Genomic DNA, 106,664 nt, shown 5'->3' on the forward strand with positions numbered 1-106,664 from the left:
ATGTGATCTGTGTTGTTAGAATGTACTTAGGCTTGAGTTAGCTCTCCAGGGCTGCCTCTTATAGCCTCATTTCCTAAGAGCTTCACCTAAGCATCCTGCTCCTCTCTTCCCTGTTACCCCCTCTCCAGGCTTCAGCCTGATGGCAAATCTCATCACCAACACCCACAACCAAACCGAGTGTGCACGGCCAGAGACTCTGAGAAATGCCTTCTATTTCACTAACCTGTAGACTCTTCCCACCAAGCTGGGCAGAAGGATGCTTCTTCATCTCCATTTTACAGGTTTGCCTGTGTTTCATGCAGTGAAAGAAATAGCTGAGCCAGGATTCCATCCATCCAGTGAGTCCCCAGAGTCCAAGCTCACCTTGAACTCCTACCTTCTCTGCTGCTGCTTGCTAAGGGTCTGTCTCCTGGCTGTGAGTAGGTAGCTCACCTGTGTGACTTTATAATGACCCGTGGAGTCTATACCATCTCTGCATCATCCGGAGAGCTTTCTCGTTCTCTCTCTAATTAAAGTCTGGTCTCTTGACAGTGGAAATCCCTGGGTGGATGAGATGCACTGCATGCTTCTCAGCCCCCAGTTCCTCCATCATTAAAATGGGGGACAGGCTAGAGGTGACTTCATCGGGTTTCTGAGGGCTGCATCCATAGCAAAACTTCTGAGCACACCAGAGGTTTTCTACAGCCTTCTTTCTGTGTCTTAGTTCTGGGTAGCACTTAGGTCCCCCAAATGCATCCACTCCTGGATATCCAAGTGGGTTCTTGGGGACAGACGTGGCAGGCAGGGCACAACAGCCAGGTGAGAGTCTGGCTGGGTGGCCTTCTCTCCATCTCGGAGTCCCTGTCTCCTCAGTCATGTAAGGGAATCCCTGTGGTTGTGGAGAGGAGATGGAAGTGATCGGTCCACCATGGCAGACTGGAGGGCTGGGTGGGGCCGAAAGAGGCGTGCACAGCTCACTTAGAGCAGCTCCGAGGCTGGGCTTTCCCTGCACGTTACATAAGGCAGTCTAGGGTGGAGCGCTAGGTCCGGGCGGCGAGGGAAAGGGGCGTGGAGAGACGGCCGGCGTGGCGGGGATCCCCGCGTGTTGAGGGCGCCCGCTGCAACCGCCGCCGCTGCTGCTGCGCGTGGAGGCACAGGGCGCGGCGGAGTCGGGTTTCAGGGCGAGGGAGACTCTGGGCACGAGTCGGGAGCCGGGATCCTTGCCGGCCGCCGCTGCCTCAACTGCCCAGCGCCGCCTTTGTTCCCCGCGGGAAGGGCGAGCGCGGCGCCCGGAGTCCGCCGCGAGTCGGTGCTCCTGCTTCCCCCCTCCGCGCGCCCTCGGGGGCTCTGCAGATCCTCTCGATGGCACCCAGGTAGGACCCGCATCGTGGAGCCCTCCACCCCGCCGACCCGCCCGCCCGCCCGCCGTCGCCTCACCTTCTCTCCTCCATCACTTCTTGCAGGAGGAACGCGCTGTGCGGGCGCCTACTGTTGCCGCTGCTCTCCGTCTCCGCGCTCCTGTCCACTGTCACCCGAACACGGGCCTCGGCAGGTAGGCGATCCGGCCCGAGGGTGCCCCCCGCACCCCCCCCAGAACCCCCCGCGCTCGGGGGAGGTGGGTGTGGAGGGCGGGCGCGGCGGCAGAGCGCTTTCATTCCTGGACATAAAAGGGAGTCCTCCGTGCGCTCCTGCGGTCCTGCCCGCAGCTGCCTCCCGGCGTTGTGGAGTCCTGGCTGGGAACAAGGGTCCCTGGGCATCCGAGGTGGCGGAGTTGGGCGCAGCTCCTCTAGTCTTAGAGGGACTTTGGAAACAGGGATCCGACCAGAGGTGACAGCCTGAGCGCGCAGCGCCCGCGCTCAGGTGCGCGCGCTGGCTCAGAGTGAGGCAGGGCGAATGCGTCCCCGTACCACGTGGGAAGCCTGTCCACCTGGAGGGACGCCTGAGCCTTGGCTGCAAAGTAATAACAGAATGGATCTTTCGCTCGCTCAGCTTAGCTCTGTGTTACCTAAGGTGGTCACATCTCTCTGAGTCCTGGCACCATGAATGGCTGGAAAGAGCACTGGGCTCCAAGTTAGATAGACGGTCCTTTCTGTTCCCTGGCTCTCAGTTTCCCTATTAGGACCGAGGTTGAGTGAAGGGTAGGATTTGAGCTGGGCATTAATTGCTCATCCTAGCAGAAGGGGGCTGAGGTTTGAGAATGAGGGTTTGAAGTCAGCCGGTGCAGGAAAGTCCTTGAGGCTCTTAGCTTCAATTAACAACCCAAAGCTGGAAGTGGAGTGTAGCTAAGAAATGGTGCCTCTAGGCCCCAAGTTCAAGCCCCAGGAATGGCATGCATGCGAATGCAGTTGCTCACACTCATGGAGCTTGAGTTTACCAGGTGTTGGTTAAGGTCAGGTGGCCTGCATAGGTGGCTCCACTGGGTGATCTTGGAAATGGGTTTCACCTCTCCACCTCAGTTTACTCATCTGAACACCGGGAATACTTGAGCCATCTTACCTCCTGGGGACACCAAGAATTAAAGAATAGATTAGAAATAATGTGCTATCACTTGCTTACTAGGCACAAAATTGATCCTGTGATCTGGGTTGTTACCTGAGTGTTGGGAAACAAAACAGGACTCTTAGAAAACTGAAGTTGAGAAAGGCTTATTGGAAAGTCAAGATTTGAACCCGGGACTCCAGGCTCCTGTTCTTGTCCAATCATTTCTCTAGACACATTAGCAGGAAGGCCAGGCTGTCTGCATGATAAGATGCCTCTGGCGCTGTGTGGATTTCGATGATTTGTTCACAGTCTGAGTAGAATAAGGGGGCGGGAAGACCTGTCCCCTGAAGGAACCTGGGGGCTGTGTGTGGTCTCAGTTAGCTCTTTGAGCACCAGAAGAAGCCCAGGGCGTGAGCCCCAGTGCCACGATGGCCTTTCCTGCAAGGCATCCAGTTTGGCATTTCTTGGAGATCAAAGGCCAGTGGGAGCACAGCTTTGGCTTCCCAGCACCCTGGCCCTTGTCAGATGCTGCAATTTCCCATGTGATGTAAGGCACTGCCAGCTCAGCGGCTGAGGGCAGCTTTGGGCTCTGTGGCCTTTGGGAGCTTTCCTGCAATACTTACCACTCTCTAAGGTTCTGGAAAGGAAACCTTGTTACTTCTTTCTTCTCCTAGGTCCATAACCTGGTCCCAGGAAGTCAGGTCAGGGCTGTTGCTTCAAGCACAGAGGAAGTTCTGCTCCATCCATTATATAAAACTGAGGGCCAGACACCACCCTCTCCCCCCACAGGAGGGCTGTTTACAACTGGCAGCATTCAGGGCCCCTTTGAGGCCAGAAGCAGACTCCTGTAATGTGAACTATCCACCTTCTGCATGCAGTTTAATATGGCTCTCGTAAAACACTGTGCCTTCATTCATTCAATCTTTGCATAGCTCAGAGCCTAGCACTGAGGATTGCTATGCTGTCTGATCTTCAGATGAATAGACTGAATGTCAAGCCCAAGCCTGCTTAGTGTCTAGGGGAGGATTTGAACTGGGTAGTCTGACTCTAGCACCCTTGCCCTTAACCATGCTAATATTCACTTAGAGGAGCTTCAGAGGTAGAGAAGGCTTTACAGGCCCTGCAGTCTGCAATGAGTCCCATGATCAGAGGGTCACAATTGCACAATTGGGACCAGCCTCTCCCCCATCCTTTGTGGCTTTGTGGAGTCTACAGAGCACTCAAGCCCACCAAGTCACTGCATCCACCACCCAACACTGATGGGAAGTTGGAGTTAGACTCTACCTTACAGAGGAGGCTCAGAGAGGCCATGGGATGTGCCTAAAGCCACACAGCTGTTCCTGAGTAGATCCACGATACCTTCATGTGTCCATGGACTCCAATGCTTTCTCCCAGAGGCCCCCCTGCTAAACCTGCAAGTAGGGTGGTGTCTCACACTGGGTTTGGATGTGAGCTGTTATGGAGATGTAGCTTTTCCCTTCTCCCTCTTTCATACTGGGATTTTTACCATTTGAACCATGCCTCCAGCTCTTTTGCTTTATTTTCTTGGATATAGTCTTGTGCTCTTTGCCAGGCCCAACTTCAGATGACTATTTCTTGTTTATGCCTCCTGAATAGCTGGGGTGACAGAAACATGCTACCATGCCCAACTTGTTCACTGAGATAGGAGTCACTACCTTTTTAAAGGGTGTGTGTGGCCTCGAGCCACAACCCAGGTTTCTGCCCTGAGTAGCTAGAGTCTCAGGTATGAGCCACCATGCTTGGCCATTTTTGCATTTTCTTAACAGTTTGGCAATTTCTTAAAAAGTGAGACATATTTATCCTACCACCTTGTGATTTTACTCCTCAGTATCTACCTGTGTGAAAGAAAAACATATACTTACTCCCAAACCTGTATGTGAATGTTCATGGCAGCATTATTCAGAATGAGCCAAGATGGAAGCAAACAAACCCACCAATGTTGAATGAACACAGTGGTATATCCTTTCCATAAGGCACTATTCAGCAGTAAAAAAAAAAAAATGACTTGAGGCACAGAGTTCTGCTACAATCTAGATAACCCTTAAATGCATTAAGCTAAATGAAAGAGGCCAGACATGCAAAGAGCATATATTATCGCAAGCCAAGGGCTACATTATTCCCACAAGTATGGGAAGACTTCAGCAACAACAAACATCAGTGGTTACCCAGGCCAAGGACAGAGGCAGGGATTCATGCGAATGGCATGAGAACTTTTGGGGAAGTGTTCTAAAACTGGGCTGAGGTGGTGACCTCACAACTTATAACTCCACAGAAACATACTTAACTGTACATGTTAATGTTGAATGCCATCTAGTGCACACTTACCTCAGTGAAGCTATTTGTAAAAAAAAAAAAATCATGATGGGGTGCTGGTAGCTCACACCCGTAATCCTAACTACTCATGAGGCTGAGATCTGAGGATCAGAGTTCAACATCCCAGGCAGGAAAGTTGTGAGACTCTTATCTCCAATTAATTACAAAAAAGTGGGAATCGGAGCTGTGGCTCAAGTGATAGAGTGCTAGCCTAGAGCCAAAGGAGCTCAGGGACAGTGCCCAGACCCAGAGTTTAAGCCCCAGGACCAAAAGAAAAAGAAACAACACCAAAATAACCTGCCCCCTCTCCCCAACCCCAAAGCATGTACAGGGTATCTGGGCTCCAGGTAGGATGGGGCTATGAAGCCAACCTGGTAGGGCCAACACTTCTTCAACCCACCAGCTGCCCATCCCAGAGGGTGCTGTTTCCCTGGAGAAATGGGTCCTAAGTTCCAGCTGCAAGAGTAAGGTCCACCTGCACCTCCACTTCTCTAGGGATAAGCATGGAACACAGGCATAGGGTGAATTTGCGGATACTGCATCCATTGAAAGGTGGTTGGTTGTAAGCTTCCTAGCATCCACCCTCCAGAAGCCTACCCCCATTCAAACTTTGAGAAACCTGGGTTTCATCACTGATTCTGCTGTGAACTGAGATAGGCTCACTTTCCCTTTCCTAAGCCTCAGTGGGTCCTATCTGAGGAGGCAAGATTCATTTATCTCTCGATTCCTTCTAGTTTAAACCATTAGGAAATGAAATGGTTTACCTAGATCAAGGTTTAATTATTCCACATAGGTAAGTTCCACAACGATAGAGGGACCACTGATTTGGCCAGGCTGCATGCTGGCAGGGCCGGAAGGAGTTGCACTTGTATTTGCCCAAGGGGCTCGTAGTTCACAGGCTGAATGGCAGAGCCACAGTCAATTGCAACACCATGGTCTCCAAGCTCTTTTCTACAAACACCCATCATGCCCAAAGGGCAGCAGCCCATTCTCTCTCTTTATCTTGACATGTGTTACCACATGACCCTTGGGTCCCTCACAGACCCAAGATTGAGCTAATGAATGACATCACCCTGCCTCTCCATGGTGACATTATAGTGTCACCAGAATTCCTGCTGTTGCAGAAGATAAAGGTCTATTGCACATGTCTTTAAGTAACTGGACTCTAATTGAAGGGCTGATAGGTAGAACTTATTTGTTTTCTTTTAAACTATCTTCTTGTGAAATATCACATTCCCTGGTGGGACCCGGAATTCCTCAAAGCACTCATTAGAATGCGAGTTAGCACCACATTATTGTGTGGCTCATCATAGTTATGAAATAGTATACATGTTTTTCTCTTGGTGATTTATGTTTACTTCTGTACTATAAATCACTATCCTGTGCATGTACATAGGTACATGTATATATGTGTATAGGTGCTTAGCTCTATGTAATTTTGGTGATTTTTGTTTTGTGATGTTTTGAAGACTGGTAAAGGTAGTCACCCCAGCCTCTTCCCATAGGCCCTGTGTTCTTCTATACAGAGGGTTTATCAGATAAAATGTGATTGGATACTAGGAGTATACTAGTGATGAGGGGTAGGTGAAACTCGTAAAAGGAGAGGCAGTATTCCAGGCAAGCTGAGCAAGACTTTGTCTCAAAAACCTATACAAACAAAAAGGCTTGAGGACATTGCTTATATGGTTGAGTGAATACCTAGCAAGTGTGAGGCTTTGGGTTTAATCACCAGCACTGGAAATATAGAATAAAGTAAAAATAGAAAGGGGTAATCTTATGCTACGAAAGTACAAGTCATCAATGTTTAACAAGGGGAATGGATAAGCACAGACTCATAGTCTGAGCCCCCAGGTTGTGGGGCCTGAGCTGCTGTCAGTGTAGCTCAGGGGAGTTGAGGGGTGGCAGGGGTGTTTAGAAGAGTCAGATTAGACCACAGTGCATTTTTCTTTGCTGCACGCTGACTAGAGAGAGCAGTGGTCTAGATGCTGAGCAGAGTCTGGAAGACTGTCAGACCTCTTCCTGGGCAATAGCTGAGGAAGGAGAGAGACATGGGCCTCAGATCGCCTGCTGAGTGCATGCAGTCTCCATCAGAACTCAACCTAACTCAGCCCAGCTCAACCTAACTCAGCCCAGCTCAACCTAACTCAACCCAACTCAACCTAACTCAGCCCAACTCAACCTAATTAACCCAACTTGGTCCAACACAACACAACTCAATACAACCAAATTGAACTCAGTCAACCTAAGTTAACCCAATCCAATCCAATCCAATCCTATGTAACTCAACCCAACTCAATTCATCCCAGCTCAACTCAACTCAATTTAACTGAGTTCAACTCAACTTAGTCCAGTCCAATCCTACTTGTCAACTGGCATGCATGATGACAGAGAAGAAAGCTGTTTTAAGGGCATATGTTTTAAAGGAGCCAAGTCCCCTGACTCAGAGATTGGGGAGCTACTTTGGTTTGGGGGAGCTTGGCTGGAGTCTGGCCTGCAGAAAGCAGACTGCTTTAGGCCCAGTAGGAGTTGCCTTTCCATCACTGAGCTATTCACATGGGGCCAATTTCCCACTGTACCCCATCCCACCCTGACTAGGAGGGCTTCTGAAATTTGCTACCTCCCCAAAGAGCTTCTGTTGACGTCTTTAAAGTGGTCTGAGCTCTTTGGGCTGTGGCTGCCCTTACCCATATTACCAATAGAGTCTGTCTTCCTCCAGCATTTGCTGACTGCCTGCCCTCTTAGGAGTTGGGGGCAGGCGTGAAGAGTTGGAGGAGGGATTCACAGAGCAATAGTGAAGGCTGGTTGGCTGCAGGTGGCTCTGGACTAGGAAGTCTGTCTTGAGTACCTCATGCAATCCATGCAAGCCTGGTACTACCAGAGTGAAGATGTGGGTGTCTACTGAAGATGGCAGACACAGAGGATATAAGAAGCCATTGAAAAGGAAGATTTTTTTTAGTAACATTAAATTTTTTTGATAATGAAAGTAATTCATGGTTATTAGAAAAGCCTAGGACAAAAAAAGAAGAGAAAATGAATTTAGAAAGATCACATATTATCTCATGAGTCAGAGATAAATCCTATTCATTTTTGACAGTCTATCTTCCAAGTTTATTTTCCATGCTTCAATATGCACATATATTAGAATATGAATGGTTCATTCTGTAAGTGTATTTTGCTGATTGTCTCCCCTCCTCCCCAATCAACTAGACACTCCCTTTGGAACATTCATGTTCTTCTATAATATTCTTTGTAATTGAAAGAGTGTTTTGTTATATGGATGTCCCATAATTAAACCATCCTCTTTTGGGCCTTTGGGCTGCTTTCAACTGTTCACTATCATAAACCCTATTGTGGTGACAGTATTTGCACGGCTCTGTATTTGAATATTATTGCAAATATTTCCCAGCACAAAGTCAGGTTTAGTGCTTGCCCATTTCTAAGGCTTTTGTTGCATTCTTTGGCAAGGCAGTGCTGTCCACAAGAACACCTCTCCTCCCTGCCTTTGCCCATGGCTGCTGCTTTGTTAATCTCAGGAGCAAAAGGGCTAGCATCTGTATGGCTCCTCAGCTCTGTGCTCTTAGTGCTCAGAGCTGGGAAATCCCTCTTTCCTCACCTCCATTCACTCACACATTCTGCACAAGGTATCTTGTGGTCAGGAAAGAAGAGAAAAGAGAATTTTCCATTAGGAATGTGAGAGCTCAGGTCCTAAGGACCACTTCCTTGGGGATCACAAAGGAACTGATGCCAGGTGCTCTTGCTTATTCAAAGTGAGGTTCAGCCACCGGTAGAGTTTAACTGTTTGTTTCTGGTTTTAAGTATAAGAACCAGAATAAAATCCAGTCCGGTGGCTTCTTTGCAAAGGAAATATCCACAAAGAGCAAAGTTGTCACCTGGGGAGAGTGTTAGAGGGCACAGTTCATATCTATGAACTCTGGTATCCAGAGTCCTAGGTTCAAATCTCAGCTCTGCTACATCCCCTTGAATGGCCTGGTGCCAGCTTCCTCCCTTATCTGTGTCTTCCTTATCTATAACTTGGTACCAATAATTCCTAATGCCCAGGATTAGTGAGATGAGCATTGAGCCTGCCTTTGGTGACAAGTTCATGCCTCATTACTTCCGGTTCCCACATCCCTGTGGGTTCCTTGAGGGCAGGAACCCTTTTTGTTTATCTATGTTTCCCCAGACTCCAACATGGCACCACAAGGGCACAATGAGTATTTGAATACATTCATGAATGAATCATTCAAAGCCAGGGCTTGGTAGACCTAAGTGAACACCCAGCATTATGAATCCCGGACCATGACGAAGGCTCTGTGCACCTCCAGCCCCAGTGGTGGTCTCATCCTGCAGCCACAGGGGTAAACTATGAGAAACAACTAAGGTATGCTCTCCAGGACTGGAAGCGATTACCATTCCGTCCATCAGTGCACAGCTGCACAGGTTCTGGCGGGTGACTAACTGAACCTGAGTCCTGCAGCTTCAACAGCAGCAGACACAGAGCGCTCTACGAAACTGGCTTGGCCTGCTTCTCCACCCTCCAGGAACAGTCTTGGTGCTGTGAAGCCCAGAGAGGGGAAGTGACTAGTTCAAGATCATAGAGCAAGTTGGGCTAGAACTAAGAATCATTACTCTCAGGCCAGAGCTCTGATGTTTAGAGGCCTTTACAGGGGCCTGGAAAATACCTGAAATGAGATTTGTGCTGTAATTATATGGTACTTTTCATGTCTTATACGCAAATCAGCTATGTATGTATGTATGTATATAAATGTGTGTTTTACATATATAAATTATATTTTAAAGTATCTATGTGCTTGGGTTGTATATATATATATATTACACAAAAATATATTATATAATATATGTTATCAAGATATATAACTATATATTTATGTATCAGTATATAACATATGGTATATTTTATGTACATATAATACATCTATATTAAGTGTGTACATGTATGAGCATCAGTGCGTTGTAGATAGAAATTACATGCCTACATAAAGTGTCCCTGTGTTATACATTACATCTCTATGGGTGTCACTGTGTGTTCTACATATGTTACATGTCTGTATCATGTGGGTGTTGGTGTGTATGTTCAGTACCCCTGACCTTCACATAGCCCTGTGAATGCCAGAGCTCAGTTACAGCTCCACAGCCGTGTGCAGGACTGTCTGAGCCACTGTGGTCATTTACTGCAGGACGATGGACAGGGAATGCACTGGGCTCCTCATGAGGGTGGCATCCGTGGCCTCAGAGCCTCCACTAAGTGCTGTTCTGCCAGCCAAAGGGGAATCTCCTGTGGGAGAAGCAGCTATGGTGACAGGGAGGGAGTGGGAGAGACTTGCCTAGGAGCTGTTTTGATATTTCTTTGGATACATTTTTTAAATTTAATTTATTTATTAATTGAATGCAAATTTTTTTGACAAGGTGTTGTGCAAAAAGGGTACAATTACATAGTAGGGCAGTGTGTACATTTCTTGTGATATCTTATGCCTGTTTTTCTTTCCCTTCTCTAGGTCAGGTAGACATATATACAATACACAATTTATCAAGAACATATACAGTAGCCACGTGGCCAAGCCCAAGAAAATTCGCCTAGGGCTTTAAATGTAATGTCGCTATTAGACAATATGTCGACAGTAGTCTTATATGAACATACATACATAGCTTTTGAGTTATTGTATTCCACTGAGAGGTCAATTTTTTTTTTTTTTTTGGCCAGTCCTGGGCCTTGGACTCAGGGCCTGAGCACTGTCCCTGGCTTCTTTTTGCTCAAGGCTAGCACTCTGCCACTTGAGTCACAGCGCTACTTCTGGCCATTTTCTGTGTATGTGGTGCTGGGGAATTGAACCCAGGGCCTCATGTATACGAGGCAAGTGCTCTTGCCACTAGGCCATATCCCCAGCCCCAAGAGGTCAATTTTTTTTTTTTTTGGCCAGTCCTGGGCCTTGGACTCAGGGCCTGAGCACTGTCCCTGGCTTCTTCCCGCTCAAGGCTAGCACTCTGCCACTTGAACCACAGCGCCGCTTCTGGCCGTTTTTTCTGTATATGTGGTGCTGGGGAATCGAACCTAGGGCCTCGTGTATCCGAGGCAGGCACTCTTGCCACTAGGCTATATCCCCAGCCCAAGAGGTCAATTTTTGACCTTTATATGTTGAGTAGTTGTTTGGTGTTAGTTACATACTGTTGGGTCGTTGCCCCAGTCCTGTGGGAAATACCATTTGACAAGCAGTTTTTGGTTTCATAGACCTGGTCTCTACTGTCTCTCCATCTCCCTTTCTTAACAGTCATATATCAGGGAGATCATGCCCCTTTGTTTTCTGTGTTCTAGGTTTGTCTCGCTCAACATTATTTGTTCAAGTTCTGACCATTTCCCTGCGAATAACAATATTTCACCATTCCTAGGGGCTGGGGATATGGCCTAGTGGCAAGAGTGCTTGCCTCATATACATGAGGCCCCTGGTTCGATTCCCCAGCACCACATACACAGAAAATGGCCAGAAGTGGCGCTGCGGCTCAAGGGGTAGAGTGCTAGCCTTGAGCAAGAAGAAGCCAGGGACAGTGCTCAGGCCCTGAGTCCAAGCCCCAGGACTGGCCAAAAAACAAAAACAAAAACAATATTTCACCATTCCTAATTGCTATGTAGTATTCCACTGTGTATAGGTACCATATTTTTTGGATCTATTCATCTGTGGAAGGGCATCTGGGTTGTTTCCATATTTTGGCTATTGTGAATTGTGCTGTGATAAACATGGAAGTACAAATGTCTTTTTGATATCTTGGGACCTGCTGTTTAGGATAGATGCCTAGGAGTGGTATGGCTGGGTCATAGGGTAGGTCTATATTGAGCTTTTTGAGAAACCTCCATACTGTTCTCCAAAGTGGTTGTACTAATTTGCACTTTCACCAACAATGGAGAAAGGTTCCTCTTTCCCCGCACCCCCTCCAGCATTTGTTGTTGCCTAAGTTCAGAGTATAGGCCATTCTAACTGGAGTGAGGTGGTATCTCAGGGTTGTTTTTATTTGCATTTCCTTTACTACCAGGGATGTTGAACATTTCCTCATATGTTTCTTTGCCATTTTTATTTCTTCTCTTGTGAAGTCTCTCTTTAGCTCCTTTGCCCATTTCCTAATTGGTTTATTGGGCTTGGAGGGGCTTAGTTTTTTGAGTTCTCTGTAGATGACAGATATTAGGCCTTTGTCTGTTGCTGTGCTGGTAAAGATCCTTTCCCATATGGTTGGCTGTCTTTCTGTTTTTGTGGCTATGTCTTAGCTGTGCAGAAACTTTTTAATTTGTAGTAGTCCATTTGTCGAGTCTCTCCCCTATTTGTTGTGCCCCTGAGACTCTATTCAGGAAGTTCCTTCCTTTGCCTATAAGTTCTAGCATCTTTCCTACTCTGTCCTTCAGTAGTTTCAAGGATTCAGGTCTAATATTGAGGTCCTTGATCCATTTTGAGTTGATCTTGGTGCATGGTGATAGGCTTGGGTCTACTTTGAGTTTTCTGCATATGGCTGCCCAGTTCCTTTGGATACATTTTTGAACATCCCCAGGACTCTGTTTCCCTGTCTAGGAAATGAAGGGATCAGATCAAATGAAACATAAAAAACGCAGATAGTAGCAGTGTACACTGAGGTACACACCTATAATCCTAGCTACTTTGGAGGCAGAACTCAGGAGGATCCTGATTTGAGGCTTGCGGCTGACATTGGGGTGAGGGGGACATAAGACCCTATTAGAAAAAAAAAACCTAAAAAGTGAACAAAAAAGTTAGGGGGTATAGTTCAAGTGGTAAAGTAGTATTTGTTTAGCAAGCACAAAGCCCTGGGTTCAAATCCCATACTGCCATTTTTTAAAATAAAAATAAAATTACCATTAGCAAGAACATTCTAGCACAGCTGAGTTCAGTCTGGCCGAACTTCAAGACAAATGAGGGGACTCATGCAACTTAGAAGGACTCAGTCCTAGTTCCCTTGTTCTGAGCCTTGTCTCTCTCTGATAGCCCATTCATGAAGCTGGGACCAAAAAACACTGCCCAACAACTGGGTATATTTGGTCCTAAACAGAGACTACAGCTGCTGGCTCCCTCCGTCTCGTTAAAATGCCAAATTACTCACTCTTACAGAAAAAAAAGAGGGGGAGGGGGAAGAGGGAGCAAAAAGGAAACCATTTCTCACTGCAGAGTTTTTCCGTGTGACACATTTTCTAATTTTATTCCAGGTTAAACCGTCTACAGTAGACTGTTCCATTTCAGGGTCTCTCCCTCCTTCTTCTCTTTAAGAAACAGGATTGTTTAGTTTGCTTAATATTTTCAAGTGTGGACAGGTGTCCTATTACAGAAGCACACCATCCTTTGCCCGCTCTGAGACGCAGGGATCAGAGTCAGGATCTGTTGGTCCTCACCAGGCTGTGGGTACTTGGCCAGAGCTCTTCCCCTCTCTGCACACAGATACTTAATCTGCAAAGGGAGGGAAAGGCTGGCTCACCGCAGAGACCGTGTGGCTGGATTGGAAGCAGTGGTTGCAGTGGTTTCTATGGGAGGTTCTGTTTGAGGAGTTTAGATCTGCCTCGAGCGTTTGTGGTCTCTGCATGGCTGCTGCAGTACCTAGGGTTCCCGGGACATTTTAGTACCTTAAGAGAATGCTCGCTTTGTTTTAGACATAGGAATTCTGCCTCTGCAATGTCTGCATGCCATTTCTCCCTTTCACCCCTCACCTCACCTGGGGTCAGGCCTGTGTCCCGGCTTTCTGATGGATTGCAGTTTCTCACTGCTAGTAGGATCCCCCTGCCCTCCCCAGCCCCGATCTCTAGCACATCTCCTTTTTGCAAGCACACGTCCTAGCATGTCATGTCTCTTCTTCAAACCCATCCATGCTTTCCATTACAGCACAGTAAATTCCACACTCTCTGTCTGGGGTCAAGGCCTCTTCTCCTCTCAAGTGTTCCCTGGGCTCTGGTTTCATCCACAAGGAGCCACTCACTGGGCTCTGGGTTCACTCTGCACGTTTCCTTCTCATCTGTGTTCACCTTTTCTTTTTATAGACTTGCTCCTCAAGCTGTGAGCCCTGAACCAGCATCGTTCAGAGCTTGTTAGAAATGAATGATCTCAGCCCTGACCCCAGACCCAGGGCATGAGAAGGTGTACCTCAGCCACCCAGATGATGAACACCAGGCCAGAGTGAGGGCTGCCAGGGCTTTGGAGCCTGGGGGGTGGTGGGGCTGTGGTCAGGCCCAGCTGATCTTGTCCTGGACATTGAGTATACTAGTTGATGACCTTACCTGTGTTCCTAATCCTCTTGAAGCCTCAGTCTCTTCACCTGTGAGAGTGGAGATACAGATGTCTCAGGTTTCTTCTGACAATGAAATTTCATAATGACCCTCAAGATCTTCCTGTGGTGCCCAGCACTCAGTGAGCTCTCAATAAAGGGAATGGCCGGAGTGTCCAGGTTCAATCTCAGTGTTCCTGATGTTGTTCCTGAGACCGCGGTAGCAGTCTCAGCATTTGTGTTGTACCTGGTTTGAATTCATTGTCAAGTCCATCTCACCAAGGACAAAGGGGGCCAGGACAATGTCATTCACCTTTGAGGGTTAGAATCTGACTCTGGGGCACAGGAAGAGACACGGTCATAATACAGTGGGGAAAGGTGAAACACAGCTGGACAAGAACTTTGCAGGATGAATGGTTGTGGTAGAGTCAATTGCAGTGTGTGTGTGTGTGTGTGTGTGTAAGATGCACACACATACACACATGCCAGCACTCAGAGCTTGGGCTCTGTTCCTTAGCTTTTTTGCTTAAGGCTGGCACTCTACCACTTTGAACCACAGTGCCATTTCTAACATTTTTGGCAGTTACTTGGAGATAAGAGTCTCACAAAGTTTCCTGTCCAGGCTGGCTTTGAACCACAATCCTCAGCTCTCATCCTCCTGAGAAGATAGGACTATAAGTGTGCTACCACTGTCCAACTTAATTGCAGTCCTTAATTTTTTTTTTCAGGTGTGGGGCTTGAATTCAGCACTGTCCCTGAGCCTCTTTGTGCTCAAGGCTAGCTCTCTACCCCCTGAGACACAGCATCACTTCTGGCTTTTGAGTACTTAATTGGAGATAAGAGTCTTACAGGGACTTTTCTGCCAGGGCTAGCTTGGAACCACGATCCTTAGATCTCAGCCTCCTGAGTATCAGCTACGATTACAGGCGTGAGCTACCAGTGCCTGGCTTAATTGCAATTTTTCACCATGATAAAAATGGCTTTTCTGCTTGTGATAACCTGGTGGGTTTTCCACTCACTCATTTGTCCACTCATTTTTACTTCATAAACATTTATAAGCTCCCAGCTGTGTGCAAGGCCATGTGTGATATGCTAGGCACAAAATGATGAACAAGACAGGCTTGGTTCCTGCTGTCATGGAGCCTACCATCCAATGATGGATGACAACATGAAATAAAGATTTGTGCCAAAACTTCACATTCAAAAAGGCCAATAGTAGGGGCTGGGGATATGGCCTAGTGGCAAGAGAGCTTGCCTCGTATATATGAGGCCCTGGGTTCAATTCCCCAGCACCACATATACAGAAAACGGCCAGAAAGTGGCGCTGTGGCTCAAGTGGCAGAGTGCTAGCCTTGAGCAAAAAGGAAGCCAGGGACAGTGCTCAGGCCCTGAGTCCAAGGCCCAGGACTGGCAAAAAAAAAAAAAAAAAAAAAAAAAAAGGCCAATAGTATTATGAAACTGTATGCTGGTCACTTATGCCTGTGATCCTAGCTACTTAGGAAGCTGAGAGATCTGACGATCTCTGTTTGAAGTCAGCCCTAGCTGACAAATCTAAGAGACTCCTACCTCCCATTAATCAGCAAAAAAAAGCCAGAAATAGGGATGTGGCTCAAGTGGTAGGGCACTAGCTTTGAGTGAAAAAGCTAAGCAAGAACAAGAGGCTCAGAGTTCAAGCCCCAGCACTAGTATACCCCCCTAAAAATAGTGTGAAGAACTCTAGGTGCTAGGTGTGAGAGTACACACTTGTAATCCTAGTATTAGGGAGGCTGAGACAGTAGGATTATAAATTCAAGGCCAGCTTGGGCTATATAGTAAGACCTAATAAACAGCAGGACACTCTCATTTGTATTAGGATGTCTAGGCAGTCTTCCCAAGGATGCTATTTAAGATGAACTCCAAGGGCTGATTTATCCAGGAAAGGAGCCGGGGTGGGGTGGGGGGGCGTTGGCAGAGGAGTAGAATGTCCCAGATAGAGGGAGCAGAATGAGGAGAGGATTGAAAACACAGTTAGTGAAGATTCAGTGCATGTGAGGGAGGAGAAGTAGGGATGGAGTCTCTGGGAAGAAAGTGGAGTTTCTGTCATGTGTCTACTTTCTCTTGCATGGCCCTGGTCAGTGGCCCCTAGGGTGGCCCCATGTGGCACTCACAGCTCCAGGTGAAGGCCTGAGGGTCTCCAACCCAGGAGGAGTACAGAATAAGACTGTGGATTCAGACTCCTAGAGATTGGATTGCTTCCGGGAATGGCAGAAGGGATGCGTGTCTGTGTGGCCTAGGAGAAAGTTTCGTGACTTGCAGCAAATACAAGGGGAACAGGGCTGGAGTGAGAGCCTTTGAGCCAGTGACAAGAGTCCCTGATTCTCCCTAGGCCATCCTAGGGCTTTCCCTAAGCAGTGAGACACAGCTAGACTTGGCTGGGTAAAGCCGCCTCCATCAGTACTATTTTGGGGTGGCCCAGCTCTGATTTGATCTTCTCTCTCTCTCTCTCTCTCTCTCTCTCTCTCTCTCTCTCTCTCTCTCTCTCTCTCTCATTCTGGATTTATGTTAAGAGTGTACAATCTCAAACACAATGCAGAAAGTTCTTGCCGGGGGACCCCAGGCGGAACACTTGGGAGGAGTGATGGCTTGGATGGCCAGGCTGATGGGATGGGATGGCGCCTTCCCTCCCCTTGCCTGAGCCATGCCTTAAGAGACCTGCTTCCCTCTCCAGCCCTTGCGCGCTTGCTCGCTTGCAGTTCTTGGCTGTGTGACAGCAGTCTTGCAAAGAGCCCTATTGTTTATTTCCTGCAGCATCTATTTTACTCAGCGGTTGGTCAGTTGGGGTGAAGAGCCCAGTTGGAATTGGGGAATAACTTAGGACATTTCTTACCTTATGAAAAGAAACAAACACATAAGTAATAGAGTGGAAACTAGAAGTGCTTTGAAGCAAGAAGACCTTCATTCAATTTCCAAGTTCCTCTTTGGAATTTCCAAGTTTCTTTTTGAATTTATTCAGACCCTCAGGTGTGGGGTAGTGGGAGACAAGCCTCTGACAATGGCATGTTTCAGTAGAGGTGATATCTTACATAGAGATTTGAGATCCTCCAAACTGTGGATTATTGGAAAGGGTGTCAAACTATTGCATCAATATTTTATCCATTAACAGCTCACTAACTTGTGTGGAGGGACTATTTGTTCACATTTGATCTTATTCTTCTTTTGGTTTGGTATTTTTTAAGCCCAAGGCCTTGAGCTCTCTACTTTTTGCTCATGGCTGGCTTTCTACCACTTGAGCCATACCTCCAACCCTGTTTTCTGCTAGTTAAATTGGAAATGGAGTCTCATATGCAGGCTGGCAATCCTCTGAATTTCTGTCTTTAGAGTAACTAGGATGATAGGAGTGAGCTACATCTCCCTTAAGGGAGGAGTCATTGCCCTCTGAGTCTTGTGCTAAAAGCATCACCAGGGCCTGGCATGCAGCAGGTGCTCAATAGATGGACAGATAGCAGAGTGGGCTGATGGCTGTGAGAAGTGCATCTTTCTCCATCTGTTTACCTCTCCAGGAATTAGTGTGTGTAGCTGCTCTACCATGGGAAGCTGGGGTGGAATGTGAAAAATGTTGCTCATGCATATGCACAAAGGAGACTGGCCACAGTCCTGTTCAAGATTTCTAAGAATTGCCCTTTGGGGGCAGCCTCCTACCCAGTTTGGTCTCTGCTGCATAGTGGCCCCTGGTGGGCGAAGGCATAGTCCACCATTCACACACCTTGCATGGCTGGACCTCACTTCTCGTGAGACCTGCAGAACTCCCGGTATCTTACTTCCTTTGGAACATACCAAGGGGAGAAGAATCTGGACTTTGGAAATCATCTGTTTGGGGCCTGTCAAATGACAGATGGAAAGACAGAGCTCTGGAGAGAATAGGAACTTGTTGTAAAAACATGTGGTTCTAGGCCAGATATGGGTGCCGGGGTTGGGGGTGGGGTGGGGGAGTCACACCTGAAACCTAGCTACTCAGCAGGCTGAGATGTAAAGATTGTGATTTGAAGCCAGCCCATGCAGGAAAGTCCATGAGACTCTTACCTCCAGCTAGCCAGCTAGAAGTGGAACTGTGACTCAGGTGGTAGAACTCCAACCTTGAGTGAAAAAGCTAAGGGACATGCCACGTACCTGAGTTCAGGTCCTAGTACTGGCAGAAGGAAAAGAGTGTGTGGTCCTAGAACTGGATCTAGAACTCTGCTGGCTTCCAGGTGGGTGCATTGTATGTAGCACTCTGAAATTCCCAAGTGTGGCTCCACCACAGGTGCCTAATTGTTTTGTCTCTTGCCCCTTGGGCCTGGCTGAAGGTGGCTAAAAACGAGCTGTGAACTCACCCAACGGGTTACAGATCCTTGTACTGTTGCTTAGCAACTCTGTGTCCTGGGCCATCTTCTCAGAAAGTGCCTGGATTTCTTCACCTGAACAAAGGGATGGTAGGAGGCCTACATCACAGGCCTTGTGAGACGCAAGCAAGGACTAGGAGGAAGTGCTAGTGTGAAGCCCCAGTGATGTGGGCTCTCCCATGACTGAACATCACCCTGCTAGAGAGTTGTATAAAATACTGAGGCCCAGACCTCATACCCAGAGACTGTGATTGGGATGGGGGGCTAGGCACCTGTATTCTGAAGCCACTCCCATCCCCACCCCAGGCTCTACTGCTAGTCCAGGAGGCACTCAATGCTAGATAACCTATGGCAGTCGACCACATCTGTCCACTTCACCCACATATCCAGTACCTACAGTGCCAAGCACATGTGCGATCATTTGTGAGTGAATGACCAGGTGAATGAATAGGATGTGCTCAGCACTTGGCATTTACCCTGTACCACACCTGAGAGTGAAGTATTGCTTAGTCTGTGTCCCCATAAGCTCAGAGAGGTAAAGAATGTGCCCAAGGCTGGGCCCTGGCTGTGCATACCTATAATCCTAGCTACTCAGGAGGCTGAGATCTGAGGATTGTGGTTCAAAACCAGCCTGGGCAGCAAAGTCCATGTAACTCTTAACTCCAAGTAACTCACCGTAAATGCTGGAAGTGGCACTATGGCTCACATGGTAGAGCTAGATCTAGCCTTGGGCAAAAGAAGCTCAGGGGCAGTGTCCAGGGTTTAAGCCCCAGGTTCAACACCAAAAACAAAACAAAACAAAAAGCATGTGCTCAAGGTCTTGACTTGCTGGAAGATCTTTCATGTACCATTTCCATGTCCTGTTTCCTGCACCAGAGTGGCGAAGCTGGTTTTCCTCCAGTCTTTCCTGGGTCACTGCCTCCCCCACCCACCGTCTCCTGGGCTCCATCCCAGAGGTCAGATTCCCTCTTATTATTCTAAAGGCCACAGGCTCTTCCTCCAGCAAACATTTGGAGACTGTCAAGCTGTACTTTCATCTACATTAAACAAGAGTCAGCCTGTTTCAAAATATGACTTCAGGTCACCATCTGTTCTGGTTGTTCCCTTCAACTCGAATCTCGTGTCCGAGCCAAATGGGAGCTCCAAGCATCCTGCAGAGAGAGCCAGTCTCCTCACAGAACGAAAGCCAGCACGTTTGTAGAGGGATGTCATGTGTTTGATAACAACTGTAAGACAGAATTATAAATATATATACATGCTGTTTATTTCTCCTACTCAACAGCAGCGTGTGGAGTGCAGGCTCCTGACAGAGCTTCAGATGCACTTCTGGTCATGGGTGTCTCCTGCCTACCAGGCTCTGTGTGAGGATCTCTTCCACACTTGACTGCCACAGGCTCAGGTAGATGACCTTCAAGGTCATAAGGGTCATGTGTGGGCGTGGGCTGGGTCTTTGGTAGTACCACATGCTGTAGGTGCCTCTGTGTTCGTATCTTGGCCTCATTGGACCTTAGTGTTTTCTGAGGTTCTCAGCTCCAACAGTGACCCCCCAATTCTTCCTCTATCTTGGTCAGTATAGGCGGAATTTCACAGTGCCAGCCGAAGCCATGAGCTCATCCTGCCTGCGCCTCTGCCTGCCCTGTCTGGATTTACACCAGTGCATCTGTGGGGACCCCTTGGGCGGTTCCCAGGCAGCTTGATTTTGCCCAGGGCTTACATGCCAAGTGCTGAGAGACTACAGGCAAGGGAGTCTCCGGCAGCTGCCAAACTCCCGCCTGCATGCCACATTCCAGTCCCACCCGCCCCTTGGCAAAGGAAGGGCAGGGGCCCAACTGCCAGGGCGGCGGCCAGGGTGGCAGCTAGGGGAGAAGGCGTTATTCCTCCTAAAATGGTCATCTGCATCCTTCCTCAGAAGCCCTCCAACGCTCCTTTCTGCCTGTCACCTACATCCCTGTCTGGGACTGACATGCACGTCTCCCCAACAAAGTGGCTAGTCCCAGCTGCCCCAGTCACCCGCTACAGAGTGGCCTTGATCTTTATCATCAGTCCATTCATCTGAAAAAAACTAGGGTACCACAGACACCCCTGAGATCACATGCTTTCATGCATGGAAGTGCAGATCTCAGAGCTCAGCCTAAGGCTAGTGTTGCTTTTCTTCCCTTCTCCCTTTTCCCTTCTTCCTTCCTTCTTCCCTGTACTTGGTCCTGAACTCAAGGCCTTATATTCTCACTTGGCTTTTTCACTCAAGGCTGGTACTCTTACCACTTGAGCTACAGTTCCACTTCCAGCTTTTTTGGTGGTTCACTAGAGAATAAGTCTTATGGGCTGTTTTGTCCAGCTTGGCCATGATCCTCAGATCTCAGCCTCCTGAGTTACAGGATTACAGACGTGAGCCACCTGCACCCAGTTTAGTGTTGCACTTTAATCTGCATCTGTCTGGACCCCTAATTTCTGATGTAAGGATGGCAGTTATTTAAAGATGCCATTTCCCCTATTTCTAGACTCAATCAATGTGTTCCTAGCTTCCTAGCTGTGGCCCTCTGCAAATCCATTCTCAGAACTTGGAGCTCTCAGGCTTTTGCCTGTCTTTTCTTCACGGCCTCAAGCTCAAACCATCTGCATTTAGACTGTATGTGTTTTGATGTTGGATCCCATCTACGAGGCTGAGAACCAGTTGGGGAACAAATAATTCATCTCCCAGAGTCCAGCCTAGACCAAGTCCAGATAAGGCTGGCTCACAGATGGGGATTGTGGGCAGGGCCCAGCTAGGGCCAGAATGGAGTGAATGATGGGGGATCCACTCCTGCCTTTTTTTTTTTTTTTTTTTTGGCCAGTCCTGGGCCTTGGACTCAGGGCCTGAGCACCATCCCTGGCTTCTTCCCGCTCAAGGCTAGCACTCTGCCACCTGAGCCACAGCGCCCCTTCTGGCCATTTTCCATATATGTGGTGCTGGGGAATTGAACCCAGGGCCTCATGTATACGAGGCAAGCACTCTTGCCACTAGGCCATATTCCCAGCCCCACTCCTGCCTTTTCTGAGGCAGTTTGGACTAGCAGCATGCCAGTTCTGACTGCCATAAGTCAGTCTGTGGCCAACATCATTTTACATATATATTGACCAGTGACATCAACTATACCAAAGAAATGCTCCAGGCATTTTTTTTTTCTTTTAGAGAGGGACTTAGAGAGAAAGCTCTAGAAGCACAATACTTTCTCAAGCCCCTCCCACCACTCCATGCCCCTCCCACTTCCCATCCCCCTTGGAGGTGGGGGCGGGCCTCCTGTGGGAGGGAAAAACATGGTTCTTACTATTCTGCTTCTGGGTTCTGGACCACTGCCCATCCCAGCCCATCTTGTCTAGTGGTTCTGTGCGCTCCAACACCCATCTGGGCCATAAGCACCCTTCCTGGGGCTTCTAGCCAAACCTCAGAACGCAGCAGTCTGTCACAGAGCAAAGGGAGCATCTGTTATTTACATGCCCCACCAGACCCTTACTTCAAGGAGAGGAAGATGGAGGCAGCTGGAATTTTGCCGGAAGTTGGAGAAGCCAGTGTGTCTCAGAGATACTCTCCCCCCTCAGAGGTGGGTAAGAGCCAAGGGCAGCCATTTTGCAGAAGGCTGCAAACTCCAATCTCTCCTGCTCTGTCAGCAAGGAGGGGCTATCTCTCTGAAGAGTCAACCCCAAGTTCTCTGTGGCTATTAATACATTAATGAATATATGTCTCAACAACTGTGAAGTCCACATGAAGCTTAATCGTTCTGAATGGTGGTGTTACTAGAACAATGCATAGTCCTCAGGAGAGTTCATATATAGGCAGGACTGAGGATTGAACACAGGGTGCTGAACTTGCCAGGCAAATTTTCTATCACTTGAGCCATGTCCCCAGTCTTTCTTCTTTGAAGATATTTTTCAGACGGGATCTTGCACTTTTCCCTGGCGATCCTGATATTCCTTTCTTCACCTTTTGAATAGGTAGATTGGCAGCCATGAACCACCATATCCGGCTTATTTTTAAGATAGGGTCTTACTTTTTCCTTTGGCCTCAAACTATGGTCCTTCTGCCTCTACCTCCCCAGTAGCTGGAGTCATGAGAGTTCTTTATGATGGATGATAGTAAATAGGATGTATCAGGCATGCACTCAGTCTTGTCCAGAATCCACTAAGCTCATTCATTTACTCATATGCATGTATTCATTTGTTCATTTATCGAATACTTAACTTTTGGCAACCCCAGGGAAAGGCCCCATATTCAGGAGATGGGGTGCAGATGGGAGGTGGAAGTGTGAAACAGAACAGGTTTCCTGTCTCCGACAGGGCTGGCAGGCCAATGGGAAATGGGGCAAATGTAGAGTCAGAGAGCAGTGAGAAATCAGGGTGTGAATCTGCACATGAGAGTATTTGAATATGAGTGTAAAGATACATATTTGCATATGGATGTGCATGTGTGGTATGAGGTTGGTATGAACATTTGAGAGTGCATTGTGCATTTACAAGGAAGAGCCTGTGTGATTGTATATCTGTGAGAATGTACACACATGTAAATTTGTGTGTTGCATATATGTCTTAGGCTACAGAGGGGTTGGCCCCTCTCATCAGTGGCCTTCCCTGTGCCCTCCTTTCCCATCCCTGTCCTGACATTTCTCGTAGAGTCCCTGGGTCCCAGTGTCTATACCAGCTAGAGGGTCTCTGTCCCTTTCAGAGGCTGAGCCTAGAGGTCCACTGATGGCTGCACGCTGCCTTCCTGCCAGGCCCCTGGCTCCCACAGGTGCTTTCCCCACGCTGTTTTCTGTAGGGATTTCTGGTGGAGCCCAGAGCTAAGCCCTCCAGAACTGCCTGGCAGGCCGGGCCGGCCTGTGAAGTGACTCACTGAGGCTGATGTCATCCTCAGGCTTTCAGGCCCTTCTCCCTCTCAAAGAGTCTTTGTTCCTGAAATGGAAAAGGAAAGCCGGACCCCATGAGAGGTGTTGATACTGATCTTCCCAATGCCATGGCTGCTCACACCTGTCCACACCTGCTGGCCTTCCCTGTGCTGCCCCATCCATGTGCTGCCTGGGCCAATGGTATCCACAGGACATGAAGCAGTGGGGGGAGAGGAGGACTAAAAGGCTGTCATGGTGGTGAGGGGGCAAGACACTTCCTGACACTTTAGATACAGTTCTTGTACTAAAGTTGATCTCTGCCAGGACTGAGGGGCAAGTGTGAGTGTGTTTATGCCTGTGTGTGTGTGTGTGTGTGTGTGTGTGTGTGTGTGTGTGAGAGAGAGCAGACAGTCTCAGGTCATAGAACAAGAGGGTTACACTCCATTCTCTCCACAGTTCACTGCTCTCTGGCCTGATGGGTCCAACTCTATGACTTGTTTAACGACTCCCAGATGGCGGGTGTTTGTGAGGCGGAACTGGGAGGCTGTGTACTGGGAGTCAGGAATGCCCCCGCCCCTCAGCAGCCCCTGGCCAAGGTTGCTAGGACTCCCACTGTACCAAGTGCTGGATTGTGCCAGACCCTGCCCAGGCCACGCGCCTCATGCTGGCCCCATGAGCCAGGGTCTCTCTGGCTGTTCTTCGGCCCAGTCTCCAGCTCAGCGAGGTAAAGCAGCCTGTCCAAGGTCACACAGGAGCAAACTGAAGACTCAACCTAGACCATTCTGATGCCCAAAACACATGCAGCCAACCCTTACCTGTAGCTGTCAACTTGAGCAAGGGTGTCAGACACAACCAGGCCACATGCTAGAAGATTCTGTTTTTATGGAGCCAGGCAGGAGGCACAGGTGTGGTGTATGTCTAGGGAAGAACATTTTCCATCATACCATCCTGCCCACTCCCATTTGCCTTGAGACCTTGGGACAGTAGTCTCACTTCTCCAGGCCTTACTTGTCTAACCTGGGATTCGGAGATTCAAGGATTATCCACCTCCTAGAGTCAGACATACCTAACTTTGAGAAGTGCGAGAGGTATCGTGTCTTATCGTTAGATTCATTCATAGGTCACCTTTGCCAAGGCTCTGTGCTGGGCATAGTCCAAGCCCAAGAAGCCCTCGGCATCCAACAAGAGGACATGGGATGGGGCCTCCAGGTAGAAGGATAGGGGCAGCTGACCAGGCAGAGCCATGAGAAAGTGAGCTCCGTGCCAGTGCCTGGGCTGGGGTCCTACGTGGGTTGCTTCCCCTTTCTGGATCTTGACTGTCACCTCTGAAAAATGAGAGAATGTTCCCTGTCCTCTTTCCCCTCTGGTAGAAGAACAGGTGAGAGGATGTTTTGTGCTTTGGAAATGAGACAGGGTGTGGGACAGGTAGGGACTTTGTCCAATGCATTCCAATGAGGCCTCCCTTCTAATCACTAGTGGCTTAGCTTAGAGAGGGTAAGAGGGAGGGAGAGAGACAGTGAGACAGAAAGGGCAAACCAGAAAGAGAGACAGAGAGCGAGAGAATGAGGGAGAAAATTAAGACAGAATTTGAGAGAGAGCAGAAGTGGGAGAAGAGAGAGTCAGCTTGAGGGAGCGCTTACACAGTAACTTTATTGAGCAGGAAAATTCTTTTGCTATATATGAAAACCGGAAAAGGGAAGGAGGCGTTCTAAGTTTACATGCAGAAAAATGCTCTTCTGTAATTCAGAAAAATGGGGTCTTTGATTGTTGCTCAGCCAGGTCTCCTTTCTAAGTTGGTTTAGGATTTTTTTCCCTTGGCAGGGAAACAGTTCTTCTTCTAAGAAATGCTTTGGGTGGTAGGTTTTTCTAAGAACCTCTTGCACTTTGCTGGGTGCAGACGGAGGCTGGGTGGCATGACGTGGGCTGTGTTTGTGGCTTCATGAAGGGAATCAGGTAAGGCCCAGGACTCTGGAGCCCACAGCCTGGGTGAGATTGTTTCCTCATGGGCAGAGCTGTGACATTTCCCTAAGCAAGGTGCTCAATGGCCCTGGCCAAGAGACCTTGTCCAGAGACCAGGAAGTCTGTGGGGTGGGGTGGGTTTATCCTGGTCACTGGAGGTTGTGGAAGTTGAGGGTAGCTAAAAATCCTAGGCACAGACATAGAGGATGAGGAACTGAATGCCCTCGGGTCTAAACAAAGGCCTTGGGGAAACATGTTCCTGATTGTTTTTCTTTTTCTTTTTTTTTTTTTTTTGCCAGTCCTGGGCTTGGACTCAGGGCCTGAGCACTGTTCCTGGCTTCTTTTTGCTCAAGGCTAGCACTCTGCCACTTGAGCCACAGCGCCACTTCTGGCCATTTTCCATATATGTGGTGCTAGGGAATCGAACCCAGGGCTTCATGTATAAGAAGCAAGCACTCTTGCCACTAGGCCATATTCCCAGCCCCCCTGATTGTTTTTCATAGCTATTGAAGCTAACAAGGCCTGTAGAGGCAAGGGGCTAGCTGAGACCTTATGCTCAGTTGGGAGCAGAGTCTGCCCCACAGGCTAGGCCCTGAACACCACCTTGTGAGCCATCTGATAAGTCACAGTGCCAGATATGGTAGCCAACTTGTATGGTTTCAGAGGGCGGAGAGTTCCAGGGAGATATGGTTTCATTCAGCATGAGGAAGAGCACCCCTCCCCCCACCAAAAGACTTGGAGCTATCCTGCCATGACCAAGGTTGTTTGGTGGGTGGGGCGTGAACTCTCCAGCCCAGGAGACGTGTGAGCAGAAATGGATGTCCTTCCTTGATGTACACTGGGCACACTTCAACCCCAGAGGGCAAGTGACATTCTCTGTGAAGTCTGGTGCTATTTGAGCTCCTAGCTTTCTGGTTCTCCAGGGCGGTGAGAACAAGGAGAAAGACACTCTAGGAAGTCTGATGTTGGCATATGGTGAGTCCTCATGACACTTCTAGGGAGGGGTATCCAGAAGAGAAGTAAAGAATAGGCCAGAGAAAGTTCCAAAAGTTCCTGTGCCTTGAAAGAACAGCTTGGGAAAGGGGAAAAGGGGAAGGACATTGGGGTTCCGTGGGACTCCCCCAGCTTGGTGGTGGGCCGCTGAGGAGGGTTTCTAATAAGTACCTAAATTCCTGGGGGTTGAGTGCAGGGAATTCCAGGCCTGAGAGGTCAGTTGAGGTTCTGAAATTAGTCATCCCCACCTTCTCTATGCCCTTAGCTTGTGGCTCCAGCTCTGAGCTATAGCCACCATAGGCTCCTCTGGATCCTGGCCGCTGGACCCAGCGTGGAGCAGATTGAAGAGTGCTGTTAGTCTTTCTAGGCATGGGTGGGCATGGGAGAGACTAGGGAGGGCCACCTTTGGCTTCCCAGGTATAGGTATGAACAGTGGATGGGAATCAGGTGTCTGGGTTCTAGGTCTGGCCTAGCCATGGCTCACTAGGTGACCTCAGACTTGTTCTCTTGGGTTCTTACAGATCTCTCTGCCCATGGCTCTGTTGTGGGGATCCTGGTCCCTCTTCACCCTCAGGCAGTAGCCAATCCACCGTCCGTTCCCCCCCCCCCATCTCCCCCCCTCCCCAGCTCTGGTGGGAAGAAGGCACAGGTCCCCATGAGGCCGCTAGGGGCCACTGCAGCACCCAGTGGTGGCTGGTCCACTACAATTTTCCATCTCTCAGCTCGTCTGTGGTTTCTCCATAGCTAGCGTTGACCTCAAGCCAGAGACACTCTACTTACCCTCTTGGGGCCTGAAATGCTGACCAGTACCAGCTTTTGGAACCAGGCCTAGAAGATCATCTGAGTGATGGAGCTTTGCAAAGCCAGATTCAGTTCCCTGGGGGAGCAAGGCTCAAAAGCCAAATCCAGTTCACAGGGCTACTTCAGGACCCCACAGCCCATTGTCCCAAAGGGGAAACCAAGGCCCAGTGGGGAGGGGAGAGGCACCAGGCATCCCTGAGGAGGAGAGAGGAGGGCTTCCATCCTTTACTTTCTCTGGCCACATCCTTGCTGACGCCTCTGGAAGAAAAACCCTGAACCCTGCCCTGTTTGTTTCTTCAGCACTGGCATTCTGTCCTGGTTTCCATGGGAGCTGGCTATGGACCCTTGGGAGAAAAGTGGCACCCTGTTGCAACAGCTCAGATTTTCCTCTGTCTGGCTCTTCTCTACACTGTCTGATGTCTCTCCTCCCTGGTGGGGAGGAGCCACCTTGAAATCTTGCCTTGGAGTCTGAACCAAAGTAGGCGGTCCAGGGCAGCGTGGCAGAGCTGTCTCTGTCTCAGTCTGCCCCTCCTTCCTGCCACGTTGCTGAGGGCCTGAGAAGGGAGGATGGCCTACTTATAGGGAGGGAGTGGGGCTCCTGTGTGTTGGGGTGTAGTTGGGGAACTTTTAAAGATTGATCTGGGAGAAGATGGGGAGATAGAAGGTCTACCACGAGTGAACATAAAGACAGGCAAGATGAAGGACTGAAGGATGAAGCATAGATGTACTAAATGGAGTTTTGACTTGATGCTGAAGGCACTGGGGAGCTATGCAAGGCTGTGGAACTTGTGAGAACCATGAATTGATGATTTCCAACAGCTATGTAGACAGTGAGCTGCTGTTCTTCTTCTCCTTCTCCTCCTCCTCCTCCTCCTCCTCCTTTCCCTCCTTCTCCTCTTCCCTCCTCCTCCTTCTTCTTCCCCTCCTCCTCCCTCTTCCCCCCTCCCTCCTCCCCCTCCTCCCCCCCTCTTCCCTCTTCCTCCCCCCTTCTTTCCCCTCATACTACCACCTTTCTTCTTCCTTCTTCATGCCACTCCTGGGGCTTGAATTCAGAGTCTGGAAGCTGTCCCTGAGCTTTTTTTGCTCCAGACTAATGCTCTACCACCTAAATCGTGGATCCACTTCTGACTGTTTGGTAGCTAATTGGAGATAAGAGTCTGATGGACTTTCCTGCCTGGGCTGGTTTTGAACTGTGATCTTCAGGTCTTGGCTTCCTGAGTAGCTAGGATTGCAGGCATGAACACTGGCACCCAGCGGCAGCGAGCTTCCTGATGACACACATTCAAGCGCAGCGTGAGGGCATTAGGTGGGATCAAATTGATGAATTGGAAATGTTGAAAAAAAAATCCCTATTGGAAATGAAATGAAGTGAAAGAAAAAAAAAAAAGACTGAAGTGAGACCCACTCCCGGAGGAGGAATGCGAAGGCAGTGGTGTGTCACAGTGGAGGTAGATCTTGGCAGGGAAAGGGCTCAGTGTTCCTGGGCTCGTGAACTGAAGCTGCACAGGTTACAAAGAGTCAGAGCCAAGGGCAGAAAGGCAAGCGCCTAGGCGAGTGTATAAAGTAGTCTGGGAAGACTCCACGAAGAGGAGGGGACAGACAGTGCAGCCTTGAGGCATGGGAGGAGAGGGGCTCCTTAAGTGGAAGGAATGGCACACAGAGCTGCTGGGGTGTGGGAAGAGAGAACTCAACCAGGATACTTGGACTTTTCCAGTACGACAACTGTGTGGAGAGATAGCTAGATTTATTTAAAAAAAAAAAAGGAACATAGCAAATTAATACTCATTATGCAACCTCTCTGTGAAACAGTTTAGATATGTTTTATTCAAAGCATAGCTGGCCTATGAGATAGAAATAGTACACTCAGATGCGTGTGGGACCCTCTGAGATCCTGAGCTAGAGAGTTCCATAACAGCCCCCATGAGCACTGACCCCAGCCCCCCAAGTCTCAGCCCTCCAGGATGTTCCGCTGTCTCCCCACCAGCTGTGAGCTCCAGCCTTCCCTTTTGCCCCAGCCCAGAGCCATCCCAGGACAAAGCGATGGACCCAGTTGCTGGGCCTGTTTCTCTTGGCTCCTGAATTCTCTCCTCCCTGGTGGTTGCCTGAGCAGGTGGCCCTTCTGCTGGAGGCCAGCGGAAAAGGAGCCAGCAGGCCCCGAGCATGGGTCATCCCAGGCCAGGGTCGCTCCCCACCACCCAGCACTATGGGACAATGCATGCAGAGGGAGGGGCGTCGCTGAGAGCAGGGCTGGCTGACTGGGGCTTCCTCTGTCTTTGTGGCCTGGTTCCTCCTGTGACTGAGCCAGTGGAAACAAGGCTGGTGGCCCAGTGCCTGCACACTTGTCCTTCCTTGTGTGTTTGAGGTCTGAGCGAGAGGGTGGGGCAGGTCAGAAAGATCCTGAGGATTTGGGTTTTTGCTAAGTTTATACCTTTAAATTCAACCACTGAAGCTTGCCAGGCACCTGCACTTTCCATCTCACCCGCTCAAAGGCTGTGCATTTGGTAAAGGACAGAGGCTGGATCAAAACATAGCTCTGACCTGAGCCAAGAGTATCCTCCATGATAGCCTGCCTCTCTTTTGTCCACCATGTGCCACTTCATGGAAGGGCCAGGCAGGCAGGAGTGTGGGAGGATGCCAGGTCTGGGCACTTGTGATTCTGTCTCAGTTTACCCTGGGTCAGCTGTTCCACTTGCTGCTTCCTGGCTAGGTCTCCTAACGTTGGATCTCTCTCCTGATCAGGTTTTCTTGTCTGTTAGATAGACAGACAGTTAGATAGATGTATGATTTTTTTTTTCCAAAACAGCCACTTAGGATAGAATTTCCTTCAAATGCCACCTGTACCAGCCTGGTATACCACAGGCCACAATGTATTGGCCCTGGGCAAATATGAGATTGTTTAAAAATACCTTCTGAGTGGGACCCTACAACCTCAGCATCCCCACCTGACTCTGAAACACCCCCCCTCCCCAGTGATGTCACTTAGAAACAAGCCACTGGAAGGGAAGTGCCAGCCCTTTTGCTGCAGAATTACCAGTTACTCCTGGGAATTTGGTTTGGCCACTAAACAGCTCCAGAGCAACTGCTGAGATCCAAGGCCCGAGGGCTGGGGAGACAGGAAGCATGGGACTGGGTTCTGATGCTCGAGGAGCAACCGTGGTGATGAGGCCTGACAGTCCTGTGCATGTTGCACAGAGTCCAAGCCAAGAGCAGGGACTCTTCTAAACCTGCAACATCCTGCCACAAAGAGGCCTCGCCTCTCCCCTCTGTAGGAGAGGGGATTTGGAGAAAAAGCTGTTTACTGTGTGAGGCAGAAGAAGGAGAAAGCAGAGCGAGCCTGGCTTGGGTTTGCTTTTATCTTTAGAGGATGAAAAGAAATCTCAGTGGGATGGTTTTCCTCCCCTCCTTTCTCTGTACAGATGTAATAGTTCTGAGCAAAGAAAAAGCAATAACAGGCTTTTAAATTCCTAAAAGTCTTGAACTATGTATATGTCTGTCTTTTATATACCATGCGTATGGTAGAATATTGGAAAAAGACTGAAAGGGTCTCATGAAAAGAAGACTTCCTATCCTAGTCTCCACCTCCTTCCTTGAAGACATTTTTGTTGTTGTTGGTGGTGGTGGTCATGGGGCTTGAACTCAGGGCCTGAGTTCTGTCCCTGCACTCTTTTGCTCAAGGTTAGTGCTCTACCACTTTGAGCCACAGCTCCACTTCCTGGTTTTCTGGTGGTTAATTGGAGAAAAGAATCTCATACTTTTCTACCTGGGTTGGCTTTGAACTGCAATTCTCAGATCTTAGCTTCCTGAGTAGTTAGGATTACAAATGTGAGCCACAAGTACCCTGCTTGTAGACATTCTTGAGCTTTGACTTCCCGTGTAGCCTCCTAGAGATATTCTAATGTATTCCAACATATTAGTTGATGCACAGTCATACATGAGGGGTGCATTGTGAGAAGTATGTCCGTCAATTTTGTCATTATGGGAGCGCTGTAGAGCATACTTCAATTAAGACAGCAACAATCTTAGGGACCAACTCCTCTACGCAGCTCATCATTGACCAGAATGTGGTTAAAATAACTGTATTTGAATATATTTTGCATATGCATGTATTTAGTATATGCTAAGGCATATTTATTTCCAATCGATAGCTATTTCTTCTACACCTTGTTACTTTTAATTTACTATATATTATTGATTGCTTCACCTTACTATATAAGGAATCACATTTTTTGAAAGGCCACACTGTGCTTTGTTGTATAAATAGATCATATTATTTATTTAACAATTCTCAAAGATAGACATTTAGGTAAATTTTAAGTAATGATAGCATGAATTTTTGTATGATACTTTATATTTCACTTAGGCAACTTTGATTTTTAAAAATCATAGAAGCAGCCAGATGCCAGTGGCTCACACTTGTAATCCTAGCTACTCCAGAGGCTGAGATCTGAGGATCGCACTTCAAAGCCAGCTGGGCCAGCAAAGTATGTGAGACTCTTATCTCCAGTTAACCACAAAAAGCTGGAAATAGAGTTGTGGTTCAAGTGGTAGAGCACTAGCCTTGAGTACAAAAGCTCAGGGGCGGTGCCCAAGCCCTGAGTTCAAACCCCATTGTCACAATTCCTGTGTTGGGAATGTCCAGAAGTGTGAAAGGAGGTTGCTTTCGAGTATGCTGGAATGCCTGTCTGAAGTGCGCTCTTTCCTTCTTCCAGCAGAGCAGCCCTCCCAAGGCCATCTGGACCTCACAGAACTCATTGGTGTCCCCCTGCCCTCGTCTGTGTCCTTTGTCACTGGCTATGGTGGTTTCCCTGCCTACAGCTTTGGACCTGGTGCCAATGTGGGTCGCCCAGCCAGGACCCTCATCCCACCCACCTTCTTCAGGGACTTCGCCATCAGCGCAGCGGTGAAGCCCAGCAGCGCCCAAGGTGGTGTGCTCTTCGCTATTACTGACGCCTTCCAGAAGGTCATCTACCTGGGCCTGCGGCTCTCAGGGGTGGAGGACGGCCGCCAGCGGATCATCCTGTACTACACGGAGCCTGGATCCCAAGTATCTCATGAGGCGGCTGTTTTCTCGGTGCCTGTGATGACCAGCAAGTGGAATCGCTTCTCCCTGATTGTCCAGGATGAGGAGGTGACCCTCCTTGTGGACTGCGAGGAGCAGGACCATGTGCTCTTCCAGCGGTCCTCCCAGCCTTTGACCTTCGAGCCCAGTGCAGGGGTCTTCGTGGGCAATGCAGGTGCCACGGGACTGGAGAGATTCACTGTAAGTTCAAATCCCTTCTCCACAGATCAGGAAATGATTTTTGTTATTGTTTAATTTATTGTAAATTTTTTGTGGCACTAGGATTTGAATTCAGGACACTTCACTTGCTAAGCAGGTGCTTTATGGCTAAGCGATGTTTCTAGCCCTTCTTGCACAGGTTGTTTTGTTTTGTTCCTACCTGGGTGTATGCCCAAACCATGATCCTCTTATTTTTCGCTTTCCACGATAGGTAGGGTAACAGATGTATACCATCATGCCCAGCTTCTTCCATTGAGTCTCATGGACTTTTCTGCTCAGGCTGGCCTTAAACTATGATCCTCCAATTCTCAGCCTCCCAAATAGCTGAGATTATAGGCCCAAGCCACTGGCACCAGCTTTATTTTATTCTTATGTCTTCCAGAAGGAGTGCCTGCTATGTTAGGAAGAACATACGGCCTTAGAACAGTAATGGATCCTCTGTGGTTTTTGTGTGAATGTTGATATATCCCCAGTAAAACTGTCCTTCAGGCTCGTAGAGTCAAGTAACACATGAGTAAGCAATTGGTACATTATAAGCAGCCATGATTTAAAAGAAATACAATTTGTTACTGTGTGTGTGTGTGTGCGCGCGCACACCAATAATGACACTTTAACTGGATCTAGGTGCTGTCCCTGGGCTTTTGTGCTCAAGGCTATACCACTTGAGTCACAGTTCCATTTCCAGCTTGTTGGTAGTTAATTAGAGATAAGAGTCTCACAGACTTTCCTGCTCACGTTGACTTTGAACTACCATCCTCAGATCTCAGTCTCCTGAGTACCTAGGATTACAGGTGTGAGCCACCAGTGCCTGACTAGTTTGTTACTCTTCAGTGATTTTAGTTTTGACTATGAGTGGCAATTGCATTTAGGTAAGCTCCATAAAGTTAGATTAATCTATAATCCTGGAGTGGGAAGTAACCAATGTCTCTCTCTCCCTCTCCCTCTTTCTCTCTTTTTGGCAATGGGCCCTGAAATAAAAACAAACATTAAAAAAATTAGAAAGTTGACTTCACTATCAGAATGGGCTTTTATATAAATGTGCCAGTCTAAGGAAAACCACTAAGTAGGGCAGGCCTTCATGTCCTTGGTGATGTCCTTGGTGAGCCAGACACAGCTGAGGGCCTGAGTTCAGCTTATTTGTTGAGCACTGCCAGACCTGGAGAATGTTGAGGGGTTACCGTGGTGGGGCAGGGGGAGTCAGTCGACCATGCTTACTTGGCTGCCAGTGTGGGCACTGGTAGGACCGAAGTAGAGACACAGATGGCAGGCAGGAAGCGTTGCACTATGGGGAAAAGACACTTTCTGGACGAGGCCGTGTGCACTTCAGGCACATGCTGACACACGAGGGCCCTGGGGACGGTTAGGAGGCAGTTGTGGCAGTCCATGCTCAGAGCCCAGTGCTCTGGCTGAGGAGCTTGTGTTATACCCGACCAAGGTGAGTGCCCCAGCCTTGTGGGCTGGAGGGTGATTTGTCTTTCCCATCAGCACCTGGGGCAGCACAGTTGCTCCCATCCTTTCCTTCTCTGCTACACAAACATGTTTTCCGCTGGCAGTGCTGCTATGGATGTATAATTTGTGATGTGTTGACTCTTCTGCTTTTCCAGGGCTCAGTACAGCAGCTCATCATCTACACCGACCCCAGGACACCCGAGGAGCTGTGTGAAGCCCACGAGTCATCGGTGAGCACCCCACCCCACAGTGGCCCTGCTAATCCCTGCCCCCAGTAACGAGCCAGGAAAGGCTAGGCACCTCATAATTCTTCATCTTCAGCATCTTGGAGTCTCCAAAACCTCTCATCTTGGCCAATGCTGCCTCAAGTCCTATTTTGGGGGTTTGGCTTTATTTTGCTGTTTGAAGAGCCTCCTGCTGCCATTTCTGCTGTGAGGGTTGTGTGACTTATAAGGCGTCAGGTTCTCCTGGGTCTGTGGCAGTCAATGGCCTGGTTTCCAACTTGGCTGCCAGGATTCTAAAATCAGAGTTAAAAATGCTAAGATACTCTGAGTGCCAATTCCTATAAAAATGAACCTAAATTTAGGTTGGTTTTATGCCTGGCAAATGACTCAGTTCCTCTGCTAGGGGAGGCATGGGGGCAGGGAGAAAAGATGACCTCTTCCTTTCCTCTGTCCTTCCCTTCCTTGGGGTTCACTGAGGGCTGGTGACAGCTCTGGGGAGAGGCTGGAGAGAGAGGGGTATGCTGAGGGCCTGGTTCTTCCTCTGGTGGCTCATCCAAACTCATGGACCCAATGCAGCCACAGAGATTAATATCAGAATGCAAGCTGGTGGTGGTGCCGGGTTGCTGGGGGCCGGGGGGGGGGGGGGAGAAGGTGGGAACCACAGCTGGCTCTGCAGGTCTGAGGAGCAGGAAGGGACAGCAGGAAGCCAGTCAGAGAGGGTGCTGTCTGCAGAATCTTCCAGGTAGATAGGGTCTCAGTGCCAAAGTCCATTGCAAGCATAGGGTGGCATTTCCAGAGGCTTTGTGTTGCTCCTTCTCTTGGGCGGTGATGTCAACCCCTAAACAAGTCATAAGTTGATTTTGTTAGTGAGGTGTAAAAGTAACAAAGAAAACAACTGGAAAGCCCCTCACAGGTAGGATGTGGGGATTTGACTCTGAGCCTGTGATATTTGTAAGGAGCTGGTAAAAGGGAAGGTAAATGAGTGTCACTCATTCATTTCTGCCCAATGTTAGTGTGGGAGAAGAAACAACTCTGGAGTCCTTAGCAGGGATGGGCTAGAACAAGGTCCCGGCCCTCAGGTGCCTCGGTTGCCTTTGGAAGCTAACGATGGCAAACTGGACGCCATAGTATGGGTGCAATGGTTCTGAAGATGGGGTTCCAGTGACAGCCTTGCACAGATAGGGTATGGAGGAAACCTGGACAAAATGAAAGGTGATACTGCAGGAGCTGTAACTGATTTTGTTTAAACATTACAATGCAGAAGGAAAAAAATGGAATAGGTAATCACATGTTTCACACTTGTCTCCTTAGTGCAGATGTCTGTAATGGAAACACACGCACTTTTAAAAGTGCACATGCACACACATGCTCACACTCATGCTCACACATGAGCACTTGTATTGGTGCCCATAACAATGCATTACACCTATGTTCTGTTTGCACGTGTATTTACACATGTACACTTGCATGCATACCCACATGCACATTCATGTGTGTGTAGAATGCCCATGCATGCCCACACATATACGCACATGCCTACATGGACACGCATGTGGGCATATATGCGCATGTGCACCCACACACGTTGTTTGCACATGTTTCGTGTATGCCTACATTTAGGTATACATGCATACCCACGCTTGCATGCAGGTACACAGGCGCACCTGCATACCCATGGACGGTTCATCCGTGGGAAGCCATGTGTGCTGTGCTCCTGTGTAACCTGCTTGTCTGCCCGGTGTGGGGCATGGCTTTTCTCACTGCAGGCATCAGGAGAGGCCAGTGGGCTTCAGGAGACAGGCACAGTGGCTGAGATCTTAGAGGCCATCACCTACACTCAAGTCCCGGTGAGTATGGGGTTGCTGCCTTGTTAGTGGATTAGCTCTTCCAGGGCTGCGTGGAGGACCCACGTTGGGTGTGTCTGTTTTCAGATCCGTGTCCTTCTCTGGAGGAGAGCACTAGACATGTGGGCATTTCAAATCCCCCTGGGTGAGCTGACATGCCTGTTGCTCAGGGCCAGCCTGTGTGTATGGCCATGGAAGCTGTCCAAAGGCAGATGCTGTGCTCTGCTGCCAGCTCTGTGGCCTTCTGCTGCTCTTCTACAGCACCCTGTGATCATAACAGGCCTCGGGAAGGGTTGGCCTGAGAGTTTGAGGATGCAGCATGGGAGTGAGGGAAGGGGCCTGAATGAGGCCCATTATCACCCTGGCTGTGGAGTCCTCCCTGACTCCATGGGGAAAGCACCCCTCCTCCTGGTGCTTAGGCTTCCTCCTCCTCCCCCTGGGAATGTGCCCTGTGGTGAGGAAGAGCAAGTGGCTCCAAAAGCTCTGAGTCTGCCTGTGGGGACAGGGAGGAGCCCATATTTATTGGGAACTCATCTCTGGTGGGAAGCAGTAGGGAGATGGACATAAGGAGGTGCTACGTTATAGACCTTGAGCAAGAGGGATGGATGTGGGTGCAGCAGGAGAGGACCCTGTCTACTGGTGCTTGCAGGACTTTGAGGTCACCTCTCTCCCTATCTAGAAGGATGCCAAAGCCTGCCCTTGGTAGGATGGGAAGATGGAGGCCCAGGGAGGGGAAGGGACTGGCCCAGGACTCCTGAGTGGCCTGGGCTGGAGCTCAGGTCTCCTGTTGCTCCTTATGGACCACAGTGGGGTTTCCTTGAGATTTTTGAGCCTGATGTTACTCCCCAGCGTACCAGCCTATAGTTGAGAGAGAGGCCGAGGGCCCAGGGGGCCCTCAGGGAGGGATAGGAAAGGGCAGTAGGGGTTGAAAGTGTGAGATAGTCACAGAAGGGCACAGAGCATTGTTCCGATGTGGAAGTGGACACTCAGGAGGGCCAGGTGATGCTGACAGAGGCATGTGGTCATGGTTAGGACTCAGGCCCAGCTGGGCTGGCTTCCTAGCCTGGGTCCTCTCCAAGAACCAGGGTGCTGCAGATGCTGGGGCAGGTGTGAGATACCCTCCCCCCATCCCAGGAAGTGAGGGTGAAAAGGTGGCTGGTGTGTGGCTGCCTACAGTCGTTTCTAGGGCACCCCATCACTTTCTTTCTCAGGTTTCCCAACTTCACTTTTCTAGGTGGATTTAAGGGAGATCTTGCAGATCATAGTGTTGCTAAGGATGGGGCCCCGCTCTGTGCATTGCTAGTTGATGGTCTTCAACAAGGCATCGTTGTGGCCTCCCTTCTGCTTCTTTACGGTGGCATGTGCCAAGGCTTAGATGAGCTGACTCTGGGATACTCGGATAGTCTGTAGCATGTGGCAGCCCTGGGTGGGCGCTTGTGCTGTTTACCACTGCGCAGTCATCTTATGAAGATTAGGAGAGGGGAGATGGAAGTGTAGCGCTGGTATCTTATTCTTTGGTTTTTGTTGTTTGTTTTGTTGGTCATGGAGCTTGAACTCAAGGCCTGGGCGCTGTCCCTGAGCGCTTTCACTCAAGGCTAGTGCTCTACCACTTTGAGCCACACAGCTCCTATTGGTTAATTGTAGATAAGAGTCTCATAGACTTTCCTGTCCAGGCTGGCTTCAAACTGTGATCCTCAGATCTCAGCCTCCTGAGTAACTAGGATTACAGACATAAGCCACCGGCACCCACCTTTTTTTCTGGGTACTGGTCTTAGGGCTCAAACTCACCCTACTGCTTGAGCTACACATCCATTTCTGTTTTTTTTGGGGGGGGGCGGGGAGGAGATAGTCTTATTGTAGTTAAAAGTCTCATGGACTTTCTTACCCTGGCTGGCTTTGAACCATGAGCCTCAGAGCTCAGTCTTCTGAGTAACTAGGATGATAGGTATGAGCCACCAGTGACTGACTGATATTTTTCTTGGTTGCCCCCTCTGCAACCTGCTTCTTGGTTGGCTGGTGGCGGGGGCAGGTGGATGTCTCAAACTCTGTGGCTGCCCTCTGTCATTGAGAGGACTCCGCAGGGCCAGCATACCAGGCCTGTCAGTCCTGGAGCTGCTGTCCTGACACTCATGTCTTCCCTGATCCTCAGTATTTCCTCTGCTTGAGCCCCTCCTCCTCCTCTAAGTTGTGGTTCCTGCACTGTCAAATGCGGGGCTTGAAAGATGTTCTGGGATCTGTCCTACACAGAGCAGTGACAGCCTGACCAGGTCTCATAGCCTGAAGGTGGCAGAGCCAAATCTGGGGCTCCAGGACCAATGTGCTCTCTGTCACACCATCCTGAGCTGGGGACTTGGGCTTTATGGCCTCCTGGAAGAATTCTGTGGTTCTTTTAGGCAGGTTCTTTCAGTAGCCACCCCTTCAGAACAGGGCACGTCCCTCTTGGTGTCAGACAGTCCCCTCCCTTCTCTGTCTGGCTTCTTTCTGGGACTAAATCTCACTTCCTCATGCTCAGCCTTTCCCAGCCTGCCAACTCCGGCAGACTGAACGGGGGTTGTCTGCAGGGTCAGGCCTTCCTTGATTTCCTCCCCATTCACGGTCAGGGCCTCTGTTACTTCATTGCTGTCTGTCCTGTGGAATCTTTCCTGACATATCTTTGCATTTCTGCAACATTCTATCTTATGCCTAGTTAATATTAACATCCTTTGGTTCTCAACTCTAGTTGGGGATCCAAATTGCTTATGCCTAAGTGTGAAGGGGGAGAAGGGAAGTCTGTTTTTTTGGTACTGGGACTTGAACTTAGGGCCTGAGAACTGTCACTTAACTGTTTTGCTCAAGGCTGGTGCTCTACCACTTGAGCTACAGCTCTGTTATTTTGGCTTTTTGGCAGTTAATTGGAGATAAGAGTATCACAGACTTTCCTGCCAAGGCTGACTTCAAACCTTGATCTTCAGATCCTTGCCTCCTGAGTAGCTAGGACTATAGGTGTAAGATACCAGTATCCAGCCAGAAAATTTATTGTTATTATAAAGGTGACATTCAGAGGACTTGGGAATCTTTAATAAAGAGGCTTATCCAAATTACTCACCCAGTCACCCAGTAGGCCAGTGTTGACAAAGAGCTTATCCACACTGAAAGGATCTCATCATTTTCTGAGCCTAAGGTGACAGGGTTGGGGCTGGAGTGAGAGGCTTGTGAGGTGAACAAGAAACAAATCTGCTGTGTTCGGCCGCTAAGCTTTCAGGCTTGGGAGCCAAGTATCAGTTCTGTATTGTCATACCTGAAAGTTATTTCCTTCATGTCAGAACCCAGTGCCAAACCTCTGCTCATGAGCAAGGGGATACTTAGGAGCCCCAGGATTTGGAACCTAAGAGTTCAGTTCTTACAGTTGGACCTAGCTGGGAGCCCAGCTGTCTGTCTGTCTATCCAGCAGCGATGTTGTGCTCGACAGGCTGTTTCTCTTCTCTGAATGAACCTCAGTGATTTCCCCCATAGGGAAAGCGGGGTCAGTAATACATTTCCAAAGGTGAAAACTGCATAGGAATGTTCGACTCTCCTTTGTTTATAACGCCGCAGCCACCGAGTGGCTTTGTGTGCCGAGCTTCTTCAGGACTAAACCATCTTCTGTCATTTTCTCCTGCTTTTTTAATTTCTCTGTGAAGTAAGTCATTTGGGGGGTCTCATTTCTCTCTCTTCAGCCTAAAGAAGTAAACGTTGAACCCTTAAACACACCTCCAACTTCCTCTCCCTTTGAGGACACAGAGCTTTCTGGTGAACCCGTTCCAGAAGCGACCTCGGACACCAACATCATTACTACACACAGCATCCCTGAGCAAGGCAAGTGGTGCTTTTCATAGTGACTACTGCGTGTCCAGCTGGGCCAGGTAATCAGGTGATATAAAGCCTCATGTCTCACCTTAAATCTATCCTCCAAGAAAGAAGTGTGTGTGTGTGTGTGTGCGCGCAAGCGCGTGCACATATGCACACGCGTGCTAATTCTGAGTCCCTGAACTTCTTTTGTTGAAGGCTAGTGCTCACCCACTTGAGCCACAGCTCTAATTCCAGCTTTTTTTTTGATAGTCCAGCGGGAATAAGAGTCTCACAGACTTTCCTGCCTGAGCAGGCTTCAAACCACAATCTCCAGATCACAGCTTCCTGAGTAGCAAGAATTGCAGACAGGAGTCACTGGCACCTGGCCAAGAAAGAAATTATCATGGTCCTCACCTAACAGGATGAATCAAATCACAGAGAAGATAGTAACCTGGCCAAGACTACATAGCCTACAAATGGCACTGGATCTTATATACCTGAGCTTTTAACTTCCAGAAGTTAAAAGCTTCTCCTGGGATTTTACAGAGAAGTGTGTAGTAATCACTGTTGCTAATTGAATATAATCCCAACAACAGCCTTCCTAGTTGTTAGCCACTATTTTCTAGGCAGAAAACTGAGCCCTTGGAAAGGGTAAATGACATGTACACAGCATGCAGTCCGAAGGTCTAGCATGACACCAGAATCCCCCACTCATTCTGATCTTAGAGGATCAAGTCTTCAGCTGGCTGATGGCCAGAAAGGGATAGGGACAGCTCTAGCCACCCAGTAGGTCAGTAGCAACTCTGGGAGGATAGCAAGTCTCCTGGCTTCTCACCCAGGGCTCAGATCCCTGCCTGCCGGCCTCTGCCTATACAGAGAACCATTCGCACAAGCCAGATGGTCCTGGTGGTGGTTTATGAATAGCTCATACTATTCTCTTAGGTGGACTTGGGGGTCTTAAAATGGAAAGCAATGGGCAGCAGAGCCATGAGACTGGGGTGAGGGCTTTACTAGTAGTGCAGTGGGGCAAGATCTGAATGAGAGCTGGGACTCAGATCCTAGCCCAGCTCCCCAGTACTTGGGGTCAACCTTCCTGTCTATCCAGTAGCCAAATGGCCTGGGGGAAGCCCTGGAGCTACCTGAAACCTTCCTTTACTTTGTGTTGTGCAAATAATCCAGATGGTAGGAAGAAAAGAGCCTTGGCCCCTCTTGTCCTAGCTAGGAAAGTCCTCAGTGTTTGTTTGCCTTTTCCCAGATAGCATCTACCCCAGGGGTCAGGATTCAGGCCTGGGACCTGCAGCTGCTTCCTCAGCACCCCCTGGTGGTCATAACTGGAAAGACATGAGCATGACTACATGAGTAGTCTTGTGCACGAATGTAGTGGAGAGGGGAGGAGAAGGGAGGATCTGTCCTGAAGATTATGCTCTGTGGGACCATATTCTCCTGCAAAATGGAATTAAGAAAAGAAAACAACAACAACAATAATAATAGTAATATAATGTGTTAAAGTGCTGATCAGAGTAGGGTCCCTGCTGTGGGATGCTAGTGAGGAAGCTGGGAAAATGCAGCATCAAATCCTGACCATGTCCACCAGCAGCCAGGTGGTAGGCCAGATCCATGCAGGGAGGATGAGCAATCTTCCCAGTAGGGGAGTCTGTGTGGACACACTTGACCTGGGGCCCAGCCATAATGGCTAATGTCATTCCTTCTTCCTTGCGTTAGGACTCCATTTTCTTAATTGCAAAAGGAACGCATGCATGTGGTAGCAATTTAATCAATACGCAGTTGTAGGAACAACAACAAAATACTAATTTTCTCTTCACTCCTATCATCTGGAAGGAAACAGTATTAACCAGTGTGGTTTGGCCAAGTGGGTATATAAATATATAGACACACAAACATACAGATATGTTATATATGCTAATAATTGCTATGTGGGGCTGGGAATATGGCCTAGTGGTAAAGTGCTCGCCTCATATACATGAAGCCCTGGATTTGATTCTTCAGCACCACATATATAGAAAAAAGCCAGAAGTGGCACTGTGGCTCAAGAGGTAGAGCAAAAAGAAGCCAGGGACAGTGCTCAGGCCCCGAGTCCACGCCCCAGGACTGGCAACAAAGACAAAACAAATAAACAAAATAATTGCTATGTGGTAATGCACATGCGGTGGAGTAAGTGTACATAACAATGATAAAACATACATACTCACAGGTACTTTTTTTCCTATTTTACAAATACAGAGCCACAATGAGAACAAATATCTATTAATTGCTTACTGAGTGGCAGGGATTTTGCTTATAGTTTTCTTGCACACACAGATCCTCCTGATTAATAATACTCAAAACAATCCTAGGAGCTAGGAAGTGCTGTGACCTTTCATTTGTAAAGGCAGAGCATTAGATGCAGGCTAAGCGACTTGCCTATGGCACAGTTACTTTTCCAGGAGGTGGAAAGCGGGGTTGTAGACAGGCAGGAAACCACCAGGACTCTAACTTGGCCATGTTGTTCTGCAACTTGGTTTTCCCCTCTACTCCCTCATTACAGTAGCACAGCTCTCCAAGTGTGTAGGTGAAGAGAGACTTCATTCTCCTCCAAGGCTGTAAAATGCAGTTACTAATTTCAGAATGTTATTTTCCTCTAGGGTCTGGAGAGATCCTGAATGACACACTAGAGGAGGTCCACCCTGTCGATGGTGACCCCATTACGGACACAGGCTCAGGAAGTGGGGCCTTTGATGCCACTGAGGAGCAGGTGAGTGTATGATAAATTTCATTTAGTGAGTCATGTGGACCTGTTTGCGTATTCCCAACTTGATGGTGGCTTTCATTGGGCACTATAGACAACGTGAGGTCTTAGCTGTTTCTCACCAACATTGACTGTCTTGGTGGTAGGCCACAGCTCCCTTAGCCCACTGGGCCCTTTTCAAGAAAGAACCTTTAACTGCAGGTGTGTCTGCTCTATTGTGTAGAACTTCACAATTCAAGGCCAGCTCAGGTGTGTAAAACTTTGTGAGACTCCATCTCAACCAGTGGCCGGGCACTGGTGGCATAGATGCCTGTTATCCCAGGTGTGGCTGGGTGCAGTGGCGTGCACCTGTCATCCCGTGTGACATGGGGAAGCACCAGTAGGATTACAGACCAGGCTGGCTGAATATAAAGCAAAACCCTAGGTGGGAAATAACCAACATAAAGAAGTGAATGGAGACATAGCTCAATGGCAGAGTGCTGGCCTAGCAAGCATGAGGCACCAAGTTCAAACCCCAGTACTGACAAATATAGTGTTTTTTGGCCTCACACATGCAGGCAATTTCAGACCCTCTGGGTGGGCCTTTGGGCTAAGTCTACTTTAAGATGGACTTAGCCATTCCCCCTTGGAAGGATTAGACCATGTGGATTCCCAGTTAAATAACTTCAGATGGGTCTCCTCCCACTCCTTTTCCTCCTCTTGGACCTGGGTAGTCCAGCTTCTGCCTTGGTTCTTCCTGTGAGGTGGAGTGTAGGGTGGTCCTTGTGTCTCCTAAATCCCAAGGAATTCAGAGCAGTTCACCAGATGGTGTGTAGTGGTGGGTAGAGAGTTGGAAAGCCACAACACATTGGAGATTTTCTGCAAAGGAATTCTTTCTCTCCAAGCACTCCAGCCACAGTGAATCCACAGGGTTTCTGTAGTGCCTGGAGGCAGGAGGGGGACCATAGCCAGTGCCCTGTCTCTTACCTGGTCCTCAAGCAGCTTACCATGCCCTTTAGCAAGTGCAAGTTACCAGTGCCTGTGGAATTCTTATTTGTTCTTTGGGGCTGTGCTAAACTTGAGTCAGTAAGAGTCTCATTTAATAGCCCGAGATAGCATTTTCTTCTTCTATTTTGGTAGACAGTAAGTCCACTTGATAAGTTATTATGAAAAAGGGTCCTGAAATCAGTTAAGTCTGAAAATGTTTCACTTATACCTTTATATAGGCTCTGAGAAGTCCTGCAACAAGGAAATCTGTCTTCCTTTGATTAGCTTCATGTATTTAGCATCTAAAGGAATGATTTACTTTTTGGTAACATTGGAATTTGAGCTCAAGGCCTTGTACTTGCTAGACAGGAACTCTACCACTGAGCTATGCTTCTAGTTCATGCTGGTTATTTTGACATAGAGTCTCACTTTCTACCATATTGTAGCTGGGATGACACCCTGCATCTTTCTGTGGAGGTGGAATCTTGCAGACTTTCCTGCTTGGGTTGGCCTTGAATCACGATCCTCCTGATTTCAGTCTCTCAAGTAGCTAGTATTGTAGATGTGAGCCACTAGCACCTGATTTAGGAACTATTTTTTTAATTAAATAATTAAGCAAAAACTAGATACACATGGTTGAGTGACATCCGTTGCCAGAGTTTCTTTGTTTCCATTCTCCTGTTTTCCATGTAACCTTTGGAGACTCTGCTTATACATTGCTAAGGGGAAACTGAGTCACAAAGGAAGAAGAAGCAGGCATTGTTGGGGCTAGCAAAGGCTGAGGAAGACAAGTTCTGTCTGCACATATTTAAAGCCCTATGGATGGCAAAGACATTGTCCGTATACGTGGCTTGGTTTGGGGGAGAGGGTGCAGGAGGTTTCTCTGTCCAGACAGAATGTGCAGAGTTGGAGTGGGCTGGCTGGGGATGGGGTGGAAGCAATCACCAGAATCAGACATGACATATAGGCTCCTGCACTGCCATCTCTCTCAATCCTGGATTCTGTGACTAGAGACAAGTGTGGGGCTAGGGCGACATCACAGACATGGTATATTTGCAGCTAACCTGCAGACATGCTGGATGCCCAGGGCTGTCCAGCCCTCTGTCCTTTCCAGTCCCGGGCGAAGGGCAGGGGGCTGAGTGACTGGGTCTCTTGTGATGTCCTCCTTTCCAGGGGTCAACAGCCACCACAGAAAGGGAAGCCATGGTGTCCATCACCCATACTCAGGCAGCAGAGGTTAGCAATGTGCCCACCGGGAGCCCGACGCCGGCCATGTCCACCCAGAACCCAGGAGAAGTGGCCAGTCCAGTAAGTAGCTCAGTGCATGCTCCGTTCCGCCTGCGCTGGGCCTCGATCCCGTGGTGGAAGCAGACACTGGCCTTGATCATCTTCCACAGCACTTGGGGGCTGAGTGAACGGGCATGGAGTGACTAGCTGAGGCGTAGAGGCGTAGATTGCTTATTCTGAAAATATTTGCCACACACTACCTTTGCAGGGACTGGTGGATAGATAGATAGACTTAGTTCCAGAAGACATGAACCGCTGTTAGAGGGGCAAGAGAGGAAGCCACTTTCTGTGATCTGGGAGCACTGTGTACCAGGGGCTCACACCTGTAATACTAGCTTCTCAGGAGGCTGAGATCTGAGGATTACAGTTTGAAGTCAACCCAGGCAAGAAAGTCTGTGAGATCTTATCTCCATTTAACTAACAAAGTGCTGGAAGTGGAACTATGGCTTACAAGCAAAACAATTGAAGGGAGAGCACCCAGGCCTGAGTTCAAGCCCCAGTATAGGCACTAAAGGTGGGACAAGAGCCCAGCCTTGGGGGTCAAGGAGATGGAAAGTATGCTTGGAGTTGGGATAGAATACCTAGGGCAGGTGGAAGTGGGTGAGGATTCCATGAAGGGGATCAATAGGAGCAAAGGCCTGGAGATCTCTCAGGGAATAAAGACATGCACTACACCACAGGGCCAGCTGTGAGCATGGGTTGGGGACCTGAGACAGGAGAGACTTTTGAGACTATTGAGGACTTTAGTGCCCTACTGAGAAGGCCAAGAGGAGCCAGCAGAGGGGAAGAGCCACTGAAGGGCTGGAAATAAAGAAATGATTGTACTCTGACGAACATTGTAGCTTCTAAGTGAGAGGAGTGGGGGGAGTCAGCCAGATGCAGGGGGACGATTGGATGCTGTATTGGGGTGGGGTGAGCTGTGATTATCAGGGGATCTGGGGTGTGGTTGATCACGTCCAATCCTGCCCACAGTCCTAGTGACTGTGGACTGAGAAGTGTACCTTGACTGTCAATGTGAGCAGTTTGGGCATGTGGAAGTGCTGACAGCCCTGGGGTGGAGGGGGGGGGGGTGCTCCATACCATGGTGTGCCGAGGTGGGATGTTGGAAGGGACAGCTGAGGGTGGTGGGAAGGAGTTGGGTGGGGATTTGCAAGGGCCCAGGTTCTGCACCACTGCTGCACAGAGGGCAGACCTTGGATGTACACTGAGGGTTCAAGAGGGATGGGGTACAAGTACCAGAGGGGCGCTGGTGGTCTGGCTCCCTCTTGGCTCCACCTAGTGGCTGACCTAGGCTGCTGGGGTGTCATTGTCTTCAGGATCCAGAGAGTGAAGAAGGCTTAGCAACCACAGCAGCAGGCGGGGCCGAGGCGCCCATTGGCACCGTGGGGGAAGCAGAGGCTGGCAGTGTGCCTACTGGAGGGCCGGCTCTGTCCGTGACCACCCCGATCCCTGAGGGAGAGACCACTGTGGTAAGAAGCAGGACCCGCAGGGTACAGCTTTCTCAGAGTGTGGGGCAGGCCTGCCTACATGGGGAGGGGCAACTGTCTGACACAGGCTCGCCTGGGGCAAGTGGGTGGCCCTCACCCTGCAGGCCGGCCAGGTGAGAAAGAAGGGAACATGGCAGGAGCCCGGTGATGGGTGTGTGAGGGGAAGAGATGATAGAGTCATAATGAGCTGTTAGGGAGGATGGGGCCTAGCAGATAGAGCTTGTGTCCAAGCCTTCTCAGCCCTGAGGCTGGATACAAGCACTTCCGAGTGCTGGACCACTCTATACATTCAAACTAACTCACATCCCTGCCTGGGTTCCCACCTCACATGAACGCTACCACTCTAACTGCCGGATGTGGAATTCTCTTTCCTCTTCCTTATGCCCCATTACATTTCATCAGATACCAAGTCCTGTTGATTTTTCTTTTTGAATATTTTCATTATCTTTAAGTAGCTGTACAAAGGAGCTGCCGTTCAACGAAGCGGCTCTGAGTACAGTGCGTCTTGTTCACTGTCACCCTTTGTGTCATTCTCCCCCAACCTCAACCCACCCTCCCCTCATTTTTTCTTAAATTTTTAGGACAGGTATTGATTTATTTTTTGCCATTTAACAAAGCAGTTTGTATGTACAATGCATCTTGATCTGTGTTATCCTTCAATAGCTTTACTCCCTTCATCCTACCCCTTCCTTTATTTTTCTTACTAATTGCGTGGTTACGAATTCTTGACTATTTTCTCCCTGCTTCCTCCCTTTATTCATCTACCCCACTCCCCTTGGCCCCACCTCTACCTCCATAGTATTGATAGAAAAAGCCTGTCTGGGTGTTGGCCCTCTGCTTGGAAGTTTCCCATCACCCTGCCCTGCAGACCCAGCCTCCCTGAGAATTCTGGCAGGGTTTGGCTGGCCAGCCTTGTGGACCCCATGTCTCTCCCCTGTCCTGGTACTCCAGCTTTCCACTCGGACCATTGTGTTGGTGAGAAGGCCTCTTCCCCTCTCGTGTGAAGTCTTGCCATGGACCTCCTCTCTTCTCAGAGCCTCTCCTGCCCCCCCTTCCCTCCATTCTTTCCTAGCTTCAGAGTGAGCTCAAGTGCTACTTCCCCAGGAAAGCGTCATCTTGGGTGTGAAGGCACCATGTCCTTCCTTGTCCTTGGGAGGCCTTGTAATCATTGTAAGTGATCATGAACTCGGTCACTAGTTGGCTCCTTAGCATCATGTAAGTTCTCAGTGAGGACAGGGCTTTCAGACCCATGTTCTAACAAGTGGCAGATGCCAAGTGCATTGTGGGATGGGTTTGTGGAGCATGGCCCTGCCTTCCGGTTCACCTACACACGGCTCTCCAGTTCTCATCACACTGACAGGCAGTGTCTTAGCTCTGTTCAGCATCTATGCAGGGATGTGACAGGAGCACAGGACACAGAGGACAGAGCCCATAGCCAGGGGTCTCCAGGCTACTGGTCATTACACTAATGATTTCAGAGAACTAACTACTCTTTGGGAGTTTCATTGTTTGTTTTGTTTCATTTTACTTTAAAATTTTTTATTGTTATGATAAAGGTGATGTACCTAACATAAGCCTGGCAATGAGTACATTTCTTTTCGGACAATGTCACCCCTTCCCTGGCTCTCTCCCAGTTTTCCCCTCCTGTCCCACCCACAAGTTGTATAGTTCATTTTCAACATAGTGTCTAGTGAGTATCACTGCTGCATTTGTTTTCCCTTTGTCCCTCTATTTCTTTGCTCCCCCATACACTCCCAAAGACAGATAAATGAATAAACAAGGTGAAAAGAATATGAAACAAAGAGCAACAAAGAAGAAAACCTCTTGTTTCTATTTCCTGGGATTCATTTTGATAAATGTTGTTTTATCTGATCACATAGGCAGTGTGTCTTTGTGCTCCTCTCCTGAGTATTTTTTTACCTTTCTAAAGATAGAATCTTGCTATGTAATTCAGACTAGCCTCAAACTCATGATCTACCTGATTGCTGGAATTACAGGTGTATATCACCACACCTAACTCTCCCTTTCCTTCTTTAAAGACAAAGCATTTGTAACAGGGTGAGGAACTGAGACTCATGTCCCAAGTCTTAAATAGATAGCAGCTAGAACTTGACTAGAATGAGCTAAATGGCTACCCATAGAGAGAGTAAGCCCTCCACTACAAGAAGTATGCCAACAAGGACCAGATTAGCTCCAGGCACAGTCATGCCACAGGGCCTCTGGAGGTGGGCCCAGGGGGCCCTGAGAAGTGCATTCTGACCCAGAGCCCCAGAGGCCTGTGGGTTAAGGTGCAGTTATCTTTCAATGAGCAAAAGGAAGGTAGTGAAGGAGCTGCCTGCTAGCTGGTGGCCCCTGTGTGTCCATGCACACCATGTTCACACCCACTGAAGTTGGGCATGCATCCCGTGGCACCATTCCATATGCTGGTTTTCTTCCAGGGTCCAGGTGGTGAAGCAGGTTTAACCACAGCTACAGCCTCACCAGAAGTACGGCTCAGCACTGTGGAGGAAGAAGCCAGTGGAGTCTCCACAGATGGCCCGGCAGCCTTCACACTCCCACCTACCCCTGAACAAGCAGTTACCTCTGTAAGTGTCAGCTAGCACCCTGTGTGGCTCAGAGGAGAGAGGGGTAAGCATCCTGGGAGCAGAGCCAGTGTCGGTCTCCTGGGAGGCACAACAAGCCTTGATTGCAAGGTGTCAGCTGGGAAAGAAGCCTGGCAGAAGGGGTGGGCATTGGGTGTTGTCCCAGCCTGCTACCTCTCCGCTTGGTCTAAGACCTTTCTGAGAGATGAGTGGCCCGAAGGTGGTAGGGGCAGGGTGTGTGGGAGCGGAGCCCAGAGTGAATGGATTTCTGCAGGTTGCAGATTGCACTTCTCAAAGTGTTTTCAGCCAGTTGCTGGTAGCTCACACCTGTAATCCTAGCGACTCAAGAGGCTGAGATCAGAACATGGCAGCTTGAAGCTCACTTGGAGAGGAAAGTCTTTGAGACTCTTAACTCCAATTAACCGCCAAAAAGCCAGAGGTGGAGTTGTGGTTCTAGTGGCAGAGCACTAGTCTGGAGCATTAAAAAACAAAAAGCTCAGGGACAGCGCCAAGGCCCTGAGTTCAAACCCCAGGACTGGCACAAAAAAAAGGTATTTTGACACTAGGTTGGCACCACAGGAATGACACGTCCCACAGCTCCCGTAGCCTCATGGGTTCTCCTGTGGGTCTCTTTTTCAGGCTGCTGCTGATGGAGAGGTGGCAACAGAGAAGACGGAGGAGGAGGGGTCTGGTGGCATACCTCCCACTGGGCCACTGCTCCCCACTCCCACCGTGGCTCCTGAGAGGCAGGTCACTGTGGTAAGCGGCCTAGAGGTATAAGGTCTTGACTTGCAGATCTTACAGGGGTGAGAATGGCCAGCCCTGGGATTCTTAGAGATGGACATTTCAGAGCCTTCAACCTAGGGACGCTGGAGGAGACTGAAATTGGGGAAGGAAAAGCAAAACCTAAAAATAATCTAGTTCCTCAGGAGGCTGAGATCTGAGGATCACAGTTCAAAGCCAGCCCGGGCAGGAAAGTCTGTGAGACTTTTATCTCTATTAAACTATCCAGAACTCCAGAAATGGAGCTATGGCTCAAGTGGTAGAATGCTAGCCTTGAGCAAAAGAAACTCAGGCCCTGAGTTTAAGCCTCAGAACTGGCAAAAAAAAAAAAAAAAAAAAAAAGAGGGAGGGAAAATCAAAGAGCCTGGTTTCAGGTCACAAGCTCCCCTCACTTTCTCTCTCTCCCTCTCTCCCCCTCCCTCTTTCCCTCCTTCCTTTCGTTCCTTCTTCCCTCCCTTCCCCGTCTCCTTTTCATTTTTCTCTCTCTTAGTCCTGAGATTTGAACGCAGGGCCTCTTGTTTGCTTGTATTCCTTGCTTGTGGCAGGCACTCGGTCACTTGAGTCATGCTTCTTGTTCTCCCTTTTTTTTTTTTTTTTGGCTGGTTAGTTTGGAAATGAAGCCAAACTCCACTTCTGGCTTTTTTGGTAGTTTGGTGGAGATAAGAGTCTCACAGACTTTCCTGCCCAGGCTGGCTTCAAACTGTGATTCTTGGACTTTTCTGCCTGAGCTGACCTCAAACCTCAATCTTCTGGCTTCCTGTGTGTCTATGATTATAGGCCTGAGCCACTGGTGCCTGCTCCAAGTTGCTCTTTTTCGTTGAGATCTTCCTGTCAGGCCGTGCTGTGGGAGATGCCACTCTGACCACAAGCTAGACACAGCAGGAACTGAAGGAGATGGGAGCGTGTATGGGGGCCCCTGAAAACCTGCAGCGAGGCTCCAGGATTCTGGGCTGCTGCTCTGTAACCTTGAGTAAACACTGGCTTCCTTGAACCTGTTTCCTTTTGTAGAGTAGGAGAGTTTGGAGTCGGTCACAGGCTGTTTTCACCCTGCTGTTGCACGCTCTGGAGGTTCTCACCACTTAAGAACAGTCACGTTTGTCTTTGAGAAAAAGGAAACCCAAAGCTGGGTGCCGGTGGCTCATGCCTGTAATCCTAGCTACTCAGGAGGCTGAGATCTGAGGATCACAGTTCAAAGCCAGCCAGGCAGAAAACTGTGTGAGACTCTTATCTCCAATAAACTACTTAGAAAAACCCCGGAGTGGCACTGTGGCTCAAGTGGTAGAGTGCTAGCCTTGAGCACAGAGAGGCTCAGGGACAGGGCTTAGGCCCCGAGTTTAAGCCCTAGAACTGGCCAAAAAGAAATAGGAAACCCAGAGTGAATGAACCCATAGGGGATGAAGTCACTCATCAGTAGTGGATGAATACAGTTGAGGAAAGCTTCCTTTGGCAGACCAGGCCAGGTGCTTCAATTCCCTAGCAAGCCCCGGGTGTGCACACTCTGAAAGTGAGACGCATTCACTGCAGAGCTCCTGGCTGACCAGAAAGCAGAAGGGCTGCAAGGGAGATGGAGACAGTCCACTGGGAGTCTTGGGTGTGTCCCTTGCCTCTCCCAGTGGCCCAGGAGTCACCATACTGCTTCATGTCTACAGAGTTGCCCTCTGCTCAGTCAGTGTGTCCACATAGTGTACCTGGGTGCCCTCGGTCCAGATCCTTACCCTCAGAGAGACCTATGGAGTCCAACCTGCCTCAGAGGAATTCAGTCGAGGTGGGGGGAGCACAGGAAAGAAGTCATCTACATGGCATTATGGCATTGACATAATGATCTGATCCAGCTCACACCGCCACCTTCTGGTGGGAGGTCACCATTTCCACTCTAGGCAAGGGAAGGGGACTGGGGAAGGAGAGGCCCTGCCTGCTGTATGGGTACTGAGAGCCAGGGCCTTGTGATTTCCAGACTGCTGCCTGTGCAGCCTTTACCCTTGAACTTCCTCACTGGCATTTCCATCTGTGAGGACATGCAGTACCTGAAAGATGATCCATGAGAAGCCAGGAAGCAAGGGGGGCGGGGCTTCAGGATGCTCCACTCCCCCTGGGGCCTGAGTATTATCCCTAAACTTTTGTGTTCAAGGCCAGTGCTCTACCACTTAAGCACAGCTCCACTTCCAGCTTTTTTGTGGTTAATTGGGGATAAGAGTCTCACAGACTTACGGACTTTCCCGCCTGGGCTGGCTTCAAATACCCATCTTCAGATCTCTGTCTCCCAAGTAGCTAGGACTACAAGTATGAGCCTAGCTTTCCACTGTCTTTTCACCTCTGATCATCATCTCTTACCATCTTTTTTTCTGTTTGCCAAGGTCTGCTGGCACCACTGCTCGCCCGCCCTTGTATCCTTGTGTTTTCTACTTTTCAAAGTTGGCCTGGAGGAGCCAGCTATGTCTGTAGGGGGCTGAGGGTTTAGTGCTTCTGAGAAACTCTTTGTCCACATACAAACAACCACAAAACTGCATTTTAATAAATTAACCATCATAAAATGATAACCAGAAACTTTTTGTTCTAGAAATCCATCCTAATGAAGTGTGATATGTAAAAAAAAAAGCTTTTGTTCACAAGGATATTATTCTTAATATTGTCCATAATAGAGAAAGATTGCGCATGATTGAATTAGCCAACAATAGGAGATTTATTAAATTAGAGCATATTCAAGTAATATAACATTATGCAGCTATTAACTTATTAGTATTTAATGTTGGGGGAAAACCACTTGCCATATTATATGACGTGAAAGAAGCTACTTCCAAACTCGAGGATGTTGTGTGGTCTTGACTTTTTATAAACACACATGTGAAAACTCTAGAAGGAAATTCCCTTCCCTTACCAAATATTAGCAGTTGTTCACATGGTGGAACTCTGGGAAGTTCTTAATGTATTGTGTGTGCACCTGTGTGTGCGTGCATGTGCATGTGTGTGTGTGTGTGCCAGTCAGAAGCCCAGAGCTCTCCGTCAACTTTTTTTGTTCAAAAAAAGTTGGCACTCTACCAATTGAGCCACAGCTCTACTTTCATCTCATTTGGTGGTTAACTGGAGATAAGAGTCTCAGAGACTTTCCCATCTGGGCTAGCTTTGAACCATGATCCTCAGATCACAGCTTCCTGTGTAGCTAGGATTATAGACATGAGCCACCGGTGTCTGGCTTGTAATGCATTTTGAAAACCATTTTTCTGAACCATTGCTCCATGGGTTGGAAACTTAATAGCTTTTACAATAGTTTCTTTAATTATTATTATAAAGTTGATGTACAGAGAGGTTACAGTTATGTATGTCAGGTAAAGGGTACATTTCTTTTGGGACAATGTCACCCCTCACCTTGCTCTCTCCTGGTTTTCCCCTCCCATCTCCACCACAGTTGTATAGTTCATTTTCAATGTAGTGTCTAGTGAGTACCACTGCTGCATTGGTTCACCCTTTGTCCCTCCACTTCAGTGAATAGATTTTTTTCCCCAGTTTTTCTTTTGTTTTGTTTTTGATGCTGAGAGTGGAACCCAGCTTCTCCTGCATGCTAAGCAAGTACTCTTCCACTGAGCTACACCTCAGCCCCATGATAGTTTTTTTTGTAAATCTCTTTGAAGGGGAGGGGAGAGAGAGAGTTGAGACAGAAGAGGGAGAGGAAGGGAGGGATGAATAAGCATGTAGCATATGCATCCCACATACAACTTTAGGAATTCAGTTCCAGAAAGGTATTTTGAAAATGCCCTTCACATCTTTGGCTGTCTGAAGAGATGAACAAGTATCAGCTCTTGTGCTGGCCTCAGGACAGGCTATGATCTTGGGGTTAGGTCTGCCCAGAGGGACGCCCCCTCCCACCACCAGGATGGAGACCTGACAGGACACCCTGACCCTTGAACTTAGCTTCAAGTCTGAGACCTGATCAGAGTCTAGAAACTGGTGGGAACACAGGAAGAGGAGATGAGTGTGAGAGTGAGAAGCTTCATGGAGGAGGTCATGGCAGAGCTGGGCCTGGAAGGAGGAAAGGGGATTTGAAGAGGCGAGGGATGGCCACCTATGGGCTGGATAGCAGGAGAAAAGGCCAGAAGGAGCTGGCAGCAGCAGGTACAGGGTTCTGGAATATGGGCACGCCCTGTGACCTGTCTGTCCATGGCTGTTGAATCTCAGTTGTGATTCCTTCTCTGCAGGTGACAGGCCTGAGTTCTGAGGGCTCGGGTCTGGGCTCGGGACTGGACGTTGGCTCAGGCTCCGGGGACCTGGTGGACAGTGAGGACCTGTTAAGAGTGAGTATGAAGGGTGGTGTCATGTGGAGCCGGACTAACTTCTAAATGATTGGGGTGGGTGGGGGGTGTGGATGGGCCAGCATGGTGGACTGCTGCTGTTAAGCCCATGGGCTTCCTTTTACTCTCTTTTGTTCTTGTGTGTGTTAAAAAACTTGGAACAATTTTGACTTGGTCAATCAGAGTCTGAATTTGAATGCAGAACCCCTTCATCTCACTCCACTTGTCCCACTGACCTTCACTTGTTCATCAAAGAAACCTCTAACCTTCTCTCTGCCTTTCCCACTTAGATACCAGGCTCTCCTTGGACTCTTCCCTACCCTTCCCAACTGTTCTTTCTCCATCCTTGGCTCCCATCTCTTCCCTGGCCTCCAGCCCAAAGCTGGGTTCCACCAGCCCCTCCTGAGCTCATCCCAGGGAAGTGCCTCCTCCCTCTAGCTAACCCTGTTGCTCCACCCCCAAGGCCTGACCTCATCTCCAGTGCTTCTACCTTGACCCCAGCTAGAAGCTCCACTTAGCTGCATCCCCACCCCTGTCACCAGGCCCGGAAGGGCTCTGTGCTCTGCGGGTGAACGGAGTAAGAACCCAGGGAATCTTCTAAGCTGGTGAGCTTGGCCAACTCAGCTAGAGGCTTTGAAAGTTAGCTGAGTACTGGTGGCTCATGCCGGTAATCCTAGCCACTCAGGAGGCTGAGATCTACAGACTGAGGTTCAAAGACAGCCTAGGCAGATAACCCCAAAAGACTTCTATCTCCAGTTAACTAGCAAAAAAAAAAAAAAGCCTGGAGTGGAGATGTAGTTCAAATGGTAGAGTGTCAGTCTTAAGAAAAAACTGAACGAATAAAACATCAAGCAAGAATCCAAGGCCCTGGATTCATGCCCCAGTACTGGCATAAAACAACAACCAATAAACAAAACACCCCTCCCACCCCACCCCTTCATTCACTTATCTTAATTTTTAGGTTATGTGTTGAATTTTTTGCCATTTAACAAAGCAGTTTATGTATACAATGCATCTTCATCTGTCTCATCATCCCTTGAACATCTTCCTCCTTCCACCCATCCCTTCCCTTATTTTTCTCAAATTTGTGGTATGCACAATCAATTCTTGCATTTACCCCCTTCCCCAATTCACTCTTCTTCCCCTCTCCCCTTGGCCCCATCCTCCCCTCTTGCAAGTACCCATTTCTTGGTACTTATTTTGTTGGGCTTTGACTTAGTCTTTCTAAAGAATTATACTGTTCACACTCTGCATGGAGTCTGTTATACTTCAGTTAATTCATTTATAACTGCTGGCATACCACCCAGTGTATTTCCTTGTAGATTTATGGGCACATTCTAGCTACCACACATGAGAGAAACCATGCAGTCTGTGTTTCTCTGGGTCTAGCTTATTTCACTTCATATCATTTCCTATCATTCCCCCCCCCCCCAAGTCTTTATGTCTTCATTTGGGAGAAAAGATAGCATAATACACTTGGAAAGCCCTAGATTCGAATCCCAGCTCTTGTACTTATCAGCTAGGAGTACATGTCCTTGAGTCCCAGGGTCTCTTAGCCTCATCCTCCCCTTCCGCTAGGTGTGAATGCCCGCCCCTTGTGGGCTGTCATGGAATGGAAAGAACATGGGAACAGGATGTGTTTAGCATGTATATTTGCCCCCTCTCCTAACACAGTGTCTGTTTTTTAGGGTCCTCCTGGCCCCCCCGGCCCACCTGGCTCACCGGGGATTCCAGGAAAACCAGGAAGTGATGTTGTCATGGGGCCCCCTGGCTCTCCTGGGGAGGATGGAGCTGCTGGCGAGCCTGGGCCCCCGGTGAGCACATAAAGTTTTCTCCCCCTGTCTAGGTCTACAGGCTTCCTGGAGGCAGGGCAGGGGCACACAGAGTGTGGATCCAGAGGCCAGGTGATATTTATGAGGAAAAGGACTATCTTCCTCATCTGATGCAGTGCTTTCCTGTCTGGCCATGGCCAGCACAGGAAGCAGAGGCTGATGGGTGATCATGAAACTATAGGACCACAGAGCGGGGCCTGGGGTGGAAGACCCTTGGTGACTCTCTAAACCAGTCTTGGTCTTCTTCCTGGTGCCTCCCAGAGGAGGAGTTGGTGACCCAACGAGTGAAGGATTCTATCTCAGGGACACTGCCGGAGGTGACCCTGCTGGGACCAAACCTTGCTCCCACCAGCCTCGCTCACCTCCTCACTCTGCTCTCCTTCCTAGCAAAGGGTTGTGTGTGATTCTTAGACAGACATGTGTGGGCTGATTGTCATTGGTGTTCCCAGGGACCTGAGGGACAGCCTGGACCTGATGGAGCCTCTGGCCAGCCTGGGATGAAAGGAGAGAAGGTATGGGACCAGTGGGAGGCTTCCAGCGCAGGGAGCCAGCCACCCTTCTGTGACCTCCCAACTTGATCTAGCCTCCTTTGCAAATGACTCTCTGCTATCCCCTGCTGGTTATCCTCTGGCTATCCTCTCTGGAACTGCCTCATAGACGCACCCAGAAGTGTGCTTTCCCTCGGCTCGGAGGCAGCCACCCTGGCTCATCTCAATACCTATGACTTCAGAATCCATACTTCTGCACTTTCTTCTGATTGTGTCTACTAACACATATTCTGATTGGCCCTTGTGTTTGTGTTTTTCAGGGAGAAAGAGGGCCAAATGGCTCAGTTGGCGAAAAGGTAAATGGACACACATGTCACAGGGCAGGGAGGAATTTACATCTGAGGAAAGGCCCAGGGAAGGCAGGACAGCAGGGGATGGCCGGGAGCAGTTACCCTGCAGTGAGGCCTCTCCCTACATGAATTCAAGCGAGAGCTTTGGCTTACTTCAAGTGCAGTGTCCGTCCACAAGACAGATGTTTCCATGCACCAAGCAGGGCCAAGCAGGGAATCACTCAACCTCAGTGACTTCAAAGAGGGATACTTTGCCTCAGACATGCACGTCTTTTCTTCCCATGCGCTATCAGGACTTATAATCAGCCTATCTTCTTCTCAGGGTGACCCTGGCAGCCGCGGTTTACCAGGATCTCCAGGGAAAAATGGACAAGATGGCACTCCTGGAGTCATGGGGCCCCCAGGACCTCCTGGCCCCCCTGGCCCCCCTGGCCCTGGATGTACAGCAGGACTTGAGGTATTCTCTCCCACAGCTCCCTACTCCATGGCAAGGGCCACTGGAAAGACCAGCTTTGCTGGGTGTACCCAGTCCCTAAGGCCACACCTGGTCCAGGTAGATGCTCAGCAATCAGACCTGAAATTCTTTTTTTTTTTTTTTTGGCCAGTCCTGGGCCTTGGACTCAGGGCCTGAGCACTGTCCCTGGCTTCTTCCCGCTCAAGGCTAGCACTCTACCACTTGAGCCACAGCGCCGCTTCTGGCCGTTTTCTGTATATGTGGTGCTGGGGAATCGAACCTAGGGCCTCGTGTATCTGAGGCAGGCACTCTTGCCACTAGGCTATATCCCCAGCCCCTGAAATTCTTATTCTTTCTCCTTTTCTAGGACACGGAAGGCTCAGGAAGTATCAGGCTACTGAATGAACCCAGACTCTTTGGGCCAACAGCTTCAAGTGTAGGTTGACTTTTTCAGTTGTGTGTGTGTGTGTGTGTGTGTGTGTGTGTGTGTGTGTGTGCTGCTATTGAAGCTTGAACTCAGGACCTGGGTGCTTTCTCATAGCTTTTTTTTTCCACTCAAGTCTGGCACTATTACCACTTCAGCCACAGTTACACTTCTAGCTTTTGGGTGGTTTAATTGGAGATAAGAGTCTTATTGGGTTTTCCTGCCTGGGCTGGCTTGGAACCATGATCTTAGATCTCAGGCTCCTGCATAGCTAGGGTTTCAAATATGAACCACCAGTGCCCAGCTTAGGTTGACTTCTGTTTGTTTGTTTTTTTGCCAGTCCTGGGGCTTGAACTCAGGGCCTGAGCACTGTCCCTGGCTTCTTTTGGCTCAAGGCTAGCGCTCTACCTCTTGAGCCACAGCACCGCTTCCGCTTTTTCTATATATGTGATGCTGAGGAATCGAACCCAAGGCTTCATGTATACGAGGCAAGCACTTTACCACCAGGCCATATTCCCCGCCTTCTTAGGTTGACTTTTGAAAGCTTATTTGGATTATACTGTGAGGAGGCTGTGGAGGCCATCCTGTATCTGCTTTCCTTTCCATAATCATACTTCCAAGGCCTTCAAGCCTAGCTATTCAGTGGAGAGACTTCACAATCTCGTTCCCTGGGCATCAATGTAGAGTTTTTGCATGAACATTGTGTGGAAAAACTTGAAAATTCTCTCTCTCGTGTGCGTGCTCTCTCTCCCTCCCTCCCTCCTTCTCTCTTTCTTTCTCTCTCTTCCATACCCCCAAATCCTTTCTTCAGTTCCACAAGCTACTTTACTGGCAACCCCCCTGCTCCCACTCTGTACCCTGTAGCATTCATTCCCTGGAGCTGTGTCCACTGTGATACACACTTGTGTGGGAAGCATACTTGTAGCTCTCATGATCTTTGTCACATGCGACCCAGAGATGAGCACTCTGGAGGGAGCAGTGCAGTCCCTGTCATGACTGAACACACAGCTCCCTCTGGCCAGATGCAAAGAGCTTTGAGATGGGAGTTAATGGACCCTCACTAGTACTGGGAGAGAGGGCCTTCAGTCTTACTGGCTCTTTCTGGGGAGTTCTTCCCCCTTGACTCCAGAAAGGGAATTTGCACCTCATTCTTTACTCCCATTTCCTGGAACAACTTCAGTAAGACCCCTGAGGGAGAGATGGCAAGATGCAAGGATAGGTAAAGAAGAAGCAAAATGAATAGGAGAAAGCCAAAGAATGACCGTTTGCTTTTCTTGTTTGGCTAGGGTCTCAAAGGAGAGAAAGGAGATCAGGGACCCAAGGTAAGGACTCAGGGATGACATTGCAAATTGTGGGAGAACTTTCTGTCCTGGGAGAACTTTCCACAGACATTGAGTTTTGTCTTCTCTCTGTATTACCAGGGTGAAAGGGGGATAGATGGAATCAGCACAATTGGACCCCCTGGGCCCCGCGGCCCCCCTGGGAGCATCGAGGTGTTGCACAATGTAAGTACCATACAGGTTGGAACTGGGCTGTGTGCTTTTTCCTTGTTAAGGGGGAGAAGAGGTGATCCCCTTTAGGGATTTAGGGGCTGTCTCCACCTGCCCAGCTGTTATACACATCTGTCTCCACCTAATGCCAGCTGTCCTGGCATCACTGTTATCCCACACATCTCCTCCAGAACCTTCTCTCTTGCTTGGTAGAATTTGAGGGTCAACTCAAAAAGCATAAGAGCTAACGAGGGTCTTCAGGGAGCCCCCAGATAGGCAGCCTCCATGTTCTCCGACCCATTTCTATACAAGTTGAGAAATCCAGTCCAAAATGAAGAGGTCGGCCCAAAGGCCATCTTTCCTGCTGAGGGGAGCTGCCTGGCTGTGGGTAGCAGGCAGGGCAGGGGTGGGGGTAGCATGATGGAAATCTAGGAAGATGCTGGGCTGAGGGCTGGGATCTGATTGTGGTCTGCTGAATATTAAGTCGTCACATTTGAGAACAATCATAGCATTGTCCTGGTACACAAGAGAAAGATAAAAGTTCTCAACTAACTGGGGAAAGGATGAGTTGAAAGAAGATTCTGGTTTGTATGTTTTTTTGGTTTTTTTTTTTTGCCAGTCCTGGGGCTTGGACTCAGGGCCTGAGCACTGTTCCTAGCTTCTTTTTGCTCAAGGATAGCACTCTGCCACTTGAGCCACAGTGCCACCTCTGGCCATTCTCTATATATGTGGTGCTGGGTAATTGAACCCAGGGCTTCATGTATACGAGGCAAGCACTCTTGCCACTAGGCCATATCCCCAACCCAAGATTCTGGTTTTAAAATACCAATTTGGCCAGGCACTGGTGGCTCCCACCTGTAATCCTAGCTTCTCAGGAGGCTGAGATCTGAGGATTGTAGTTTGAAGGCAGGAAAATCTGTGAGACTCTTTCTTGCCAATGAACTAGCAAAAAGCCAGAAGTGGAACTGTGGCTCAAGTAGTAGCATGCTAAGCCTTGAGCAACACAGCTAAGGGACAGCATCCAAGCCCTAAGTTCAAGCCCCCATTTTGGCACACATGTGTGCATACATATGCACACACACGCACATACACACACGAACATAATATCAATATAGTAAAAATGTGGGGGAATAGGCAGTCTCTAATGCTTAAGTGTGAAGTATGTAGTCTCTTTAGATTGCTCTTTGGCAGTTCATTGAAACTGAAAATAGACCCTTTAAAATTCCATGTGTAAAGATCTCCACATAATTTGCTTAAGTGAGAAAAGCAAGGCAAAGAATAATACAAATGGCCTGATGCCATTTATGTAAAATAACCATATGAACACACTCACTGTGTGCTCTCAGTGGATACACACACACACACACACACACACACACACAGTATATACAATATATACACAATATATGTACTACATATATGCAATGTATATACAATATATTGTATACTATCTAAGTATATATATATATATGTTTACAATTTTAGGAGAGAGAAGCCATTCACATACTGAGTAACTTGAAAGTTAATTAAAAGAGCAAAGTAACAAGACAGAGCTTGGGCTGTCTGATGGGAAGTGGGCAGAATGTGTATATTTGGCAATGGCTTTGGGATATGATCACCATGTGCCATGCTGAGGAACTTCAATTAAATCTTCATCACCAGACACAAGGCAAGAACATGCATCCTTTGTCCTCACTGTCTGACTTTTCTCTTTTCAGTCTCTGATCAATATCACCAGTGGATCCATGAACTTCTCGGACATTCCTGAGCTCATGGGGCCTCCGGTTTGTATCTGCAGCTGCCCTAGTGTCTCCACCCAGATGTTGCTTTTGAAGCAAGGCTGAGTTAGTTTGGGATCCTTTCAGCTCCTTAACCACAGAACTAGATATGTCAAACCAGAATGGAAAGAGAACTTAGCATTGTTGAGTTGCTATCATAATGAGTTGATGGTACAGAGAGCGGTGACCAATGAAGCCCAAACTTCCAGTCCTATGCATCAGAAATGTGAATAACAGGGCTGGGAATATGGCCTAGTGGTAGAGTACTTGCCTCACATACATGAAGCCCTGGATTCGATTCCTCAGCACCACATATATAGAAAAATCCAAAAGTGGTGCTGTGGCTCAAGTGGTAGAGTGCTAGCCTTGAGCAAAAAGAAGCTAGGGATAGTGCTCAGGCCCTAAGTCCAAGCCCCAGGACTGGCAAAAAAAAGGGGGGGGGAGTAGAAGGAAGAAGAAGAAGAGGAAGAGGAAGGAGGAGGAAGAGGAGGAGGAGGAGGAGGAGGAGGAGGAGGAGGAGGAGGAGGAGGAGGAGGAGGAGGAGGAGGAGGAATGTGTTTAACAATTGGGCACTGGTGGCTCATGCCTGTAATCCCAGCTACTCAGGAGGCTGAGATCTGAGGACTGCAGTTCAAAGCCAGCCCAGGCAGAAAAGTCCATGAGACTCTTATTACCAATTAGACACCAAAAAGGAAAAAGAAAGTCAGAAATGGATCTGGGGCTCAAGTGGTAGAGTGCTATCCTTGAGTGAAAAAGCACAGCAAGAATGCCAGGCCTTGCACCAAAAAAAAAAAGAAAAAGAAAGAAAGAAAAGAAAAGTAGAAAGAAAGAAGGAAAAGAAAAAAAGAGATGACTTGTGAGACTTCTGGACTGCTTTTATCTGCATTATCTCATTTCACAGAACAGGAAGAGCCTAGAGGGACCTGTCATTGTGCTAATGGGGACACTGTCCCATGAGGAGGGACTGTGACTTGCGTCAGTCTCCCTAGCTCGCTTTAGAGATGGAATGAACACACCAGAAGTCACATCACTTCTGTAGGTCCACAGAGCTGGTTCATGGTACCCCAGGACCTCAGAGGAAGGGAACATGTATACTTAAACCCCTATTCCATGTTCTGGGAGCTGGGGAGAGAAAACCACTCTGGCCTTAGGAGCCTTGGGGCCTTAGCCCCATCTCTACTGCATACCACACTTGAGTCTCTGGTTCTCTCCTCTGCACCTTGCTGAGTTTGGGGCATCTAATAAGAAGTGAACTCGCTTGTCACACTGGGGCACCCTGCAGTCACTGTGGAGCCAGAGGCCTCCACTGCTGTGCAGTGCAGAAGCCCACAGGGCAGATCCTTAAGAGACTGGCTCAGCACCCCCAGCCACCCACATCTTGTGGAAAATCTGCAGCACCTGCAAGATTCTCACTCATATCTTGGAGGCTTCTCTGCCCCTGGGTTTCTTTTAGTGCAAAGCCATGTCTGTGGGTTGTCTTACTGTCTTCTGTGCTATATCTCTCCATGGACTTCCCTTCCCTCATTTCTGAAACATCCAAAAAAAAAAATGCCAGTGATCAAAACCTAAGACAAACCAGCTAACAACCAAAAGCCCCTTCATAAGGGCCTTTGATTTCCCCCAGACCACTGGAGATTTAGGATGTTAGGGAGGTTGATGTTAATGTAGGACACAGGCAACTTGAGACTAAAGAGTGGGCATCTCTGTGCCCCTGGTCCCAGGCCCTGTCTTCCTGCATCACTGTGTCTCACCCTCCTCTCTTCCCTACTTCCTTCCCACTGTTGTCCTGTTCTTGATTAACTCTGGGGCCTCTTCATCCCTGGTCTGGATAAGCCTTTACCCACTTGGTGGTGGGTTCGCCTAAGGGGGGCCATTCCATCACTTCTTCGCATGCTATGTATATCCAGTGTGACAAGAAACGTCTCTTTCTAGTTTTCTCTCTCTCTTCCTCTCTCTGTCTGTCTCCTGCCACATGAACACACACACACACACACACACACACACACACACACACGAATACACACAATGAACAAATATATTTTGTTCTAGTAATGTACAAACTTCCCATGTGCCAGGTCCTTTAAAATACTGGTTCTAGCTGGGTGAGGTGGCCCACATCTGAAATCCCACCATTTGAAAGGCTGAGACAGAGGAATTTCAAGCTCAAGGCCAGCCCAAGTCTCATAGCAAGATCTTGTCAAAAAAAAACAAAACCCAAATAAAACAAACAAAAAAGACAGCAACAACAAAAACCCAAAAGTAGGATGATCCTTTAAAATTCTCCCTTCTTCCGAGGGAAATAGCTAAGCCTCACCAGCATGCACCCATGTCTACCCTTGGCCACCAGTGTCGCCCTGAGCCCCTTCTCAGAATTTATTTATCCTTATCATTGCCCCCAGAGATTTCAAGCACTAAATGGTTTCATGGAGGAGGAAGCTCCAATCAAATGTGGAGTTCAGGCTTAGGGAGCAGAACTGGCCTCTGGGGGCCTGATTGCAGTTTCTGCCTCTGGTGTTAACTGGCTTTCTGACTCTGTGAAGGCGGTGCCCTCACAGGCCCCTGCATCTGCACTGCAGAGTGAAACATGAGCCCAGCGGCATGGAAATGGGCTCAGGCTTTTGACACTTGTGGGAGGGGAGCTGGCCCCTGAGGCCCCAGGATCCCATGACTTTGTCTTTGATGTGTTACAGGGGCCCGATGGTTTGCCTGGGCTGCCAGGATTTCCGGTAAGTAGCACAGAGGCCCTAACCCCAAGTCCCCCTCCCTATTCGAATGATCTATGAAAATAGTTCTTTCAGGGTCTGGTCTTATGTCTCTGGACCCTGGGGCTCAACTTACCAGGAATGAGAATGAATGAGTCAAGCATTCAAGTAAACAAAGTCTATACAGATAAAGTCCCTAGAGGGAAAGGTGGTAGTGTTGAAACCGGTGTGGGGTGGGAAGAGGAGGGAACCTTGGAAGAGAAGTCTAATAATGAATGGTCTGTCTGGCTATCTTGGGCTTTTTCACTATGGATAGTGAAAATGTGTGTCTGCTTAGAAAGTGATTGGTGTTGTCTAAAATTTTGTGCCTTTGCCTGTACCCTGCCTAATCACTTCAAGACCCTGAGGCTCTAAAAGGCTTAATGTCCCCAGTGGACCCACTATTACATTGATCAAACATTAATACTAGGAACGTGTTCTCAATGGCTAAACTGTGTTTTGTTATACTTTTCTGGGCATCATATATACACCATAAACTAGATGACACTAAAGATACATTTTTTTCAACATTAAAAAATAGAAATCGGTGTGGGACATGATATAACCTGCTGGGTAAAAGAAGAGGCCCCACCTCTGAATGGCAGCTCCATCGTGGCTGCTCCAAACTCCACAGCATATTCTAAAACACACCTTCCTCCACATGAGTAGTCATTGCATGTATTAGTAGTACTGGAAGTAGCTGTCACTTGAGCTATGCCCCAGCCCTTTTGTTTGTATTTGATTTTGAGATCATTTACTTTTCTTGAGCTCTCTTGAAACTCGCACTTCTGCCTCCCAAGTAGTTGGGATTACAGGTGTGTGCCACCATGCTTAGCTTGGTTCTATGTTTCAAAAGAGCTGAAGCTCCTTGGAATAGGCTCTGTACCACTGTAGGGAGTACAGGAGAGCTGAAGAGGCAGAATCTAAGCCACCAGCCCCACTAAGGGAAGATCCATTTGGCATATTGACTGGGCTATCATTTAAGACTTTACTTCAAAAAAGAGAAAGACTATACAAGGCCCCGAGTTTGATCCTCAGCACCATTAAAAAGAAGAAGAAGAAGAAGACAACTGTATTGCTATTGCTAAGCAATAATAACAAGCATGTGTATATCACTACTGTGGTAGAGAACTCATCTTTCACCTAAAGGACAAGGCAGGGCTTGTGAACATTACAGTGACAGCTGAAATGCCACTCCTCTTGAGTCATGGCCCAGACTTTGAGTGGCTGGAGTTGAGAAGTAGCCACCTCTGGCTGAGTATGTGAATTTGGGCTCTGCAGAGGTGATGGGAAACCCTGCTAGCAGGGCATGAGCTCCGATGCAGCAGTGAGGAGACTCCAAGGGGAGTCCCCTCCCACTAGCATGGTGAGGGAGCTGAGTGCTGGATCGCTTCTCATAGGTAGTAGGGAGCCAGAGAAGGATGGAGTCATAGAAGGTGGATGCCAGGAAAGTCAAGCTGAAGGATGGCTTACGTAAGCCACGCCTTAGGCTCAGCTAACAGGCCATTTCAGCAGCTTCCACCCTGCTGAAAGAAACCAAGATTCAAAGAAACCTCTGAGGGGTCACGGCTGCTTTCTTACCATCAGACTCCAGTTCCTGGGCCCCTTAAATTTAAACAGATATTGTGACCAGGTGCCAGTAGCTCACCACATCTGTCATCCTAGCTACTCTGGAGGCTGAGATCTGAAGATCATGGCTGAAAGCCAGCACAGGCAGAAAGGACCATGAAACTCTTATATTCAATGGACCACCAAAAAGCTGGAAGTGGAGCTGTGACTCAAGTGGTAGAGCATCAGCTTTGAGCTCAGGGATAGCACCCAGGTGCTGAGTTCAAGACCCTGTACTGGCACATATGCATGCACGTGTGTGTGTGTGTGTATGTTTGCATACACACACACACACACACACACACACACACACACGATGTCGTGACTAGCCATGATTCCTATACAGCTGGGGAATAACATGTTCTATTTTTCTTTCTGACAAACAAAAGTGCTTTTCTTTTGATTGGTTAAAACATTAACAACACAATACACACCAACAATTCCTTCCAGGGCCCTAGAGGACCAAAAGGGGATACTGGCGTGCCGGGATTTCCAGGACTGAAAGGAGAACAGGTGAGATGTCTTGGGAATCTGGATGGGCTCATATATCTGGCTTTTCTAACCATTTCCAATGGGCTGAGCATGTCTGCTGCAATTCTGCTTCTTTGTGATACAGTTTTTAAGACCATAAAGGTAGTTTATTTCAATTACCTAGCTCAGTGATACTTAATATTTATACCAACTTGCAGCCATCACCATTAGCAAATTCTAGAATGTTTCTATCCTGTCCAAGATCAACTCTCATGCCTAGTGACTGTCCACACTGCTACTGTTAACTTCCACAATCTCTGGGCTCCTTCCTGGTAAAGATGAAGTGGATTTCACCCTAACCAGGGAAGGACATGTAACTTAATACTCCTCTGAATGCTGTTCTTCCATGTACTATGTGTTGTCTAACCATCTATTGGGCATCCTCCTTCAAATGTGAGCTCCCTGGGAACAGACTTCTCTATAGCTCTGATACTAGCACGGGGACACAGATAGCACCCCAAATGCATGCCCTATGGAAGAGTGTAGCACTAATGAATAAAACAAATGGCCAAATATAGTTTGGGGAACATTCTAAGCTCAAGTCTTGGTGCCAGATGTTTGAACTCAATATTTAGCCTGCAGATAACTTTCTGAGGACTTCCGTGGCACAGAGCTGGCCTCCATACCTTCCACACTGGCCTCTCAGAGGAGGGGGAGAGTGACAGCCATAAACAGGTTACAAAGACTCTGGATGGGATTCATTTATTCATCTATCCACTCCTGTCTGCATCCCTCTTTCAGCCACAGATCCCCAGGGCTGCCTGAGGTTTCCTGTGCTGGTTCAGGACATGGAAATAAGACAGGAAGGGCAATTGGGAAAAAAGATGACAGACAATATGTGCTCAGCTGTGCTTGGAAACTGCTCTGAGTGGAGAGAGTCTATGGTTGGGGTGAAGGAAGGAGTGCCTTTGAAAGAAGTGAGATTTAGCATTTTCTCCTTCCTTCTCTACCATTCCATTCTGCCTCTAAGGGACAAGAAAAGGTTCATGTCTTTTGGCCCAGTTTTCATGTGGTAGAGGGCTCAGCGTTCTGGGCAAAGGTTTAGGGATGCATGGAGAAGGCACCTTGGGTACTTTCACCTCCTTGACCTGCAGAGAAGGGATGGGGTTGAGTCGACTCTGGCTTAGGAGAACGGGGTCAAGTGGATCTGAAGGGACTAAAATGTCCCCTTGGCCCCTTGCTACTTTGGAAGACTGAACCACCTCCCAAGTATCTCCTCTCCAGCCATTGTAATGAATATGCTTCCTTTGCCTCTAATGCGTTTGTGCTTGCTTCTTCTTGCTGCTGTCGTGGTCAGGACTGTGTTTCTTCATCAATTGGTAAGATATTAATGTCAGCTATGGGCTTCAGGGGTTGGAGAGAGAAGGCTGCTCTGCTCATTGGTGTCCCATTAGGCTGCTTATAACCCTGTTGAAATGTGTCTTCTGTGTGGTCCAGCCCAGCTCCTGGCAGCTAGCACTAATGTCTCTGAGGGATGTTGAGGGTTTCTTCATCTGATCTTGTCCTCTGGACCTATGTCTAGTTGGGAACCTCCTGAGATCACTCATGGCTCAGCTGATGACAGCATTTGGGGGCACAATCCTGACAACTTGCTCCCAATCCCCTCTTTTGCCAACATCCAGGATAACTTTGTCTGACCACATACATGTTTGCGTGGGAACATGGAGTTTGAAGGCAAAGTTGCATACAGAGACACGAGGCTCCTCTGTTGCTAGAACCTTCTAATGCTTATACTTTCATCTCTTCCCCAGTTTTCAGGTGTATTGACAAGAGGAAGGATTCTTGAGGGAGAACACATGTTAAGTCAAGGTGACAGGAAAGCAAGGCGTCAAATACCTTAGGAGCCAGCCAGAGGTCCCTGGAGGGGTGTCATATGGCAAGTGGCAGTCAGGACCATGCTGAGAGTAGGGGGCACAGATCTGTCCTGGGAAGGAATCCTGGAGGGTATAGAAGACCACACCCGAGCCTTAAGACAGTGACTTCGACAGTACGTGGAGGGAAGAGCTCATCCCACAGGCAGCTTTAGCAGAACTCTAGCAGGAGGCCATGCTGGAGCAGTGGGGCTGGAGGAGCACCATGAAGGCAGGAGAGCAATGAGCAAGCATGGCAGGATGGCAAGATCATACTGATGAGACAAGAGGAGGAAGCCTGACTTCATCAAAGGTCTTCTGCATTGCAGGGTGAGAAGGGAGAGCCAGGCACCATCTTGACAGGGGACATTCCTTTGGAAAGAATGAAGGGGCAAAAGGTAATTATGTCACTGGGCCTTGATGCCATACATCTTCTTGGCTCCCCAAATTTGTCACCAACAGAGTTCTTCTAGGTGCTAAGTATCTATCTTTCTGTTTTAGGGTGAACCTGGAGTGCCCGGAGCCCTGGGGCCAATGGTAAGTCAGAACATCTCTCTACTAGGTCTGGATTGGAGTTTGGAGCATTTACCATACTTTGGCCTAGTTAGATTTAGTGTCCTAATTAATTGTGGAAGCACAATGGATGTGTGTGTGTGTGTGTGTGTGTGTGTGTGTGTGTGTGTTAGGGTAGGATAGACAAATTAGTTACATAAAAATCTCAAGGATTCGCAGGCATGGTGGTACACATAGGTGATACACATATGTGAAAAAAATCCAGTAGTTGTACACAGCGGCAGCTGTGTTCTCACTTTTGTCCAGTCCACTGTGGCTATTTGTTGTTGGGCCTCGCCCCTCTGAGCAGTGACTCAGAGACCCAGGTACATCCATAGAGTAACATGGCTGTCCTGTGGGTTGAAGATCACACTGGTATCTTCCAGCTGGAGGCTGAAGTTGGGAGGGGGCGAGGCTAAAGAAGAAAATGAACATCACTTCTAGCACATTCCACAGGCACGAACTCAGGCTCCTGGGGCCTTGGACATGCAGTGAATCTATGTGTCCAGTACAGAGGGGATTTGGATGGGGTTGAGCCCAGAAGACAATAGCATGCTGCTTTCTACTGAGGGCTGCCAACTGCAGAGAACCCCTCAGTGGGAGCTCTCGAAGCCCTCTCCTGGCTTGTGGCTTTGGGTCTTGATCTGCTGATCACCTGCTGTAAAGCTTTGAGTCTGCCCTTCCCTCTCTGGGTGTCTGCACACCCATCTGCACCCATCTGGGACCAGAACTAGACAGTGCTGTAGGCTCTTCTGACCTTGCTGTTCTAGAATTCTATAATACATATAGACTTCTGGAATGTTTTCCTATGTATTCTTTCCCCCATGATGAACCCTAAACTTCTGCCATACATTCTTTCTCCCGAGTGAAGAAAGTTCAGGTAGAACATCACTGTGAAGCAGATACTGTGTGAGACTTGACAAGCATCCTTTCACCTTCCTGACCCCTAGATGTGAACATCAGAGCCCTTGCTTATAGACTAGGCAATGGAACCCCCAAAACTTCAAAGAATCTGTCTACTGCCACATCACATTACTAGGAGGGGGAGATTGTGGCTAGTAGTCACACTGTATATCCAGACTCTTCCTCCCTGTACCCCAAAGGGCCTCCAAGAAACAAAATGCCCTTGGTTCCTAAAACATTGTGGGTTACAGAATTATTTGAGTGGTCTGTTTTGTTGAAGCTGGACACCTCCCCCCATGGCTGAGGGAAGAGAATCAAATGTTTGTGAACCAAGGAAACATAGGTCTTTGGTGAATAGCCTAACATCTCAAAGGTACATCCTCTAAAAGACCTGCTGAGTGAGGCCTTTGGTCCCTGCAGCCAGGCAGAATGGACACCCTGGAGGGGGTAGCTGTAAAGTTAAAGGCATGCTGAAAGCCTCATTCCTAAATGATTAAGCACACATTAACCTCCAATACTGTGGGAAATACTGACAGCCGTGGGGGCCAGCAGGTGGCTGCAGATGGCCACAGCAGTTATCCCACAGAAGGCCAGCTAGCACACAGCCCACCAAACATAGTAGGGGCACCTTTTAATTTGCATCAAGTTGCCATGTGGGCTAGCTGTCGACTTAGTGACGAGCATAGCATACAACTCCTTTGTAGCTGCTCCAGATATAAACCATGGACCATCATCACCCAGGTCACTGGAGAGCTCGTTAGAAGTGCAGTTCCTGGAAGTGGCACTGTGGCTCAAAGTGGCAGAGTGCCTAGCTGATCATCATGAACCAGATATGACAAAGACACCTGCACATCCATGTTCACTGCCGCATAACAGCCAAGATATGGAAACAGCCCAGATCTCCCGCAATAGATGAGTGAACCCAAAACATGTGGTACCTATATACAATGGAATTTTTACACAGCCATTAGAAAGAATAAACTAATGTCATTTCCAGGGAAATGGATGGAACTAGAACAAATCATGTTAAGTGAGGTAAGCCAAGATCAGAGAGACAAATAGCACATGTTCTCTCTTATACGTAGAAGTTAGATCTAAAACGCACTGGGATATGACAAATTACACAGGGTTGTAGATATTCACATACAGTGAGACTGAAGGATATTCTTAGGAGAGATCACAAAGGTGCAATGCCTAAGCATCTCTTCATATTTATATGAAATAATATACATACTCAAAGAACTTCAAAGATATGGAAACAAAAAGCTTTAAAAACTTTTTTCTTGTTCCGATGTGTCTGTATTCTTTACCTTATATATACAGTGTATTCACATTCATATCTGTGGATGGGTCGGGGGGAAGGCACAGAACTCAAGGAAAAAAGGTGAGAAAGTGCAGCAATGGCGCACACCAGACCTCGAAGATAGCAAACTATACACTTCATGAGTGGAGATGGGAGGGAGGGAATGGGAGAGACTGAGGGAACAGATGACACTGTACGAAAGGAAATGTCCTCATTGCCTGACATATGTAAATTGTTATTATAAAGGTGATGTACAGAGAGGTTACAGTTACATAAGTCAGCTACTGAGTACATTTCCTTTTGGACAATGTCTCTCCTTCCCTGGCTCTCTCCCAGTTTTCCCTCCCATCCTCACCCACAAGTCGTATAGTGCATTTTCAACACAGTGTCTAGTGAGTACCACGGCTGCCTTTGTTCACCCTTCCTCCCTCCATTTCTGTTCCATTCCCCCCCCCCTTGCCCTCTCAAAGACAGATAAACAAACAAGACAAAGAGAATATAAAATAAAAACAGCGACAAAGAAGAAACTTCTTTTTTCCATTTCCTGCAGTTTGTCTGAGAAGTTTATGTACAAATCCTGTTTCAGTGCAGCCCTTATTTTCCATCTTTCAAGGCATGGCTAATTGTTTTACAAGAAGAAGGGGCTTGGAGGGACCCAGGCTGACACCTGGCATTTCTTTGGGAGATGAGGCAGGCCTAACTATAGGAGTGGAAGGCACAGACTAGAGATAGCATGTGCTCTGGAAAGAGGTACATCATTGTAGCTCATGGGCTTTGTAGGCTAAGTCGTCTATATCCAAACACCAAAGGCATGTTAACACCCACAGGAGCTTGGAACATGGCAGTGGCTCAAGAAAGTAGAGAATGAATAACTGAGTACTGAGTAAGACCCAGGGGTCAGGAGCCTAGCTAGAGGACAGGACTGGTCCTCAGGACATTTAGGGACAGGAACCCAGTCTTGGTTATAATACAGTTCTGGCTGCATTATTCAGAATGGAGGATGTAGAGAACCCTGGAACATAGGATATAGGGCAAAGCTCCAGGTTTTGAGCCAGTTTGGGCACATGGCTACCTGGAAGCTGAGCCCCTGAGCTGTTAGTTTGCCATCTAAGGAGTTGGATCCAGGGTCTGGGATAAAGGGTGCGTGCAGAAAAGTAAGGTATTCTAAGCAGTTGAACGAGTGCTTCTAGCCGAAAAGGAGAGTCAGGAGAAACGGAGACAGATGGGCAGCCCACAAAAGATCAAGACAGACAGACAGCCCACAAATGATCAAACACCCCCGTTCCTCTAGAGTATGGGTTGTTTTCTAGTCTGGTGTTTGTTTCGCTTCTAGGGTCCCAAAGGACCACCAGGACACAAAGGAGAATTTGGCTTCCCTGGAAGACCTGTGAGTATCAGTGCTCTGTGGACTGGATGTAAGGGGACATAGGCCAGGTAGGCCTGTGGGCAGGGTCTTACTAAAGTGTCTCCTGTGCGTCTCAGGGCCGTCCAGGATTGAATGGCCTCAAAGGTGCCAAAGGAGATAGAGGAGTCATCAGTCCGGTGAGTACAAACAACCACTGCCCCTGCCCTGTATTACCTGAGGGGCAGAACCCAGGCTGAGGAGTCCAGACCAGCGAGAGCTGTGCTCAGTGAGTGGGGTTTGCAGACTGCATGTTCAAGACTTTTTGTCTCTCCCTCCACTGCCATTGACAAAGGATCCTGGTATTGAGCCCTGCCCCCTGCTGGCCCTCAGGGGAGTCCCCAGTACCTAGAGCACCTTAGCAATCTTCAGCCTCCTCCTTCACACTGTAGATACAGAGCTGGAGAAGGGATCTGGATGTGCTCTGGAGATGCAGTTCCAAATCCAGGGCTTGAGGGGGCATATCCCATCCTTCTCTGCTGCACACAGTCCCAGGGATTGCCCCTCACTAAGGGGTCCATCAGTGCCTGCAGGTGAACCTCGAAGGTGGTCTGTCAGCAACTCAGGAAGACCTCACTAGACAGCACATGCTGGGGCATCAGCAGGGTCTAGGATCCAGGAAAAAAGGAAGCTGGTATTTATTGAGCAACTACTGTGGACCAGACATTGTACAACCTGCTTGTCCAGGACAGTTACTCAAGTACTTCTGGTGATGACTGGCTATCCCAGGAGATACTCTGTGGGGGCCTTGTTTGACACTGCTGAACCCAGGGCCTACAGGAGTGAAGGCCACTGCTGAAGGCCCTCTAGCTCTTCAGCAGTATTAAGCATTAGTCAAACCACTGCCACTTTTGTATGCAACACACTTTGCACATCCAGAAATTGAGAAATACAGTTGTCCTAAAGCATTAGGTCTGATTCACAGCCACTGGATGGTCAATGAATGCCTTCACAAAGAGCTTATGCATGGCAACCTTGGCTCTCCTGCTGTAAGAGAGGGGTAAAAAAAACTGTAGGGTGCCGGAGTCAGTGGCTCACATCTGGAATCCTAGCTACTCAGGGGGATGAGATCTGAGGATTGCCATTCAATGCCAGCTCTTAGGCAGGAAAGTCCATGAGACTCTTTAACTAGAAAAAAAAAAGCCAGAAGTAGAGCTGTGGATCAAGTATTACAGCAAAAAAGTACAGACTCAAGCAAAAAAGCTGAGGGACAGCACCCAAACCCTAATTTTAAGCCCCAGAATTCACACACACACACACTCACGCACAAGCGTTCTGTAAGGTTAAAACCAGGCTGGCCTGGCCTTGAAAATGACTTCTAAGTTTGACATTTCTAAGCTAAGTTTAGACTTCTAAGTTTGCATTTCTGAGGCTCTTCCCTGGGCACCTCCATGCCAGAGACATTCTGGTAGCAGATAGGCCAGTATCATCTGTGTACTCTGGGAGTCATTATCTGGGTTTGCTGTTGAGGTGCTGTGTGGCCTTGAGTGGGGTGCTTTCCCTCTCTGAGTCTTATTATCTGCATGTGTCTATCAGGGACAGTCCTTGCTCTGCTGTCTCCCCCATGGAGACAAAGTGTGGTCAGAGATATACAAGTGTCTTGGGGTCAAAAGCTTCCGAGAGCCTTCCCTTCCCTGCTCTGCACCAAGAGCTTGGAGGAAGTGTCCAGTAGCTGTTCCTGTCTTCCCTTCTTGTCCCCCCAACCTAGCTATGGCTTTTCTTTTTTTCCCTTCAGGGCCCACCTGGTCCCCCAGGCCCTCCAGGTCCCCCTGGGTCCCCAGGAGCGGTGGTTAACATCAAAGGTGTAAGTTGGGATGGGAGAGGGGGTCTTCGGGGGGAAGGGCTGTGCACTGGGCACGGGGCTGGCCTGAGCTGGAGCTGAGGGTTCCTAGCAGCCTCATGGCTCCTCACGTTCTATTTCCCACAGGCTGTTTTCCCAGTTCCTGTCCGGCCACACTGCAAAATGCCTGTAAGTAACACAAGTCCCAATCTGTGCCTTAAAAAGCAGGCTTTGAACAGACAGTGGCTCAGGAAAAGATGAGACTCTGCCCTGGGCCTTTCTTATCCCTGGATGTCCTCTTGAGACTCCGCCATCTCCCACATGCAGTCACCCTGAGGTGACAGACCATGGCTCTGGAACACTGGGTCATCAGGTGCTCCTGTTGGCTTCTTTTAATATGGTCCATACAGCAGTGTCTTTGGCAAGTGTGACCATCTTAGGCTCATGCAGGAGGAGCATAAACTTAGATCAAATAGAGCCCAAAAGAACACAGATGGAAAAAGAAACAGCGTCAACCTGTAGCCACTGCCTACCCCCATGCTCTGTCCTGAGTCATGGAACCATGCACCGTCACTCATTTATGGAACAAATATTTGTTGAGTACTTAACTCAATGCCAAGGACTCAGCTTGGCCCATGGCGTCGCAGTAAACTAGAAGGTGTGGTCACTGCTCTCTGGAGTTTGCAAATGACAATTCAGAAATAGGCTTCGATGTGGGGTCCTCCTCACTGGATGAAATGATGAAGCTGGGTTCAGAGGCTCAGACATGATACAGTGCTTTCCCTTGCCATCCGTCTCTGTCTGACCTTTGAGGCAGAAGCTTTGTCTAAAAGGCAGAGGATCCACCAGTACGAGATAGAAGGGGACTATGGGCCTGTGTGTTTATACCAATGACTCAAACAGAGGTCTGCAGTGTGGGTACTGGGAGACCCTCTTGAGAAGCCTTTGCAGCGCCTCCTTAGGTAGAAGGAGAGAACACAGCCTGCTAGGCAGTGGGCTGGCCCTGAGACCCACCTTCTGTGAGTGCCAGAGGGCCACCCCAAACTTACATGACTGCAGGCTTCAGACGGATCACGCCTGGGACAGCAGCAAGCATGCTGCTGCCCCGGTCCACAATTGCATGACTGATACTTGGCCCTTTGCTTGGCCCTTTGCGGTTAGTCATAGCCTTTGGGGGTCATAAGGAAGCCAAAGATGGGCTCAGAGGACTTTTTAGTGAGTGTTTCCACAAGCACCTTCTAATTTTAGCCTTTCTGACACCACAACAACTGGCAGCTCACCTCCTACAGTGAAGGAGCTTAGAATCACTGCAACCTGCCTCCTCAACTTAGAAATAAATGTGGGTTGTTTATCTCTCCCTCCACCCCTGAAGATTCCCTTGACTCTACCTGCCATCTTCTCATAGTGGACCCCGAGGAACTTGCAACCCCTCCTACTCATAAATGTAGAGTGCTTTGAATCACCTGGGGCAAAAGGTGATGGTAGACTATTAAATGCTAGGTAGCAGGTGGCACTTGTGTCATCAGGTAAGGGAAAGACCTGGGAAGGAATATTATCAAAAAACATCAAGTACTTGAGAGACCCACAGAACCTAATGGATTGTGCATAATAACCCCTCCTATCTAATGATAAACCTCCCCCGCCACCAATCATCAGTACTATTAGCACCTATCCCTTAACTACCCACAATAGCAAAGCTGACAGCTGGTCCAACTTCAGGACTGCTAGGACACTTGGTCTCACACATGAGTCAATCAATCCTAATTGATAAGGAGACCCAAAATGCTTATCACTAACCAAACCAACACTGCCACATATGTTGGCCAAAAGCCTTGGCCTTCCCCTTTTTCTGGGTCAGTAGGTCTCTGTTCTGTCTACCCCAGGGATAGGTACCAGATGGGCCTCCCAACTGGAGGCCGGCGATGTGTGTGTGTTGAGGGCTGAGACCATGGCCACCTATGTGTGCAAATGTCAGGGCAGGACTTCTGGCATATGACCTGGCCTTTTTCTTTCCAGGTGGATGCCACTCATCCTGGGGATCCAGAGCTCATCACCTTCCATGGTATATACTACTTTCTTCACTGTGTCATTCTCTGGGACCTTCCTGACTTAATGTCTGTGAAGAAGATGATGTTTATGTGTCTAGTGCTGCACTGGTGATGGGGTCAGGAAGGCCTGAGGGGTCAGATAGGAGGGGTGGCAACTGAGCCCAGGTGTGCCTCAGGCATGATTTGGTCACACATCTGTCAGTTCTGCACATCTTGGCTGTTCCTGTCTCCCAACAGCAGCCAATACTCCTTGTGTTGTTAACCTGTTCACAAGACCTTCACTGATGCCAGACACATGAACTCTATGCTGTTCCTGCCTCCTTGGCTCTTAGGATCTGTTAGATGAAAGTAACTATTGAAAGCAATTAGAGCACAATATACTAAGAGGGGAGGAAAAGAAGAGCTGTGAGAACACATGAGCCCTTGGCCTGAGCGGTGAGTTAGCTAGCAGCATGAGCCTCTCCTGAGAGCTCATTAGAAATGTGCAACCCCAGGGCAGGGGATGGAGCTCAGAGGTCCAGTGTTTACCAAGCTCCATCCCCAGGCCTGAAGGGAGAATTGGACAGGGTGGGCTGGATTCCGTGGTATACCTGTAATCTTAGCTCTTAGAAGGCTGAAGGAGGAGGATCAACCAGGGCTATGTAGCAAGGTCCTGTCATAACTAACTGAATAAATGAGTAAGTTCCCCTCTAGCTAAGGTCTCAGGAGGGTCAATGCATGCTATGGAAGCCAAGTCCACAGCCCAGCAGGCCAGACCCCAAGTCTCAGACAGATCTCCCCAGCACTAGTGGGATCTGAAAAGATGTGTTTACAGCTCCCTGCTCGCCCCTAGTAAGAGCCATCATGCTTTTGACGTGTACACCATTCCCCAATGCTTGGGAAACCCAAACACAAGTCTTCTCTCCATTCGAGAGGTTTATTGATGGTGCCTCTTAGAGATTAGGAGATCAGGTCCTAAACTTAGGACTTCAGGCCTAAACCTGCCCAATCACAGACTACCTCTCCCAAGATGAGTCATGTGCACAGGAAATTGCCAAGTACACTGCAGGTGGGGCAGCAGGCAGGCAGGAGGTCATTCATAAATGCCAGTGTGTTCCTGGTTATGTGTAGGGGCTTCTTTAGGCACATCAGAGGGACATGGGCCAAGAGGTGGGCGGGCTCGTGGATGAATAGCCACTCTGGTCCTCCTGTGCCCTCCTTGCCCTCCCACTCTTTTGATTAAGAAGCCCATGCCTGACCACTTACAACTTAAACAAAAAATATTCTTAATCCCTCCAGTACTTTAGCTCAGCTCTGCCACCTTCACCTGTCATACAGTGGTCACTTGTCCATGTCTGGCCCCTTGATTTCTCTGGCATTTTTATGGCCAAGTCCAGATTTTATTCAAAGTCAGTGTTCAGATCCAATGCAAGATTTTGCTGTCCCTTGCAGCCAGGTGGACCTTGGTGGAGGTAGGGGAGGATCTGCTCTGCTTCCTCAAATCCCTGCTTGTTCCTTAGCCTAGAGGGCTCTCCTGGGAGGAAGAAGGAAAGGCGAATAGTCATCCTCCTGCTTATTTGGGGGTGTGGTTACTGTTCACTGTTTCATCTGTCCCCACTAGCTATGGTCTCAGTTAGGGTCCATTCATCTCTGGTCTATCCCACCCATCCAAGGGTAAGAAGTTCATCCCATCCCTTCTCAAATGCTGCTCTCCAAAGGTGCCCTGGTACTGCTTCCCCATTCAGAGCAGTGGAGAAGGAGGGGCTGGAAGCAGTTCCACAGGAGCCGTGCTCCTTGATGTTTCTGAGGGCAGGTGCAGGTGTAGTTGATGTTCAGTCTACCAACTCTGTAATTGGGGTGAGTCTCAGCACCCTTAGGAATTGGTGTAGCCACTCCTGGGAGATTCCTCTGCTCCTCACCCCACCAGACTGCACAGGCCTAGATAACCTGAGACTGGAAGAGGCAGATGTGAGAACTGGTGTTGAGCCTCAGTCCACATTCACAGAAGTGGCTCAGGGAGAGTTCACAGCAGCCTCTGCTGAGCTCTCTACCACAGCTCCTCTGTAGTACTGTGAGTTGTTTCTGTCTCCCCAGCTGCATCCAGATGTGCAAGGTCAGAAAATGGGTCTGAGGCTTCAACCTCTGGCCTCCCCATCTTTTAGTAAAGCATTTTATACCTTCTGATTACTCCGTGGGCTTTATTTGTCTGAGTCAACTTTGCTAAAGGGGTTCAGTAGTCTCAGAAAAGTTTTGTATCAAATAAGATGCTTTTCCAGTAATTTTTTTTCCTTAAATGTGCAGGTGTTAAAGGAGAAAAAGGATCCTGGGGTATCCCTGGCTCGAAGGGAGAGAAAGGGGACCAAGGAGTTCAAGGACCTCCAGGTAGTCTTGCTCTTTTCCTAGGTTTTGCCTTTGCTTTTTTAGTCCTGAGAAAGGCTGTAGAGTTGTGATATGACTGATTAGTCACGGTATGACTAATTCTGTGACTCTGACCACAAACTACTCTGAATGATAGTGAGACTTACTGCTGGGCTTGGAACAGTGTCCAGAGAGACTAGAATGTCTAATTAATTGTTATGCTTTTATGCAAAACGAGACCCCAAGAGGACCAAGGACTTTGTCTAGGGTCTGGGGTGCTGAGCCTGGACTAGGACTGTATCACCAAGTCCAGTACCCTAACCTATTAACTAAGTCAACACAGGGGTGCTTCTACTAGGAAAGAGCCCTGGCTACCAACTTTTCTATTTTTGTTTTGAGACTCCTGAAGTTATGATTATGAATTTTATGAAACATTTCTTCTTCAGGTCCTCCAGTTGATCCAACTTACCTGAGGCATTTTCTGAACAGTTTGCGGGTAAGAATTCTCTCCTAAACATGTGACCAATGATCTCAGTCCATTTCCCATTGCTATATTGTACCTGAGGTAATTTACACAGTGTAGAGGTTTGTTCAGCTCACAGTTCTGCAGCTGAGAGGTCAAGGGCCCCATCTAGTGATGGCTTTCTTGCAGATGGTGACTCTGCAGGTGTTGTGAAACATCACATGATGAGACAGAAGGAGGCCAGAAACAGTTCCTCTTAGAACAAAACGATTCCCTAAGAATCCCATTATTCATCCATGAAGAATTCCAGAGCCATCAATCCAGAGCTTTCATACATGATTTTGAGAATTAAGCTTCCAACATAGGGGGTTTGAGGTATACATTCAAACTAGAGGAGCCTGTGCATCCAATTTCTTGGGTTTATGTTGGGAAGACTTCATCCCCAGTCTTCCTGAAATACCCTTATGTACTCTGTTCCAGGAGGAGAATGGAGACAGGGGCAACTTTGCAACTGGGCCTCCAGGTCTGCCAGGAAACCCAGGCTTGATCGTAAGTAATGACCTCGCCGGGCTAAGCTCTACCTCCTTCCGTGTAGAGATCCTGGGCCTATCTGCCCCTTCCGTGTGGTCCCCTATCCCTCTCACGCATATCCTCTGGCCAGAAGGAATTACAGTGGGAGCGAAGGCAACGTGCAGCCTCGGTCAGCGTGTGGTTGCGAGAATACCCTACCCCCTCCCTATACTTGCCAAGGAAGACAGGGGCGCGTGGATTCTCGGAGAAGCTTCAATGAGCGTTCTGTTTATTCAAGGGAGGGGCTAACAGACTTGTAACAGTAGTGATGAGCGAAGGGGAGGGACTGACCAGATGTTAACGATAGGCTAATGAGTATGTCCATCATGATAATGTTACGGAACTTCCTCTATGGGCAGAGACCACAGCCCCCCAAGGTCTCCAGAGCCATTAGGAGACATGTGCTCGCAGCCGGGAGGCGGGGGCTGGTTTGGCTTCTCTTCCAGAAGAACCCGGAAGGAGGTGGGATGGGCCAGCAGCCAGCCACCCCAGGTCTTAAAGTCATAGCCATCCCCTACAGACCTCTCTAGGTCATTTTCTCCATTTCCCTGAGGCAGTTAGAGAACCAAGGGTCAAATTATAGTACAAGCTGGAGGAAAGAATAGGACTGGGCCCACTATCCCCATTTCTTGTTGATGGATGGGAAGGTTGACTGAGTCCCATGAAGGGAAAATAGTTTGCCCAGGCTATAAGCAGTAACTCTCAGTACTAAGCACACTGTCTTATTCCTGTACATTATGGGAAATTTGCTCCAATGCAAAATGCTACAATGAAGACAGAATGGAAAGTGTGGGTGATATTTCTAGAAAGGCTAGTTCTGAATTTTTACTTATTTTTATTTTTTAATGCTGCCAGTGGATCTTGAATTCAAGGCCTGGCTGCTATCCCTGAACTTTTTCACTCAAGGCTAGCACTCTACCATTTGAGCCACAGCTCCACCTCTGGCTTTTTTTTTTTTTCTGGTTAATTGGAGATAAGAATCTCATGGACTTTCCTTCCAGGACTGATTTTTTACCTGGTTTCTCAGATCTCAGCCTTCTGAGTAACTAGGATTATAAGCTTTGGTCATTGGTGCCCTGCTCTTCTGAATTTTTAACTAAAGATGAAGCTGTTTGACAGACTTGATTTTCTAAGGAGGAGGAAGGTTTTCCAGGCCATGAAAGAAATGTCAAAGCTTTGTCCCCAACAAGAACATGACCATGTTACTGACCTCATGGACCAGTTCTGAGTTTTGATCTCAGAGCTCCCTATAAGGGGAGAACGAGGCTTCTGCTTCTCATGTGCCCCTAACTTGCATTGTGATTGGGGGACATGTCCTTTCCCCGGTGGAAGCACCCTTTCGCTGTGAAGCACGAAAACTAGACTCATGATCTCCCAGAGCCTTTGGAGTCCATGGCTCTGGGGACTCTCTCGTCTAACTATGCAATGGCTGGGCAAATGCATTGGAGGGCAATGACAGCAGCAGCTAGATGTCACTCACTTCCAATGCATGTCCTCATGAAGGACTAGGCAAGACTTCTAGCCATGAATGATTCTTTTGTTACTGCCTGCTTGCCTTGACAGGGTCAGAAAGGAGAGGCTGTTGTCGGGCCCCAAGGACCTCCAGGGACTCCTGGCCTTCCCGGACCACCTGGCTTTGGAAGACCTGGTGCCCCTGGACCACCGGGACCTCCTGGGCCACCAGGACCTCCAGCTATCCTGGGCTCAGGTTGGTACTGTGAAGGGTGCCCTCATTCATGCCACCCCAATGCTTGGGCTCAGACAACATCTGCACAGCATGTAAAAACCATACTGTGTAATAGAGGGCTGTTTCCTGGATGGGGCCATCTTTTTCCTTTTCTTTTTTAAAAAAAAATTGAGGGCTGGGGATATAGCCTAGTGGCAAGAGTGCCTGCCTCGGATACACGAGGCCCTAGGTTCGATTCCCCAGCACCACATATACAGAAAACGGCCAGAAGCGGCGCTGTGGCTCAAGTGGCGGAGTGCTAGCCTTGAGCAGGAAGAAGCCAGGGACAGTGCTCAGGCCCTGAGTCCAAGGCCCAGGACTGGCCAAAAAAAAAAAAAAAATTTGAGATACAGTTCACACATCATAAAATTCACCCATTTAAAGTGTACAACTCGGTAATATTCACAAGGTCACCCAGCCATCACCACTGGCTAATTGTAGAGCATTTTTATCACACCAAAAGAAAATTTTATATCAATTAGCAGTTACTTCTCCCCACCTCTCCCCTAAGATCTTGTCTATTTGGGATAGGAATAAAAATGGAATCAGACAACAGCTGACCTTTTGTATTTGGCTTCTTTTACCTTGCATAAGGAGCCCAGAGTTTATTCATGTTGTAATGTATATCTGTAGTTTACTCCTTTTTATGGCCAAATAATATGCCATTGTATAGGTAATCTGTTTAAGAACCTTCGAGTTACCTCCATTTTTCAGTTTTCAGTTATTGGGTCCTATTTTGTTTTTAAATACTGGGCTTAGAACTCAGGGCCTTGCACCTTTGTTTGGCTTGTTTGTTTTCCTGGCACTCTACCATTCCAGTCTCACATTGGGCACAGTGATTCTTCAAAAGCTAAGAGCAACCTGGTGCCAGTGGCTCACACCTATAATCCTAACTACTCAGCAAGCTGAGATCTGTGGTTCATGGTTTGAAGCCAGCCAGGGCAGGAACACTCATGAAAACGACCTGAACAAGGAAATAACTGTTTACATCTCACACAGATTCAGGGAACTTGCAAATGTGCTGTGTCCTCAAGACCGAACAGCTGAGGATTGCCGGGTGCTTTGGTTGTGCCTCCTGACTCCAAAGCCAGGACTCGTGTCATTGTACCACTCAAGCCGCCCCCACAGTCTGGTCCCATTTCTTCCTCTTTCGTAGCCCTCTTCCTCTCTTCCTCTGTCAAGTGGTCACATGCTGTCTCCTGGGTGAAGTAAGTTGTATGAGTCAGAATATTTTTGGATGCAAGAGACAGAAAAGTCAAATTCAATGGGCTTTACTGAAAAGGATAGATTCACTTTAAAGCTGAAAAAGACCTGATCAACCACGAAGAGCCAATCAAAGCAGCCTTTAGTCTCATGCTGGGTCCAGAGCTCTAAGGATGCAGGTGCAGGGCTGGGACAGCCTGCATCCCTGGCGTGGGCTGGCCCTGAGGTGAGCATTCCTCTCCTCACAGAGGGTCAGCTGACACTGAAGATGTTTTGTATGGAGCGTGTTGTATAACTTCTCTTTTCTGCTTTTGTTTAAGCTGTGGCCCTTCCAGGCCCGCCCGGCCCTCCAGGACAACCAGGGCTTCCTGGACCCCGAAACTTGGTCAGTATCTTTATCAATGTAGTTAATGCACCGTTCCACTTAAGATGGATTTACAGAAAACTTAGGCTAGAATGTTTAAGGGCTAGCATCTCTGTTTTGGAAGTAGGAATCTATGAGGATAGGACTGGCACAACTCCACCAACAGAAGATGGTAATTTGTCATCTATTCACCTGGCTAAGTAAAAAGAAGACAAAATAATTGACATTGAAGAAGTTTACTCCACAAATCTATCATTAATGATTTTTAGTAAGAACCAACAGTATTTTATGAAAACAATAAGCACAAGTATGTAGAGTACCAGGGTGGTATGTGGGCTGGTCAGTCAGGTTTACTTTGGGTCATTCTGCTTTCTCTATTCTGCCAAAGGATGTCCGTGCTGCTTCATAATGCATTGGAGTAGAGTATAGTCAGAGTTTATTGTAATGCACAGAAGATGAACAAGCACTTCACAAGGATCTCAGGAGTCCTAGGCATGCTCTGTGATCTTTCCTGGATTTTTATCATCTTTTGCAATTTTTCAGACAGCAAAACTGTAGGCCTTACTTTCTTCTATCATATATCTAATTATATTTTATATTGTATCTATATTGTAAAAACGGAAATGTAAGTGTAATTTCTACTTGTTGGCATTTATTTTGCTTGTTTTCTGGGCCTCTTTCTCTTCTTTCTTTCTTTCTTTTTTTATTTCTCTCTCTCTTTCTTTCTTTCTCTCTCCCCTTCCTTCCTTCCTTCGTTCCTTCGTTCCTTCGTTCCTTCGTTCCTTCCTTCCTTCCTTCCTTCCTTTCTTCCTCCCTCCCTCCCTCCCTCCCTCCCTCCCTTTCTTCCTTAGACATGATCTAATTGTGTAGCCTATGCTAGCCTCAAACTGGTGATCTTTCTGCCTTTAGCTCCTCTTGAGTGCTGGGATTATAGGTATGTCTCACCATATCTGGCTGTGCTTGCATTTCTTACCCCTAAATAAAAACCAGCTTAAAACTTGTTAAAGAGCAACATAAAATGATACCATTTTACCAATGTTAATGCCAGTAAGCAGCATAAAAAATAGGGAGGAGGGGCTGGGATTGTGGCTTAGCAGTAAAGTGCTTGCCTAGCATGCATGAAGCCCTGGATTTGATTCCTCAGCACCACATAAACAGAAAAAGCCAGAAGTAGCTCTGTGGCTCAAGTGGTAGAGTGCTAGCCTTGAGCAAAAAAGAAGCCAGGGACAGTGCTCAGGCCCTGAGTTCAAGTCCCAGAACTGGCAAAAATAAAAATAAAAATAGGGAGGATGCAAAACTCACCAGCTATTTTGCTAAACCAAAAATTAAGAAAGACAACTCTGTTTTCTTTGTACTCACATAACCTTATCTTTTGGGTTTTAATTTATTTGTGATGATTCAGGTTTGTGTTTTGAAGCAACATATGCATTTGTCTCATGAAAAAGACTGCTCTTCTGTGATCAGTGAAGCTATAGGTCTCTGTATTGCACAATAAGCAGTGGAGAGCACGGCTCCTATTTGACTTTGTGAAAGGGGGCTGGTCGATCAAAATGGTGCCTGTCCTGCCAGTAAATGCAGATTTAAAATGCCTTTCCAGATCTCAGCATTTGCCAACATGGATGACATGCTGCAGACAGCACATTTGGTCATAGAAGGAACCTTTGTCTACCTGAGGGACAGCTCTGAGGTTTTTGTTCGTGTCAGAGATGGTTGGAAAAAGTTACAGGTAATTCAAATTTTTTTAATGAATACCCCTCCAAATCACCCTTGAACAATCATCACCTGCTGGTGTACCTGCCATTTCACTGCCACGTGTTCAATGTCTTCGTTTCTCACAGCTGGGAGAGCTGATTCCCGTTGCTGTCCACAGCCACCCACCACCTGCGCTTTCCAGCAACGTGAGTAGTTTCCCTGCCATGCCTCCGGTCCCTTCCTTTTGTCAGTGCTTCCTGATCCCTCTGACAGCCAGCCTCAGTCTTCCTACTTGTGAAATCCTCCATCAGCACAAGCATTCTGGGAGAACCCTTTCGTTTTTGACATCCTCTGCCTTGTAAGAACATAGCAACTTGCTGGGTGCCGGTAGCTCACATCTGTAATCCTAGCATCTCCAGAGGCTGAGATCAGAGCATCATGGTTCAAAGCCAGCCCAGTCAGACAAATCTGGGACTCTTAACCCAACAACATGCCAAAAGTAGAAGCATGATTCAGTGCGACTGTCCTACTGTCCCCTTCCTTTTGCAAATGGCAGAAATGAGGCTTCCCAGAGGGTACCTGCTCTATTACGTGAACATGTCAGCAGTGAAGCATGCCTTCTGCTCTTTGGCTTGACTCTTTCAAAGGTCTTGAGAAAGTCCCCTCCTTTCCTCAGAATGACCGTGGAACCCTCAGAGTTGAGGAGTCCCAGTTAAAGACAATACCAAATCATTGAAAGCTTTTAACCCAGGAAACACTGAACTCGCGCTTCACTGTCCTCTGAATTCCAGATGGAATGCATAGTCACATGGTTTCTTCTTCTCTTTTGTCTCACAGCCCTATCAGCCCCTGCCTCCGGTGAGCCCTATAAGTGCCAATTATGAAAGACCCGCTGTAAGTACAATTTGTGTAATTCTTCTGCAAACACCAAATGCACGTCTCCATGTGCTAGTAGACCCTGTGTTTAGTTCCTCGTCCTGCTCTCAAGATGCTCACACACTAGTGAGGGCGTCATGAACCATTACAAGACAGGGCACAACACATTAGGATGAGGCAAACCCAAAATGTTGGTGTTATGAGGAAGTCAAGGAAGTCTGCCCAGAGGAGGTGATCTCTGAACTAAAACCTAACAGACAGCTGGGCTCAAGAGTGAACCAAGTGAGGAAAGACTAGGAATTCTAGGCACAGGAAAGATGGACCAGAGGGAAGCAAGGGGACATACTGTGCATGCCTACCATTCCAATAATTACAGTACAGCCAGAGGAGTCCAATTTAAGGTAGAGAAGGGGAAAGGCTTGGATACAGAGGTTGGCAAAGGCAAGATCTAGTCATCAAACCATCTGTAAACCAACATAATGACTTTGACCAATTCCTGTGAACACCAGGGAGCTGTGGAGAGGCTTAATGCAGGAAATTATTTCAGAAATTTCCCTGGTGACAAGGTCAATGCAAGTAAGTTAGAGAAGCCAGAAACAAAAGCCCAAAGATCAGTGAGGTGGCTCCTGAATTATCTGAACTAGGGTCACAGCAGTGACCATGTTGAATAGGGCCAACTAGAGAGATAAGAAGGAAATAGGAGAGACCCAGGTGTGGTTGTGAGGATGAGAGATGAGGAGTGATGTCCAGATCTCTGCTTGGGTAACCTGGGGGTGTCCTGGGTTCCTTCCCAAGAACCACTGACTACTGTTGACCCTAACAATTCTCACGCCATTCCTCTGCTAGCTTAAACAAAGATCTTGTTCAAATCACTATGGAAACTCTATGGAACTCAACTACAGAAGCAGAAACACAGACCTGGGGTCTCTTTTCTCACTCTTCGTCTATGTTCCCATTACTTCAGACTCTCTTCTTCAAGTCTCACTTTCTGTCCCCCCTCCAGCCCACCCTAATAGACAAACAAAGGCTCTATCTGCTGTGTGCAACTCTGGGTTGCCATGGCATTCATTCCAACTCCAACTCTGGGGTCTCATGGCTACAGAGCCCAAACCACCTGACTCATTTGGGATTCTTGGGAGAAACTGTCTCCATGGTGTATCTTGAGTCAATCATCCATTGTCAGTCGGTCCAATCCAGAGCAGTGAGAAGATGAGGTTGAAGGCCTAAGGCCACTCTTTCAACAGGGGTTCTTTCAGAGAACTGGCCTGGACTTGACAGATGCCAGAAACATATATCCTAGAAGGCTGCTATCTCCAAGGAGGACCTTCCTTGGGGTGTGGTCAATCTGAAGTGCCTCTAGGCCACCCAAGAAGAGACAACGGTGAGGGAATGGGCTGTGAAGGTCTAAACCTGCCATGGGACCTGGTCTGGAAACATTGACTCAGGAGTCTTCAACAGAGCCATGGCAATTGATGAGAATGGTAGGGTCTCTGAAAAAGAATATACACAGTGAAAAAGGATTAGACTATGGGGAGCAAAACCTTAAAAATAAAAGGAACTGATGGAAGAAACAGAAGGAAATTCAGAGGCATGGCTTGAGAGGAAAAAAGAATGCCAAGCAAGGCATCAGACAGGAGTGTGAAGGCTTCCAGGAGGCCCATCAAAAGAGCTAAAATATGCCTTTCAAATTTAGAAACTAGAGCAAAGCATTTCAGGAGCCAACAAAATTGGAGTCTACTAAAGAGTAAATGAGCAGTTAGTATAGGTGCCTTTCAAAATGAAGTTAGGGTTCTGGGTGCCCATGGCTTTTGCCTATAATCCTAGCTATTCAGGAGGCTGAGATCTGAGGACTGCAGTTTGAAGCCAGCCCAGGCAGGGAAGTGTGTGAGACTCTTATCTCCAATTAACCACCTCAAAATCTGAAAGTGAAGCTGTAGCTCAAATGTTAGATTGCTAGCCTTGAGCACAGAAGCTTAGGAACAGCATCCAGGCCATGAGTTCAAGCCCCAGAATTGGCATACAGACACATGCACTGACACACACCAACACACACTGACATACACTCACTGACACACACACACATTTATGGCAAGTAATTAGTGGATTCATAAGGCAGTATTTTATAAGTTCTAAAGTAATATACATATGTATATTGAATTGGAACCCTTTGTAAAACTACTTAAAGAAAATAAATAGTAATACATATTAGTCAATTTTGACAGTACCTATAAAGAATGAAGAAAAAAACCATATAACTACCAAAACTCCAGCTACCCACACAAAGGCCACTTTAACATTTGACCCCAGGGGTCAGGTGCAGGTGGACAGAGATGGCTTCCACCACACCTTCCATCCAAAGGCTGGGGTCTCCTTGGAAACAGGACATGGTTATGGTGTTGGAGCGCACCTTTCATGCCGACTGTACTGTCTCTCCTCCCACTCTTTTCAGCTGCACCTGGTTGCTCTGAACATGCCATTTTCTGGAGACATTCGAGCTGATTTTCAGTGCTTCCAGCAGGCCAGGGCTGCAGGACTGATGTCCACCTACCGAGCCTTCTTATCTTCCCACTTGCAAGATCTGTCCACAGTGGTGAGGAAGGCAGAGAGACACAGCCTTCCTATAGTGAACCTCAAGGTAAAGACGCTCTCCTCCCACCGCCCTCTTCCTGTGACAGTCTCCACGAGAACTAGAGTATTTGCCACTCCATGACCTTGACGTTGGTGCAAGCCCCACTCTTTTCCCTCATTGGCTATGTGACTTTGGGTGGGTCTTCAGTTCCCTCATATTTATAGTGACCTCCCTGCTTCCATGGCTCTTGGAGCAGACAGGAGGATAATAATCACCACTTTCATTTATCAAGCTCTTTGTTTATTGTATAGCACTATATCTATTAGCTGAGGAGGTACTTCTGAGAAAAATGAGAAGTATTCCTTTCTCACTTTGTCAGATGAGAAAACTGAGACTCAGTTTGTTCAAAGTCATTACAAACTAGCACTCATTTCTTTGACTCCTGTATCTGGGGGCTCCCAGTTTTTTCCAGGTGGCATTAGCTGAGTGGTGCAGGGCAAAGCAGACAGTGATGGTCTCGGGGTGGAGGTCTCTATCTTCATCCTAGCTTGGTGCTTTCTGTGAGCTAAGCTGCCCCAGCCTGCTAGATCATTCTCTGCCCCTTTTGCTAGCTACAAGGTCTCATGAGAGTATAACATGGAAATGGCCAATTCCATGGCATAACCCAGGGATCCTATACTATCTATGCCTCTAATTGAGGCCACAGAGGGACAGCTTGGTTGGTGGTCACAAGTGTCCTGTATCCTGGTGACTAACTAAACTGCAATAGTGTATCGGCCCCTAGGGTCCTTATAACCCTAATCCTACAGTGTGGAGCATGAAGACTGGTAAGTCCCATCCTGACCCTATAGCCAGCACCTTCCACCTGCTCTCCCAGGTATGACCCTAGCACCTTCACTTACTAGCCTAGTTAGTTGGTATTCTTCCTGGTCTCTGTAAGAGACCAGACTCTTCTGTTCTGGTAAGGAACTGACCTTTACCTCTTCACCATGCATAGTAGAGATTAGCTCAGGACATGGTACAAACTCAAAGCTTAGTATATGTGCATAATATTTTACTACTACTACTGCTGAAGAACTTAAATAGACTCTTCATGGGAGGAGTCTTCTACATTCATAAAATAAGATATACCACCTTAAGAAAGAAGACAGTAAAGCCAAAAGGGTTCAAGGACTGCAAAAATGCATATATATATATATATATATATATATATATATATATATTTCTCAAGTTCCAAGTCATCAGGACTCTGGACTTGAGGCTGGGGACTTCAGTGTGAAATAGTATCTGGATTTTGAGGAATGAGGAACAAGCAGTCTAACATAGCATCTGTCTTTACAGGGCCAAGTACTTTTTAATAATTGGGACTCAATTTTTTCTGGCAATGGAGGTCAGTTTAATACCAACATTCCAATATACTCCTTTGATGGCCGAGATGTGATGACAGATCCTTCTTGGTAAGTAGGCGGGGCGATCCACTTATGACATGATTATTTTAGGAGGTCTCCTAACAGTGAGATGTCTTTATCAACTTCCCCATGAGGATAGAACCATCAGAAAGCCTCAGTGAGAAAGATGAGGTCCCAGGGAAAGCCCTGTACTTAGAGCCAGAAAACAATATTGAGACTTTGGGCAAGGTACTTCCATTCTCTGAGCCTCAATCACCTTGCCTATCAAATGACCAAGACAACCATATCTGTACCATAAGATCACTGTGTCGATAAGTATGTGTAGAAATGTATAGCATGCAGTGAACATTTAATAAGTGGTAAGTGGTACAACTCGTTGATCCCATAACTGTGCCCTGGAAACTGCACTTGAAACATGTGAAAATAGCATGTGCTTTTTAGAATAGATTAACTTTTTAGAATAGATTAACTCTTCCCCAGTGCCTTCTTCATCATAGGCCCAATGCCAGACTGGGTACAGTAATAAACTTGCATGGCTTACCCTTAATGCACTCCCAATCTACAGGGACAGATAGACACAAACAACGATTCTAGACAGAGTATGATGATTGTAAAATGGAAAAAAAAAAACAAGGAAGATGACAGGAACACAAAGTATACATTCATTTTTACTTAAATAAGAATCAGAAGTGGCTTCGTGTGAAAGGAGACCTCTAATGGGCTTTGAAAGATAAGGAGTCACTGGTCTGAAAGTCAAATAGAGACTACTCTAGATGAAGGAACCTCAGGAGCAAAGCTTCAGAGCCATGAAAGCAGAGATATGATTGGGAGGTGCCTGCAAGCTGGGTATGGCTGGAGTACAGTGTATTCACAAGGCTGAAAAGAGCTGTGAGGACAAAAAGGGGATCTCCGTGTGAGACTATGGAGGGAGGTAGAGCTTGACTAAATCTACTTAATGCCAGTCGATTACCAAGATATGCCACAAGGAAGTGTCATTTAAAATATAACACGACATGGGGCTGGGAATGTGGCTTAACGGTAGAGTGCTTGCCTAGCATGAACGAATTCCTGGGTTCGATTCCTTAGCACCACATAAATAGAAAAAAACAAAAGGGGGTAGAGTGCTAGCTTTGAGCAAAAAGAAGCCAGGGACAGTGCTCAGGCCCTGAGTCTAAACCCCAGGACTGGCAAAAAAGAGAGAGAAACTATAACACGGAAAACTTACTTTTTAGGCCCCAGAAGGTGGTTTGGCATGGCTCCAACATACACGGCATCCGTCTTGAGGATAAATACTGTGCAGCATGGCGAACGGCAAACATGGCAGTCACAGGGCTGGCCTCATCACTAAGCTCGGGCAAGATTCTGGACCAGCGAGCATACAGCTGTGCCAACAGGCTAATTGTTCTGTGTATTGAAAACAGTTTCATGATTGACGCTAGGAAGTAATAACCTTCCAATAGGTTTGTTGTTTTTTTTTTTAAAAAAAAAAAGCTTTCCATTTTTCTTATGTGAAGAGTTGACACTGAAATCTAAAATGTTTAAATGTTGTAAATATTACAGTATTTTTTAAAAAAATTACTCACTCATCATAAAAGCAACCAAAGAAAAGATACCTCAGTACACTCAAAATGAAAGACATACCGGACTCAGATCAAAGGCATAGCTGATCTACACATTGGTGCTAGATTCTCCAGGAAGCTGGTGCTGGCTGAACACATCCCAACACAGGTGAAGGACGTGGTCAAAACAGAAAACATCACCTTTCTTATGATGTCGCTTCAAAAAGTGATTTCCCCCTGTAACCATGGCTGTTGAGTGTCAGATGTCCTTCATGTTTTCTTACAAAGTGAATGTTTAGAGACATCAATCCTTTTCTTTTTTCTTTTGTTCTGGTCCTGGGGCTTGAACTCAGTGTCTGAGCTTGTTTTACTCAAGGAAAAGCGCTTTAGCACTTGCGCCACAGCTGCACTTTCAGCTTTTTGGGTGGTTATTTAGAGATAAGAGTCTCATGGACTACCTTTCCTGTCTAGACTGGCTTTGAATCGCTAGACCTCAACCCCTTGAACAGCTAGGAATAAAGGCATGAGCCACCAGTACCTGGCAATTATCCCTTTTCTAAGTTATATGCAAATCAAATACTTTTATTTTCACACATTCATCATTTGCAACTGCTGTTACTACAGAGAAACAGAATGCTCAGATGATCCTTATGTGTATTTTCTTATAGTATCAGACTTTAATATGTTTCCCATCCTCCTCCTAAATATTGTTGCCTTCATGCTGTAGGAGTTTGATTATTTTTACCCAATCATATTTTAGTGTGGCATGTGTTTATATAACTCTGACTTGCTGGAAAAGTTGAAACTCTAAATTATCTGAAACTAGAAGAGATATAGCAACATAATGATTACTCTTTCCCTTGGCAGCCCTAGTCCTCATCCCCCACCCAATTTTTTGATTGCCACTTGACAAGTCTTGAATTATAACTGCAACTGAAACAAATAGGTTGATAGGAATGAGTTTTCTGAGAAAAAAAAAAAGTGTCGTCACCATGCTGTGTACTTTGATCTTTTGTCTGTGTAAGTGAACATAAAAATATCTTTTCCAGGCGCTTTCTTCTGTTTGGCTTTTTCTCTTTGGTTTCTTTATTCTTTGTCACTGATGTGGAAGTGACCTGGGGTGCATTTGCTAATTCTGTCCCTGCCACTAGTGCTCATCCTCAGGCAACGATCTCAGCACTGAAGATTTTCCCATCATGCTCTCTGTTCCTGTCATCTGCTACTTGGTGAGACAGGGTAGGGATAGAAGAGCCCCAGAGAGGGAGGCAGGATTCATTGTGCATCTGCCACTGGATCAATACATGACATTGAGTATGTCTGCCTGCCTCTCACGAAGGCCAGGATAAGACAAAGCACAGTGTCAGTTTCACTTATTAAAATCAGACTTATTAGAGGCTTCATTTGCTATTTTTTTAATGTGCCAGTCCTGGGGCTTGAACTCAAAGCTTGGGTACTATCCCTAAGCATTTTTTGCTCAAGGCTAGCATTCTACCACTTGGGCTACAGCTTTACTTCCAGCTTTTCTGGTAGTTAATTGTCTGTATGAGTCTCACAGACTTTCCTGCCTGGGCTCACTTTGAACCACTCATTCATATTTCATAATAACTTGGTAAAGGGAAAAATCTCCACTTTTCAAATGAAGACACACACACACACACACACACACACACACACACACCCCAAATTAGATTTAGGTACTTACCTGAACCAGCTCTCAAAGCTGGTGAGTAACAAGGATGGCTTCAGACTCAGGTTCTGTCTCACACAAGATCTTAAGATCTTTCCAAGGAACCACTGTGCAAGGCTGCCTCTTCATTCCTTCCCAGCTCCATGTGTGTGACTCTAGCTCTGGTTTGAAAACAGTCACTAGGCCAGAGGCATGCTGGGATGCATTCCTCCCACTCAGCTGGGCAGGCCCACAAACTCAGAAAAGTAAATTCTTCCTCATAGTCCTTAAAATAGGAAATAAATGAAGGAGGCAAGCAGCCCAGAACTCATACTTAGGAGCTTCACAAGTGGAAGAGGAGCAAGGATCTTCCTTATGAATCATGGAATAAAGACAGCTATAGCTGGAAAACCCCAGAGATGGATGGTTGGGGACCAGCTGAGCCACAAGTTATAGAGTGGTGGTGTTTGGCATGGATAGGAATCACTGGAGGATGAAGACAGGAGGCTCCCAATGTCAGAGCCCATGCATACCAGAGCCCATGAGGGCAGAATAAGTTTGGACTTGGGGAAGGGAGAAGATAGGAGATGAGATGTCTTTTGTTAACCCTAGGAAAGGGCATTGAAGATCCTGCCATTGCCTCTCAGCCTTCCTGCGCTAGAAGACACATAGCAGCCCTCCCAGAGGAAGCCCTGAGTTAACCACAGCCCATCCACAGTATGACCTGGTACTCAAGACCCTTCACTAAACATTGGCCTCCACCTGACCTCTTGTCACATGGCCAAGGTCACTGCCCCTCCTAAGGAAAGCTTTGATCTCTAGGTCTGTGCTGGTCCTTCATAATGGCTGATACATGTCTGATACCCTCTACTCCCCTGGACCTACCTGCCTATCTCTTCTCATATTCTGAATGTTGCTGCCCAACTAAAATACAAATAGCAGAAGGGGATCCAACCCTGCAGTCTACTCCCATGTCTGTAAATATTGAATATACCTGAAGACCAGGAAGCCAACTCATGCTCCTAGGAATCATACAGGAGGGGAAATTTCCACAAGTGGTTAGTCTTCATAGTGCTAGACATCTTTCAGGTACTTGCACTGAGTCCAGCTATGGGGTCAGAGGTCAGAAGTGACTACCAACACATGTTAGGGGCCACAGCCACACAGGAGGCAGACTAAGGCTGAGAGGGACAAAAGAACTAAGAAACCATTGAAGGCAGACAGCATGAAGAAGAAGTCCTGGAGAATCCCCCTTCCAACCATGATGCGCCACATGGTATGTCCTGAATTAGAAGCAAAAAGGTGGGGAAAATGGGCTACAGGAGTCACCCTCAGGTTTTCCGTATCCCCTGGACTCTGAGGCTCATGCTGTCACTCCAACCTGTCAGGGCATAGATAGAATTCTAGGAACTATCAGCAGCCTATTACAACTGAGCATTAGTTATGATTCTTTGTATTAGTCAATAAGAGAAAGACAACTCAAAGCCAAAAAAAGACAAAACCAAAACAAACACCAGCTGATGAGATCAGGAAGGACAAAGGTTACAGAGATTGAATGTGGCAATGTGGTCTGTGTGTGTGTGTGTGTGTATGAGAGAGAGAGAGAGAGAGAGAGAGAGAGAGAGAGAGGGAGGGAGGGAGGGAGAGAGAGAGGAAGGAGGAAGAGTAGGAAGAGGAAGAGGAGGAGGAGGGGAGGGGGAGGGGAGGGGAGGGGGAGGGGAGGGGAGGGGAAGGGAGGGGAGGGGAAGGGAGGGGAAGGGAGGGGAGGGGAAGGGAGGGGAGGGGAGGGGAGGGGAGGGGAGGGGAGGGGAGAGGAGGGGAGGGGAGGGGAGAGGAGGGGAGGGGAGGGGAGAGGAGGGGAGAGGAGGGGAGAGGAGGGGAGAGGAGGGGAGAGGAGGGGAGAGGAGAGGAGAGGAGAGGAGAGGAGAGGAGAGGAGAGGAGAGGAGAGGAGAGGAGAGGAGAGGAGAGGAGAGGAGAGGAGAGGAGAGGAGAGGAGAGGAGAGGAGAGGAGAGGAGAGGAGAGGAGACAGGCCAGCAGACCGACAGACAGTCCCTGCTTGCTTGCTTCTGCTTTGACCCAAAGGACACTCCTTTCCTCTGAGGACATGATTTCTTCATGCTTCATATGACAAGGGTGACTGCAAACAGCACCAGGCTTATGTCACCCTGTGTTACCTCATCACCCTGAGAGTGGCTGTAGAGGAAAGAGGAGACTTTCTCCCCACTGCGAGATTACATCAGTTCCTGGAAAGGACTCCAATTAGTCCCACTTGTGTTGTATGCCCAGGCATACAACACAGGTTGTATGTTGATTGGCTGCTCCTCCAGAGATGACCTGTGCAGAAGAAGTAATTGTTTCACCCACCGTACACAGAGGTTTGAAATAAACAGAAATCAGGAGTGCAGAAGGTTGAGAGGACTAATAATGATAACAGATTCTACCACATCCAGCTGCAGGAACAGGTTGAGTGTGAGAGATTGCATGACAGAATTAGAAGCAGGTGTGGGATCACCCTGGTTTTGAATTCTGGGATAAGGTATTTAGCCTATCTTACATGTGATAGAGTACCTTGGGAAGATTTAAAGAAAATAAGAGATGGGATCAGATTCATGTTTGAAAACAGTCAAGCGGGTCTTTCTTTTTTCATTTGTCCTGCTGAAAGTTTGTTGAATGATTTATTTTGTAACCAGGATCATGTTTCAATTTCAAATCTACCAAGTCCATTCACTACCACAGACCATGGGAAAATCTCATATACATTTCTCTTTCTTTCCCAACTCTTCTAGGGACAAGTATATGATGTGTGACCATGTCACCTAACCTGCAGGAAACAGGCCTTATTGATTACTTCCAGGGTCACCAGGATGCTAGTGAGTCTCTTTAAAGTTCTCTGATAGCCAGAGGCAAATTTCCTCTTTGTACCTTCAACCTTGTGCCCCAACAATTCACAAGGTAGTATAGAGGAACTTCAATACTAGAATTTCAATTTGTAGGTTTCAATTTTGGCTCTGCCACTTGTTAGCTGTGTAATCTCACAAAATTACTGCAAATATCCAAGTGACTAAAAATAACCCCTACACTCAATCCTTTGTGGCTCAGTGTCCTCATCTTTCAAATAGGGAGGACAGAAATGACCCTCCATTGAGTGAACTCATTGTAAGGTTGTAGGGAGGCTCTGGCCCTGAGTGAGTGTCTTACCAGTGTTCACTATGCTTGGCTTTCCTGGGTGTCTCCCATGAGGAATCCAGAGTTCTTCCAGCCTTGGCAGATGATGTCTTCTAGTCGACCTTCTTTCTCTGCCCATCTCCAAGCCCAGGCCTATTACTCAATGTTTACACATTAGCTTAGCTCTTGTTGTTATACATGAAATATATACTGTCCCAAGTCCAAAATGCTCTGTCTGCTCAGCCCCTCTGCATAATCATTTAGCATAATTCTGCATAAACCATTCTACAGAATCCAACAACCGAAGTATTATCATTGGCTCAGTAGGGGTTCCAAGACTCAACCCCTACATTAGGGCTAGATTCCTTCTAATTGACAGGAGCATGTGCCATTGTGACTTCTGAATAGATGCATTATTCCCCTGCTTAAGCCTTCCCACTGCCCTGAATTCTAAGAAGGTGCCAGAGTGCCTGCCCTGTTATCTGATATGTTGGTAGGAGGAAATTGCCTATCTTACTCTCTTAGACTTGCTCCTACTATCAGTGGATGGCACCCATCCAGGCAGGGACTCAAGAGTCATTTATCTACTTATTCATTAAACATATTTGATATATGCTTTCTGAGAGACAATCTCACTATGTAGCCCAGATGGCCCTGGAACGCATGATTCTCTTGCTTCAGTTTCCCTAGTGCTGGTATTACAGGTGAGTACTACAGCCACAGATACATTTTTATTTTTAATTGACAGTAATTCTGTATATTTGGGGGATTGGAATGATATTCCAATAGAAGACTAAAGTGTGTAGTGATCTGATCAAGGTGACTGGATTTCCATTACCTCAAATATTTCTCATTCCTTTATTCTGACTATATTCAAAAATCCTCTCTACCTATGCTGTTTTATTAAGCAAATATTGTCTGAGTGACACTTTGGTAGCATCAACAAGAAGCCATAAGAAATGTACTAAAAAGTTCAGCAAACGTAACATAGTTTCATAACAACCACTTTGACTTTTAAATGTCAAAATATTTTTAAAAATACTTCATTGATCACTTGCTTTACTGTAGTCATTTTCCTTGAAAGAAATGGCATGCTGGTACCTCAAACTCAACTCTAATTCTAAACCTAATTCTAACCCCTCTCATCCCTAAGCCTAACCTCCAAGCCCACACCCACACCCAATCCTAACCCTAACTCCCAACCTCAATACCAATCCTAACCCTAACCCAACCCCAAATACAACCCTAACCCTAGCTTCCTCCCAACCCCCATAGCACAGTTTCTCATACCTTCCTGTTAATCTCCTGGGCTCCAGCTTCTCTCTTCCTGTTCATTTTCCACCTAAAGAGAAAGTCTTTTCCAAAAAACCTGCTACATTCTGACTTTTGGGTTTCCCTTTAGATGGGAATTCATCTGCAAGCAGTCAGTATGGGAGATGATCCCAGGAACTCTCAGGAAGGCAGGCAGAGAAGGGACATTTTTCTCCTCTTTTTTTTTTTTTTTTTTTTGGTTGGTCTTGGGGCTTAAACTCTGGGTCTGGGCGCTGCCCCTGAACTCTTCAGCTCAAGTTAATGCTCTCCACTTTGAGCCACAGAGCTACTTCTGGGGTTTTTTTTTTTGTTTGTTTGTTTGTTTAGTGGTTACTTGGAGATAAGAATCTCATGGACTTTCCTGCCTTGGCTGTCTTTGAACTGTGAGCCTCAGATCTCAGCCTCCTGAGTAGCTAGGATTACAGGCATAAGCCACCGGTGCCCGGCTTATACCCTCTTCTTAATGAACTTTGGAATCAACAGAGCCTAGCATCTCTGAGTTTCTCAGCACACTACAATGTGTAATACCACTAGAGTTTTATGTGGAGCTTTATAACTGCACCTTGGCTCCAGGGTGTTCCTGACTCTTTCATGATCTTAAGATAAACCAGGGACAATCCAGCAAGTCTGCAGTCATAGATATCTATAGCCCACAGATAGCCCTATCTTTCTGACCCAAACTTTAGAAGCATAAATGGCCATGCTGCTGCCCAGGGCCACGGTTTCATCATTGAGATCATTATGTCCCCAAATAAATGACATTCTATGCTATCCTAGACATATCTGTTTTTCTATCTTCAATCTCATGGCACCTTGGGGCTGGCTTTATATTAGAACTAGGTCTTGCCATGTTTCAGAAACTCCTCTTAGTCACTGGAAAGCAGAAGAGGATGTGGAACGATCTCAGATTTCAGCTTGCCATGCACAAGCAGAGTAGGCTCAGGTAGCCAGAAAAGATCCCAGGCAAAGAGATGTGAATGCTGGCAATTGGAAACTGGAGGCCTATCAACTATACACCTCAGGTCCTGTTTGTCAGGCTTGGTCTAAGAGGAAACCACAAAGGTTTGATTTCAAGATAACAATTTCAGATGACATCTTCCTCAAATGTTACTGAAATGAGAGGCACAGAGGAAGAAGAAAACAAATGGCAAGAAGAGGAAAAAGAAAACTGTGTTTTTTTTAAAAAGGAACAATGGAAGGTGTGGCATTGGTGAGATGTATTATACTCATAATCTGATTTCTAGAATTGAAACCCCTTTGTACAAATGCATCATCATTATCATTATCATCATCATCATCATCATCATAGAAGAACATTAATGGAGACTGAACCCTGGGGAATTCTGGGAGGTCTGAACCTGCTGAGGCTGGCATCCCACAACCACAGTGATGGCAGAGCCTGGGTGTGACCCACTGTGTGCCAGGAGGGACTGGAGGCCAAAACAAACTGGGGAAGAAGCTGGGGACACTCACAAGCACCCCTACTATTGCTGACAGCTCTCAAAAGAGCTACTCATCCTGTCTAAGTAGATTTCTCATGCTTGTGAACATTAATAAGTAGCAACAAGCTTTAGTAAGCCCACTGCAGAGGTCTCAAAATTGCAAACTGTCAGATCAATCAAGAACCAATTGCTGTCCATGGATGGACAGGAGGCTGGAGCATTTGAAGGCTGCCTAGGGCAATATTAACTCCTCTGTTCTTCCACGTGAGTGAGTCTTGAGGTAGAATCCTTGCAGCAGGAAGGGAGAAGTGGTCAGCACATTCATGGCTCAGGTTGCTGAGGTCAACCCAGGAGGAATCTACTGTGATCTCAGCAGTCCAGCCTTCCTCTCCTCATCTTGTCATCAAGGCCCCAGGCTCCTCTTTTCTTTCCACCATTTCCATGATCATCCATGATCCAAAAAATGTTAAGTTCCAGAATAAAAACAAATATATCATTATAACTACATGCTGGTGACTCATTCCTGTAATCGTAGCTACTTGGGAGGCTGAGAACTGGAAGATCATAGTTTGAGGCCAGTCCAGGCAGAAGAGTTAGGAAGACTCCTTTCTCAACACATAACTGTGCATGGTGGCTTGACCCTATCATCCTGAGATACATGGGAGGCTGAAATCAGAAGGATCATAGAACCAGTCCAGCTCAACCCAGACAGAAACGACTGTGAAACTTCATCTCATGGAGGGGAGCCAGAAACAAGTGTGTATCTGTTATTTAGCAATGATGAGAAGTCTAAAGAAAGTAGTTCATGGCTATTGTACAGCCCTGGGAATGAGATTTTATCTCAGTAAGAATAGAGATGGAGACGTGGCCCAGTGGTACTGCTCTAGCCCAGCACTGAGTGACCTTAAGTTCAAACCCCAGGACTCCAAAGCTGTAGGAGACCTCTGTCTCATCTGCCCAAGCAAACTCCTGTGGGAAACAAAAGAAAAATACTTATACAAAATTATAACCAAAAAAAATTAAAGATACTTTAAAATATAAAAGATTCTCTCTCTCTCTCTATATATATATAACTGACGAGTTTCAATTTTAAGAAATAGATATAATGGATATTATGAAAACTATACTATGAAAAGAACTATACTATCAAAATATAATGATCAAAGCTGATGCAAAAATAAATAAGGCAATTTGAGTATTTCACCTACTGTAAGTGAAATAACATTCAACTTGGGAACAGCATACCAGTGCCCATTCGAATCTCCCCAATACTGGGCTAAGAGGAGAGTTACCTCTTACCACAAGGGCTGTACTCCCCACAAGAAGATAATTCTCCTGTTACAAGTCATCTCATAGAGGTAGGAAAGGTTGATCTGACATTCTTTAATAAGCCCTGGGAAGGGATAAGGTATCATGGTGGGCAGTTCTTTTGAGAAAATGGTGTCTTACAGCTCCTTTGTTTCACCACTGGACTTTAATAAGAATTCTTAGATAGCAGGAATAGTGTGTGTGTATGTGTGTGTGTGTGTACATGTGCACATGTGTGTATGGGTATGCACATGCATGAGCACACACATTCATATACTGGTATTGGGCCTTGAATTACAGGACCCAAGCTCTACATGTGAGCCACACCCCCACATCTGGTTTCTTGTAGTTAATTGGAAATAAGGGTTTCTCAGATTCATCTGACCTGGCTGGCTTTGAACCTTGATTCTCAGATCTCATCCTCCTGAATAGCTAGGATTACAGGTGTGAACTACTAGCACCTGGCTTGGTTGGAACAACTTGCTGCATCTGAACAATGGATAGATGTCAGGCTGACAGAAGCCTGGAGAAGAGTGTGACAAGAAGAAGAAACACAAATGTAAGGCTCTTAGGAGTCAAGGTAGCTTGGTGTGATTAAAGCAAAGGCGATGGTTGTAGCTATAGCAGGAGTAAATGCAGAGAAGACAAGCCCAGGAGAGACCACAGCTGCAGGGCAGGTACCTAGACTCTCGGAGGCCAAGGTTTAGATTTCATGTCTGGTTGCTCGAAGAGGCCTCTGGAGGTTGCTTATATAATTAAACAGGTTTTATTTTATTTATTTATTTTTGGCCTTCCCAGAAGGGGTGGTGCTCTGGCCCTTCCCCCACACCTCACCGAGGTGTGCATTCTTTATCATAACCAGTGACCCTGAGCTCTGTGAGCTACTGTGACAAATTAATGGCATCTAAAGCGACCGTGATGGGAACCTTGATTTATAGTCCACCAGACAAAAGCATGTAGATCACAACCTAGGACTTGTGACTGGCCTCTGATGTGGGGGTGGAGGAGATTTGGGGGACTGATCCCTCATTCTGTCTGATGCTAGCTGCAGGTCAATCACATCAGAACTTAATTGAATTAGAGGACACCCAACTGGTGCCAGCTGCTAGATTAACTGTTTATTTCCTGTCAGGGAGAAATCCCCACGCTTATAGTGTGGCAGACGTGCTCGGTGTTGTGAACACACGGTAAGAGAAACTGAGTCTAAGCTCTAGATTAACTGCTCACCATATCTACATAGAGGGTGGACATGCAGGGGTCCTGCCATCCTCTCTGTGGCTGGCATCAGGAAGCTCCAGCTGCCAGTTGCATCTCCATTGGGCAGGAGCAGAGGAACAGATCTCTATCAAAAGGTGAGGGGTGGGCGGTGTCTCTTTAAGAAGAAAGAAACTGGCCAGGTAAAGATGATGAATCCCTCTCCCTGCAAGTCAGATTTAAGGGCCAGCACCCAGAAATAAGAAAACATTCAAACGCTTGGTTTTATCTTCTTTCCCAACTTAAACAAGAAAGGAAGCTGGTGGACAGGGATTGTAATGAGAAAGCAAGCACCAGTGTCTGCCTTTACTGAGAAAGATACTAAGCGGGTGTAAAGCAAGGAGGGTAGGCCCTATGGTGGCTGGCTGGGCTGTGGAGGCTCTTGGAGAAGGAACCCTTTCCAGGTGGTGACTCATTTCAGAGTCACACCCTCCTTAGCTCTGCTCCGTCCAACTCTCCAAAGCCAGATAAATAGGAAGTCTGGCAGACCATCCTTTTTAGTAGCAGTACACTTGAATTTGTTTGCACGAGCATGACTCTACTGGAAAACAATTATTTTCCCTCGGTTCTTTGGCTGCATTGAAGAAATGGAGCAATGTTAAAAAGGCTTCAACGAAACACTATAGTCCTGTACCAAATGGACACATAAGGACTGCCAAGTCAGCTGAGCTTAAATGTCATGACTTGTTTTGATCATCATCTTTATTAGAGTCTCAGCCTAGCAAGATCAGAAGGGACCTTGAGCCCACAGCCAAGCCTCCACACTCCACAGAAAGAAGTTGAAGCCCAGACAGGGCCATGGAGTGACTTCAAGAACCTGATGATCGGGCTGGGAATATGGCCTAGTGGCAAGAGTGCTTGCCTCATATACATGAAGCCCTGGGTTCGATTCCCTAGCACCACATATATAGAAAATGGCCAGAAGTGGCGCTGTGGCTCAAGTGGCAGAGTGCTAGCCTTGAGCAAAAAGAAGCCAGGGACAGTGCTCAGGCCCTGAGTCCAAGGCCCAAGACTGGCTAAATAAATAAATAAATAAAAATTAAAAAAAAAAAAGAACCTGATGATCAAGAGGCAAGGTGAAGACTAAGACCTTTTGATTCCCTGCACAGGATCTTGCCCATCAAGTCACCCAATGATGCTTAATAACATAAAGAATGGAAATCTTCTTCTGAATTTCCTAGAAAGCATTTGTTGGGAAATTTCAGCCTAGTACTGTAAGTGAAACTAGTACTACATCAGTATTTTTTCGGAGTGGGGAGGGGAAGATTATTGTTTACCTATTGTTTTGGTAATACAGGGTTTGAGCTCAGGGCCTTGTGCTTGCTAGAGCAGGTACTCTATCACTTAAGCCATACCCCCTGGCCCTTTTGCATTTGTTATTTTTCCAATAGAGTTTCATTTATTTCCTGAGCTAGCCTGGACCGCAGTCCTCCTATTTATACTTCCCATAGAGCTGAGATAACACGTATGTATCACTTCACCTAGGTTTTATTGGTTCAGATGGGATCTCATGAGTTTTGTTTTTTGTGGGGAGGGGGGCCAAGCATGTCTGGGAATTGTGACCCTCCTAATCTCAATCTCCCAAATATCAAGGGTGATAGAGATGACCCATGGTGCCTGGCCTTATGAGAACAGGTTGTTTTATTTTAGATAGAATCTCACTCTACAGTCCAGGCTTCCCTGCAACTTGCTATGTAGTCTAGGCTGGCCTTGAACTAGTGATCCTCATGCCTCAATCTCTTCAGTGCTAGTATGTGCCACTATATCCAGCTATGATTTTGATTCCTCTTTGCCAACAGTGTTTCTATAAAGTTGTGACTTCTCCCTGCTTTAAACAGAGGCCATTTGAATTCAGCCACGCATGGCAGGTTGTTGTGCCTAGGGCTGATGGCTTCCACTCGCTTTCTCACTTTCTGAATTTCTGAAGCCTAATGTTTGCTTACTGAGGGGGTTAGCTGATTTGCTTTGTTTAGTTGAATTTTTTTATTGTTATTATAAGGGTGATGTACAAAGGGGTTACAGGTACATAAGTCAGGTAGAGTGTATTTCTTTTTGGACTCCTTCCCTTGCTCTCTCCCTGTTTTTCCCTCCCGTGCCCACCCACAAGTTGCCTAGTTCATTTTCCACACAGTGTCCAGTGGACTAGTGGTTTTTAACCATCTCTGGTACCTTCTGGATTTCCCGTCTTGCCTGTTGTGCTGTGCCACTCACAGGGGGATCCTGCCATTCTCCCTCATTGCCATGAAGTTGGGAGTATCTGCTTCTTTACATCCTCTTAGCATGGAATAGGACAGAATGTTCCTTTGCTCTTCAACTTCCAGGTGAGTTCAGCCAAAGCCTGGAAATAGGTGGGAGTAGAGTGAGCTCTAAGCACATATTGCCCAATTTCTTCTCTGTGAGGCTCCAAAGGGTAGCTGCATTCCTCCATTAAAATCCACAGCTCTGCGAGGCACCAGTGGCATACCACTGTAATCCTAGCTCCGTTATCCTGTAATACTAACTCAGGAAACTGAGATCTGAGGATCCTGGTTCAAAGTCAGCCAAGGCAAAAAAAAAAATCATGAAACTCTTATTTTCAATTAATCACTCAAAAGCCAGAAGTACAGAAGTAGAGCTCTGGCTCAAGTGGTAGAGTACTAGCCTTGAGTGGAAAAAAGGTAAAGGCCAGTGATCAGTCCCTTAGTTCAAGTTCCAGATATAAAGATAACAAGACTAGGAACAACAAAAACAACAACAACAACAACAACAACAGCAAAAATCACACTCCTGCCATGAGGTTTGCTCTCTGCAGATCCTAGGAGCCCTCCTTCCTTTCACCTGTTCAGGCAGAGGATGGGAGCAGCACCTGCCCACACTGGTACTTTGATGAGCCCTTTGGGGATTGACATTCTCCCTTGGGGGTTCCTTCATGCCCTGCCATCCCATAGTCAACAATCATTTTTATTAAGCTCATATCAAACTGCTTGATTTGAGTGTGCCATCTATTCATGTGGGACTTGGGGTTGAGAAGCTAAGCTATCTGACTTCAACCTGAGTCTCAGCCTCCCCAGTCTCTGGGACTTTGTCCCCAAGGAAGACTATGAAGAGCCTACTTTCAGGAGTTTGTGTGTCCTCAGGGTCCTTGAACCCAGATTCCTCATTTTATTTTGTTCTTCCTTATTTGGGGAGGTGTGGGTTTTGAATTCAGGGCCTTGTGACCTTGTACTCTCACTGCACCCCATTCCTTTTTCCTCTTTAGTTATTTTTCAGGTAGTGTCCCGTGTTTTATTTTTTTGCCTAAATGGCCTCGGCTGTGATCCTCTTATTGGCATGTCTAGGCATATGCACCACTATGCCCAGCTTTTTCATTAGTATTGAGATAGGGTCTTGCTACATTTTTAAATCTGACTTGGCCTTGTACAATGATTCTCCCCATCTCAACCAGTTGAGATTACAAGCCAGAGCCACTGTGTCCAGCTGGGCTCCTCAATCTTAATGACAAATTCTGCCTTGTTCTTAAAAACAAGCCTTCAGGCTTTAGGTGGCATTCTCCCCACAGGGAGATGGCTAGAAAGTAGGAAACCAGACTGGATTTCTGCACTGTCATCAGGCATCATTCAACAGAAGAGCAAGGACAGGAACTATTGATCTTGAAAGAGCTTTAACCCCTTGGGCATCAGAGACAAGGTTCTTATGCTTCATCTACTTTGGTTGATAGGTAGCAGGGAAGGGATGTGTATCTGTGCTGAGACCTAGCCCTGGCCAGGAAAAAAAAAAGTTCACAAGGCTCTGTCTGAACCAATTAAAAAGTTGAGTGTGATGACATGCATCTGTTACTTCAGCTATGAGTGAAATAGGGAGATCACAGTTCAGTCTAGCCTAGGGAAAATTGTGAGACTGTTGGAAAAACAAGAGCCAAAAAGGCTGGGGGCATGACTAAGTGGTAAAGGGCCTACCTGCCAACACTCCTGAGGAGGAGCTCATGAGGAGAAGCAGCACCTACCAGGCAGTGATCATGGCACTGAGGGTTGGCTAACTGGACTGAGAGTCCTGAAGGAAGGAATACCATCATCCTCACCTGCCCTGCCACTAGTTCAAGGTCCTTGTACTCCTGGCCTAGTCACCCCATGGTCTCTTCAGCAGCAAGTCTTTGTTCAGAGGCATACAAGTGATTCAGCAATTGCCCATGTCTTGATTCCCATCCCTCATTGTGCCAGACACAAAATATGTTAGGTTGAGAATAATTTATAGTCACTTACAACCTGCTTGCTTCAGACTGCCACTTGAGCACAAAACTGTGTGGGATAGCAGTTTCACAGAAGAAAGAGATGTTTAGTTGCAAAGATACCCGAAGTGATAATATTACTTCACATTTTTTGCAGTCTTTCACAGTTTGTCAGGCATTTTCTCATACATTATGCATATCAGTTGATTCTCATAACAAATCTATGTGTGTGCATATATATACATATGTATATACATGCATTTGTACATACATGTGTATATAAGTGCATACATATATACATGTGTGTACATATATACCATATGTAATGTCTCTGAAGAATAAAATCTTTCAAGGAATAAAATGACTTACTCAGGTCAGGTCATTAGCCAGGAAAAATTGCCTCTGGGTATTTCTTATGATCTCAAATTGTGTAATACCTTAGTTGTGATGATGTCTGTGAGTTTATTGTGCAATAAGTCATGGCTTATTCTGTGTTTTGTTATACATAGCAATCCACATGTCTATGTGTACATGTCTATGTGTACACCTTGCACCTTTAGCGGTTGAGCACACTAAAAGAACTAGCCAGTCCTATATCTTTCCACTTATGTTAGGAAATACATCTGATCTTACAAGCAATTAGATTAGGAAATCCAAGGTTGCCTTTATCATGGAAGGCTCGTCTCTTAGCCCTAAATGTCTTTCTTTCTCTCTCTCAATCCTAACCGCTATTCTGAATTTTGTCTTTACCATATGAACTCATCCTTTACAGTTATCTACCTTCTATTCCCTCTTCCCCAAGGTAGAATAGTCGATATTTATGGCCATGGATGGCCTAAACCAATGACCATGATCCTACCTTAGTTGCCACAATGATTAACTCAAGGGTGGGTAGTAAGCCTAAGCCCAGACCAACTAGAACATGTGCTACAGTGTGTGTGTGTATGTGTGTGTGTGTGCATGTGCACACACACACACATGCGGCAGTGGGGGGGTACAATACATCCAGGGTTCTTTCAGGGAATCTAACCATTTTCTTCCATAGGCCTGGGACTCTTACAAATACACACACTCAATCTGACCTGTGACACAAAATGACTATTCACTGTCTATCCCACGCACACGCCAGGCCTAAAATTACTGGGGAAAAAGAGGAGACCAAGGACAAACCAACAAAACACAGTGACATCACTAATAACTCACTTATGAAAGCTATGGTTTTGCTGCCCTCAAGAGAGCTTTATTGGTGACCACAGATTCTCTTCTCAAACATAGCCTTCCACCCCCTCCCCCATGCGAGAGCAGATTACATATCGCAATAACTTGGGCCTTTTGGAGGCTGTTTCCTAGGGCAACAGATTTGTGAGTCATCAGCATTTCCATGCCAAGAAAGGGCAGGTAAGCCTTGGATTGTAAAGGGAGAGGTGTCAGCCAAAGAGAAATGGCCTGGAACACACCATGTAGTGCTTGAGGATGGGCAGAGGAAAGAGGGGTCCAAAGACCTAGATGACAGACTGTGCTTGTCCTATGATTAGTGGATACCCCAGGGACAGTCTTCTATCCTATTCCTCTGTGGTAGGCTTCCAAGACCCTGGTATCCCTTCACTTGCTTACTCCCAGGACTTTTTGTGGGTAGTGGGAAAATTGGAAAGTCAAGGCAACGAAATATGCTTTATTTGGAATGGAAAGAGGGACTGTCAGAAGGAAAGAAGACATCAAGAGAGAGGAAGGGGTGGCCTAAAGCTACATTTGGAGAGAAGATTTAAATGTAAACCCTCCGGCACTATTAATAGCGTTCTTTTAAATAAAAACTTTAATGACTTGGTGTTTAGGGCAGGAGTGAGTGAGACTGATTTTGTTTTGATAAAACATCACAAGAAGGCTGACTAGGAGATGATTGGCTACTTTGCAGTTTAAAAGTGAGGATAAATAAGTAATTGTGTATGGCCATCTCCTTCAGTAAACATTAGCTCTCTATGGGTGGGGGAAAAGGGAGAGAGAGGAAGAAATCTACAAATTTTAGAGGAAAGAAATGTTGAGAGAAAGCTTATCTTATGCTTTATTTAGTCTTGTCCTCTCAGATGGCATTTATGCTTTCCCATTCCTCTCTGCTCTTAAGGACAAAGAGAGAAAAAGAAGTGCATCCAGGAATTTTAGTTCCACATTGGCTTTTTTGTTGGAATTGAGAGGCAGAGACTCACTTTACACATAACATGGAAACTGAGTGTCAGTGGCTCATGCCTGTAATC

At 47.4% G+C, this 106,664-nt stretch overlaps 1 protein-coding gene across 2 annotated transcripts; it reads left to right on the plus strand.

Moving 5' to 3' along the window:
• Positions 1-1,048: 1,048 nt before the first annotated feature.
• On the plus strand, positions 1,049-91,115 carry Col15a1 (collagen type XV alpha 1 chain). Of its 2 annotated transcripts, none has more exons than XM_048337968.1 (40): positions 1,049-1,352; positions 1,443-1,531; positions 31,735-32,285; positions 33,908-33,982; positions 35,743-35,823; positions 39,516-39,654; positions 42,270-42,379; positions 44,513-44,647; positions 45,943-46,095; positions 48,552-48,698; positions 49,335-49,454; positions 53,669-53,764; positions 55,450-55,575; positions 56,043-56,105; positions 56,402-56,437; positions 56,754-56,888; positions 57,253-57,321; positions 58,596-58,631; positions 58,731-58,814; positions 60,518-60,583; positions 63,268-63,303; positions 65,377-65,439; positions 67,637-67,705; positions 67,809-67,844; positions 71,399-71,452; positions 71,548-71,607; positions 73,203-73,271; positions 73,395-73,436; positions 75,264-75,309; positions 77,576-77,656; positions 78,079-78,128; positions 78,576-78,644; positions 80,229-80,373; positions 81,915-81,979; positions 83,556-83,684; positions 83,797-83,856; positions 84,488-84,544; positions 86,976-87,161; positions 88,437-88,552; positions 89,737-91,115. In XM_048337968.1, the coding sequence occupies exons 1-40, from the start codon at positions 1,342-1,344 to the stop codon at positions 89,948-89,950; spliced, it is 3,969 nt and encodes a 1,322-aa protein (XP_048193925.1). In that variant the 5' UTR covers positions 1,049-1,341; the 3' UTR covers positions 89,951-91,115. The 2 variants fall into 2 exon arrangements, with proteins under 2 accessions (XP_048193925.1, XP_048193929.1); XM_048337972.1 differs by having other exon boundaries at positions 31,738-32,285.
• Positions 91,116-106,664: the final 15,549 nt, after the last annotated feature.

The sequence above is a fragment of the Perognathus longimembris genome, chromosome 1, assembly GCF_023159225.1.
Source record: "Perognathus longimembris pacificus isolate PPM17 chromosome 1, ASM2315922v1, whole genome shotgun sequence".
In the NCBI taxonomy this organism is placed as follows: Eukaryota; Metazoa; Chordata; class Mammalia; order Rodentia; family Heteromyidae; genus Perognathus; species Perognathus longimembris.

What these genes read in the sequence shown, in the direction of transcription:
- Col15a1 (XM_048337968.1), top strand. An exon ending in CTGGCGAGCCTGGGCCCCCG is followed by an intron (nt 55,576 to 56,042) that starts GTGAGCACATAA and finishes TGGTGTTCCCAG; the next exon opens with GGACCTGAGGGACAGCCTGG. An exon ending in AAGGAGATCAGGGACCCAAG is followed by an intron (nt 58,632 to 58,730) that starts GTAAGGACTCAG and finishes CTGTATTACCAG; the next exon opens with GGTGAAAGGGGGATAGATGG.